Source organism: Microcebus murinus, unplaced genomic scaffold (genome assembly GCF_040939455.1).
Source record: "Microcebus murinus isolate Inina unplaced genomic scaffold, M.murinus_Inina_mat1.0 scaf015_hap2_Mmur4.0, whole genome shotgun sequence".
Lineage (NCBI taxonomy): Eukaryota > Metazoa > Chordata > Mammalia > Primates > Cheirogaleidae > Microcebus > Microcebus murinus.
This window is the reverse complement of record NW_027438961.1, coordinates 111761-247885: the sequence shown is the minus strand read 5'-3', so window position 1 is coordinate 247885 and position 136125 is coordinate 111761. Positions and strand designations below refer to the sequence as shown.

Genomic DNA, 136125 nt, shown 5'->3' with positions numbered 1-136125 from the left:
CTTCCCGCCCCGGCCCGTCACCGTCACCGTCCTCTGCCCCTGCCTGACAGGCTCCTCTCCGCCCGGCCCACCACCTGGGCCACTGCCTGACTCGCTCCTCCCCGGCCAGGCCCGTCACTGTCCTGGGCCCCCGCCTGACCGGCTCCTTCCCGCCCGGCCTGTCACCGTCCTCGGCCCCTGCCTGACACGCTCCTCCCCGCCCGTCACCGTCCTCGGCCCCTGCCTGACCGGCTCCTCCGTCGCCTGGGCCTTCCAGGGGCTTGGTGTGGACGCTGCTTCCAGGAAGCCCTCCAGGAACCCGGCAGCAGGGCGGCCGCAGCAGTCTGGCGCAGGCATCGCTAAGTCGCCTGCCGGGGACGGGGACGTGCCCCGCTGTGCCGCGGGGGCCCAGCCTGGTGTCTTCCCTGAGGCCCTGGGGCTGCCGGGACCGCCTCCTGATGGGGACGTCCACGCAGCTCTCCACGTCGGATTCCGGGGCTCTCTGTCCTGCCTGAAGGCCCAGCTGGCCTGCGGGTCCTTAGAGTGGCAGGAACATCCTCAAACTGATATTGCGAGTCCGGGGGTTGTCTGCACTTTTGTGCTGGGCACCCCAGGGAGGCCCAGGGGCTGGCTGGACAACGCGGTCTGCTCGGGTGCTTTGGAGGAGCAACCGATGCCCTTTGGACTTTGGTAGCAGCGTCTCAGGTGTCTCTGAGCCCTGCGCCATGTCGGGGAGGAGGCGGGAGGGGCCGCGACCTGCAGTCGTGTTCCCGGGGTGGCACGGCATGTGGCTTCTTCCACAGGCTGCTTGGCCTGGGCTCCCTGCACCTGGGCCTTTGGGGGACTGGCCCTGTGCTTGCCAACGCTTCCTGCAGGGACCCGGAGCTGGGAGGTGGCATCTCCCAGCCCTGGGCCGGGCAGAGCCCCAGCGGGCCATGCCCACAACCTCTCTCAGCACGGGTCCCCCAGAAGGCTCCTTTGGGACCAGGATTCTCCTGCGGGTGACTTCTTAAAGTCTGGCCCCTGGATGGAGGGGCACCGGGAGCAGAGGAGCCGGAAGCGGAAGGGGGTGCCCATGCGAGGGGACATTTTCAGGCCAAGTACCAGCTTCAGCCTGATCCTCCTGGGAACCCCGGGGTGTACGTCACACCTCCTGGTTGTCCCGCTCTGAGACAAGGAGCCGGGCTTCGCATTCCCACAGCAGCCAGTCGTGGGCTGAGGACACCTGGGGCCTTGGGAACTCCCTGGCTTCTCTTTGGATTACCATTTGGAGCTGCTTGGGAATCGTGCCGCCACACACACCCGAGTGCAGGTGTCTTCTGCACAGACTGCGGGCCTCGCGCTTCTGAATGCCACTGGCTCGCCACCCACCCACGGGTGAACCTGGTCAGGGTGCTTTCTCTAAGGAGCCGACTCTGATCCGGGCGGGCTACCGGTGTCTCTGTTTGCTCGTTTCTTTCTTCCATTTCGGGAAAGTCTGCCTTACTGGGTGTGGAAATCTCCTATGCCTTTCCTCGCCTATTCTGTCAGCTTTAAAATTCTCTTTCAGTTGCCACCCTCACAGATGGATTAGGAAACTCTTTCCGGTGCACTCATTAGTGAAATGACCTCAAGGAAGCTCGAATCCAATATCTAATCGCCGGCTTTTAGCAAGTCCACACCCGAGGGTGGTTGGGGTCCAATCCAGCCCCGGGCCAGGCCCAGGCCCCTTGGACTGGGCCACAGGAGGACACGGAGCAGGGTCCCGGCCCCCACGGGAGCGGTGCCGGCAGTTCTCCAAGGGCTTGGGGGTTTTCCAGAGGTAGGAGATGGAGGGGACTGATTTCTTCAGCGCCCCCCAAACCACCCCGCCCCACCCCAGCCATGGGACACATCCCGAGAGACGCCCCTACACTCGCTCCCCTCCCCCATGCGCTGTGCCCCAGCCCTGGCCCTGGGGAATAGGCTGCAGCCCACCCACAGGGCGGGGGCGCAGCTGACAGGGGTTGTGCGGGAGGGCGGCCCCTGGCTGGGGTCAAAGGGTGAGCGCGCGTGCGCAGTCAGCGGCGGCGCGCTGGGGGTGGGGGCGGGTAGGTGAAGGAGGCGAGGTGAGGAGAGGAGGGGGGCTGGAAGGTCTCCACCTTGGCGGGTCCAGCCGTGGAGGCGCATCGTGTCTGTGTGTGTGTGTTTGTGTGTGTGTGTGTGTGTGTGTGTGTGTGTGTGTGTAGACAGCCCCCACCCCACCCCGCCCCGCCCCGTCCCTCACCTCAGTCCTCCGGAGTCCGCCCGACCGGGCCGGCCAACTGCACAGGCCCGGCGCGGGTCAGCGCTATCGCGGGGAAGCGCGGTGAGGCTGGCCTCTTGAGCGGGGCAGGGGCGCCCTCCGCGGTCTAGGGCCACACCACCCCGAACGCGCCCCATCTCGTCTGATCTCCGAAGCTAAGCAGCGTCGGGCCTGGTTAGTACTTGGATGGGAGACCGCCTGGGAATCCCGGGTGTCCTAGGCTTTTTTTTTTTTTTTTTTTTTTTTTTTTTTGCCTGTTGCTCTGTCCCCTTGCCGGGAGCGCGGCGGGGCGGCGGTCCGGCGGATCACCCCCACCCTCAGCGCCCGCCGCGGTGCCTGCCGCCCCAGCCCGCACCGTGGGGCCTCCTCTTGTCCCAAGCCGGGACACCGCCGCCACGGGGCAGCATGCGTGCCATCTGGACTGTCCGGTCTCAGTCCAAAGGTCTGGTCTGTGGGAAACGACACGCTGGAGGAAACCTGGAGAGTCTGAGAGGGGAGGGAGTTCCGGAAGGATTCCAGGATGTCACTTTGAGCGAGTATGTGACCAGAACTCGTCCCGTTGCTTTTGGGGTTCTATGGGCTACACGTAGGAATCTCTGGTGGTGGCACTGGAGGTTGGGGGATCCGGAGTCACACCCAGACCTGCTCGACAGGCCTCCTTTTACTTTTCTTTTCGGATTCATGTTCTTAGAAAGTGTCTCTTATCTCTATGATTGCATTTTCTTTTCTCTCTCCTTTCTAGCAGATGATGGGAGTACAAGTATTGAGGTGACATGTGTTGCCCGTGCCCCCCTCCCCCCTGTCTCCTTATTTATTTCTCATTCTCTCCCAGCGTATTGTGGGGGTACCAATGTTCAGGTCGGGTGCATTGCTCTTTCCCCGCCTCCCCCCTCGGGTCAGAGCTTCAAGTGCGCCCATCCCCCAGTCGGTGCGCACCCACCCCCTCCCTAATGGATGTGTATGCCCACCCCCTCCCCACGCCCGCCCGACACCCACCCGATGAAGGTGATTCCTCGCTGTCCACTTAGGTGTCCATCCGTTCCTACCAATTTGCCGGTGAGCGCGCGCACGTGGTGCTCGTGTGTCCGTTCTTGGGACACCTGGCCTACTGGAACGGGTTCCAGCTCTGGCCAGGAGAACACGAGAGGCGCCCCCTCACCGCTGCTCCTCACAGCCGAATGGCACTCCGTGGTGTCCACGCGCCACATGTTACTAATGCACTCCTGGATGGATGGGCACTCGGGTCGCTTCCACATCTTTGCGATTGTGAATTGTGCCCTAACTGTCACCCTACCCCTTACCCAGCCCGTCTCCTCTGCCCCTGCCTGACGCGCTCCTCCCCCGCCAGGCCCGTCACTGTCCTCGGCCCCTGCCCCTGCCTGACCGGCCCCTTCCCGCCCCGGCCCGTCACCGTCACCGTCCTCTGCCCCTGCCTGACAGGCTCCTCTCCGCCCGGCCCACCACCTGGGCCACTGCCTGACTCGCTCCTCCCCGGCCAGGCCCGTCACTGTCCTGGGCCCCCGCCTGACCGGCTCCTTCCCGCCCGGCCTGTCACCGTCCTCGGCCCCTGCCTGACACGCTCCTCCCCGCCCGTCACCGTCCTCGGCCCCTGCCTGACCGGCTCCTCCGTCGCCTGGGCCTTCCAGGGGCTTGGTGTGGACGCTGCTTCCAGGAAGCCCTCCAGGAACCCGGCAGCAGGGCGGCCGCAGCAGTCTGGCGCAGGCATCGCTAAGTCGCCTGCCGGGGACGGGGACGTGCCCCGCTGTGCCGCGGGGGCCCAGCCTGGTGTCTTCCCTGAGGCCCTGGGGCTGCCGCTCCCCGCAAGGGGAGAGCCTCGGAGGTGGGGACCGCCTCCTGATGGGGACGTCCACGCAGCTCTCCACGTCGGATTCCGGGGCTCTCTGTCCTGCCTGAAGGCCCAGCTGGCCTGCGGGTCCTTAGAGTGGCAGGAACATCCTCAAACTGATATTGCGAGTCCGGGGGTTGTCTGCACTTTTGTGCTGGGCACCCCAGGGAGGCCCAGGGGCTGGCTGGACAACGCGGTCTGCTCGGGTGCTTTGGAGGAGCAACCGATGCCCTTTGGACTTTGGTAGCAGCGTCTCAGGTGTCTCTGAGCCCTGCGCCATGTCGGGGAGGAGGCGGGAGGGGCCGCGACCTGCAGTCGTGTTCCCGGGGTGGCACGGCATGTGGCTTCTTCCACAGGCTGCTTGGCCTGGGCTCCCTGCACCTGGGCCTTTGGGGGACTGGCCCTGTGCTTGCCAACGCTTCCTGCAGGGACCCGGAGCTGGGAGGTGGCATCTCCCAGCCCTGGGCCGGGCAGAGCCCCAGCGGGCCATGCCCACAACCTCTCTCAGCACGGGTCCCCCAGAAGGCTCCTTTGGGACCAGGATTCTCCTGCGGGTGACTTCTTAAAGTCTGGCCCCTGGATGGAGGGGCACCGGGAGCAGAGGAGCCGGAAGCGGAAGGGGGTGCCCATGCGAGGGGACATTTTCAGGCCAAGTACCAGCTTCAGCCTGATCCTCCTGGGAACCCCGGGGTGTACGTCACACCTCCTGGTTGTCCCGCTCTGAGACAAGGAGCCGGGCTTCGCATTCCCACAGCAGCCAGTCGTGGGCTGAGGACACCTGGGGCCTTGGGAACTCCCTGGCTTCTCTTTGGATTACCATTTGGAGCTGCTTGGGAATCGTGCCGCCACACACACCCGAGTGCAGGTGTCTTCTGCACAGACTGCGGGCCTCGCGCTTCTGAATGCCACTGGCTCGCCACCCACCCACGGGTGAACCTGGTCAGGGTGCTTTCTCTAAGGAGCCGACTCTGATCCGGGCGGGCTACCGGTGTCTCTGTTTGCTCGTTTCTTTCTTCCATTTCGGGAAAGTCTGCCTTACTGGGTGTGGAAATCTCCTATGCCTTTCCTCGCCTATTCTGTCAGCTTTAAAATTCTCTTTCAGTTGCCACCCTCACAGATGGATTAGGAAACTCTTTCCGGTGCACTCATTAGTGAAATGACCTCAAGGAAGCTGGAATCCAATATCTAATCGCCGGCTTTTAGCAAGTCCACACCCGAGGGTGGTTGGGGTCCAATCCAGCCCCGGGCCAGGCCCAGGCCCCTTGGACTGGGCCACAGGAGGACACGGAGCAGGGTCCCGGCCCCCACGGGAGCGGTGCCGGCAGTTCTCCAAGGGCTTGGGGGTTTTCCAGAGGTAGGAGATGGAGGGGACTGATTTCTTCAGCGCCCCCCAAACCACCCCGCCCCACCCCAGCCATGGGACACATCCCGAGAGACGCCCCTACACTCGCTCCCCTCCCCCATGCGCTGTGCCCCAGCCCTGGCCCTGGGGAATAGGCGGCAGCCCACCCACAGGGCGGGGGCGCAGCTGACAGGGGTTGTGCGGGAGGGCGGCCCCTGGCTGGGGTCAAAGGGTGAGCGCGCGTGCGCAGTCAGCGGCGGCGCGCTGGGGGTGGGGGCGGGTAGGTGAAGGAGGCGAGGTGAGGAGAGGAGGGGGGCTGGAAGGTCTCCACCTTGGCGGGTCCAGCCGTGGAGGCGCATCGTGTCTGTGTGTGTGTGTTTGTGTGTGTGTGTGTGTGTGTGTGTGTGTGTGTGTGTAGACAGCCCCCACCCCACCCCGCCCCGCCCCGTCCCTCACCTCAGTCCTCCGGAGTCCGCCCGACCGGGCCGGCCAACTGCACAGGCCCGGCGCGGGTCAGCGCTATCGCGGGGAAGCGCGGTGAGGCTGGCCTCTTGAGCGGGGCAGGGGCGCCCTCCGCGGTCTAGGGCCACACCACCCCGAACGCGCCCCATCTCGTCTGATCTCCGAAGCTAAGCAGCGTCGGGCCTGGTTAGTACTTGGATGGGAGACCGCCTGGGAATCCCGGGTGTCCTAGGCTTTTTTTTTTTTTTTTTTTTTTTTTTTTTGCCTGTTGCTCTGTCCCCTTGCCGGGAGCGCGGCGGGGCGGCGGTCCGGCGGATCACCCCCACCCTCAGCGCCCGCCGCGGTGCCTGCCGCCCCAGCCCGCACCGTGGGGCCTCCTCTTGTCCCAAGCCGGGACACCGCCGCCACGGGGCAGCATGCGTGCCATCTGGACTGTCCGGTCTCAGTCCAAAGGTCTGGTCTGTGGGAAACGACACGCTGGAGGAAACCTGGAGAGTCTGAGAGGGGAGGGAGTTCCGGAAGGATTCCAGGATGTCACTTTGAGCGAGTATGTGACCAGAACTCGTCCCGTTGCTTTTGGGGTTCTATGGGCTACACGTAGGAATCTCTGGTGGTGGCACTGGAGGTTGGGGGATCCGGAGTCACACCCAGACCTGCTCGACAGGCCTCCTTTTACTTTTCTTTTCGGATTCATGTTCTTAGAAAGTGTCTCTTATCTCTATGATTGCATTTTCTTTTCTCTCTCCTTTCTAGCAGATGATGGGAGTACAAGTATTGAGGTGACATGTGTTGCCCGTGCCCCCCTCCCCCCTGTCTCCTTATTTATTTCTCATTCTCTCCCAGCGTATTGTGGGGGTACCAATGTTCAGGTCGGGTGCATTGCTCTTTCCCCGCCTCCCCCCTCGGGTCAGAGCTTCAAGTGCGCCCATCCCCCAGTCGGTGCGCACCCACCCCCTCCCTAATGGATGTGTATGCCCACCCCCTCCCCACGCCCGCCCGACACCCACCCGATGAAGGTGATTCCTCGCTGTCCACTTAGGTGTCCATCCGTTCCTACCAATTTGCCGGTGAGCGCGCGCACGTGGTGCTCGTGTGTCCGTTCTTGGGACACCTGGCCTACTGGAACGGGTTCCAGCTCTGGCCAGGAGAACACGAGAGGCGCCCCCTCACCGCTGCTCCTCACAGCCGAATGGCACTCCGTGGTGTCCACGCGCCACATGTTACTAATGCACTCCTGGATGGATGGGCACTCGGGTCGCTTCCACATCTTTGCGATTGTGAATTGTGCCCTAACTGTCACCCTACCCCTTACCCAGCCCGTCTCCTCTGCCCCTGCCTGACGCGCTCCTCCCCCGCCAGGCCCGTCACTGTCCTCGGCCCCTGCCCCTGCCTGACCGGCCCCTTCCCGCCCCGGCCCGTCACCGTCACCGTCCTCTGCCCCTGCCTGACAGGCTCCTCTCCGCCCGGCCCACCACCTGGGCCACTGCCTGACTCGCTCCTCCCCGGCCAGGCCCGTCACTGTCCTGGGCCCCCGCCTGACCGGCTCCTTCCCGCCCGGCCTGTCACCGTCCTCGGCCCCTGCCTGACACGCTCCTCCCCGCCCGTCACCGTCCTCGGCCCCTGCCTGACCGGCTCCTCCGTCGCCTGGGCCTTCCAGGGGCTTGGTGTGGACGCTGCTTCCAGGAAGCCCTCCAGGAACCCGGCAGCAGGGCGGCCGCAGCAGTCTGGCGCAGGCATCGCTAAGTCGCCTGCCGGGGACGGGGACGTGCCCCGCTGTGCCGCGGGGGCCCAGCCTGGTGTCTTCCCTGAGGCCCTGGGGCTGCCGCTCCCCGCAAGGGGAGAGCCTCGGAGGTGGGGACCGCCTCCTGATGGGGACGTCCACGCAGCTCTCCACGTCGGATTCCGGGGCTCTCTGTCCTGCCTGAAGGCCCAGCTGGCCTGCGGGTCCTTAGAGTGGCAGGAACATCCTCAAACTGATATTGCGAGTCCGGGGGTTGTCTGCACTTTTGTGCTGGGCACCCCAGGGAGGCCCAGGGGCTGGCTGGACAACGCGGTCTGCTCGGGTGCTTTGGAGGAGCAACCGATGCCCTTTGGACTTTGGTAGCAGCGTCTCAGGTGTCTCTGAGCCCTGCGCCATGTCGGGGAGGAGGCGGGAGGGGCCGCGACCTGCAGTCGTGTTCCCGGGGTGGCACGGCATGTGGCTTCTTCCACAGGCTGCTTGGCCTGGGCTCCCTGCACCTGGGCCTTTGGGGGACTGGCCCTGTGCTTGCCAACGCTTCCTGCAGGGACCCGGAGCTGGGAGGTGGCATCTCCCAGCCCTGGGCCGGGCAGAGCCCCAGCGGGCCATGCCCACAACCTCTCTCAGCACGGGTCCCCCAGAAGGCTCCTTTGGGACCAGGATTCTCCTGCGGGTGACTTCTTAAAGTCTGGCCCCTGGATGGAGGGGCACCGGGAGCAGAGGAGCCGGAAGCGGAAGGGGGTGCCCATGCGAGGGGACATTTTCAGGCCAAGTACCAGCTTCAGCCTGATCCTCCTGGGAACCCCGGGGTGTACGTCACACCTCCTGGTTGTCCCGCTCTGAGACAAGGAGCCGGGCTTCGCATTCCCACAGCAGCCAGTCGTGGGCTGAGGACACCTGGGGCCTTGGGAACTCCCTGGCTTCTCTTTGGATTACCATTTGGAGCTGCTTGGGAATCGTGCCGCCACACACACCCGAGTGCAGGTGTCTTCTGCACAGACTGCGGGCCTCGCGCTTCTGAATGCCACTGGCTCGCCACCCACCCACGGGTGAACCTGGTCAGGGTGCTTTCTCTAAGGAGCCGACTCTGATCCGGGCGGGCTACCGGTGTCTCTGTTTGCTCGTTTCTTTCTTCCATTTCGGGAAAGTCTGCCTTACTGGGTGTGGAAATCTCCTATGCCTTTCCTCGCCTATTCTGTCAGCTTTAAAATTCTCTTTCAGTTGCCACCCTCACAGATGGATTAGGAAACTCTTTCCGGTGCACTCATTAGTGAAATGACCTCAAGGAAGCTCGAATCCAATATCTAATCGCCGGCTTTTAGCAAGTCCACACCCGAGGGTGGTTGGGGTCCAATCCAGCCCCGGGCCAGGCCCAGGCCCCTTGGACTGGGCCACAGGAGGACACGGAGCAGGGTCCCGGCCCCCACGGGAGCGGTGCCGGCAGTTCTCCAAGGGCTTGGGGGTTTTCCAGAGGTAGGAGATGGAGGGGACTGATTTCTTCAGCGCCCCCCAAACCACCCCGCCCCACCCCAGCCATGGGACACATCCCGAGAGACGCCCCTACACTCGCTCCCCTCCCCCATGCGCTGTGCCCCAGCCCTGGCCCTGGGGAATAGGCGGCAGCCCACCCACAGGGCGGGGGCGCAGCTGACAGGGGTTGTGCGGGAGGGCGGCCCCTGGCTGGGGTCAAAGGGTGAGCGCGCGTGCGCAGTCAGCGGCGGCGCGCTGGGGGTGGGGGCGGGTAGGTGAAGGAGCCGAGGTGAGGAGAGGAGGGGGGCTGGAAGGTCTCCACCTTGGCGGGTCCAGCCGTGGAGGCGCATCGTGTCTGTGTGTGTGTGTTTGTGTGTGTGTGTGTGTGTGTGTGTGTGTGTGTGTGTGTGTGTGTGTAGACAGCCCCCACCCCACCCCGCCCCGCCCCGTCCCTCACCTCAGTCCTCCGGAGTCCGCCCGACCGGGCCGGCCAACTGCACAGGCCCGGCGCGGGTCAGCGCTATCGCGGGGAAGCGCGGTGAGGCTGGCCTCTTGAGCGGGGCAGGGGCGCCCTCCGCGGTCTAGGGCCACACCACCCCGAACGCGCCCCATCTCGTCTGATCTCCGAAGCTAAGCAGCGTCGGGCCTGGTTAGTACTTGGATGGGAGACCGCCTGGGAATCCCGGGTGTCCTAGGCTTTTTTTTTTTTTTTTTTTTTTTTTTTTTGCCTGTTGCTCTGTCCCCTTGCCGGGAGCGCGGCGGGGCGGCGGTCCGGCGGATCACCCCCACCCTCAGCGCCCGCCGCGGTGCCTGCCGCCCCAGCCCGCACCGTGGGGCCTCCTCTTGTCCCAAGCCGGGACACCGCCGCCACGGGGCAGCATGCGTGCCATCTGGACTGTCCGGTCTCAGTCCAAAGGTCTGGTCTGTGGGAAACGACACGCTGGAGGAAACCTGGAGAGTCTGAGAGGGGAGGGAGTTCCGGAAGGATTCCAGGATGTCACTTTGAGCGAGTATGTGACCAGAACTCGTCCCGTTGCTTTTGGGGTTCTATGGGCTACACGTAGGAATCTCTGGTGGTGGCACTGGAGGTTGGGGGATCCGGAGTCACACCCAGACCTGCTCGACAGGCCTCCTTTTACTTTTCTTTTCGGATTCATGTTCTTAGAAAGTGTCTCTTATCTCTATGATTGCATTTTCTTTTCTCTCTCCTTTCTAGCAGATGATGGGAGTACAAGTATTGAGGTGACATGTGTTGCCCGTGCCCCCCTCCCCCCTGTCTCCTTATTTATTTCTCATTCTCTCCCAGCGTATTGTGGGGGTACCAATGTTCAGGTCGGGTGCATTGCTCTTTCCCCGCCTCCCCCCTCGGGTCAGAGCTTCAAGTGCGCCCATCCCCCAGTCGGTGCGCACCCACCCCCTCCCTAATGGATGTGTATGCCCACCCCCTCCCCACGCCCGCCCGACACCCACCCGATGAAGGTGATTCCTCGCTGTCCACTTAGGTGTCCATCCGTTCGTACCAATTTGCCGGTGAGCGCGCGCACGTGGTGCTCGTGTGTCCGTTCTTGGGACACCTGGCCTACTGGAACGGGTTCCAGCTCTGGCCAGGAGAACACGAGAGGCGCCCCCTCACCGCTGCTCCTCACAGCCGAATGGCACTCCGTGGTGTCCACGCGCCACATGTTACTAATGCACTCCTGGATGGATGGGCACTCGGGTCGCTTCCACATCTTTGCGATTGTGAATTGTGCCCTAACTGTCACCCTACCCCTTACCCAGCCCGTCTCCTCTGCCCCTGCCTGACGCGCTCCTCCCCCGCCAGGCCCGTCACTGTCCTCGGCCCCTGCCCCTGCCTGACCGGCCCCTTCCCGCCCCGGCCCGTCACCGTCACCGTCCTCTGCCCCTGCCTGACAGGCTCCTCTCCGCCCGGCCCACCACCTGGGCCACTGCCTGACTCGCTCCTCCCCGGCCAGGCCCGTCACTGTCCTGGGCCCCCGCCTGACCGGCTCCTTCCCGCCCGGCCTGTCACCGTCCTCGGCCCCTGCCTGACACGCTCCTCCCCGCCCGTCACCGTCCTCGGCCCCTGCCTGACCGGCTCCTCCGTCGCCTGGGCCTTCCAGGGGCTTGGTGTGGACGCTGCTTCCAGGAAGCCCTCCAGGAACCCGGCAGCAGGGCGGCCGCAGCAGTCTGGCGCAGGCATCGCTAAGTCGCCTGCCGGGGACGGGGACGTGCCCCGCTGTGCCGCGGGGGCCCAGCCTGGTGTCTTCCCTGAGGCCCTGGGGCTGCCGCTCCCCGCAAGGGGAGAGCCTCGGAGGTGGGGACCGCCTCCTGATGGGGACGTCCACGCAGCTCTCCACGTCGGATTCCGGGGCTCTCTGTCCTGCCTGAAGGCCCAGCTGGCCTGCGGGTCCTTAGAGTGGCAGGAACATCCTCAAACTGATATTGCGAGTCCGGGGGTTGTCTGCACTTTTGTGCTGGGCACCCCAGGGAGGCCCAGGGGCTGGCTGGACAACGCGGTCTGCTCGGGTGCTTTGGAGGAGCAACCGATGCCCTTTGGACTTTGGTAGCAGCGTCTCAGGTGTCTCTGAGCCCTGCGCCATGTCGGGGAGGAGGCGGGAGGGGCCGCGACCTGCAGTCGTGTTCCCGGGGTGGCACGGCATGTGGCTTCTTCCACAGGCTGCTTGGCCTGGGCTCCCTGCACCTGGGCCTTTGGGGGACTGGCCCTGTGCTTGCCAACGCTTCCTGCAGGGACCCGGAGCTGGGAGGTGGCATCTCCCAGCCCTGGGCCGGGCAGAGCCCCAGCGGGCCATGCCCACAACCTCTCTCAGCACGGGTCCCCCAGAAGGCTCCTTTGGGACCAGGATTCTCCTGCGGGTGACTTCTTAAAGTCTGGCCCCTGGATGGAGGGGCACCGGGAGCAGAGGAGCCGGAAGCGGAAGGGGGTGCCCATGCGAGGGGACATTTTCAGGCCAAGTACCAGCTTCAGCCTGATCCTCCTGGGAACCCCGGGGTGTACGTCACACCTCCTGGTTGTCCCGCTCTGAGACAAGGAGCCGGGCTTCGCATTCCCACAGCAGCCAGTCGTGGGCTGAGGACACCTGGGGCCTTGGGAACTCCCTGGCTTCTCTTTGGATTACCATTTGGAGCTGCTTGGGAATCGTGCCGCCACACACACCCGAGTGCAGGTGTCTTCTGCACAGACTGCGGGCCTCGCGCTTCTGAATGCCACTGGCTCGCCACCCACCCACGGGTGAACCTGGTCAGGGTGCTTTCTCTAAGGAGCCGACTCTGATCCGGGCGGGCTACCGGTGTCTCTGTTTGCTCGTTTCTTTCTTCCATTTCGGGAAAGTCTGCCTTACTGGGTGTGGAAATCTCCTATGCCTTTCCTCGCCTATTCTGTCAGCTTTAAAATTCTCTTTCAGTTGCCACCCTCACAGATGGATTAGGAAACTCTTTCCGGTGCACTCATTAGTGAAATGACCTCAAGGAAGCTCGAATCCAATATCTAATCGCCGGCTTTTAGCAAGTCCACACCCGAGGGTGGTTGGGGTCCAATCCAGCCCCGGGCCAGGCCCAGGCCCCTTGGACTGGGCCACAGGAGGACACGGAGCAGGGTCCCGGCCCCCACGGGAGCGGTGCCGGCAGTTCTCCAAGGGCTTGGGGGTTTTCCAGAGGTAGGAGATGGAGGGGACTGATTTCTTCAGCGCCCCCCAAACCACCCCGCCCCACCCCAGCCATGGGACACATCCCGAGAGACGCCCCTACACTCGCTCCCCTCCCCCATGCGCTGTGCCCCAGCCCTGGCCCTGGGGAATAGGCGGCAGCCCACCCACAGGGCGGGGGCGCAGCTGACAGGGGTTGTGCGGGAGGGCGGCCCCTGGCTGGGGTCAAAGGGTGAGCGCGCGTGCGCAGTCAGCGGCGGCGCGCTGGGGGTGGGGGCGGGTAGGTGAAGGAGGCGAGGTGAGGAGAGGAGGGGGGCTGGAAGGTCTCCACCTTGGCGGGTCCAGCCGTGGAGGCGCATCGTGTCTGTGTGTGTGTGTTTGTGTGTGTGTGTGTGTGTGTGTGTGTGTGTGTGTGTAGACAGCCCCCACCCCACCCCGCCCCGCCCCGTCCCTCACCTCAGTCCTCCGGAGTCCGCCCGACCGGGCCGGCCAACTGCACAGGCCCGGCGCGGGTCAGCGCTATCGCGGGGAAGCGCGGTGAGGCTGGCCTCTTGAGCGGGGCAGGGGCGCCCTCCGCGGTCTAGGGCCACACCACCCCGAACGCGCCCCATCTCGTCTGATCTCCGAAGCTAAGCAGCGTCGGGCCTGGTTAGTACTTGGATGGGAGACCGCCTGGGAATCCCGGGTGTCCTAGGCTTTTTTTTTTTTTTTTTTTTTTTTTTTTTGCCTGTTGCTCTGTCCCCTTGCCGGGAGCGCGGCGGGGCGGCGGTCCGGCGGATCACCCCCACCCTCAGCGCCCGCCGCGGTGCCTGCCGCCCCAGCCCGCACCGTGGGGCCTCCTCTTGTCCCAAGCCGGGACACCGCCGCCACGGGGCAGCATGCGTGCCATCTGGACTGTCCGGTCTCAGTCCAAAGGTCTGGTCTGTGGGAAACGACACGCTGGAGGAAACCTGGAGAGTCTGAGAGGGGAGGGAGTTCCGGAAGGATTCCAGGATGTCACTTTGAGCGAGTATGTGACCAGAACTCGTCCCGTTGCTTTTGGGGTTCTATGGGCTACACGTAGGAATCTCTGGTGGTGGCACTGGAGGTTGGGGGATCCGGAGTCACACCCAGACCTGCTCGACAGGCCTCCTTTTACTTTTCTTTTCGGATTCATGTTCTTAGAAAGTGTCTCTTATCTCTATGATTGCATTTTCTTTTCTCTCTCCTTTCTAGCAGATGATGGGAGTACAAGTATTGAGGTGACATGTGTTGCCCGTGCCCCCCTCCCCCCTGTCTCCTTATTTATTTCTCATTCTCTCCCAGCGTATTGTGGGGGTACCAATGTTCAGGTCGGGTGCATTGCTCTTTCCCCGCCTCCCCCCTCGGGTCAGAGCTTCAAGTGCGCCCATCCCCCAGTCGGTGCGCACCCACCCCCTCCCTAATGGATGTGTATGCCCACCCCCTCCCCACGCCCGCCCGACACCCACCCGATGAAGGTGATTCCTCGCTGTCCACTTAGGTGTCCATCCGTTCCTACCAATTTGCCGGTGAGCGCGCGCACGTGGTGCTCGTGTGTCCGTTCTTGGGACACCTGGCCTACTGGAACGGGTTCCAGCTCTGGCCAGGAGAACACGAGAGGCGCCCCCTCACCGCTGCTCCTCACAGCCGAATGGCACTCCGTGGTGTCCACGCGCCACATGTTACTAATGCACTCCTGGATGGATGGGCACTCGGGTCGCTTCCACATCTTTGCGATTGTGAATTGTGCCCTAACTGTCACCCTACCCCTTACCCAGCCCGTCTCCTCTGCCCCTGCCTGACGCGCTCCTCCCCCGCCAGGCCCGTCACTGTCCTCGGCCCCTGCCCCTGCCTGACCGGCCCCTTCCCGCCCCGGCCCGTCACCGTCACCGTCCTCTGCCCCTGCCTGACAGGCTCCTCTCCGCCCGGCCCACCACCTGGGCCACTGCCTGACTCGCTCCTCCCCGGCCAGGCCCGTCACTGTCCTGGGCCCCCGCCTGACCGGCTCCTTCCCGCCCGGCCTGTCACCGTCCTCGGCCCCTGCCTGACACGCTCCTCCCCGCCCGTCACCGTCCTCGGCCCCTGCCTGACCGGCTCCTCCGTCGCCTGGGCCTTCCAGGGGCTTGGTGTGGACGCTGCTTCCAGGAAGCCCTCCAGGAACCCGGCAGCAGGGCGGCCGCAGCAGTCTGGCGCAGGCATCGCTAAGTCGCCTGCCGGGGACGGGGACGTGCCCCGCTGTGCCGCGGGGGCCCAGCCTGGTGTCTTCCCTGAGGCCCTGGGGCTGCCGCTCCCCGCAAGGGGAGAGCCTCGGAGGTGGGGACCGCCTCCTGATGGGGACGTCCACGCAGCTCTCCACGTCGGATTCCGGGGCTCTCTGTCCTGCCTGAAGGCCCAGCTGGCCTGCGGGTCCTTAGAGTGGCAGGAACATCCTCAAACTGATATTGCGAGTCCGGGGGTTGTCTGCACTTTTGTGCTGGGCACCCCAGGGAGGCCCAGGGGCTGGCTGGACAACGCGGTCTGCTCGGGTGCTTTGGAGGAGCAACCGATGCCCTTTGGACTTTGGTAGCAGCGTCTCAGGTGTCTCTGAGCCCTGCGCCATGTCGGGGAGGAGGCGGGAGGGGCCGCGACCTGCAGTCGTGTTCCCGGGGTGGCACGGCATGTGGCTTCTTCCACAGGCTGCTTGGCCTGGGCTCCCTGCACCTGGGCCTTTGGGGGACTGGCCCTGTGCTTGCCAACGCTTCCTGCAGGGACCCGGAGCTGGGAGGTGGCATCTCCCAGCCCTGGGCCGGGCAGAGCCCCAGCGGGCCATGCCCACAACCTCTCTCAGCACGGGTCCCCCAGAAGGCTCCTTTGGGACCAGGATTCTCCTGCGGGTGACTTCTTAAAGTCTGGCCCCTGGATGGAGGGGCACCGGGAGCAGAGGAGCCGGAAGCGGAAGGGGGTGCCCATGCGAGGGGACATTTTCAGGCCAAGTACCAGCTTCAGCCTGATCCTCCTGGGAACCCCGGGGTGTACGTCACACCTCCTGGTTGTCCCGCTCTGAGACAAGGAGCCGGGCTTCGCATTCCCACAGCAGCCAGTCGTGGGCTGAGGACACCTGGGGCCTTGGGAACTCCCTGGCTTCTCTTTGGATTACCATTTGGAGCTGCTTGGGAATCGTGCCGCCACACACACCCGAGTGCAGGTGTCTTCTGCACAGACTGCGGGCCTCGCGCTTCTGAATGCCACTGGCTCGCCACCCACCCACGGGTGAACCTGGTCAGGGTGCTTTCTCTAAGGAGCCGACTCTGATCCGGGCGGGCTACCGGTGTCTCTGTTTGCTCGTTTCTTTCTTCCATTTCGGGAAAGTCTGCCTTACTGGGTGTGGAAATCTCCTATGCCTTTCCTCGCCTATTCTGTCAGCTTTAAAATTCTCTTTCAGTTGCCACCCTCACAGATGGATTAGGAAACTCTTTCCGGTGCACTCATTAGTGAAATGACCTCAAGGAAGCTCGAATCCAATATCTAATCGCCGGCTTTTAGCAAGTCCACACCCGAGGGTGGTTGGGGTCCAATCCAGCCCCGGGCCAGGCCCAGGCCCCTTGGACTGGGCCACAGGAGGACACGGAGCAGGGTCCCGGCCCCCACGGGAGCGGTGCCGGCAGTTCTCCAAGGGCTTGGGGGTTTTCCAGAGGTAGGAGATGGAGGGGACTGATTTCTTCAGCGCCCCCCAAACCACCCCGCCCCACCCCAGCCATGGGACACATCCCGAGAGACGCCCCTACACTCGCTCCCCTCCCCCATGCGCTGTGCCCCAGCCCTGGCCCTGGGGAATAGGCGGCAGCCCACCCACAGGGCGGGGGCGCAGCTGACAGGGGTTGTGCGGGAGGGCGGCCCCTGGCTGGGGTCAAAGGGTGAGCGCGCGTGCGCAGTCAGCGGCGGCGCGCTGGGGGTGGGGGCGGGTAGGTGAAGGAGGCGAGGTGAGGAGAGGAGGGGGGCTGGAAGGTCTCCACCTTGGCGGGTCCAGCCGTGGAGGCGCATCGTGTCTGTGTGTGTGTGTTTGTGTGTGTGTGTGTGTGTGTGTGTGTGTGTGTGTGTGTGTGTGTAGACAGCCCCCACCCCACCCCGCCCCGCCCCGTCCCTCACCTCAGTCCTCCGGAGTCCGCCCGACCGGGCCGGCCAACTGCACAGGCCCGGCGCGGGTCAGCGCTATCGCGGGGAAGCGCGGTGAGGCTGGCCTCTTGAGCGGGGCAGGGGCGCCCTCCGCGGTCTAGGGCCACACCACCCCGAACGCGCCCCATCTCGTCTGATCTCCGAAGCTAAGCAGCGTCGGGCCTGGTTAGTACTTGGATGGGAGACCGCCTGGGAATCCCGGGTGCCCTAGGCTTTTTTTTTTTTTTTTTTTTTTTTTTTTTGCCTGTTGCTCTGTCCCCTTGCCGGGAGCGCGGCGGGGCGGCGGTCCGGCGGATCACCCCCACCCTCAGCGCCCGCCGCGGTGCCTGCCGCCCCAGCCCGCACCGTGGGGCCTCCTCTTGTCCCAAGCCGGGACACCGCCGCCACGGGGCAGCATGCGTGCCATCTGGACTGTCCGGTCTCAGTCCAAAGGTCTGGTCTGTGGGAAACGACACGCTGGAGGAAACCTGGAGAGTCTGAGAGGGGAGGGAGTTCCGGAAGGATTCCAGGATGTCACTTTGAGCGAGTATGTGACCAGAACTCGTCCCGTTGCTTTTGGGGTTCTATGGGCTACACGTAGGAATCTCTGGTGGTGGCACTGGAGGTTGGGGGATCCGGAGTCACACCCAGACCTGCTCGACAGGCCTCCTTTTACTTTTCTTTTCGGATTCATGTTCTTAGAAAGTGTCTCTTATCTCTATGATTGCATTTTCTTTTCTCTCTCCTTTCTAGCAGATGATGGGAGTACAAGTATTGAGGTGACATGTGTTGCCCGTGCCCCCCTCCCCCCTGTCTCCTTATTTATTTCTCATTCTCTCCCAGCGTATTGTGGGGGTACCAATGTTCAGGTCGGGTGCATTGCTCTTTCCCCGCCTCCCCCCTCGGGTCAGAGCTTCAAGTGCGCCCATCCCCCAGTCGGTGCGCACCCACCCCCTCCCTAATGGATGTGTATGCCCACCCCCTCCCCACGCCCGCCCGACACCCACCCGATGAAGGTGATTCCTCGCTGTCCACTTAGGTGTCCATCCGTTCCTACCAATTTGCCGGTGAGCGCGCGCACGTGGTGCTCGTGTGTCCGTTCTTGGGACACCTGGCCTACTGGAACGGGTTCCAGCTCTGGCCAGGAGAACACGAGAGGCGCCCCCTCACCGCTGCTCCTCACAGCCGAATGGCACTCCGTGGTGTCCACGCGCCACATGTTACTAATGCACTCCTGGATGGATGGGCACTCGGGTCGCTTCCACATCTTTGCGATTGTGAATTGTGCCCTAACTGTCACCCTACCCCTTACCCAGCCCGTCTCCTCTGCCCCTGCCTGACGCGCTCCTCCCCCGCCAGGCCCGTCACTGTCCTCGGCCCCTGCCCCTGCCTGACCGGCCCCTTCCCGCCCCGGCCCGTCACCGTCACCGTCCTCTGCCCCTGCCTGACAGGCTCCTCTCCGCCCGGCCCACCACCTGGGCCACTGCCTGACTCGCTCCTCCCCGGCCAGGCCCGTCACTGTCCTGGGCCCCCGCCTGACCGGCTCCTTCCCGCCCGGCCTGTCACCGTCCTCGGCCCCTGCCTGACACGCTCCTCCCCGCCCGTCACCGTCCTCGGCCCCTGCCTGACCGGCTCCTCCGTCGCCTGGGCCTTCCAGGGGCTTGGTGTGGACGCTGCTTCCAGGAAGCCCTCCAGGAACCCGGCAGCAGGGCGGCCGCAGCAGTCTGGCGCAGGCATCGCTAAGTCGCCTGCCGGGGACGGGGACGTGCCCCGCTGTGCCGCGGGGGCCCAGCCTGGTGTCTTCCCTGAGGCCCTGGGGCTGCCGCTCCCCGCAAGGGGAGAGCCTCGGAGGTGGGGACCGCCTCCTGATGGGGACGTCCACGCAGCTCTCCACGTCGGATTCCGGGGCTCTCTGTCCTGCCTGAAGGCCCAGCTGGCCTGCGGGTCCTTAGAGTGGCAGGAACATCCTCAAACTGATATTGCGAGTCCGGGGGTTGTCTGCACTTTTGTGCTGGGCACCCCAGGGAGGCCCAGGGGCTGGCTGGACAACGCGGTCTGCTCGGGTGCTTTGGAGGAGCAACCGATGCCCTTTGGACTTTGGTAGCAGCGTCTCAGGTGTCTCTGAGCCCTGCGCCATGTCGGGGAGGAGGCGGGAGGGGCCGCGACCTGCAGTCGTGTTCCCGGGGTGGCACGGCATGTGGCTTCTTCCACAGGCTGCTTGGCCTGGGCTCCCTGCACCTGGGCCTTTGGGGGACTGGCCCTGTGCTTGCCAACGCTTCCTGCAGGGACCCGGAGCTGGGAGGTGGCATCTCCCAGCCCTGGGCCGGGCAGAGCCCCAGCGGGCCATGCCCACAACCTCTCTCAGCACGGGTCCCCCAGAAGGCTCCTTTGGGACCAGGATTCTCCTGCGGGTGACTTCTTAAAGTCTGGCCCCTGGATGGAGGGGCACCGGGAGCAGAGGAGCCGGAAGCGGAAGGGGGTGCCCATGCGAGGGGACATTTTCAGGCCAAGTACCAGCTTCAGCCTGATCCTCCTGGGAACCCCGGGGTGTACGTCACACCTCCTGGTTGTCCCGCTCTGAGACAAGGAGCCGGGCTTCGCATTCCCACAGCAGCCAGTCGTGGGCTGAGGACACCTGGGGCCTTGGGAACTCCCTGGCTTCTCTTTGGATTACCATTTGGAGCTGCTTGGGAATCGTGCCGCCACACACACCCGAGTGCAGGTGTCTTCTGCACAGACTGCGGGCCTCGCGCTTCTGAATGCCACTGGCTCGCCACCCACCCACGGGTGAACCTGGTCAGGGTGCTTTCTCTAAGGAGCCGACTCTGATCCGGGCGGGCTACCGGTGTCTCTGTTTGCTCGTTTCTTTCTTCCATTTCGGGAAAGTCTGCCTTACTGGGTGTGGAAATCTCCTATGCCTTTCCTCGCCTATTCTGTCAGCTTTAAAATTCTCTTTCAGTTGCCACCCTCACAGATGGATTAGGAAACTCTTTCCGGTGCACTCATTAGTGAAATGACCTCAAGGAAGCTCGAATCCAATATCTAATCGCCGGCTTTTAGCAAGTCCACACCCGAGGGTGGTTGGGGTCCAATCCAGCCCCGGGCCAGGCCCAGGCCCCTTGGACTGGGCCACAGGAGGACACGGAGCAGGGTCCCGGCCCCCACGGGAGCGGTGCCGGCAGTTCTCCAAGGGCTTGGGGGTTTTCCAGAGGTAGGAGATGGAGGGGACTGATTTCTTCAGCGCCCCCCAAACCACCCCGCCCCACCCCAGCCATGGGACACATCCCGAGAGACGCCCCTACACTCGCTCCCCTCCCCCATGCGCTGTGCCCCAGCCCTGGCCCTGGGGAATAGGCGGCAGCCCACCCACAGGGCGGGGGCGCAGCTGACAGGGGTTGTGCGGGAGGGCGGCCCCTGGCTGGGGTCAAAGGGTGAGCGCGCGTGCGCAGTCAGCGGCGGCGCGCTGGGGGTGGGGGCGGGTAGGTGAAGGAGGCGAGGTGAGGAGAGGAGGGGGGCTGGAAGGTCTCCACCTTGGCGGGTCCAGCCGTGGAGGCGCATCGTGTCTGTGTGTGTGTGTTTGTGTGTGTGTGTGTGTGTGTGTGTGTGTAGACAGCCCCCACCCCACCCCGCCCCGCCCCGTCCCTCACCTCAGTCCTCCGGAGTCCGCCCGACCGGGCCGGCCAACTGCACAGGCCCGGCGCGGGTCAGCGCTATCGCGGGGAAGCGCGGTGAGGCTGGCCTCTTGAGCGGGGCAGGGGCGCCCTCCGCGGTCTAGGGCCACACCACCCCGAACGCGCCCCATCTCGTCTGATCTCCGAAGCTAAGCAGCGTCGGGCCTGGTTAGTACTTGGATGGGAGACCGCCTGGGAATCCCGGGTGCCCTAGGCTTTTTTTTTTTTTTTGCCTGTTGCTCTGTCCCCTTGCCGGGAGCGCGGCGGGGCGGCGGTCCGGCGGATCACCCCCACCCTCAGCGCCCGCCGCGGTGCCTGCCGCCCCAGCCCGCACCGTGGGGCCTCCTCTTGTCCCAAGCCGGGACACCGCCGCCACGGGGCAGCATGCGTGCCATCTGGACTGTCCGGTCTCAGTCCAAAGGTCTGGTCTGTGGGAAACGACACGCTGGAGGAAACCTGGAGAGTCTGAGAGGGGAGGGAGTTCCGGAAGGATTCCAGGATGTCACTTTGAGCGAGTATGTGACCAGAACTCGTCCCGTTGCTTTTGGGGTTCTATGGGCTACACGTAGGAATCTCTGGTGGTGGCACTGGAGGTTGGGGGATCCGGAGTCACACCCAGACCTGCTCGACAGGCCTCCTTTTACTTTTCTTTTCGGATTCATGTTCTTAGAAAGTGTCTCTTATCTCTATGATTGCATTTTCTTTTCTCTCTCCTTTCTAGCAGATGATGGGAGTACAAGTATTGAGGTGACATGTGTTGCCCGTGCCCCCCTCCCCCCTGTCTCCTTATTTATTTCTCATTCTCTCCCAGCGTATTGTGGGGGTACCAATGTTCAGGTCGGGTGCATTGCTCTTTCCCCGCCTCCCCCCTCGGGTCAGAGCTTCAAGTGCGCCCATCCCCCAGTCGGTGCGCACCCACCCCCTCCCTAATGGATGTGTATGCCCACCCCCTCCCCACGCCCGCCCGACACCCACCCGATGAAGGTGATTCCTCGCTGTCCACTTAGGTGTCCATCCGTTCCTACCAATTTGCCGGTGAGCGCGCGCACGTGGTGCTCGTGTGTCCGTTCTTGGGACACCTGGCCTACTGGAACGGGTTCCAGCTCTGGCCAGGAGAACACGAGAGGCGCCCCCTCACCGCTGCTCCTCACAGCCGAATGGCACTCCGTGGTGTCCACGCGCCACATGTTACTAATGCACTCCTGGATGGATGGGCACTCGGGTCGCTTCCACATCTTTGCGATTGTGAATTGTGCCCTAACTGTCACCCTACCCCTTACCCAGCCCGTCTCCTCTGCCCCTGCCTGACGCGCTCCTCCCCCGCCAGGCCCGTCACTGTCCTCGGCCCCTGCCCCTGCCTGACCGGCCCCTTCCCGCCCCGGCCCGTCACCGTCACCGTCCTCTGCCCCTGCCTGACAGGCTCCTCTCCGCCCGGCCCACCACCTGGGCCACTGCCTGACTCGCTCCTCCCCGGCCAGGCCCGTCACTGTCCTGGGCCCCCGCCTGACCGGCTCCTTCCCGCCCGGCCTGTCACCGTCCTCGGCCCCTGCCTGACACGCTCCTCCCCGCCCGTCACCGTCCTCGGCCCCTGCCTGACCGGCTCCTCCGTCGCCTGGGCCTTCCAGGGGCTTGGTGTGGACGCTGCTTCCAGGAAGCCCTCCAGGAACCCGGCAGCAGGGCGGCCGCAGCAGTCTGGCGCAGGCATCGCTAAGTCGCCTGCCGGGGACGGGGACGTGCCCCGCTGTGCCGCGGGGGCCCAGCCTGGTGTCTTCCCTGAGGCCCTGGGGCTGCCGCTCCCCGCAAGGGGAGAGCCTCGGAGGTGGGGACCGCCTCCTGATGGGGACGTCCACGCAGCTCTCCACGTCGGATTCCGGGGCTCTCTGTCCTGCCTGAAGGCCCAGCTGGCCTGCGGGTCCTTAGAGTGGCAGGAACATCCTCAAACTGATATTGCGAGTCCGGGGGTTGTCTGCACTTTTGTGCTGGGCACCCCAGGGAGGCCCAGGGGCTGGCTGGACAACGCGGTCTGCTCGGGTGCTTTGGAGGAGCAACCGATGCCCTTTGGACTTTGGTAGCAGCGTCTCAGGTGTCTCTGAGCCCTGCGCCATGTCGGGGAGGAGGCGGGAGGGGCCGCGACCTGCAGTCGTGTTCCCGGGGTGGCACGGCATGTGGCTTCTTCCACAGGCTGCTTGGCCTGGGCTCCCTGCACCTGGGCCTTTGGGGGACTGGCCCTGTGCTTGCCAACGCTTCCTGCAGGGACCCGGAGCTGGGAGGTGGCATCTCCCAGCCCTGGGCCGGGCAGAGCCCCAGCGGGCCATGCCCACAACCTCTCTCAGCACGGGTCCCCCAGAAGGCTCCTTTGGGACCAGGATTCTCCTGCGGGTGACTTCTTAAAGTCTGGCCCCTGGATGGAGGGGCACCGGGAGCAGAGGAGCCGGAAGCGGAAGGGGGTGCCCATGCGAGGGGACATTTTCAGGCCAAGTACCAGCTTCAGCCTGATCCTCCTGGGAACCCCGGGGTGTACGTCACACCTCCTGGTTGTCCCGCTCTGAGACAAGGAGCCGGGCTTCGCATTCCCACAGCAGCCAGTCGTGGGCTGAGGACACCTGGGGCCTTGGGAACTCCCTGGCTTCTCTTTGGATTACCATTTGGAGCTGCTTGGGAATCGTGCCGCCACACACACCCGAGTGCAGGTGTCTTCTGCACAGACTGCGGGCCTCGCGCTTCTGAATGCCACTGGCTCGCCACCCACCCACGGGTGAACCTGGTCAGGGTGCTTTCTCTAAGGAGCCGACTCTGATCCGGGCGGGCTACCGGTGTCTCTGTTTGCTCGTTTCTTTCTTCCATTTCGGGAAAGTCTGCCTTACTGGGTGTGGAAATCTCCTATGCCTTTCCTCGCCTATTCTGTCAGCTTTAAAATTCTCTTTCAGTTGCCACCCTCACAGATGGATTAGGAAACTCTTTCCGGTGCACTCATTAGTGAAATGACCTCAAGGAAGCTCGAATCCAATATCTAATCGCCGGCTTTTAGCAAGTCCACACCCGAGGGTGGTTGGGGTCCAATCCAGCCCCGGGCCAGGCCCAGGCCCCTTGGACTGGGCCACAGGAGGACACGGAGCAGGGTCCCGGCCCCCACGGGAGCGGTGCCGGCAGTTCTCCAAGGGCTTGGGGGTTTTCCAGAGGTAGGAGATGGAGGGGACTGATTTCTTCAGCGCCCCCCAAACCACCCCGCCCCACCCCAGCCATGGGACACATCCCGAGAGACGCCCCTACACTCGCTCCCCTCCCCCATGCGCTGTGCCCCAGCCCTGGCCCTGGGGAATAGGCGGCAGCCCACCCACAGGGCGGGGGCGCAGCTGACAGGGGTTGTGCGGGAGGGCGGCCCCTGGCTGGGGTCAAAGGGTGAGCGCGCGTGCGCAGTCAGCGGCGGCGCGCTGGGGGTGGGGGCGGGTAGGTGAAGGAGGCGAGGTGAGGAGAGGAGGGGGGCTGGAAGGTCTCCACCTTGGCGGGTCCAGCCGTGGAGGCGCATCGTGTCTGTGTGTGTGTGTTTGTGTGTGTGTGTGTGTGTGTGTGTGTGTGTGTGTGTGTGTGTGTGTAGACAGCCCCCACCCCACCCCGCCCCGCCCCGTCCCTCACCTCAGTCCTCCGGAGTCCGCCCGACCGGGCCGGCCAACTGCACAGGCCCGGCGCGGGTCAGCGCTATCGCGGGGAAGCGCGGTGAGGCTGGCCTCTTGAGCGGGGCAGGGGCGCCCTCCGCGGTCTAGGGCCACACCACCCCGAACGCGCCCCATCTCGTCTGATCTCCGAAGCTAAGCAGCGTCGGGCCTGGTTAGTACTTGGATGGGAGACCGCCTGGGAATCCCGGGTGTCCTAGGCTTTTTTTTTTTTTTTTTTTTTTTTTTTTTGCCTGTTGCTCTGTCCCCTTGCCGGGAGCGCGGCGGGGCGGCGGTCCGGCGGATCACCCCCACCCTCAGCGCCCGCCGCGGTGCCTGCCGCCCCAGCCCGCACCGTGGGGCCTCCTCTTGTCCCAAGCCGGGACACCGCCGCCACGGGGCAGCATGCGTGCCATCTGGACTGTCCGGTCTCAGTCCAAAGGTCTGGTCTGTGGGAAACGACACGCTGGAGGAAACCTGGAGAGTCTGAGAGGGGAGGGAGTTCCGGAAGGATTCCAGGATGTCACTTTGAGCGAGTATGTGACCAGAACTCGTCCCGTTGCTTTTGGGGTTCTATGGGCTACACGTAGGAATCTCTGGTGGTGGCACTGGAGGTTGGGGGATCCGGAGTCACACCCAGACCTGCTCGACAGGCCTCCTTTTACTTTTCTTTTCGGATTCATGTTCTTAGAAAGTGTCTCTTATCTCTATGATTGCATTTTCTTTTCTCTCTCCTTTCTAGCAGATGATGGGAGTACAAGTATTGAGGTGACATGTGTTGCCCGTGCCCCCCTCCCCCCTGTCTCCTTATTTATTTCTCATTCTCTCCCAGCGTATTGTGGGGGTACCAATGTTCAGGTCGGGTGCATTGCTCTTTCCCCGCCTCCCCCCTCGGGTCAGAGCTTCAAGTGCGCCCATCCCCCAGTCGGTGCGCACCCACCCCCTCCCTAATGGATGTGTATGCCCACCCCCTCCCCACGCCCGCCCGACACCCACCCGATGAAGGTGATTCCTCGCTGTCCACTTAGGTGTCCATCCGTTCCTACCAATTTGCCGGTGAGCGCGCGCACGTGGTGCTCGTGTGTCCGTTCTTGGGACACCTGGCCTACTGGAACGGGTTCCAGCTCTGGCCAGGAGAACACGAGAGGCGCCCCCTCACCGCTGCTCCTCACAGCCGAATGGCACTCCGTGGTGTCCACGCGCCACATGTTACTAATGCACTCCTGGATGGATGGGCACTCGGGTCGCTTCCACATCTTTGCGATTGTGAATTGTGCCCTAACTGTCACCCTACCCCTTACCCAGCCCGTCTCCTCTGCCCCTGCCTGACGCGCTCCTCCCCCGCCAGGCCCGTCACTGTCCTCGGCCCCTGCCCCTGCCTGACCGGCCCCTTCCCGCCCCGGCCCGTCACCGTCACCGTCCTCTGCCCCTGCCTGACAGGCTCCTCTCCGCCCGGCCCACCACCTGGGCCACTGCCTGACTCGCTCCTCCCCGGCCAGGCCCGTCACTGTCCTGGGCCCCCGCCTGACCGGCTCCTTCCCGCCCGGCCTGTCACCGTCCTCGGCCCCTGCCTGACACGCTCCTCCCCGCCCGTCACCGTCCTCGGCCCCTGCCTGACCGGCTCCTCCGTCGCCTGGGCCTTCCAGGGGCTTGGTGTGGACGCTGCTTCCAGGAAGCCCTCCAGGAACCCGGCAGCAGGGCGGCCGCAGCAGTCTGGCGCAGGCATCGCTAAGTCGCCTGCCGGGGACGGGGACGTGCCCCGCTGTGCCGCGGGGGCCCAGCCTGGTGTCTTCCCTGAGGCCCTGGGGCTGCCGCTCCCCGCAAGGGGAGAGCCTCGGAGGTGGGGACCGCCTCCTGATGGGGACGTCCACGCAGCTCTCCACGTCGGATTCCGGGGCTCTCTGTCCTGCCTGAAGGCCCAGCTGGCCTGCGGGTCCTTAGAGTGGCAGGAACATCCTCAAACTGATATTGCGAGTCCGGGGGTTGTCTGCACTTTTGTGCTGGGCACCCCAGGGAGGCCCAGGGGCTGGCTGGACAACGCGGTCTGCTCGGGTGCTTTGGAGGAGCAACCGATGCCCTTTGGACTTTGGTAGCAGCGTCTCAGGTGTCTCTGAGCCCTGCGCCATGTCGGGGAGGAGGCGGGAGGGGCCGCGACCTGCAGTCGTGTTCCCGGGGTGGCACGGCATGTGGCTTCTTCCACAGGCTGCTTGGCCTGGGCTCCCTGCACCTGGGCCTTTGGGGGACTGGCCCTGTGCTTGCCAACGCTTCCTGCAGGGACCCGGAGCTGGGAGGTGGCATCTCCCAGCCCTGGGCCGGGCAGAGCCCCAGCGGGCCATGCCCACAACCTCTCTCAGCACGGGTCCCCCAGAAGGCTCCTTTGGGACCAGGATTCTCCTGCGGGTGACTTCTTAAAGTCTGGCCCCTGGATGGAGGGGCACCGGGAGCAGAGGAGCCGGAAGCGGAAGGGGGTGCCCATGCGAGGGGACATTTTCAGGCCAAGTACCAGCTTCAGCCTGATCCTCCTGGGAACCCCGGGGTGTACGTCACACCTCCTGGTTGTCCCGCTCTGAGACAAGGAGCCGGGCTTCGCATTCCCACAGCAGCCAGTCGTGGGCTGAGGACACCTGGGGCCTTGGGAACTCCCTGGCTTCTCTTTGGATTACCATTTGGAGCTGCTTGGGAATCGTGCCGCCACACACACCCGAGTGCAGGTGTCTTCTGCACAGACTGCGGGCCTCGCGCTTCTGAATGCCACTGGCTCGCCACCCACCCACGGGTGAACCTGGTCAGGGTGCTTTCTCTAAGGAGCCGACTCTGATCCGGGCGGGCTACCGGTGTCTCTGTTTGCTCGTTTCTTTCTTCCATTTCGGGAAAGTCTGCCTTACTGGGTGTGGAAATCTCCTATGCCTTTCCTCGCCTATTCTGTCAGCTTTAAAATTCTCTTTCAGTTGCCACCCTCACAGATGGATTAGGAAACTCTTTCCGGTGCACTCATTAGTGAAATGACCTCAAGGAAGCTCGAATCCAATATCTAATCGCCGGCTTTTAGCAAGTCCACACCCGAGGGTGGTTGGGGTCCAATCCAGCCCCGGGCCAGGCCCAGGCCCCTTGGACTGGGCCACAGGAGGACACGGAGCAGGGTCCCGGCCCCCACGGGAGCGGTGCCGGCAGTTCTCCAAGGGCTTGGGGGTTTTCCAGAGGTAGGAGATGGAGGGGACTGATTTCTTCAGCGCCCCCCAAACCACCCCGCCCCACCCCAGCCATGGGACACATCCCGAGAGACGCCCCTACACTCGCTCCCCTCCCCCATGCGCTGTGCCCCAGCCCTGGCCCTGGGGAATAGGCGGCAGCCCACCCACAGGGCGGGGGCGCAGCTGACAGGGGTTGTGCGGGAGGGCGGCCCCTGGCTGGGGTCAAAGGGTGAGCGCGCGTGCGCAGTCAGCGGCGGCGCGCTGGGGGTGGGGGCGGGTAGGTGAAGGAGGCGAGGTGAGGAGAGGAGGGGGGCTGGAAGGTCTCCACCTTGGCGGGTCCAGCCGTGGAGGCGCATCGTGTCTGTGTGTGTGTGTTTGTGTGTGTGTGTGTGTGTGTGTGTGTGTGTGTGTGTGTGTGTAGACAGCCCCCACCCCACCCCGCCCCGCCCCGTCCCTCACCTCAGTCCTCCGGAGTCCGCCCGACCGGGCCGGCCAACTGCACAGGCCCGGCGCGGGTCAGCGCTATCGCGGGGAAGCGCGGTGAGGCTGGCCTCTTGAGCGGGGCAGGGGCGCCCTCCGCGGTCTAGGGCCACACCACCCCGAACGCGCCCCATCTCGTCTGATCTCCGAAGCTAAGCAGCGTCGGGCCTGGTTAGTACTTGGATGGGAGACCGCCTGGGAATCCCGGGTGTCCTAGGCTTTTTTTTTTTTTTTTTTTTTTTTTTTTTGCCTGTTGCTCTGTCCCCTTGCCGGGAGCGCGGCGGGGCGGCGGTCCGGCGGATCACCCCCACCCTCAGCGCCCGCCGCGGTGCCTGCCGCCCCAGCCCGCACCGTGGGGCCTCCTCTTGTCCCAAGCCGGGACACCGCCGCCACGGGGCAGCATGCGTGCCATCTGGACTGTCCGGTCTCAGTCCAAAGGTCTGGTCTGTGGGAAACGACACGCTGGAGGAAACCTGGAGAGTCTGAGAGGGGAGGGAGTTCCGGAAGGATTCCAGGATGTCACTTTGAGCGAGTATGTGACCAGAACTCGTCCCGTTGCTTTTGGGGTTCTATGGGCTACACGTAGGAATCTCTGGTGGTGGCACTGGAGGTTGGGGGATCCGGAGTCACACCCAGACCTGCTCGACAGGCCTCCTTTTACTTTTCTTTTCGGATTCATGTTCTTAGAAAGTGTCTCTTATCTCTATGATTGCATTTTCTTTTCTCTCTCCTTTCTAGCAGATGATGGGAGTACAAGTATTGAGGTGACATGTGTTGCCCGTGCCCCCCTCCCCCCTGTCTCCTTATTTATTTCTCATTCTCTCCCAGCGTATTGTGGGGGTACCAATGTTCAGGTCGGGTGCATTGCTCTTTCCCCGCCTCCCCCCTCGGGTCAGAGCTTCAAGTGCGCCCATCCCCCAGTCGGTGCGCACCCACCCCCTCCCTAATGGATGTGTATGCCCACCCCCTCCCCACGCCCGCCCGACACCCACCCGATGAAGGTGATTCCTCGCTGTCCACTTAGGTGTCCATCCGTTCCTACCAATTTGCCGGTGAGCGCGCGCACGTGGTGCTCGTGTGTCCGTTCTTGGGACACCTGGCCTACTGGAACGGGTTCCAGCTCTGGCCAGGAGAACACGAGAGGCGCCCCCTCACCGCTGCTCCTCACAGCCGAATGGCACTCCGTGGTGTCCACGCGCCACATGTTACTAATGCACTCCTGGATGGATGGGCACTCGGGTCGCTTCCACATCTTTGCGATTGTGAATTGTGCCCTAACTGTCACCCTACCCCTTACCCAGCCCGTCTCCTCTGCCCCTGCCTGACGCGCTCCTCCCCCGCCAGGCCCGTCACTGTCCTCGGCCCCTGCCCCTGCCTGACCGGCCCCTTCCCGCCCCGGCCCGTCACCGTCACCGTCCTCTGCCCCTGCCTGACAGGCTCCTCTCCGCCCGGCCCACCACCTGGGCCACTGCCTGACTCGCTCCTCCCCGGCCAGGCCCGTCACTGTCCTGGGCCCCCGCCTGACCGGCTCCTTCCCGCCCGGCCTGTCACCGTCCTCGGCCCCTGCCTGACACGCTCCTCCCCGCCCGTCACCGTCCTCGGCCCCTGCCTGACCGGCTCCTCCGTCGCCTGGGCCTTCCAGGGGCTTGGTGTGGACGCTGCTTCCAGGAAGCCCTCCAGGAACCCGGCAGCAGGGCGGCCGCAGCAGTCTGGCGCAGGCATCGCTAAGTCGCCTGCCGGGGACGGGGACGTGCCCCGCTGTGCCGCGGGGGCCCAGCCTGGTGTCTTCCCTGAGGCCCTGGGGCTGCCGCTCCCCGCAAGGGGAGAGCCTCGGAGGTGGGGACCGCCTCCTGATGGGGACGTCCACGCAGCTCTCCACGTCGGATTCCGGGGCTCTCTGTCCTGCCTGAAGGCCCAGCTGGCCTGCGGGTCCTTAGAGTGGCAGGAACATCCTCAAACTGATATTGCGAGTCCGGGGGTTGTCTGCACTTTTGTGCTGGGCACCCCAGGGAGGCCCAGGGGCTGGCTGGACAACGCGGTCTGCTCGGGTGCTTTGGAGGAGCAACCGATGCCCTTTGGACTTTGGTAGCAGCGTCTCAGGTGTCTCTGAGCCCTGCGCCATGTCGGGGAGGAGGCGGGAGGGGCCGCGACCTGCAGTCGTGTTCCCGGGGTGGCACGGCATGTGGCTTCTTCCACAGGCTGCTTGGCCTGGGCTCCCTGCACCTGGGCCTTTGGGGGACTGGCCCTGTGCTTGCCAACGCTTCCTGCAGGGACCCGGAGCTGGGAGGTGGCATCTCCCAGCCCTGGGCCGGGCAGAGCCCCAGCGGGCCATGCCCACAACCTCTCTCAGCACGGGTCCCCCAGAAGGCTCCTTTGGGACCAGGATTCTCCTGCGGGTGACTTCTTAAAGTCTGGCCCCTGGATGGAGGGGCACCGGGAGCAGAGGAGCCGGAAGCGGAAGGGGGTGCCCATGCGAGGGGACATTTTCAGGCCAAGTACCAGCTTCAGCCTGATCCTCCTGGGAACCCCGGGGTGTACGTCACACCTCCTGGTTGTCCCGCTCTGAGACAAGGAGCCGGGCTTCGCATTCCCACAGCAGCCAGTCGTGGGCTGAGGACACCTGGGGCCTTGGGAACTCCCTGGCTTCTCTTTGGATTACCATTTGGAGCTGCTTGGGAATCGTGCCGCCACACACACCCGAGTGCAGGTGTCTTCTGCACAGACTGCGGGCCTCGCGCTTCTGAATGCCACTGGCTCGCCACCCACCCACGGGTGAACCTGGTCAGGGTGCTTTCTCTAAGGAGCCGACTCTGATCCGGGCGGGCTACCGGTGTCTCTGTTTGCTCGTTTCTTTCTTCCATTTCGGGAAAGTCTGCCTTACTGGGTGTGGAAATCTCCTATGCCTTTCCTCGCCTATTCTGTCAGCTTTAAAATTCTCTTTCAGTTGCCACCCTCACAGATGGATTAGGAAACTCTTTCCGGTGCACTCATTAGTGAAATGACCTCAAGGAAGCTGGAATCCAATATCTAATCGCCGGCTTTTAGCAAGTCCACACCCGAGGGTGGTTGGGGTCCAATCCAGCCCCGGGCCAGGCCCAGGCCCCTTGGACTGGGCCACAGGAGGACACGGAGCAGGGTCCCGGCCCCCACGGGAGCGGTGCCGGCAGTTCTCCAAGGGCTTGGGGGTTTTCCAGAGGTAGGAGATGGAGGGGACTGATTTCTTCAGCGCCCCCCAAACCACCCCGCCCCACCCCAGCCATGGGACACATCCCGAGAGACGCCCCTACACTCGCTCCCCTCCCCCATGCGCTGTGCCCCAGCCCTGGCCCTGGGGAATAGGCGGCAGCCCACCCACAGGGCGGGGGCGCAGCTGACAGGGGTTGTGCGGGAGGGCGGCCCCTGGCTGGGGTCAAAGGGTGAGCGCGCGTGCGCAGTCAGCGGCGGCGCGCTGGGGGTGGGGGCGGGTAGGTGAAGGAGGCGAGGTGAGGAGAGGAGGGGGGCTGGAAGGTCTCCACCTTGGCGGGTCCAGCCGTGGAGGCGCATCGTGTCTGTGTGTGTGTGTTTGTGTGTGTGTGTGTGTGTGTGTGTGTGTGTGTGTGTGTGTGTGTGTGTAGACAGCCCCCACCCCACCCCGCCCCGCCCCGTCCCTCACCTCAGTCCTCCGGAGTCCGCCCGACCGGGCCGGCCAACTGCACAGGCCCGGCGCGGGTCAGCGCTATCGCGGGGAAGCGCGGTGAGGCTGGCCTCTTGAGCGGGGCAGGGGCGCCCTCCGCGGTCTAGGGCCACACCACCCCGAACGCGCCCCATCTCGTCTGATCTCCGAAGCTAAGCAGCGTCGGGCCTGGTTAGTACTTGGATGGGAGACCGCCTGGGAATCCCGGGTGTCCTAGGCTTTTTTTTTTTTTTTTTTTTTTTTTTTTTGCCTGTTGCTCTGTCCCCTTGCCGGGAGCGCGGCGGGGCGGCGGTCCGGCGGATCACCCCCACCCTCAGCGCCCGCCGCGGTGCCTGCCGCCCCAGCCCGCACCGTGGGGCCTCCTCTTGTCCCAAGCCGGGACACCGCCGCCACGGGGCAGCATGCGTGCCATCTGGACTGTCCGGTCTCAGTCCAAAGGTCTGGTCTGTGGGAAACGACACGCTGGAGGAAACCTGGAGAGTCTGAGAGGGGAGGGAGTTCCGGAAGGATTCCAGGATGTCACTTTGAGCGAGTATGTGACCAGAACTCGTCCCGTTGCTTTTGGGGTTCTATGGGCTACACGTAGGAATCTCTGGTGGTGGCACTGGAGGTTGGGGGATCCGGAGTCACACCCAGACCTGCTCGACAGGCCTCCTTTTACTTTTCTTTTCGGATTCATGTTCTTAGAAAGTGTCTCTTATCTCTATGATTGCATTTTCTTTTCTCTCTCCTTTCTAGCAGATGATGGGAGTACAAGTATTGAGGTGACATGTGTTGCCCGTGCCCCCCTCCCCCCTGTCTCCTTATTTATTTCTCATTCTCTCCCAGCGTATTGTGGGGGTACCAATGTTCAGGTCGGGTGCATTGCTCTTTCCCCGCCTCCCCCCTCGGGTCAGAGCTTCAAGTGCGCCCATCCCCCAGTCAGTGCGCACCCACCCCCTCCCTAATGGATGTGTATGCCCACCCCCTCCCCACGCCCGCCCGACACCCACCCGATGAAGGTGATTCCTCGCTGTCCACTTAGGTGTCCATCCGTTCCTACCAATTTGCCGGTGAGCGCGCGCACGTGGTGCTCGTGTGTCCGTTCTTGGGACACCTGGCCTACTGGAACGGGTTCCAGCTCTGGCCAGGAGAACACGAGAGGCGCCCCCTCACCGCTGCTCCTCACAGCCGAATGGCACTCCGTGGTGTCCACGCGCCACATGTTACTAATGCACTCCTGGATGGATGGGCACTCGGGTCGCTTCCACATCTTTGCGATTGTGAATTGTGCCCTAACTGTCACCCTACCCCTTACCCAGCCCGTCTCCTCTGCCCCTGCCTGACGCGCTCCTCCCCCGCCAGGCCCGTCACTGTCCTCGGCCCCTGCCCCTGCCTGACCGGCCCCTTCCCGCCCCGGCCCGTCACCGTCACCGTCCTCTGCCCCTGCCTGACAGGCTCCTCTCCGCCCGGCCCACCACCTGGGCCACTGCCTGACTCGCTCCTCCCCGGCCAGGCCCGTCACTGTCCTGGGCCCCCGCCTGACCGGCTCCTTCCCGCCCGGCCTGTCACCGTCCTCGGCCCCTGCCTGACACGCTCCTCCCCGCCCGTCACCGTCCTCGGCCCCTGCCTGACCGGCTCCTCCGTCGCCTGGGCCTTCCAGGGGCTTGGTGTGGACGCTGCTTCCAGGAAGCCCTCCAGGAACCCGGCAGCAGGGCGGCCGCAGCAGTCTGGCGCAGGCATCGCTAAGTCGCCTGCCGGGGACGGGGACGTGCCCCGCTGTGCCGCGGGGGCCCAGCCTGGTGTCTTCCCTGAGGCCCTGGGGCTGCCGCTCCCCGCAAGGGGAGAGCCTCGGAGGTGGGGACCGCCTCCTGATGGGGACGTCCACGCAGCTCTCCACGTCGGATTCCGGGGCTCTCTGTCCTGCCTGAAGGCCCAGCTGGCCTGCGGGTCCTTAGAGTGGCAGGAACATCCTCAAACTGATATTGCGAGTCCGGGGGTTGTCTGCACTTTTGTGCTGGGCACCCCAGGGAGGCCCAGGGGCTGGCTGGACAACGCGGTCTGCTCGGGTGCTTTGGAGGAGCAACCGATGCCCTTTGGACTTTGGTAGCAGCGTCTCAGGTGTCTCTGAGCCCTGCGCCATGTCGGGGAGGAGGCGGGAGGGGCCGCGACCTGCAGTCGTGTTCCCGGGGTGGCACGGCATGTGGCTTCTTCCACAGGCTGCTTGGCCTGGGCTCCCTGCACCTGGGCCTTTGGGGGACTGGCCCTGTGCTTGCCAACGCTTCCTGCAGGGACCCGGAGCTGGGAGGTGGCATCTCCCAGCCCTGGGCCGGGCAGAGCCCCAGCGGGCCATGCCCACAACCTCTCTCAGCACGGGTCCCCCAGAAGGCTCCTTTGGGACCAGGATTCTCCTGCGGGTGACTTCTTAAAGTCTGGCCCCTGGATGGAGGGGCACCGGGAGCAGAGGAGCCGGAAGCGGAAGGGGGTGCCCATGCGAGGGGACATTTTCAGGCCAAGTACCAGCTTCAGCCTGATCCTCCTGGGAACCCCGGGGTGTACGTCACACCTCCTGGTTGTCCCGCTCTGAGACAAGGAGCCGGGCTTCGCATTCCCACAGCAGCCAGTCGTGGGCTGAGGACACCTGGGGCCTTGGGAACTCCCTGGCTTCTCTTTGGATTACCATTTGGAGCTGCTTGGGAATCGTGCCGCCACACACACCCGAGTGCAGGTGTCTTCTGCACAGACTGCGGGCCTCGCGCTTCTGAATGCCACTGGCTCGCCACCCACCCACGGGTGAACCTGGTCAGGGTGCTTTCTCTAAGGAGCCGACTCTGATCCGGGCGGGCTACCGGTGTCTCTGTTTGCTCGTTTCTTTCTTCCATTTCGGGAAAGTCTGCCTTACTGGGTGTGGAAATCTCCTATGCCTTTCCTCGCCTATTCTGTCAGCTTTAAAATTCTCTTTCAGTTGCCACCCTCACAGATGGATTAGGAAACTCTTTCCGGTGCACTCATTAGTGAAATGACCTCAAGGAAGCTCGAATCCAATATCTAATCGCCGGCTTTTAGCAAGTCCACACCCGAGGGTGGTTGGGGTCCAATCCAGCCCCGGGCCAGGCCCAGGCCCCTTGGACTGGGCCACAGGAGGACACGGAGCAGGGTCCCGGCCCCCACGGGAGCGGTGCCGGCAGTTCTCCAAGGGCTTGGGGGTTTTCCAGAGGTAGGAGATGGAGGGGACTGATTTCTTCAGCGCCCCCCAAACCACCCCGCCCCACCCCAGCCATGGGACACATCCCGAGAGACGCCCCTACACTCGCTCCCCTCCCCCATGCGCTGTGCCCCAGCCCTGGCCCTGGGGAATAGGCTGCAGCCCACCCACAGGGCGGGGGCGCAGCTGACAGGGGTTGTGCGGGAGGGCGGCCCCTGGCTGGGGTCAAAGGGTGAGCGCGCGTGCGCAGTCAGCGGCGGCGCGCTGGGGGTGGGGGCGGGTAGGTGAAGGAGGCGAGGTGAGGAGAGGAGGGGGGCTGGAAGGTCTCCACCTTGGCGGGTCCAGCCGTGGAGGCGCATCGTGTCTGTGTGTGTGTGTTTGTGTGTGTGTGTGTGTGTGTGTGTGTGTGTGTGTGTGTGTGTAGACAGCCCCCACCCCACCCCGCCCCGCCCCGTCCCTCACCTCAGTCCTCCGGAGTCCGCCCGACCGGGCCGGCCAACTGCACAGGCCCGGCGCGGGTCAGCGCTATCGCGGGGAAGCGCGGTGAGGCTGGCCTCTTGAGCGGGGCAGGGGCGCCCTCCGCGGTCTAGGGCCACACCACCCCGAACGCGCCCCATCTCGTCTGATCTCCGAAGCTAAGCAGCGTCGGGCCTGGTTAGTACTTGGATGGGAGACCGCCTGGGAATCCCGGGTGCCCTAGGCTTTTTTTTTTTTTTTGCCTGTTGCTCTGTCCCCCTTGCCGGGAGCGCGGCGGGGCGGCGGTCCGGCGGATCACCCCCACCCTCAGCGCCCGCCGCGGTGCCTGCCGCCCCAGCCCGCACCGTGGGGCCTCCTCTTGTCCCAAGCCGGGACACCGCCGCCACGGGGCAGCATGCGTGCCATCTGGACTGTCCGGTCTCAGTCCAAAGGTCTGGTCTGTGGGAAACGACACGCTGGAGGAAACCTGGAGAGTCTGAGAGGGGAGGGAGTTCCGGAAGGATTCCAGGATGTCACTTTGAGCGAGTATGTGACCAGAACTCGTCCCGTTGCTTTTGGGGTTCTATGGGCTACACGTAGGAATCTCTGGTGGTGGCACTGGAGGTTGGGGGATCCGGAGTCACACCCAGACCTGCTCGACAGGCCTCCTTTTACTTTTCTTTTCGGATTCATGTTCTTAGAAAGTGTCTCTTATCTCTATGATTGCATTTTCTTTTCTCTCTCCTTTCTAGCAGATGATGGGAGTACAAGTATTGAGGTGACATGTGTTGCCCGTGCCCCCCTCCCCCCTGTCTCCTTATTTATTTCTCATTCTCTCCCAGCGTATTGTGGGGGTACCAATGTTCAGGTCGGGTGCATTGCTCTTTCCCCGCCTCCCCCCTCGGGTCAGAGCTTCAAGTGCGCCCATCCCCCAGTCGGTGCGCACCCACCCCCTCCCTAATGGATGTGTATGCCCACCCCCTCCCCACGCCCGCCCGACACCCACCCGATGAAGGTGATTCCTCGCTGTCCACTTAGGTGTCCATCCGTTCCTACCAATTTGCCGGTGAGCGCGCGCACGTGGTGCTCGTGTGTCCGTTCTTGGGACACCTGGCCTACTGGAACGGGTTCCAGCTCTGGCCAGGAGAACACGAGAGGCGCCCCCTCACCGCTGCTCCTCACAGCCGAATGGCACTCCGTGGTGTCCACGCGCCACATGTTACTAATGCACTCCTGGATGGATGGGCACTCGGGTCGCTTCCACATCTTTGCGATTGTGAATTGTGCCCTAACTGTCACCCTACCCCTTACCCAGCCCGTCTCCTCTGCCCCTGCCTGACGCGCTCCTCCCCCGCCAGGCCCGTCACTGTCCTCGGCCCCTGCCCCTGCCTGACCGGCCCCTTCCCGCCCCGGCCCGTCACCGTCACCGTCCTCTGCCCCTGCCTGACAGGCTCCTCTCCGCCCGGCCCACCACCTGGGCCACTGCCTGACTCGCTCCTCCCCGGCCAGGCCCGTCACTGTCCTGGGCCCCCGCCTGACCGGCTCCTTCCCGCCCGGCCTGTCACCGTCCTCGGCCCCTGCCTGACACGCTCCTCCCCGCCCGTCACCGTCCTCGGCCCCTGCCTGACCGGCTCCTCCGTCGCCTGGGCCTTCCAGGGGCTTGGTGTGGACGCTGCTTCCAGGAAGCCCTCCAGGAACCCGGCAGCAGGGCGGCCGCAGCAGTCTGGCGCAGGCATCGCTAAGTCGCCTGCCGGGGACGGGGACGTGCCCCGCTGTGCCGCGGGGGCCCAGCCTGGTGTCTTCCCTGAGGCCCTGGGGCTGCCGCTCCCCGCAAGGGGAGAGCCTCGGAGGTGGGGACCGCCTCCTGATGGGGACGTCCACGCAGCTCTCCACGTCGGATTCCGGGGCTCTCTGTCCTGCCTGAAGGCCCAGCTGGCCTGCGGGTCCTTAGAGTGGCAGGAACATCCTCAAACTGATATTGCGAGTCCGGGGGTTGTCTGCACTTTTGTGCTGGGCACCCCAGGGAGGCCCAGGGGCTGGCTGGACAACGCGGTCTGCTCGGGTGCTTTGGAGGAGCAACCGATGCCCTTTGGACTTTGGTAGCAGCGTCTCAGGTGTCTCTGAGCCCTGCGCCATGTCGGGGAGGAGGCGGGAGGGGCCGCGACCTGCAGTCGTGTTCCCGGGGTGGCACGGCATGTGGCTTCTTCCACAGGCTGCTTGGCCTGGGCTCCCTGCACCTGGGCCTTTGGGGGACTGGCCCTGTGCTTGCCAACGCTTCCTGCAGGGACCCGGAGCTGGGAGGTGGCATCTCCCAGCCCTGGGCCGGGCAGAGCCCCAGCGGGCCATGCCCACAACCTCTCTCAGCACGGGTCCCCCAGAAGGCTCCTTTGGGACCAGGATTCTCCTGCGGGTGACTTCTTAAAGTCTGGCCCCTGGATGGAGGGGCACCGGGAGCAGAGGAGCCGGAAGCGGAAGGGGGTGCCCATGCGAGGGGACATTTTCAGGCCAAGTACCAGCTTCAGCCTGATCCTCCTGGGAACCCCGGGGTGTACGTCACACCTCCTGGTTGTCCCGCTCTGAGACAAGGAGCCGGGCTTCGCATTCCCACAGCAGCCAGTCGTGGGCTGAGGACACCTGGGGCCTTGGGAACTCCCTGGCTTCTCTTTGGATTACCATTTGGAGCTGCTTGGGAATCGTGCCGCCACACACACCCGAGTGCAGGTGTCTTCTGCACAGACTGCGGGCCTCGCGCTTCTGAATGCCACTGGCTCGCCACCCACCCACGGGTGAACCTGGTCAGGGTGCTTTCTCTAAGGAGCCGACTCTGATCCGGGCGGGCTACCGGTGTCTCTGTTTGCTCGTTTCTTTCTTCCATTTCGGGAAAGTCTGCCTTACTGGGTGTGGAAATCTCCTATGCCTTTCCTCGCCTATTCTGTCAGCTTTAAAATTCTCTTTCAGTTGCCACCCTCACAGATGGATTAGGAAACTCTTTCCGGTGCACTCATTAGTGAAATGACCTCAAGGAAGCTCGAATCCAATATCTAATCGCCGGCTTTTAGCAAGTCCACACCCGAGGGTGGTTGGGGTCCAATCCAGCCCCGGGCCAGGCCCAGGCCCCTTGGACTGGGCCACAGGAGGACACGGAGCAGGGTCCCGGCCCCCACGGGAGCGGTGCCGGCAGTTCTCCAAGGGCTTGGGGGTTTTCCAGAGGTAGGAGATGGAGGGGACTGATTTCTTCAGCGCCCCCCAAACCACCCCGCCCCACCCCAGCCATGGGACACATCCCGAGAGACGCCCCTACACTCGCTCCCCTCCCCCATGCGCTGTGCCCCAGCCCTGGCCCTGGGGAATAGGCGGCAGCCCACCCACAGGGCGGGGGCGCAGCTGACAGGGGTTGTGCGGGAGGGCGGCCCCTGGCTGGGGTCAAAGGGTGAGCGCGCATGCGCAGTCAGCGGCGGCGCGCTGGGGGTGGGGGCGGGTAGGTGAAGGAGGCGAGGTGAGGAGAGGAGGGGGGCTGGAAGGTCTCCACCTTGGCGGGTCCAGCCGTGGAGGCGCATCGTGTCTGTGTGTGTGTGTTTGTGTGTGTGTGTGTGTGTGTGTGTGTGTGTGTGTGTGTGTGTAGACAGCCCCCACCCCACCCCGCCCCGCCCCGTCCCTCACCTCAGTCCTCCGGAGTCCGCCCGACCGGGCCGGCCAACTGCACAGGCCCGGCGCGGGTCAGCGCTATCGCGGGGAAGCGCGGTGAGGCTGGCCTCTTGAGCGGGGCAGGGGCGCCCTCCGCGGTCTAGGGCCACACCACCCCGAACGCGCCCCATCTCGTCTGATCTCCGAAGCTAAGCAGCGTCGGGCCTGGTTAGTACTTGGATGGGAGACCGCCTGGGAATCCCGGGTGTCCTAGGCTTTTTTTTTTTTTTTTTTTTTTTTTTTTTTGCCTGTTGCTCTGTCCCCTTGCCGGGAGCGCGGCGGGGCGGCGGTCCGGCGGATCACCCCCACCCTCAGCGCCCGCCGCGGTGCCTGCCGCCCCAGCCCGCACCGTGGGGCCTCCTCTTGTCCCAAGCCGGGACACCGCCGCCACGGGGCAGCATGCGTGCCATCTGGACTGTCCGGTCTCAGTCCAAAGGTCTGGTCTGTGGGAAACGACACGCTGGAGGAAACCTGGAGAGTCTGAGAGGGGAGGGAGTTCCGGAAGGATTCCAGGATGTCACTTTGAGCGAGTATGTGACCAGAACTCGTCCCGTTGCTTTTGGGGTTCTATGGGCTACACGTAGGAATCTCTGGTGGTGGCACTGGAGGTTGGGGGATCCGGAGTCACACCCAGACCTGCTCGACAGGCCTCCTTTTACTTTTCTTTTCGGATTCATGTTCTTAGAAAGTGTCTCTTATCTCTATGATTGCATTTTCTTTTCTCTCTCCTTTCTAGCAGATGATGGGAGTACAAGTATTGAGGTGACATGTGTTGCCCGTGCCCCCCTCCCCCCTGTCTCCTTATTTATTTCTCATTCTCCCCCAGCGTATTGTGGGGGTACCAATGTTCAGGTCGGGTGCATTGCTCTTTCCCCGCCTCCCCCCTCGGGTCAGAGCTTCAAGTGCGCCCATCCCCCAGTCGGTGCGCACCCACCCCCTCCCTAATGGATGTGTATGCCCACCCCCTCCCCACGCCCGCCCGACACCCACCCGATGAAGGTGATTCCTCGCTGTCCACTTAGGTGTCCATCCGTTCCTACCAATTTGCCGGTGAGCGCGCGCACGTGGTGCTCGTGTGTCCGTTCTTGGGACACCTGGCCTACTGGAACGGGTTCCAGCTCTGGCCAGGAGAACACGAGAGGCGCCCCCTCACCGCTGCTCCTCACAGCCGAATGGCACTCCGTGGTGTCCACGCGCCACATGTTACTAATGCACTCCTGGATGGATGGGCACTCGGGTCGCTTCCACATCTTTGCGATTGTGAATTGTGCCCTAACTGTCACCCTACCCCTTACCCAGCCCGTCTCCTCTGCCCCTGCCTGACGCGCTCCTCCCCCGCCAGGCCCGTCACTGTCCTCGGCCCCTGCCCCTGCCTGACCGGCCCCTTCCCGCCCCGGCCCGTCACCGTCACCGTCCTCTGCCCCTGCCTGACAGGCTCCTCTCCGCCCGGCCCACCACCTGGGCCACTGCCTGACTCGCTCCTCCCCGGCCAGGCCCGTCACTGTCCTGGGCCCCCGCCTGACCGGCTCCTTCCCGCCCGGCCTGTCACCGTCCTCGGCCCCTGCCTGACACGCTCCTCCCCGCCCGTCACCGTCCTCGGCCCCTGCCTGACCGGCTCCTCCGTCGCCTGGGCCTTCCAGGGGCTTGGTGTGGACGCTGCTTCCAGGAAGCCCTCCAGGAACCCGGCAGCAGGGCGGCCGCAGCAGTCTGGCGCAGGCATCGCTAAGTCGCCTGCCGGGGACGGGGACGTGCCCCGCTGTGCCGCGGGGGCCCAGCCTGGTGTCTTCCCTGAGGCCCTGGGGCTGCCGCTCCCCGCAAGGGGAGAGCCTCGGAGGTGGGGACCGCCTCCTGATGGGGACGTCCACGCAGCTCTCCACGTCGGATTCCGGGGCTCTCTGTCCTGCCTGAAGGCCCAGCTGGCCTGCGGGTCCTTAGAGTGGCAGGAACATCCTCAAACTGATATTGCGAGTCCGGGGGTTGTCTGCACTTTTGTGCTGGGCACCCCAGGGAGGCCCAGGGGCTGGCTGGACAACGCGGTCTGCTCGGGTGCTTTGGAGGAGCAACCGATGCCCTTTGGACTTTGGTAGCAGCGTCTCAGGTGTCTCTGAGCCCTGCGCCATGTCGGGGAGGAGGCGGGAGGGGCCGCGACCTGCAGTCGTGTTCCCGGGGTGGCACGGCATGTGGCTTCTTCCACAGGCTGCTTGGCCTGGGCTCCCTGCACCTGGGCCTTTGGGGGACTGGCCCTGTGCTTGCCAACGCTTCCTGCAGGGACCCGGAGCTGGGAGGTGGCATCTCCCAGCCCTGGGCCGGGCAGAGCCCCAGCGGGCCATGCCCACAACCTCTCTCAGCACGGGTCCCCCAGAAGGCTCCTTTGGGACCAGGATTCTCCTGCGGGTGACTTCTTAAAGTCTGGCCCCTGGATGGAGGGGCACCGGGAGCAGAGGAGCCGGAAGCGGAAGGGGGTGCCCATGCGAGGGGACATTTTCAGGCCAAGTACCAGCTTCAGCCTGATCCTCCTGGGAACCCCGGGGTGTACGTCACACCTCCTGGTTGTCCCGCTCTGAGACAAGGAGCCGGGCTTCGCATTCCCACAGCAGCCAGTCGTGGGCTGAGGACACCTGGGGCCTTGGGAACTCCCTGGCTTCTCTTTGGATTACCATTTGGAGCTGCTTGGGAATCGTGCCGCCACACACACCCGAGTGCAGGTGTCTTCTGCACAGACTGCGGGCCTCGCGCTTCTGAATGCCACTGGCTCGCCACCCACCCACGGGTGAACCTGGTCAGGGTGCTTTCTCTAAGGAGCCGACTCTGATCCGGGCGGGCTACCGGTGTCTCTGTTTGCTCGTTTCTTTCTTCCATTTCGGGAAAGTCTGCCTTACTGGGTGTGGAAATCTCCTATGCCTTTCCTCGCCTATTCTGTCAGCTTTAAAATTCTCTTTCAGTTGCCACCCTCACAGATGGATTAGGAAACTCTTTCCGGTGCACTCATTAGTGAAATGACCTCAAGGAAGCTCGAATCCAATATCTAATCGCCGGCTTTTAGCAAGTCCACACCCGAGGGTGGTTGGGGTCCAATCCAGCCCCGGGCCAGGCCCAGGCCCCTTGGACTGGGCCACAGGAGGACACGGAGCAGGGTCCCGGCCCCCACGGGAGCGGTGCCGGCAGTTCTCCAAGGGCTTGGGGGTTTTCCAGAGGTAGGAGATGGAGGGGACTGATTTCTTCAGCGCCCCCCAAACCACCCCGCCCCACCCCAGCCATGGGACACATCCCGAGAGACGCCCCTACACTCGCTCCCCTCCCCCATGCGCTGTGCCCCAGCCCTGGCCCTGGGGAATAGGCGGCAGCCCACCCACAGGGCGGGGGCGCAGCTGACAGGGGTTGTGCGGGAGGGCGGCCCCTGGCTGGGGTCAAAGGGTGAGCGCGCGTGCGCAGTCAGCGGCGGCGCGCTGGGGGTGGGGGCGGGTAGGTGAAGGAGGCGAGGTGAGGAGAGGAGGGGGGCTGGAAGGTCTCCACCTTGGCGGGTCCAGCCGTGGAGGCGCATCGTGTCTGTGTGTGTGTGTTTGTGTGTGTGTGTGTGTGTGTGTGTGTGTGTGTGTGTGTGTGTAGACAGCCCCCACCCCACCCCGCCCCGCCCCGTCCCTCACCTCAGTCCTCCGGAGTCCGCCCGACCGGGCCGGCCAACTGCACAGGCCCGGCGCGGGTCAGCGCTATCGCGGGGAAGCGCGGTGAGGCTGGCCTCTTGAGCGGGGCAGGGGCGCCCTCCGCGGTCTAGGGCCACACCACCCCGAACGCGCCCCATCTCGTCTGATCTCCGAAGCTAAGCAGCGTCGGGCCTGGTTAGTACTTGGATGGGAGACCGCCTGGGAATCCCGGGTGTCCTAGGCTTTTTTTTTTTTTTTTTTTTTTTTTTTTTGCCTGTTGCTCTGTCCCCTTGCCGGGAGCGCGGCGGGGCGGCGGTCCGGCGGATCACCCCCACCCTCAGCGCCCGCCGCGGTGCCTGCCGCCCCAGCCCGCACCGTGGGGCCTCCTCTTGTCCCAAGCCGGGACACCGCCGCCACGGGGCAGCATGCGTGCCATCTGGACTGTCCGGTCTCAGTCCAAAGGTCTGGTCTGTGGGAAACGACACGCTGGAGGAAACCTGGAGAGTCTGAGAGGGGAGGGAGTTCCGGAAGGATTCCAGGATGTCACTTTGAGCGAGTATGTGACCAGAACTCGTCCCGTTGCTTTTGGGGTTCTATGGGCTACACGTAGGAATCTCTGGTGGTGGCACTGGAGGTTGGGGGATCCGGAGTCACACCCAGACCTGCTCGACAGGCCTCCTTTTACTTTTCTTTTCGGATTCATGTTCTTAGAAAGTGTCTCTTATCTCTATGATTGCATTTTCTTTTCTCTCTCCTTTCTAGCAGATGATGGGAGTACAAGTATTGAGGTGACATGTGTTGCCCGTGCCCCCCTCCCCCCTGTCTCCTTATTTATTTCTCATTCTCCCCCAGCGTATTGTGGGGGTACCAATGTTCAGGTCGGGTGCATTGCTCTTTCCCCGCCTCCCCCCTCGGGTCAGAGCTTCAAGTGCGCCCATCCCCCAGTCGGTGCGCACCCACCCCCTCCCTAATGGATGTGTATGCCCACCCCCTCCCCACGCCCGCCCGACACCCACCCGATGAAGGTGATTCCTCGCTGTCCACTTAGGTGTCCATCCGTTCCTACCAATTTGCCGGTGAGCGCGCGCACGTGGTGCTCGTGTGTCCGTTCTTGGGACACCTGGCCTACTGGAACGGGTTCCAGCTCTGGCCAGGAGAACACGAGAGGCGCCCCCTCACCGCTGCTCCTCACAGCCGAATGGCACTCCGTGGTGTCCACGCGCCACATGTTACTAATGCACTCCTGGATGGATGGGCACTCGGGTCGCTTCCACATCTTTGCGATTGTGAATTGTGCCCTAACTGTCACCCTACCCCTTACCCAGCCCGTCTCCTCTGCCCCTGCCTGACGCGCTCCTCCCCCGCCAGGCCCGTCACTGTCCTCGGCCCCTGCCCCTGCCTGACCGGCCCCTTCCCGCCCCGGCCCGTCACCGTCACCGTCCTCTGCCCCTGCCTGACAGGCTCCTCTCCGCCCGGCCCACCACCTGGGCCACTGCCTGACTCGCTCCTCCCCGGCCAGGCCCGTCACTGTCCTGGGCCCCCGCCTGACCGGCTCCTTCCCGCCCGGCCTGTCACCGTCCTCGGCCCCTGCCTGACACGCTCCTCCCCGCCCGTCACCGTCCTCGGCCCCTGCCTGACCGGCTCCTCCGTCGCCTGGGCCTTCCAGGGGCTTGGTGTGGACGCTGCTTCCAGGAAGCCCTCCAGGAACCCGGCAGCAGGGCGGCCGCAGCAGTCTGGCGCAGGCATCGCTAAGTCGCCTGCCGGGGACGGGGACGTGCCCCGCTGTGCCGCGGGGGCCCAGCCTGGTGTCTTCCCTGAGGCCCTGGGGCTGCCGCTCCCCGCAAGGGGAGAGCCTCGGAGGTGGGGACCGCCTCCTGATGGGGACGTCCACGCAGCTCTCCACGTCGGATTCCGGGGCTCTCTGTCCTGCCTGAAGGCCCAGCTGGCCTGCGGGTCCTTAGAGTGGCAGGAACATCCTCAAACTGATATTGCGAGTCCGGGGGTTGTCTGCACTTTTGTGCTGGGCACCCCAGGGAGGCCCAGGGGCTGGCTGGACAACGCGGTCTGCTCGGGTGCTTTGGAGGAGCAACCGATGCCCTTTGGACTTTGGTAGCAGCGTCTCAGGTGTCTCTGAGCCCTGCGCCATGTCGGGGAGGAGGCGGGAGGGGCCGCGACCTGCAGTCGTGTTCCCGGGGTGGCACGGCATGTGGCTTCTTCCACAGGCTGCTTGGCCTGGGCTCCCTGCACCTGGGCCTTTGGGGGACTGGCCCTGTGCTTGCCAACGCTTCCTGCAGGGACCCGGAGCTGGGAGGTGGCATCTCCCAGCCCTGGGCCGGGCAGAGCCCCAGCGGGCCATGCCCACAACCTCTCTCAGCACGGGTCCCCCAGAAGGCTCCTTTGGGACCAGGATTCTCCTGCGGGTGACTTCTTAAAGTCTGGCCCCTGGATGGAGGGGCACCGGGAGCAGAGGAGCCGGAAGCGGAAGGGGGTGCCCATGCGAGGGGACATTTTCAGGCCAAGTACCAGCTTCAGCCTGATCCTCCTGGGAACCCCGGGGTGTACGTCACACCTCCTGGTTGTCCCGCTCTGAGACAAGGAGCCGGGCTTCGCATTCCCACAGCAGCCAGTCGTGGGCTGAGGACACCTGGGGCCTTGGGAACTCCCTGGCTTCTCTTTGGATTACCATTTGGAGCTGCTTGGGAATCGTGCCGCCACACACACCCGAGTGCAGGTGTCTTCTGCACAGACTGCGGGCCTCGCGCTTCTGAATGCCACTGGCTCGCCACCCACCCACGGGTGAACCTGGTCAGGGTGCTTTCTCTAAGGAGCCGACTCTGATCCGGGCGGGCTACCGGTGTCTCTGTTTGCTCGTTTCTTTCTTCCATTTCGGGAAAGTCTGCCTTACTGGGTGTGGAAATCTCCTATGCCTTTCCTCGCCTATTCTGTCAGCTTTAAAATTCTCTTTCAGTTGCCACCCTCACAGATGGATTAGGAAACTCTTTCCGGTGCACTCATTAGTGAAATGACCTCAAGGAAGCTCGAATCCAATATCTAATCGCCGGCTTTTAGCAAGTCCACACCCGAGGGTGGTTGGGGTCCAATCCAGCCCCGGGCCAGGCCCAGGCCCCTTGGACTGGGCCACAGGAGGACACGGAGCAGGGTCCCGGCCCCCACGGGAGCGGTGCCGGCAGTTCTCCAAGGGCTTGGGGGTTTTCCAGAGGTAGGAGATGGAGGGGACTGATTTCTTCAGCGCCCCCCAAACCACCCCGCCCCACCCCAGCCATGGGACACATCCCGAGAGACGCCCCTACACTCGCTCCCCTCCCCCATGCGCTGTGCCCCAGCCCTGGCCCTGGGGAATAGGCGGCAGCCCACCCACAGGGCGGGGGCGCAGCTGACAGGGGTTGTGCGGGAGGGCGGCCCCTGGCTGGGGTCAAAGGGTGAGCGCGCGTGCGCAGTCAGCGGCGGCGCGCTGGGGGTGGGGGCGGGTAGGTGAAGGAGGCGAGGTGAGGAGAGGAGGGGGGCTGGAAGGTCTCCACCTTGGCGGGTCCAGCCGTGGAGGCGCATCGTGTCTGTGTGTGTGTGTTTGTGTGTGTGTGTGTGTGTGTGTGTGTGTGTGTGTGTGTGTGTAGACAGCCCCCACCCCACCCCGCCCCGCCCCGTCCCTCACCTCAGTCCTCCGGAGTCCGCCCGACCGGGCCGGCCAACTGCACAGGCCCGGCGCGGGTCAGCGCTATCGCGGGGAAGCGCGGTGAGGCTGGCCTCTTGAGCGGGGCAGGGGCGCCCTCCGCGGTCTAGGGCCACACCACCCCGAACGCGCCCCATCTCGTCTGATCTCCGAAGCTAAGCAGCGTCGGGCCTGGTTAGTACTTGGATGGGAGACCGCCTGGGAATCCCGGGTGTCCTAGGCTTTTTTTTTTTTTTTTTTTTTTTTTTTTTGCCTGTTGCTCTGTCCCCTTGCCGGGAGCGCGGCGGGGCGGCGGTCCGGCGGATCACCCCCACCCTCAGCGCCCGCCGCGGTGCCTGCCGCCCCAGCCCGCACCGTGGGGCCTCCTCTTGTCCCAAGCCGGGACACCGCCGCCACGGGGCAGCATGCGTGCCATCTGGACTGTCCGGTCTCAGTCCAAAGGTCTGGTCTGTGGGAAACGACACGCTGGAGGAAACCTGGAGAGTCTGAGAGGGGAGGGAGTTCCGGAAGGATTCCAGGATGTCACTTTGAGCGAGTATGTGACCAGAACTCGTCCCGTTGCTTTTGGGGTTCTATGGGCTACACGTAGGAATCTCTGGTGGTGGCACTGGAGGTTGGGGGATCCGGAGTCACACCCAGACCTGCTCGACAGGCCTCCTTTTACTTTTCTTTTCGGATTCATGTTCTTAGAAAGTGTCTCTTATCTCTATGATTGCATTTTCTTTTCTCTCTCCTTTCTAGCAGATGATGGGAGTACAAGTATTGAGGTGACATGTGTTGCCCGTGCCCCCCTCCCCCCTGTCTCCTTATTTATTTCTCATTCTCCCCCAGCGTATTGTGGGGGTACCAATGTTCAGGTCGGGTGCATTGCTCTTTCCCCGCCTCCCCCCTCGGGTCAGAGCTTCAAGTGCGCCCATCCCCCAGTCGGTGCGCACCCACCCCCTCCCTAATGGATGTGTATGCCCACCCCCTCCCCACGCCCGCCCGACACCCACCCGATGAAGGTGATTCCTCGCTGTCCACTTAGGTGTCCATCCGTTCCTACCAATTTGCCGGTGAGCGCGCGCACGTGGTGCTCGTGTGTCCGTTCTTGGGACACCTGGCCTACTGGAACGGGTTCCAGCTCTGGCCAGGAGAACACGAGAGGCGCCCCCTCACCGCTGCTCCTCACAGCCGAATGGCACTCCGTGGTGTCCACGCGCCACATGTTACTAATGCACTCCTGGATGGATGGGCACTCGGGTCGCTTCCACATCTTTGCGATTGTGAATTGTGCCCTAACTGTCACCCTACCCCTTACCCAGCCCGTCTCCTCTGCCCCTGCCTGACGCGCTCCTCCCCCGCCAGGCCCGTCACTGTCCTCGGCCCCTGCCCCTGCCTGACCGGCCCCTTCCCGCCCCGGCCCGTCACCGTCACCGTCCTCTGCCCCTGCCTGACAGGCTCCTCTCCGCCCGGCCCACCACCTGGGCCACTGCCTGACTCGCTCCTCCCCGGCCAGGCCCGTCACTGTCCTGGGCCCCCGCCTGACCGGCTCCTTCCCGCCCGGCCTGTCACCGTCCTCGGCCCCTGCCTGACACGCTCCTCCCCGCCCGTCACCGTCCTCGGCCCCTGCCTGACCGGCTCCTCCGTCGCCTGGGCCTTCCAGGGGCTTGGTGTGGACGCTGCTTCCAGGAAGCCCTCCAGGAACCCGGCAGCAGGGCGGCCGCAGCAGTCTGGCGCAGGCATCGCTAAGTCGCCTGCCGGGGACGGGGACGTGCCCCGCTGTGCCGCGGGGGCCCAGCCTGGTGTCTTCCCTGAGGCCCTGGGGCTGCCGCTCCCCGCAAGGGGAGAGCCTCGGAGGTGGGGACCGCCTCCTGATGGGGACGTCCACGCAGCTCTCCACGTCGGATTCCGGGGCTCTCTGTCCTGCCTGAAGGCCCAGCTGGCCTGCGGGTCCTTAGAGTGGCAGGAACATCCTCAAACTGATATTGCGAGTCCGGGGGTTGTCTGCACTTTTGTGCTGGGCACCCCAGGGAGGCCCAGGGGCTGGCTGGACAACGCGGTCTGCTCGGGTGCTTTGGAGGAGCAACCGATGCCCTTTGGACTTTGGTAGCAGCGTCTCAGGTGTCTCTGAGCCCTGCGCCATGTCGGGGAGGAGGCGGGAGGGGCCGCGACCTGCAGTCGTGTTCCCGGGGTGGCACGGCATGTGGCTTCTTCCACAGGCTGCTTGGCCTGGGCTCCCTGCACCTGGGCCTTTGGGGGACTGGCCCTGTGCTTGCCAACGCTTCCTGCAGGGACCCGGAGCTGGGAGGTGGCATCTCCCAGCCCTGGGCCGGGCAGAGCCCCAGCGGGCCATGCCCACAACCTCTCTCAGCACGGGTCCCCCAGAAGGCTCCTTTGGGACCAGGATTCTCCTGCGGGTGACTTCTTAAAGTCTGGCCCCTGGATGGAGGGGCACCGGGAGCAGAGGAGCCGGAAGCGGAAGGGGGTGCCCATGCGAGGGGACATTTTCAGGGCAAGTACCAGCTTCAGCCTGATCCTCCTGGGAACCCCGGGGTGTACGTCACACCTCCTGGTTGTCCCGCTCTGAGACAAGGAGCCGGGCTTCGCATTCCCACAGCAGCCAGTCGTGGGCTGAGGACACCTGGGGCCTTGGGAACTCCCTGGCTTCTCTTTGGATTACCATTTGGAGCTGCTTGGGAATCGTGCCGCCACACACACCCGAGTGCAGGTGTCTTCTGCACAGACTGCGGGCCTCGCGCTTCTGAATGCCACTGGCTCGCCACCCACCCACGGGTGAACCTGGTCAGGGTGCTTTCTCTAAGGAGCCGACTCTGATCCGGGCGGGCTACCGGTGTCTCTGTTTGCTCGTTTCTTTCTTCCATTTCGGGAAAGTCTGCCTTACTGGGTGTGGAAATCTCCTATGCCTTTCCTCGCCTATTCTGTCAGCTTTAAAATTCTCTTTCAGTTGCCACCCTCACAGATGGATTAGGAAACTCTTTCCGGTGCACTCATTAGTGAAATGACCTCAAGGAAGCTCGAATCCAATATCTAATCGCCGGCTTTTAGCAAGTCCACACCCGAGGGTGGTTGGGGTCCAATCCAGCCCCGGGCCAGGCCCAGGCCCCTTGGACTGGGCCACAGGAGGACACGGAGCAGGGTCCCGGCCCCCACGGGAGCGGTGCCGGCAGTTCTCCAAGGGCTTGGGGGTTTTCCAGAGGTAGGAGATGGAGGGGACTGATTTCTTCAGCGCCCCCCAAACCACCCCGCCCCACCCCAGCCATGGGACACATCCCGAGAGACGCCCCTACACTCGCTCCCCTCCCCCATGCGCTGTGCCCCAGCCCTGGCCCTGGGGAATAGGCGGCAGCCCACCCACAGGGCGGGGGCGCAGCTGACAGGGGTTGTGCGGGAGGGCGGCCCCTGGCTGGGGTCAAAGGGTGAGCGCGCGTGCGCAGTCAGCGGCGGCGCGCTGGGGGTGGGGGCGGGTAGGTGAAGGAGGCGAGGTGAGGAGAGGAGGGGGGCTGGAAGGTCTCCACCTTGGCGGGTCCAGCCGTGGAGGCGCATCGTGTCTGTGTGTGTGTGTTTGTGTGTGTGTGTGTGTGTGTGTGTGTGTGTGTGTGTGTGTGTGTAGACAGCCCCCACCCCACCCCGCCCCGCCCCGTCCCTCACCTCAGTCCTCCGGAGTCCGCCCGACCGGGCCGGCCAACTGCACAGGCCCGGCGCGGGTCAGTGCTATCGCGGGGAAGCGCGGTGAGGCTGGCCTCTTGAGCGGGGCAGGGGCGCCCTCCGCGGTCTAGGGCCACACCACCCCGAACGCGCCCCATCTCGTCTGATCTCCGAAGCTAAGCAGCGTCGGGCCTGGTTAGTACTTGGATGGGAGACCGCCTGGGAATCCCGGGTGTCCTAGGCTTTTTTTTTTTTTTTTTTTTTTTTTTTTTGCCTGTTGCTCTGTCCCCTTGCCGGGAGCGCGGCGGGGCGGCGGTCCGGCGGATCACCCCCACCCTCAGCGCCCGCCGCGGTGCCTGCCGCCCCAGCCCGCACCGTGGGGCCTCCTCTTGTCCCAAGCCGGGACACCGCCGCCACGGGGCAGCATGCGTGCCATCTGGACTGTCCGGTCTCAGTCCAAAGGTCTGGTCTGTGGGAAACGACACGCTGGAGGAAACCTGGAGAGTCTGAGAGGGGAGGGAGTTCCGGAAGGATTCCAGGATGTCACTTTGAGCGAGTATGTGACCAGAACTCGTCCCGTTGCTTTTGGGGTTCTATGGGCTACACGTAGGAATCTCTGGTGGTGGCACTGGAGGTTGGGGGATCCGGAGTCACACCCAGACCTGCTCGACAGGCCTCCTTTTACTTTTCTTTTCGGATTCATGTTCTTAGAAAGTGTCTCTTATCTCTATGATTGCATTTTCTTTTCTCTCTCCTTTCTAGCAGATGATGGGAGTACAAGTATTGAGGTGACATGTGTTGCCCGTGCCCCCCTCCCCCCTGTCTCCTTATTTATTTCTCATTCTCTCCCAGCGTATTGTGGGGGTACCAATGTTCAGGTCGGGTGCATTGCTCTTTCCCCGCCTCCCCCCTCGGGTCAGAGCTTCAAGTGCGCCCATCCCCCAGTCGGTGCGCACCCACCCCCTCCCTAATGGATGTGTATGCCCACCCCCTCCCCACGCCCGCCCGACACCCACCCGATGAAGGTGATTCCTCGCTGTCCACTTAGGTGTCCATCCGTTCCTACCAATTTGCCGGTGAGCGCGCGCACGTGGTGCTCGTGTGTCCGTTCTTGGGACACCTGGCCTACTGGAACGGGTTCCAGCTCTGGCCAGGAGAACACGAGAGGCGCCCCCTCACCGCTGCTCCTCACAGCCGAATGGCACTCCGTGGTGTCCACGCGCCACATGTTACTAATGCACTCCTGGATGGATGGGCACTCGGGTCGCTTCCACATCTTTGCGATTGTGAATTGTGCCCTAACTGTCACCCTACCCCTTACCCAGCCCGTCTCCTCTGCCCCTGCCTGACGCGCTCCTCCCCCGCCAGGCCCGTCACTGTCCTCGGCCCCTGCCCCTGCCTGACCGGCCCCTTCCCGCCCCGGCCCGTCACCGTCACCGTCCTCTGCCCCTGCCTGACAGGCTCCTCTCCGCCCGGCCCACCACCTGGGCCACTGCCTGACTCGCTCCTCCCCGGCCAGGCCCGTCACTGTCCTGGGCCCCCGCCTGACCGGCTCCTTCCCGCCCGGCCTGTCACCGTCCTCGGCCCCTGCCTGACACGCTCCTCCCCGCCCGTCACCGTCCTCGGCCCCTGCCTGACCGGCTCCTCCGTCGCCTGGGCCTTCCAGGGGCTTGGTGTGGACGCTGCTTCCAGGAAGCCCTCCAGGAACCCGGCAGCAGGGCGGCCGCAGCAGTCTGGCGCAGGCATCGCTAAGTCGCCTGCCGGGGACGGGGACGTGCCCCGCTGTGCCGCGGGGGCCCAGCCTGGTGTCTTCCCTGAGGCCCTGGGGCTGCCGCTCCCCGCAAGGGGAGAGCCTCGGAGGTGGGGACCGCCTCCTGATGGGGACGTCCACGCAGCTCTCCACGTCGGATTCCGGGGCTCTCTGTCCTGCCTGAAGGCCCAGCTGGCCTGCGGGTCCTTAGAGTGGCAGGAACATCCTCAAACTGATATTGCGAGTCCGGGGGTTGTCTGCACTTTTGTGCTGGGCACCCCAGGGAGGCCCAGGGGCTGGCTGGACAACGCGGTCTGCTCGGGTGCTTTGGAGGAGCAACCGATGCCCTTTGGACTTTGGTAGCAGCGTCTCAGGTGTCTCTGAGCCCTGCGCCATGTCGGGGAGGAGGCGGGAGGGGCCGCGACCTGCAGTCGTGTTCCCGGGGTGGCACGGCATGTGGCTTCTTCCACAGGCTGCTTGGCCTGGGCTCCCTGCACCTGGGCCTTTGGGGGACTGGCCCTGTGCTTGCCAACGCTTCCTGCAGGGACCCGGAGCTGGGAGGTGGCATCTCCCAGCCCTGGGCCGGGCAGAGCCCCAGCGGGCCATGCCCACAACCTCTCTCAGCACGGGTCCCCCAGAAGGCTCCTTTGGGACCAGGATTCTCCTGCGGGTGACTTCTTAAAGTCTGGCCCCTGGATGGAGGGGCACCGGGAGCAGAGGAGCCGGAAGCGGAAGGGGGTGCCCATGCGAGGGGACATTTTCAGGCCAAGTACCAGCTTCAGCCTGATCCTCCTGGGAACCCCGGGGTGTACGTCACACCTCCTGGTTGTCCCGCTCTGAGACAAGGAGCCGGGCTTCGCATTCCCACAGCAGCCAGTCGTGGGCTGAGGACACCTGGGGCCTTGGGAACTCCCTGGCTTCTCTTTGGATTACCATTTGGAGCTGCTTGGGAATCGTGCCGCCACACACACCCGAGTGCAGGTGTCTTCTGCACAGACTGCGGGCCTCGCGCTTCTGAATGCCACTGGCTCGCCACCCACCCACGGGTGAACCTGGTCAGGGTGCTTTCTCTAAGGAGCCGACTCTGATCCGGGCGGGCTACCGGTGTCTCTGTTTGCTCGTTTCTTTCTTCCATTTCGGGAAAGTCTGCCTTACTGGGTGTGGAAATCTCCTATGCCTTTCCTCGCCTATTCTGTCAGCTTTAAAATTCTCTTTCAGTTGCCACCCTCACAGATGGATTAGGAAACTCTTTCCGGTGCACTCATTAGTGAAATGACCTCAAGGAAGCTCGAATCCAATATCTAATCGCCGGCTTTTAGCAAGTCCACACCCGAGGGTGGTTGGGGTCCAATCCAGCCCCGGGCCAGGCCCAGGCCCCTTGGACTGGGCCACAGGAGGACACGGAGCAGGGTCCCGGCCCCCACGGGAGCGGTGCCGGCAGTTCTCCAAGGGCTTGGGGGTTTTCCAGAGGTAGGAGATGGAGGGGACTGATTTCTTCAGCGCCCCCCAAACCACCCCGCCCCACCCCAGCCATGGGACACATCCCGAGAGACGCCCCTACACTCGCTCCCCTCCCCCATGCGCTGTGCCCCAGCCCTGGCCCTGGGGAATAGGCGGCAGCCCACCCACAGGGCGGGGGCGCAGCTGACAGGGGTTGTGCGGGAGGGCGGCCCCTGGCTGGGGTCAAAGGGTGAGCGCGCGTGCGCAGTCAGCGGCGGCGCGCTGGGGGTGGGGGCGGGTAGGTGAAGGAGGCGAGGTGAGGAGAGGAGGGGGGCTGGAAGGTCTCCACCTTGGCGGGTCCAGCCGTGGAGGCGCATCGTGTCTGTGTGTGTGTGTTTGTGTGTGTGTGTGTGTGTGTGTGTGTGTGTGTGTGTGTGTGTGTGTAGACAGCCCCCACCCCACCCCGCCCCGCCCCGTCCCTCACCTCAGTCCTCCGGAGTCCGCCCGACCGGGCCGGCCAACTGCACAGGCCCGGCGCGGGTCAGCGCTATCGCGGGGAAGCGCGGTGAGGCTGGCCTCTTGAGCGGGGCAGGGGCGCCCTCCGCGGTCTAGGGCCACACCACCCCGAACGCGCCCCATCTCGTCTGATCTCCGAAGCTAAGCAGCGTCGGGCCTGGTTAGTACTTGGATGGGAGACCGCCTGGGAATCCCGGGTGTCCTAGGCTTTTTTTTTTTTTTTTTTTTTTTTTTTTTGCCTGTTGCTCTGTCCCCTTGCCGGGAGCGCGGCGGGGCGGCGGTCCGGCGGATCACCCCCACCCTCAGCGCCCGCCGCGGTGCCTGCCGCCCCAGCCCGCACCGTGGGGCCTCCTCTTGTCCCAAGCCGGGACACCGCCGCCACGGGGCAGCATGCGTGCCATCTGGACTGTCCGGTCTCAGTCCAAAGGTCTGGTCTGTGGGAAACGACACGCTGGAGGAAACCTGGAGAGTCTGAGAGGGGAGGGAGTTCCGGAAGGATTCCAGGATGTCACTTTGAGCGAGTATGTGACCAGAACTCGTCCCGTTGCTTTTGGGGTTCTATGGGCTACACGTAGGAATCTCTGGTGGTGGCACTGGAGGTTGGGGGATCCGGAGTCACACCCAGACCTGCTCGACAGGCCTCCTTTTACTTTTCTTTTCGGATTCATGTTCTTAGAAAGTGTCTCTTATCTCTATGATTGCATTTTCTTTTCTCTCTCCTTTCTAGCAGATGATGGGAGTACAAGTATTGAGGTGACATGTGTTGCCCGTGCCCCCCTCCCCCCTGTCTCCTTATTTATTTCTCATTCTCCCCCAGCGTATTGTGGGGGTACCAATGTTCAGGTCGGGTGCATTGCTCTTTCCCCGCCTCCCCCCTCGGGTCAGAGCTTCAAGTGCGCCCATCCCCCAGTCGGTGCGCACCCACCCCCTCCCTAATGGATGTGTATGCCCACCCCCTCCCCACGCCCGCCCGACACCCACCCGATGAAGGTGATTCCTCGCTGTCCACTTAGGTGTCCATCCGTTCCTACCAATTTGCCGGTGAGCGCGCGCACGTGGTGCTCGTGTGTCCGTTCTTGGGACACCTGGCCTACTGGAACGGGTTCCAGCTCTGGCCAGGAGAACACGAGAGGCGCCCCCTCACCGCTGCTCCTCACAGCCGAATGGCACTCCGTGGTGTCCACGCGCCACATGTTACTAATGCACTCCTGGATGGATGGGCACTCGGGTCGCTTCCACATCTTTGCGATTGTGAATTGTGCCCTAACTGTCACCCTACCCCTTACCCAGCCCGTCTCCTCTGCCCCTGCCTGACGCGCTCCTCCCCCGCCAGGCCCGTCACTGTCCTCGGCCCCTGCCCCTGCCTGACCGGCCCCTTCCCGCCCCGGCCCGTCACCGTCACCGTCCTCTGCCCCTGCCTGACAGGCTCCTCTCCGCCCGGCCCACCACCTGGGCCACTGCCTGACTCGCTCCTCCCCGGCCAGGCCCGTCACTGTCCTGGGCCCCCGCCTGACCGGCTCCTTCCCGCCCGGCCTGTCACCGTCCTCGGCCCCTGCCTGACACGCTCCTCCCCGCCCGTCACCGTCCTCGGCCCCTGCCTGACCGGCTCCTCCGTCGCCTGGGCCTTCCAGGGGCTTGGTGTGGACGCTGCTTCCAGGAAGCCCTCCAGGAACCCGGCAGCAGGGCGGCCGCAGCAGTCTGGCGCAGGCATCGCTAAGTCGCCTGCCGGGGACGGGGGACGTGCCCCGCTGTGCCGCGGGGGCCCAGCCTGGTGTCTTCCCTGAGGCCCTGGGGCTGCCGCTCCCCGCAAGGGGAGAGCCTCGGAGGTGGGGACCGCCTCCTGATGGGGACGTCCACGCAGCTCTCCACGTCGGATTCCGGGGCTCTCTGTCCTGCCTGAAGGCCCAGCTGGCCTGCGGGTCCTTAGAGTGGCAGGAACATCCTCAAACTGATATTGCGAGTCCGGGGGTTGTCTGCACTTTTGTGCTGGGCACCCCAGGGAGGCCCAGGGGCTGGCTGGACAACGCGGTCTGCTCGGGTGCTTTGGAGGAGCAACCGATGCCCTTTGGACTTTGGTAGCAGCGTCTCAGGTGTCTCTGAGCCCTGCGCCATGTCGGGGAGGAGGCGGGAGGGGCCGCGACCTGCAGTCGTGTTCCCGGGGTGGCACGGCATGTGGCTTCTTCCACAGGCTGCTTGGCCTGGGCTCCCTGCACCTGGGCCTTTGGGGGACTGGCCCTGTGCTTGCCAACGCTTCCTGCAGGGACCCGGAGCTGGGAGGTGGCATCTCCCAGCCCTGGGCCGGGCAGAGCCCCAGCGGGCCATGCCCACAACCTCTCTCAGCACGGGTCCCCCAGAAGGCTCCTTTGGGACCAGGATTCTCCTGCGGGTGACTTCTTAAAGTCTGGCCCCTGGATGGAGGGGCACCGGGAGCAGAGGAGCCGGAAGCGGAAGGGGGTGCCCATGCGAGGGGACATTTTCAGGCCAAGTACCAGCTTCAGCCTGATCCTCCTGGGAACCCCGGGGTGTACGTCACACCTCCTGGTTGTCCCGCTCTGAGACAAGGAGCCGGGCTTCGCATTCCCACAGCAGCCAGTCGTGGGCTGAGGACACCTGGGGCCTTGGGAACTCCCTGGCTTCTCTTTGGATTACCATTTGGAGCTGCTTGGGAATCGTGCCGCCACACACACCCGAGTGCAGGTGTCTTCTGCACAGACTGCGGGCCTCGCGCTTCTGAATGCCACTGGCTCGCCACCCACCCACGGGTGAACCTGGTCAGGGTGCTTTCTCTAAGGAGCCGACTCTGATCCGGGCGGGCTACCGGTGTCTCTGTTTGCTCGTTTCTTTCTTCCATTTCGGGAAAGTCTGCCTTACTGGGTGTGGAAATCTCCTATGCCTTTCCTCGCCTATTCTGTCAGCTTTAAAATTCTCTTTCAGTTGCCACCCTCACAGATGGATTAGGAAACTCTTTCCGGTGCACTCATTAGTGAAATGACCTCAAGGAAGCTCGAATCCAATATCTAAATCGCCGGCTTTTAGCAAGTCCACACCCGAGGGTGGTTGGGGTCCAATCCAGCCCCGGGCCAGGCCCAGGCCCCTTGGACTGGGCCACAGGAGGACACGGAGCAGGGTCCCGGCCCCCACGGGAGCGGTGCCGGCAGTTCTCCAAGGGCTTGGGGGTTTTCCAGAGGTAGGAGATGGAGGGGACTGATTTCTTCAGCGCCCCCCAAACCACCCCGCCCCACCCCAGCCATGGGACACATCCCGAGAGACGCCCCTACACTCGCTCCCCTCCCCCATGCGCTGTGCCCCAGCCCTGGCCCTGGGGAATAGGCGGCAGCCCACCCACAGGGCGGGGGCGCAGCTGACAGGGGTTGTGCGGGAGGGCGGCCCCTGGCTGGGGTCAAAGGGTGAGCGCGCGTGCGCAGTCAGCGGCGGCGCGCTGGGGGTGGGGGCGGGTAGGTGAAGGAGGCGAGGTGAGGAGAGGAGGGGGGCTGGAAGGTCTCCACCTTGGCGGGTCCAGCCGTGGAGGCGCATCGTGTCTGTGTGTGTGTGTTTGTGTGTGTGTGTGTGTGTGTGTGTGTGTGTGTGTGTGTGTGTGTAGACAGCCCCCACCCCACCCCGCCCCGCCCCGTCCCTCACCTCAGTCCTCCGGAGTCCGCCCGACCGGGCCGGCCAACCTGCACAGGCCCGGCGCGGGTCAGCGCTATCGCGGGGAAGCGCGGTGAGGCTGGCCTCTTGAGCGGGGCAGGGGCGCCCTCCGCGGTCTAGGGCCACACCACCCCGAACGCGCCCCATCTCGTCTGATCTCCGAAGCTAAGCAGCGTCGGGCCTGGTTAGTACTTGGATGGGAGACCGCCTGGGAATCCCGGGTGTCCTAGGCTTTTTTTTTTTTTTTTTTTTTTTTTTTTTTGCCTGTTGCTCTGTCCCCTTGCCGGGAGCGCGGCGGGGCGGCGGTCCGGCGGATCACCCCCACCCTCAGCGCCCGCCGCGGTGCCTGCCGCCCCAGCCCGCACCGTGGGGCCTCCTCTTGTCCCAAGCCGGGACACCGCCGCCACGGGGCAGCATGCGTGCCATCTGGACTGTCCGGTCTCAGTCCAAAGGTCTGGTCTGTGGGAAACGACACGCTGGAGGAAACCTGGAGAGTCTGAGAGGGGAGGGAGTTCCGGAAGGATTCCAGGATGTCACTTTGAGCGAGTATGTGACCAGAACTCGTCCCGTTGCTTTTGGGGTTCTATGGGCTACACGTAGGAATCTCTGGTGGTGGCACTGGAGGTTGGGGGATCCGGAGTCACACCCAGACCTGCTCGACAGGCCTCCTTTTACTTTTCTTTTCGGATTCATGTTCTTAGAAAGTGTCTCTTATCTCTATGATTGCATTTTCTTTTCTCTCTCCTTTCTAGCAGATGATGGGAGTACAAGTATTGAGGTGACATGTGTTGCCCGTGCCCCCCTCCCCCCTGTCTCCTTATTTATTTCTCATTCTCTCCCAGCGTATTGTGGGGGTACCAATGTTCAGGTCGGGTGCATTGCTCTTTCCCCGCCTCCCCCCTCGGGTCAGAGCTTCAAGTGCGCCCATCCCCCAGTCGGTGCGCACCCACCCCCTCCCTAATGGATGTGTATGCCCACCCCCTCCCCACGCCCGCCCGACACCCACCCGATGAAGGTGATTCCTCGCTGTCCACTTAGGTGTCCATCCGTTCCTACCAATTTGCCGGTGAGCGCGCGCACGTGGTGCTCGTGTGTCCGTTCTTGGGACACCTGGCCTACTGGAACGGGTTCCAGCTCTGGCCAGGAGAACACGAGAGGCGCCCCCTCACCGCTGCTCCTCACAGCCGAATGGCACTCCGTGGTGTCCACGCGCCACATGTTACTAATGCACTCCTGGATGGATGGGCACTCGGGTCGCTTCCACATCTTTGCGATTGTGAATTGTGCCCTAACTGTCACCCTACCCCTTACCCAGCCCGTCTCCTCTGCCCCTGCCTGACGCGCTCCTCCCCCGCCAGGCCCGTCACTGTCCTCGGCCCCTGCCCCTGCCTGACCGGCCCCTTCCCGCCCCGGCCCGTCACCGTCACCGTCCTCTGCCCCTGCCTGACAGGCTCCTCTCCGCCCGGCCCACCACCTGGGCCACTGCCTGACTCGCTCCTCCCCGGCCAGGCCCGTCACTGTCCTGGGCCCCCGCCTGACCGGCTCCTTCCCGCCCGGCCTGTCACCGTCCTCGGCCCCTGCCTGACACGCTCCTCCCCGCCCGTCACCGTCCTCGGCCCCTGCCTGACCGGCTCCTCCGTCGCCTGGGCCTTCCAGGGGCTTGGTGTGGACGCTGCTTCCAGGAAGCCCTCCAGGAACCCGGCAGCAGGGCGGCCGCAGCAGTCTGGCGCAGGCATCGCTAAGTCGCCTGCCGGGGACGGGGACGTGCCCCGCTGTGCCGCGGGGGCCCAGCCTGGTGTCTTCCCTGAGGCCCTGGGGCTGCCGCTCCCCGCAAGGGGAGAGCCTCGGAGGTGGGGACCGCCTCCTGATGGGGACGTCCACGCAGCTCTCCACGTCGGATTCCGGGGCTCTCTGTCCTGCCTGAAGGCCCAGCTGGCCTGCGGGTCCTTAGAGTGGCAGGAACATCCTCAAACTGATATTGCGAGTCCGGGGGTTGTCTGCACTTTTGTGCTGGGCACCCCAGGGAGGCCCAGGGGCTGGCTGGACAACGCGGTCTGCTCGGGTGCTTTGGAGGAGCAACCGATGCCCTTTGGACTTTGGTAGCAGCGTCTCAGGTGTCTCTGAGCCCTGCGCCATGTCGGGGAGGAGGCGGGAGGGGCCGCGACCTGCAGTCGTGTTCCCGGGGTGGCACGGCATGTGGCTTCTTCCACAGGCTGCTTGGCCTGGGCTCCCTGCACCTGGGCCTTTGGGGGACTGGCCCTGTGCTTGCCAACGCTTCCTGCAGGGACCCGGAGCTGGGAGGTGGCATCTCCCAGCCCTGGGCCGGGCAGAGCCCCAGCGGGCCATGCCCACAACCTCTCTCAGCACGGGTCCCCCAGAAGGCTCCTTTGGGACCAGGATTCTCCTGCGGGTGACTTCTTAAAGTCTGGCCCCTGGATGGAGGGGCACCGGGAGCAGAGGAGCCGGAAGCGGAAGGGGGTGCCCATGCGAGGGGACATTTTCAGGCCAAGTACCAGCTTCAGCCTGATCCTCCTGGGAACCCCGGGGTGTACGTCACACCTCCTGGTTGTCCCGCTCTGAGACAAGGAGCCGGGCTTCGCATTCCCACAGCAGCCAGTCGTGGGCTGAGGACACCTGGGGCCTTGGGAACTCCCTGGCTTCTCTTTGGATTACCATTTGGAGCTGCTTGGGAATCGTGCCGCCACACACACCCGAGTGCAGGTGTCTTCTGCACAGACTGCGGGCCTCGCGCTTCTGAATGCCACTGGCTCGCCACCCACCCACGGGTGAACCTGGTCAGGGTGCTTTCTCTAAGGAGCCGACTCTGATCCGGGCGGGCTACCGGTGTCTCTGTTTGCTCGTTTCTTTCTTCCATTTCGGGAAAGTCTGCCTTACTGGGTGTGGAAATCTCCTATGCCTTTCCTCGCCTATTCTGTCAGCTTTAAAATTCTCTTTCAGTTGCCACCCTCACAGATGGATTAGGAAACTCTTTCCGGTGCACTCATTAGTGAAATGACCTCAAGGAAGCTCGAATCCAATATCTAATCGCCGGCTTTTAGCAAGTCCACACCCGAGGGTGGTTGGGGTCCAATCCAGCCCCGGGCCAGGCCCAGGCCCCTTGGACTGGGCCACAGGAGGACACGGAGCAGGGTCCCGGCCCCCACGGGAGCGGTGCCGGCAGTTCTCCAAGGGCTTGGGGGTTTTCCAGAGGTAGGAGATGGAGGGGACTGATTTCTTCAGCGCCCCCCAAACCACCCCGCCCCACCCCAGCCATGGGACACATCCCGAGAGACGCCCCTACACTCGCTCCCCTCCCCCATGCGCTGTGCCCCAGCCCTGGCCCTGGGGAATAGGCGGCAGCCCACCCACAGGGCGGGGGCGCAGCTGACAGGGGTTGTGCGGGAGGGCGGCCCCTGGCTGGGGTCAAAGGGTGAGCGCGCGTGCGCAGTCAGCGGCGGCGCGCTGGGGGTGGGGGCGGGTAGGTGAAGGAGGCGAGGTGAGGAGAGGAGGGGGGCTGGAAGGTCTCCACCTTGGCGGGTCCAGCCGTGGAGGCGCATCGTGTCTGTGTGTGTGTGTTTGTGTGTGTGTGTGTGTGTGTGTGTGTGTGTGTGTGTAGACAGCCCCCACCCCACCCCGCCCCGCCCCGTCCCTCACCTCAGTCCTCCGGAGTCCGCCCGACCGGGCCGGCCAACTGCACAGGCCCGGCGCGGGTCAGCGCTATCGCGGGGAAGCGCGGTGAGGCTGGCCTCTTGAGCGGGGCAGGGGCGCCCTCCGCGGTCTAGGGCCACACCACCCCGAACGCGCCCCATCTCGTCTGATCTCCGAAGCTAAGCAGCGTCGGGCCTGGTTAGAGTACTTGGATGGGAGACCGCCTGGGAATCCCGGGTGTCTAGGCTTTTTTTTTTTTTTTTTTTTTTTTTTTTTTGCCTGTTGCTCTGTCCCCTTGCCGGGAGCGCGGCGGGGCGGCGGTCCGGCGGATCACCCCCACCCTCAGCGCCCGCCGCGGTGCCTGCCGCCCCAGCCCGCACCGTGGGGCCTCTCCTCTGTCCCAAGCCGGGACACCGCCGCCACGGGGCAGCATGCGTGCCATCTGGGACTGTCCGGTCTCAGTCCAAAGGTCTGGTCTGTGGGAAACGACACGCTGGAGGAAACCTGGAGAGTCTGAGAGGGAGGGAGTTCCGGAAGGATTCCAGGATGTCACTTTGAGCGAGTATGTGACCAGAACTCGTCCCGTTGCTTTTGGGGTTCTATGGGCTACACGTAGGAATCTCTGGTGGTGGCACTGGAGGTTGGGGGATCCGGAGTCACACCCAGACCTGCTCGACAGGCCTCCTTTTACTTTTCTTTTCGGATTCATGTTCTTAGAAAGTGTCTCTTATCTCTATGATTGCATTTTCTTTTCTCTCTCCTTTCTAGCAGATGATGGGAGTACAAGTAATTGAGGTGACATGTGTTGCCCGTGCCCCCCTCCCCCCTGTCTCCTTATTTATTTCTCATTCTCTCCCAGCGTATTGTGGGGGTACCAATGTTCAGGTCGGGTGCATTGCTCTTTCCCCGCCTCCCCCCTCGGGTCAGAGCTTCAAGTGCGCCCATCCCCCAGTCGGTGCGCACCCACCCCCTCCCTAATGGATGTGTATGCCCACCCCCTCCCCACGCCCGCCCGACACCCACCCGATGAAGGTGATTCCTCGCTGTCCACTTAGGTGTCCATCCGTTCCTACCAATTTGCCGGTGAGCGCGCGCACGTGGTGCTCGTGTGTCCGTTCTTGGGACACCTGGCCTACTGGAACGGGTTCCAGCTCTGGCCAGGAGAACACGAGAGGCGCCCCCTCACCGCTGCTCCTCACAGCCGAATGGCACTCCGTGGTGTCCACGCGCCACATGTTACTAATGCACTCCTGGATGGATGGGCACTCGGGTCGCTTCCACATCTTTGCGATTGTGAATTGGTGCCCTAACTGTCACCCTACCCCTTACCCAGCCCGTCTCCTCTGCCCCTGCCTGACGCGCTCCTCCCCCGCCAGGCCCGTCACTGTCCTCGGCCCCTGCCCCTGCCTGACCGGCCCCTTCCCGCCCCGGCCCGTCACCGTCACCGTCCTCTGCCCCTGCCTGACAGGCTCCTCTCCGCCCGGCCCACCACCTGGGCCACTGCCTGACTCGCTCCTCCCCGGCCAGGCCCGTCACTGTCCTGGGCCCCCGCCTGACCGGCTCCTTCCCGCCCGGCCTGTCACCGTCCTCGGCCCCTGCCCTGACACGCTCCTCCCCGCCCGTCACCGTCCTCGGCCCCTGCCTGACCGGCTCCTCCGTCGCCTGGGCCTTCCAGGGGCTTGGTGTGGACGCTGCTTCCAGGAAGCCCTCCAGGGAACCCGGCAGCAGGCGGCCGCAGCAGTCTGGCGCAGGCATCGCTAAGTCGCCTGCCGGGGACGGGGACGTGCCCCGCTGTGCCGCGGGGGCCCAGCCTGGTGTCTTCCCTGAGGCCCTGGGGCTGCCGCTCCCCGCAAGGGGAGAGCCTCGGAGGTGGGGACCGCCTCCTGATGGGGACGTCCACGCAGCTCTCCACGTCGGATTCCGGGGCTCTCTGTCCTGCCTGAAGGCCCAGCTGGCCTGCGGGTCCTTAGAGTGGCAGGAACATCCTCAAACTGATATTGCGAGTCCGGGGGTTGTCTGCACTTTTGTGCTGGGCACCCCAGGGAGGCCCAGGGGCTGGCTGGACAACGCGGTCTGCTCGGGTGCTTTGGAGGAGCAACCGATGCCCTTTGGACTTTGGTAGCAGCGTCTCAGGTGTCTCTGAGCCCTGCGCCATGTCGGGGAGGAGGCGGGAGGGGCCGCGACCTGCAGTCGTGTTCCCGGGGTGGCACGGCATGTGGCTTCTTCCACAGGCTGCTTGGCCTGGGCTCCCTGCACCTGGGCCTTTGGGGGACTGGCCCTGTGCTTGCCAACCGCTTCCTGCAGGGACCCGGAGCTGGGAGGTGGCATCTCCCAGCCCTGGGCCGGGCAGAGCCCCAGCGGGCCATGCCCACAACCTCTCTCAGCACGGGTCCCCCAGAAGGCTCCTTTGGGACCAGGATTCTCCTGCGGGTGACTTCTTAAAGTCTGGCCCCTGGATGGAGGGGCACCGGGAGCAGAGGAGCCGGAAGCGGAAGGGGGTGCCCATGCGAGGGGACATTTTCAGGCCAAGTACCAGCTTCAGCCTGATCCTCCTGGGAACCCCGGGGTGTACGTCACACCTCCTGGTTGTCCCGCTCTGAGACAAGGAGCCGGGCTTCGCATTCCCACAGCAGCCAGTCGTGGGCTGAGGACACCTGGGGCCTTGGGAACTCCCTGGCTTCTCTTTGGATTACCATTTGGAGCTGCTTGGGAATCGTGCCGCCACACACACCCGAGTGCAGGTGTCTTCTGCACAGACTGCGGGCCTCGCGCTTCTGAATGCCACTGGCTCGCCACCCACCCACGGGTGAACCTGGTCAGGGTGCTTTCTCTAAGGAGCCGACTCTGATCCGGGCGGGCTACCGGTGTCTCTGTTTGCTCGTTTCTTTCTTCCATTTCGGGAAAGTCTGCCTTACTGGGTGTGGAAATCTCCTATGCCTTTCCTCGCCTATTCTGTCAGCTTTAAAATTCTCTTTCAGTTGCCACCCTCACAGATGGATTAGGAAACTCTTTCCGGTGCACTCATTAGTGAAATGACCTCAAGGAAGCTCGAATCCAATATCTAATCGCCGGCTTTTAGCAAGTCCACACCCGAGGGTGGTTGGGGTCCAATCCAGCCCCGGGCCAGGCCCAGGCCCCTTGGACTGGGCCACAGGAGGACACGGAGCAGGGTCCCGGCCCCCACGGGAGCGGTGCCGGCAGTTCTCCAAGGGCTTGGGGGTTTTCCAGAGGTAGGAGATGGAGGGGACTGATTTCTTCAGCGCCCCCCAAACCACCCCGCCCCACCCCAGCCATGGGACACATCCCGAGAGACGCCCCTACACTCGCTCCCCTCCCCCATGCGCTGTGCCCCAGCCCTGGCCCTGGGGAATAGGCGGCAGCCCACCCACAGGGCGGGGGCGCAGCTGACAGGGGTTGTGCGGGAGGGCGGCCCCTGGCTGGGGTCAAAGGGTGAGCGCGCGTGCGCAGTCAGCGGCGGCGCGCTGGGGGTGGGGGCGGGTAGGTGAAGGAGGCGAGGTGAGGAGAGGAGGGGGGCTGGAAGGTCTCCACCTTGGCGGGTCCAGCCGTGGAGGCGCATCGTGTCTGTGTGTGTGTGTTTGTGTGTGTGTGTGTGTGTGTGTGTGTGTGTGTGTGTGTGTGTAGACAGCCCCCACCCCACCCCGCCCCGCCCCGTCCCTCACCTCAGTCCTCCGGAGTCCGCCCGACCGGGCCGGCGAACTCCACAGGCCCGGCGCGGGTCAGCGCTATCGCGGGGAAGCGCGGTGAGGCTGGCCTCTTGAGCGGGGCAGGGGCGCCCTCCGCGGTCTAGGGCCACACCACCCCGAACGCGCCCCATCTCGTCTGATCTCCGAAGCTAAGCAGCGTCGGGCCTGGTTAGTACTTGGATGGGAGACCGCCTGGGAATCCCGGGTGTCCTAGGCTTTTTTTTTTTTTTTTTTTTTTTTTTTTTTTGCCTGTTGCTCTGTCCCCTTGCCGGGAGCGCGGCGGGGCGGCGGTCCGGCGGATCACCCCCACCCTCAGCGCCCGCCGCGGTGCCTGCCGCCCCAGCCCGCACCGTGGGGCCTCCTCTTGTCCCAAGCCGGGACACCGCCGCCACGGGGCAGCATGCGTGCCATCTGGACTGTCCGGTCTCAGTCCAAAGGTCTGGTCTGTGGGAAACGACACGCTGGAGGAAACCTGGAGAGTCTGAGAGGGGAGGGAGTTCCGGAAGGATTCCAGGATGTCACTTTGAGCGAGTATGTGACCAGAACTCGTCCCGTTGCTTTTGGGGTTCTATGGGCTACACGTAGGAATCTCTGGTGGTGGCACTGGAGGTTGGGGGATCCGGAGTCACACCCAGACCTGCTCGACAGGCCTCCTTTTACTTTTCTTTTCGGATTCATGTTCTTAGAAAGTGTCTCTTATCTCTATGATTGCATTTTCTTTTCTCTCTCCTTTCTAGCAGATGATGGGAGTACAAGTATTGAGGTGACATGTGTTGCCCGTGCCCCCCTCCCCCCTGTCTCCTTATTTATTTCTCATTCTCTCCCAGCGTATTGTGGGGGTACCAATGTTCAGGTCGGGTGCATTGCTCTTTCCCCGCCTCCCCCCTCGGGTCAGAGCTTCAAGTGCGCCCATCCCCCAGTCGGTGCGCACCCACCCCCTCCCTAATGGATGTGTATGCCCACCCCCTCCCCACGCCCGCCCGACACCCACCCGATGAAGGTGATTCCTCGCTGTCCACTTAGGTGTCCATCCGTTCCTACCAATTTGCCGGTGAGCGCGCGCACGTGGTGCTCGTGTGTCCGTTCTTGGGACACCTGGCCTACTGGAACGGGTTCCAGCTCTGGCCAGGAGAACACGAGAGGCGCCCCCTCACCGCTGCTCCTCACAGCCGAATGGCACTCCGTGGTGTCCACGCGCCACATGTTACTAATGCACTCCTGGATGGATGGGCACTCGGGTCGCTTCCACATCTTTGCGATTGTGAATTGTGCCCTAACTGTCACCCTACCCCTTACCCAGCCCGTCTCCTCTGCCCCTGCCTGACGCGCTCCTCCCCCGCCAGGCCCGTCACTGTCCTCGGCCCCTGCCCCTGCCTGACCGGCCCCTTCCCGCCCCGGCCCGTCACCGTCACCGTCCTCTGCCCCTGCCTGACAGGCTCCTCTCCGCCCGGCCCACCACCTGGGCCACTGCCTGACTCGCTCCTCCCCGGCCAGGCCCGTCACTGTCCTGGGCCCCCGCCTGACCGGCTCCTTCCCGCCCGGCCTGTCACCGTCCTCGGCCCCTGCCTGACACGCTCCTCCCCGCCCGTCACCGTCCTCGGCCCCTGCCTGACCGGCTCCTCCGTCGCCTGGGCCTTCCAGGGGCTTGGTGTGGACGCTGCTTCCAGGAAGCCCTCCAGGAACCCGGCAGCAGGGCGGCCGCAGCAGTCTGGCGCAGGCATCGCTAAGTCGCCTGCCGGGGACGTGCCCCGCTGTGCCGCGGGGGCCCAGCCTGGTGTCTTCCCTGAGGCCCTGGGGCTGCCGCTCCCCGCAAGGGGAGAGCCTCGGAGGTGGGGACCGCCTCCTGATGGGGACGTCCACGCAGCTCTCCACGTCGGATTCCGGGGCTCTCTGTCCTGCCTGAAGGCCCAGCTGGCCTGCGGGTCCTTAGAGTGGCAGGAACATCCTCAAACTGATATTGCGAGTCCGGGGGTTGTCTGCACTTTTGTGCTGGGCACCCCAGGGAGGCCCAGGGGCTGGCTGGACAACGCGGTCTGCTCGGGTGCTTTGGAGGAGCAACCGATGCCCTTTGGACTTTGGTAGCAGCGTCTCAGGTGTCTCTGAGCCCTGCGCCATGTCGGGGAGGAGGCGGGAGGGGCCGCGACCTGCAGTCGTGTTCCCGGGGTGGCACGGCATGTGGCTTCTTCCACAGGCTGCTTGGCCTGGGCTCCCTGCACCTGGGCCTTTGGGGGACTGGCCCTGTGCTTGCCAACGCTTCCTGCAGGGACCCGGAGCTGGGAGGTGGCATCTCCCAGCCCTGGGCCGGGCAGAGCCCCAGCGGGCCATGCCCACAACCTCTCTCAGCACGGGTCCCCCAGAAGGCTCCTTTGGGACCAGGATTCTCCTGCGGGTGACTTCTTAAAGTCTGGCCCCTGGATGGAGGGGCACCGGGAGCAGAGGAGCCGGAAGCGGAAGGGGGTGCCCATGCGAGGGGACATTTTCAGGCCAAGTACCAGCTTCAGCCTGATCCTCCTGGGAACCCCGGGGTGTACGTCACACCTCCTGGTTGTCCCGCTCTGAGACAAGGAGCCGGGCTTCGCATTCCCACAGCAGCCAGTCGTGGGCTGAGGACACCTGGGGCCTTGGGAACTCCCTGGCTTCTCTTTGGATTACCATTTGGAGCTGCTTGGGAATCGTGCCGCCACACACACCCGAGTGCAGGTGTCTTCTGCACAGACTGCGGGCCTCGCGCTTCTGAATGCCACTGGCTCGCCACCCACCCACGGGTGAACCTGGTCAGGGTGCTTTCTCTAAGGAGCCGACTCTGATCCGGGCGGGCTACCGGTGTCTCTGTTTGCTCGTTTCTTTCTTCCATTTCGGGAAAGTCTGCCTTACTGGGTGTGGAAATCTCCTATGCCTTTCCTCGCCTATTCTGTCAGCTTTAAAATTCTCTTTCAGTTGCCACCCTCACAGATGGATTAGGAAACTCTTTCCGGTGCACTCATTAGTGAAATGACCTCAAGGAAGCTCGAATCCAATATCTAATCGCCGGCTTTTAGCAAGTCCACACCCGAGGGTGGTTGGGGTCCAATCCAGCCCCGGGCCAGGCCCAGGCCCCTTGGACTGGGCCACAGGAGGACACGGAGCAGGGTCCCGGCCCCCACGGGAGCGGTGCCGGCAGTTCTCCAAGGGCTTGGGGGTTTTCCAGAGGTAGGAGATGGAGGGGACTGATTTCTTCAGCGCCCCCCAAACCACCCCGCCCCACCCCAGCCATGGGACACATCCCGAGAGACGCCCCTACACTCGCTCCCCTCCCCCATGCGCTGTGCCCCAGCCCTGGCCCTGGGGAATAGGCTGCAGCCCACCCACAGGGCGGGGGCGCAGCTGACAGGGGTTGTGCGGGAGGGCGGCCCCTGGCTGGGGTCAAAGGGTGAGCGCGCGTGCGCAGTCAGCGGCGGCGCGCTGGGGGTGGGGGCGGGTAGGTGAAGGAGGCGAGGTGAGGAGAGGAGGGGGGCTGGAAGGTCTCCACCTTGGCGGGTCCAGCCGTGGAGGCGCATCGTGTCTGTGTGTGTGTGTTTGTGTGTGTGTGTGTGTGTGTGTGTGTGTGTGTGTAGACAGCCCCCACCCCACCCCGCCCCGCCCCGTCCCTCACCTCAGTCCTCCGGAGTCTGCCCGACCGGGCCGGCCAACTGCACAGGCCCGGCGCGGGTCAGCGCTATCGCGGGGAAGCGCGGTGAGGCTGGCCTCTTGAGCGGGGCAGGGGCGCCCTCCGCGGTCTAGGGCCACACCACCCCGAACGCGCCCCATCTCGTCTGATCTCCGAAGCTAAGCAGCGTCGGGCCTGGTTAGTACTTGGATGGGAGACCGCCTGGGAATCCCGGGTGTCCTAGGCTTTTTTTTTTTTTTTTTTTTTTTTTTTTTGCCTGTTGCTCTGTCCCCTTGCCGGGAGCGCGGCGGGGCGGCGGTCCGGCGGATCACCCCCACCCTCAGCGCCCGCCGCGGTGCCTGCCGCCCCAGCCCGCACCGTGGGGCCTCCTCTTGTCCCAAGCCGGGACACCGCCGCCACGGGGCAGCATGCGTGCCATCTGGACTGTCCGGTCTCAGTCCAAAGGTCTGGTCTGTGGGAAACGACACGCTGGAGGAAACCTGGAGAGTCTGAGAGGGGAGGGAGTTCCGGAAGGATTCCAGGATGTCACTTTGAGCGAGTATGTGACCAGAACTCGTCCCGTTGCTTTTGGGGTTCTATGGGCTACACGTAGGAATCTCTGGTGGTGGCACTGGAGGTTGGGGGATCCGGAGTCACACCCAGACCTGCTCGACAGGCCTCCTTTTACTTTTCTTTTCGGATTCATGTTCTTAGAAAGTGTCTCTTATCTCTATGATTGCATTTTCTTTTCTCTCTCCTTTCTAGCAGATGATGGGAGTACAAGTATTGAGGTGACATGTGTTGCCCGTGCCCCCCTCCCCCCTGTCTCCTTATTTATTTCTCATTCTCTCCCAGCGTATTGTGGGGGTACCAATGTTCAGGTCGGGTGCATTGCTCTTTCCCCGCCTCCCCCCTCGGGTCAGAGCTTCAAGTGCGCCCATCCCCCAGTGGGTGCGCACCCACCCCCTCCCTAATGGATGTGTATGCCCACCCCCTCCCCACGCCCGCCCGACACCCACCCGATGAAGGTGATTCCTCGCTGTCCACTTAGGTGTCCATCCGTTCCTACCAATTTGCCGGTGAGCGCGCGCACGTGGTGCTCGTGTGTCCGTTCTTGGGACACCTGGCCTACTGGAACGGGTTCCAGCTCTGGCCAGGAGAACACGAGAGGCGCCCCCTCACCGCTGCTCCTCACAGCCGAATGGCACTCCGTGGTGTCCACGCGCCACATGTTACTAATGCACTCCTGGATGGATGGGCACTCGGGTCGCTTCCACATCTTTGCGATTGTGAATTGTGCCCTAACTGTCACCCTACCCCTTACCCAGCCCGTCTCCTCTGCCCCTGCCTGACGCGCTCCTCCCCCGCCAGGCCCGTCACTGTCCTCGGCCCCTGCCCCTGCCTGACCGGCCCCTTCCCGCCCCGGCCCGTCACCGTCACCGTCCTCTGCCCCTGCCTGACAGGCTCCTCTCCGCCCGGCCCACCACCTGGGCCACTGCCTGACTCGCTCCTCCCCGGCCAGGCCCGTCACTGTCCTGGGCCCCCGCCTGACCGGCTCCTTCCCGCCCGGCCTGTCACCGTCCTCGGCCCCTGCCTGACACGCTCCTCCCCGCCCGTCACCGTCCTCGGCCCCTGCCTGACCGGCTCCTCCGTCGCCTGGGCCTTCCAGGGGCTTGGTGTGGACGCTGCTTCCAGGAAGCCCTCCAGGAACCCGGCAGCAGGGCGGCCGCAGCAGTCTGGCGCAGGCATCGCTAAGTCGCCTGCCGGGGACGGGGACGTGCCCCGCTGTGCCGCGGGGGCCCAGCCTGGTGTCTTCCCTGAGGCCCTGGGGCTGCCGCTCCCCGCAAGGGGAGAGCCTCGGAGGTGGGGACCGCCTCCTGATGGGGACGTCCACGCAGCTCTCCACGTCGGATTCCGGGGCTCTCTGTCCTGCCTGAAGGCCCAGCTGGCCTGCGGGTCCTTAGAGTGGCAGGAACATCCTCAAACTGATATTGCGAGTCCGGGGGTTGTCTGCACTTTTGTGCTGGGCACCCCAGGGAGGCCCAGGGGCTGGCTGGACAACGCGGTCTGCTCGGGTGCTTTGGAGGAGCAACCGATGCCCTTTGGACTTTGGTAGCAGCGTCTCAGGTGTCTCTGAGCCCTGCGCCATGTCGGGGAGGAGGCGGGAGGGGCCGCGACCTGCAGTCGTGTTCCCGGGGTGGCACGGCATGTGGCTTCTTCCACAGGCTGCTTGGCCTGGGCTCCCTGCACCTGGGCCTTTGGGGGACTGGCCCTGTGCTTGCCAACGCTTCCTGCAGGGACCCGGAGCTGGGAGGTGGCATCTCCCAGCCCTGGGCCGGGCAGAGCCCCAGCGGGCCATGCCCACAACCTCTCTCAGCACGGGTCCCCCAGAAGGCTCCTTTGGGACCAGGATTCTCCTGCGGGTGACTTCTTAAAGTCTGGCCCCTGGATGGAGGGGCACCGGGAGCAGAGGAGCCGGAAGCGGAAGGGGGTGCCCATGCGAGGGGACATTTTCAGGCCAAGTACCAGCTTCAGCCTGATCCTCCTGGGAACCCCGGGGTGTACGTCACACCTCCTGGTTGTCCCGCTCTGAGACAAGGAGCCGGGCTTCGCATTCCCACAGCAGCCAGTCGTGGGCTGAGGACACCTGGGGCCTTGGGAACTCCCTGGCTTCTCTTTGGATTACCATTTGGAGCTGCTTGGGAATCGTGCCGCCACACACACCCGAGTGCAGGTGTCTTCTGCACAGACTGCGGGCCTCGCGCTTCTGAATGCCACTGGCTCGCCACCCACCCACGGGTGAACCTGGTCAGGGTGCTTTCTCTAAGGAGCCGACTCTGATCCGGGCGGGCTACCGGTGTCTCTGTTTGCTCGTTTCTTTCTTCCATTTCGGGAAAGTCTGCCTTACTGGGTGTGGAAATCTCCTATGCCTTTCCTCGCCTATTCTGTCAGCTTTAAAATTCTCTTTCAGTTGCCACCCTCACAGATGGATTAGGAAACTCTTTCCGGTGCACTCATTAGTGAAATGACCTCAAGGAAGCTCGAATCCAATATCTAATCGCCGGCTTTTAGCAAGTCCACACCCGAGGGTGGTTGGGGTCCAATCCAGCCCCGGGCCAGGCCCAGGCCCCTTGGACTGGGCCACAGGAGGACACGGAGCAGGGTCCCGGCCCCCACGGGAGCGGTGCCGGCAGTTCTCCAAGGGCTTGGGGGTTTTCCAGAGGTAGGAGATGGAGGGGACTGATTTCTTCAGCGCCCCCCAAACCACCCCGCCCCACCCCAGCCATGGGACACATCCCGAGAGACGCCCCTACACTCGCTCCCCTCCCCCATGCGCTGTGCCCCAGCCCTGGCCCTGGGGAATAGGCGGCAGCCCACCCACAGGGCGGGGGCGCAGCTGACAGGGGTTGTGCGGGAGGGCGGCCCCTGGCTGGGGTCAAAGGGTGAGCGCGCGTGCGCAGTCAGCGGCGGCGCGCTGGGGGTGGGGGCGGGTAGGTGAAGGAGGCGAGGTGAGGAGAGGAGGGGGGCTGGAAGGTCTCCACCTTGGCGGGTCCAGCCGTGGAGGCGCATCGTGTCTGTGTGTGTGTGTTTGTGTGTGTGTGTGTGTGTGTGTGTGTGTGTGTGTGTGTGTGTAGACAGCCCCCACCCCACCCCGCCCCGCCCCGTCCCTCACCTCAGTCCTCCGGAGTCCGCCCGACCGGGCCGGCCAACTGCACAGGCCCGGCGCGGGTCAGCGCTATCGCGGGGAAGCGCGGTGAGGCTGGCCTCTTGAGCGGGGCAGGGGCGCCCTCCGCGGTCTAGGGCCACACCACCCCGAACGCGCCCCATCTCGTCTGATCTCCGAAGCTAAGCAGCGTCGGGCCTGGTTAGTACTTGGATGGGAGACCGCCTGGGAATCCCGGGTGTCCTAGGCTTTTTTTTTTTTTTTTTTTTTTTTTTTTGCCTGTTGCTCTGTCCCCTTGCCGGGAGCGCGGCGGGGCGGCGGTCCGGCGGATCACCCCCACCCTCAGCGCCCGCCGCGGTGCCTGCCGCCCCAGCCCGCACCGTGGGGCCTCCTCTTGTCCCAAGCCGGGACACCGCCGCCACGGGGCAGCATGCGTGCCATCTGGACTGTCCGGTCTCAGTCCAAAGGTCTGGTCTGTGGGAAACGACACGCTGGAGGAAACCTGGAGAGTCTGAGAGGGGAGGGAGTTCCGGAAGGATTCCAGGATGTCACTTTGAGCGAGTATGTGACCAGAACTCGTCCCGTTGCTTTTGGGGTTCTATGGGCTACACGTAGGAATCTCTGGTGGTGGCACTGGAGGTTGGGGGATCCGGAGTCACACCCAGACCTGCTCGACAGGCCTCCTTTTACTTTTCTTTTCGGATTCATGTTCTTAGAAAGTGTCTCTTATCTCTATGATTGCATTTTCTTTTCTCTCTCCTTTCTAGCAGATGATGGGAGTACAAGTATTGAGGTGACATGTGTTGCCCGTGCCCCCCTCCCCCCTGTCTCCTTATTTATTTCTCATTCTCTCCCAGCGTATTGTGGGGGTACCAATGTTCAGGTCGGGTGCATTGCTCTTTCCCCGCCTCCCCCCTCGGGTCAGAGCTTCAAGTGCGCCCATCCCCCAGTCGGTGCGCACCCACCCCCTCCCTAATGGATGTGTATGCCCACCCCCTCCCCACGCCCGCCCGACACCCACCCGATGAAGGTGATTCCTCGCTGTCCACTTAGGTGTCCATCCGTTCCTACCAATTTGCCGGTGAGCGCGCGCACGTGGTGCTCGTGTGTCCGTTCTTGGGACACCTGGCCTACTGGAACGGGTTCCAGCTCTGGCCAGGAGAACACGAGAGGCGCCCCCTCACCGCTGCTCCTCACAGCCGAATGGCACTCCGTGGTGTCCACGCGCCACATGTTACTAATGCACTCCTGGATGGATGGGCACTCGGGTCGCTTCCACATCTTTGCGATTGTGAATTGTGCCCTAACTGTCACCCTACCCCTTACCCAGCCCGTCTCCTCTGCCCCTGCCTGACGCGCTCCTCCCCCGCCAGGCCCGTCACTGTCCTCGGCCCCTGCCCCTGCCTGACCGGCCCCTTCCCGCCCCGGCCCGTCACCGTCACCGTCCTCTGCCCCTGCCTGACAGGCTCCTCTCCGCCCGGCCCACCACCTGGGCCACTGCCTGACTCGCTCCTCCCCGGCCAGGCCCGTCACTGTCCTGGGCCCCCGCCTGACCGGCTCCTTCCCGCCCGGCCTGTCACCGTCCTCGGCCCCTGCCTGACACGCTCCTCCCCGCCCGTCACCGTCCTCGGCCCCTGCCTGACCGGCTCCTCCGTCGCCTGGGCCTTCCAGGGGCTTGGTGTGGACGCTGCTTCCAGGAAGCCCTCCAGGAACCCGGCAGCAGGGCGGCCGCAGCAGTCTGGCGCAGGCATCGCTAAGTCGCCTGCCGGGGACGGGGACGTGCCCCGCTGTGCCGCGGGGGCCCAGCCTGGTGTCTTCCCTGAGGCCCTGGGGCTGCCGCTCCCCGCAAGGGGAGAGCCTCGGAGGTGGGGACCGCCTCCTGATGGGGACGTCCACGCAGCTCTCCACGTCGGATTCCGGGGCTCTCTGTCCTGCCTGAAGGCCCAGCTGGCCTGCGGGTCCTTAGAGTGGCAGGAACATCCTCAAACTGATATTGCGAGTCCGGGGGTTGTCTGCACTTTTGTGCTGGGCACCCCAGGGAGGCCCAGGGGCTGGCTGGACAACGCGGTCTGCTCGGGTGCTTTGGAGGAGCAACCGATGCCCTTTGGACTTTGGTAGCAGCGTCTCAGGTGTCTCTGAGCCCTGCGCCATGTCGGGGAGGAGGCGGGAGGGGCCGCGACCTGCAGTCGTGTTCCCGGGGTGGCACGGCATGTGGCTTCTTCCACAGGCTGCTTGGCCTGGGCTCCCTGCACCTGGGCCTTTGGGGGACTGGCCCTGTGCTTGCCAACGCTTCCTGCAGGGACCCGGAGCTGGGAGGTGGCATCTCCCAGCCCTGGGCCGGGCAGAGCCCCAGCGGGCCATGCCCACAACCTCTCTCAGCACGGGTCCCCCAGAAGGCTCCTTTGGGACCAGGATTCTCCTGCGGGTGACTTCTTAAAGTCTGGCCCCTGGATGGAGGGGCACCGGGAGCAGAGGAGCCGGAAGCGGAAGGGGGTGCCCATGCGAGGGGACATTTTCAGGCCAAGTACCAGCTTCAGCCTGATCCTCCTGGGAACCCCGGGGTGTACGTCACACCTCCTGGTTGTCCCGCTCTGAGACAAGGAGCCGGGCTTCGCATTCCCACAGCAGCCAGTCGTGGGCTGAGGACACCTGGGGCCTTGGGAACTCCCTGGCTTCTCTTTGGATTACCATTTGGAGCTGCTTGGGAATCGTGCCGCCACACACACCCGAGTGCAGGTGTCTTCTGCACAGACTGCGGGCCTCGCGCTTCTGAATGCCACTGGCTCGCCACCCACCCACGGGTGAACCTGGTCAGGGTGCTTTCTCTAAGGAGCCGACTCTGATCCGGGCGGGCTACCGGTGTCTCTGTTTGCTCGTTTCTTTCTTCCATTTCGGGAAAGTCTGCCTTACTGGGTGTGGAAATCTCCTATGCCTTTCCTCGCCTATTCTGTCAGCTTTAAAATTCTCTTTCAGTTGCCACCCTCACAGATGGATTAGGAAACTCTTTCCGGTGCACTCATTAGTGAAATGACCTCAAGGAAGCTCGAATCCAATATCTAATCGCCGGCTTTTAGCAAGTCCACACCCGAGGGTGGTTGGGGTCCAATCCAGCCCCGGGCCAGGCCCAGGCCCCTTGGACTGGGCCACAGGAGGACACGGAGCAGGGTCCCGGCCCCCACGGGAGCGGTGCCGGCAGTTCTCCAAGGGCTTGGGGGTTTTCCAGAGGTAGGAGATGGAGGGGACTGATTTCTTCAGCGCCCCCCAAACCACCCCGCCCCACCCCAGCCATGGGACACATCCCGAGAGACGCCCCTACACTCGCTCCCCTCCCCCATGCGCTGTGCCCCAGCCCTGGCCCTGGGGAATAGGCGGCAGCCCACCCACAGGGCGGGGGCGCAGCTGACAGGGGTTGTGCGGGAGGGCGGCCCCTGGCTGGGGTCAAAGGGTGAGCGCGCGTGCGCAGTCAGCGGCGGCGCGCTGGGGGTGGGGGCGGGTAGGTGAAGGAGGCGAGGTGAGGAGAGGAGGGGGGCTGGAAGGTCTCCACCTTGGCGGGTCCAGCCGTGGAGGCGCATCGTGTCTGTGTGTGTGTGTTTGTGTGTGTGTGTGTGTGTGTGTGTGTGTGTGTGTGTGTGTGTGTGTAGACAGCCCCCACCCCACCCCGCCCCGCCCCGTCCCTCACCTCAGTCCTCCGGAGTCCGCCCGACCGGGCCGGCCAACTGCACAGGCCCGGCGCGGGTCAGCGCTATCGCGGGGAAGCGCGGTGAGGCTGGCCTCTTGAGCGGGGCAGGGGCGCCCTCCGCGGTCTAGGGCCACACCACCCCGAACGCGCCCCATCTCGTCTGATCTCCGAAGCTAAGCAGCGTCGGGCCTGGTTAGTACTTGGATGGGAGACCGCCTGGGAATCCCGGGTGTCCTAGGCTTTTTTTTTTTTTTTTTTTTTTTTTTTTTGCCTGTTGCTCTGTCCCCTTGCCGGGAGCGCGGCGGGGCGGCGGTCCGGCGGATCACCCCCACCCTCAGCGCCCGCCGCGGTGCCTGCCGCCCCAGCCCGCACCGTGGGGCCTCCTCTTGTCCCAAGCCGGGACACCGCCGCCACGGGGCAGCATGCGTGCCATCTGGACTGTCCGGTCTCAGTCCAAAGGTCTGGTCTGTGGGAAACGACACGCTGGAGGAAACCTGGAGAGTCTGAGAGGGGAGGGAGTTCCGGAAGGATTCCAGGATGTCACTTTGAGCGAGTATGTGACCAGAACTCGTCCCGTTGCTTTTGGGGTTCTATGGGCTACACGTAGGAATCTCTGGTGGTGGCACTGGAGGTTGGGGGATCCGGAGTCACACCCAGACCTGCTCGACAGGCCTCCTTTTACTTTTCTTTTCGGATTCATGTTCTTAGAAAGTGTCTCTTATCTCTATGATTGCATTTTCTTTTCTCTCTCCTTTCTAGCAGATGATGGGAGTACAAGTATTGAGGTGACATGTGTTGCCCGTGCCCCCCTCCCCCCTGTCTCCTTATTTATTTCTCATTCTCCCCCAGCGTATTGTGGGGGTACCAATGTTCAGGTCGGGTGCATTGCTCTTTCCCCGCCTCCCCCCTCGGGTCAGAGCTTCAAGTGCGCCCATCCCCCAGTCGGTGCGCACCCACCCCCTCCCTAATGGATGTGTATGCCCACCCCCTCCCCACGCCCGCCCGACACCCACCCGATGAAGGTGATTCCTCGCTGTCCACTTAGGTGTCCATCCGTTCCTACCAATTTGCCGGTGAGCGCGCGCACGTGGTGCTCGTGTGTCCGTTCTTGGGACACCTGGCCTACTGGAACGGGTTCCAGCTCTGGCCAGGAGAACACGAGAGGCGCCCCCTCACCGCTGCTCCTCACAGCCGAATGGCACTCCGTGGTGTCCACGCGCCACATGTTACTAATGCACTCCTGGATGGATGGGCACTCGGGTCGCTTCCACATCTTTGCGATTGTGAATTGTGCCCTAACTGTCACCCTACCCCTTACCCAGCCCGTCTCCTCTGCCCCTGCCTGACGCGCTCCTCCCCCGCCAGGCCCGTCACTGTCCTCGGCCCCTGCCCCTGCCTGACCGGCCCCTTCCCGCCCCGGCCCGTCACCGTCACCGTCCTCTGCCCCTGCCTGACAGGCTCCTCTCCGCCCGGCCCACCACCTGGGCCACTGCCTGACTCGCTCCTCCCCGGCCAGGCCCGTCACTGTCCTGGGCCCCCGCCTGACCGGCTCCTTCCCGCCCGGCCTGTCACCGTCCTCGGCCCCTGCCTGACACGCTCCTCCCCGCCCGTCACCGTCCTCGGCCCCTGCCTGACCGGCTCCTCCGTCGCCTGGGCCTTCCAGGGGCTTGGTGTGGACGCTGCTTCCAGGAAGCCCTCCAGGAACCCGGCAGCAGGGCGGCCGCAGCAGTCTGGCGCAGGCATCGCTAAGTCGCCTGCCGGGGACGGGGACGTGCCCCGCTGTGCCGCGGGGGCCCAGCCTGGTGTCTTCCCTGAGGCCCTGGGGCTGCCGCTCCCCGCAAGGGGAGAGCCTCGGAGGTGGGGACCGCCTCCTGATGGGGACGTCCACGCAGCTCTCCACGTCGGATTCCGGGGCTCTCTGTCCTGCCTGAAGGCCCAGCTGGCCTGCGGGTCCTTAGAGTGGCAGGAACATCCTCAAACTGATATTGCGAGTCCGGGGGTTGTCTGCACTTTTGTGCTGGGCACCCCAGGGAGGCCCAGGGGCTGGCTGGACAACGCGGTCTGCTCGGGTGCTTTGGAGGAGCAACCGATGCCCTTTGGACTTTGGTAGCAGCGTCTCAGGTGTCTCTGAGCCCTGCGCCATGTCGGGGAGGAGGCGGGAGGGGCCGCGACCTGCAGTCGTGTTCCCGGGGTGGCACGGCATGTGGCTTCTTCCACAGGCTGCTTGGCCTGGGCTCCCTGCACCTGGGCCTTTGGGGGACTGGCCCTGTGCTTGCCAACGCTTCCTGCAGGGACCCGGAGCTGGGAGGTGGCATCTCCCAGCCCTGGGCCGGGCAGAGCCCCAGCGGGCCATGCCCACAACCTCTCTCAGCACGGGTCCCCCAGAAGGCTCCTTTGGGACCAGGATTCTCCTGCGGGTGACTTCTTAAAGTCTGGCCCCTGGATGGAGGGGCACCGGGAGCAGAGGAGCCGGAAGCGGAAGGGGGTGCCCATGCGAGGGGACATTTTCAGGCCAAGTACCAGCTTCAGCCTGATCCTCCTGGGAACCCCGGGGTGTACGTCACACCTCCTGGTTGTCCCGCTCTGAGACAAGGAGCCGGGCTTCGCATTCCCACAGCAGCCAGTCGTGGGCTGAGGACACCTGGGGCCTTGGGAACTCCCTGGCTTCTCTTTGGATTACCATTTGGAGCTGCTTGGGAATCGTGCCGCCACACACACCCGAGTGCAGGTGTCTTCTGCACAGACTGCGGGCCTCGCGCTTCTGAATGCCACTGGCTCGCCACCCACCCACGGGTGAACCTGGTCAGGGTGCTTTCTCTAAGGAGCCGACTCTGATCCGGGCGGGCTACCGGTGTCTCTGTTTGCTCGTTTCTTTCTTCCATTTCGGGAAAGTCTGCCTTACTGGGTGTGGAAATCTCCTATGCCTTTCCTCGCCTATTCTGTCAGCTTTAAAATTCTCTTTCAGTTGCCACCCTCACAGATGGATTAGGAAACTCTTTCCGGTGCACTCATTAGTGAAATGACCTCAAGGAAGCTCGAATCCAATATCTAATCGCCGGCTTTTAGCAAGTCCACACCCGAGGGTGGTTGGGGTCCAATCCAGCCCCGGGCCAGGCCCAGGCCCCTTGGACTGGGCCACAGGAGGACACGGAGCAGGGTCCCGGCCCCCACGGGAGCGGTGCCGGCAGTTCTCCAAGGGCTTGGGGGTTTTCCAGAGGTAGGAGATGGAGGGGACTGATTTCTTCAGCGCCCCCCAAACCACCCCGCCCCACCCCAGCCATGGGACACATCCCGAGAGACGCCCCTACACTCGCTCCCCTCCCCCATGCGCTGTGCCCCAGCCCTGGCCCTGGGGAATAGGCGGCAGCCCACCCACAGGGCGGGGGCGCAGCTGACAGGGGTTGTGCGGGAGGGCGGCCCCTGGCTGGGGTCAAAGGGTGAGCGCGCGTGCGCAGTCAGCGGCGGCGCGCTGGGGGTGGGGGCGGGTAGGTGAAGGAGGCGAGGTGAGGAGAGGAGGGGGGCTGGAAGGTCTCCACCTTGGCGGGTCCAGCCGTGGAGGCGCATCGTGTCTGTGTGTGTGTGTTTGTGTGTGTGTGTGTGTGTGTGTGTGTGTGTGTGTGTGTGTGTGTAGACAGCCCCCACCCCACCCCGCCCCGCCCCGTCCCTCACCTCAGTCCTCCGGAGTCCGCCCGACCGGGCCGGCCAACTGCACAGGCCCGGCGCGGGTCAGCGCTATCGCGGGGAAGCGCGGTGAGGCTGGCCTCTTGAGCGGGGCAGGGGCGCCCTCCGCGGTCTAGGGCCACACCACCCCGAACGCGCCCCATCTCGTCTGATCTCCGAAGCTAAGCAGCGTCGGGCCTGGTTAGTACTTGGATGGGAGACCGCCTGGGAATCCCGGGTGTCCTAGGCTTTTTTTTTTTTTTTTTTTTTTTTTTTTTGCCTGTTGCTCTGTCCCCTTGCCGGGAGCGCGGCGGGGCGGCGGTCCGGCGGATCACCCCCACCCTCAGCGCCCGCCGCGGTGCCTGCCGCCCCAGCCCGCACCGTGGGGCCTCCTCTTGTCCCAAGCCGGGACACCGCCGCCACGGGGCAGCATGCGTGCCATCTGGACTGTCCGGTCTCAGTCCAAAGGTCTGGTCTGTGGGAAACGACACGCTGGAGGAAACCTGGAGAGTCTGAGAGGGGAGGGAGTTCCGGAAGGATTCCAGGATGTCACTTTGAGCGAGTATGTGACCAGAACTCGTCCCGTTGCTTTTGGGGTTCTATGGGCTACACGTAGGAATCTCTGGTGGTGGCACTGGAGGTTGGGGGATCCGGAGTCACACCCAGACCTGCTCGACAGGCCTCCTTTTACTTTTCTTTTCGGATTCATGTTCTTAGAAAGTGTCTCTTATCTCTATGATTGCATTTTCTTTTCTCTCTCCTTTCTAGCAGATGATGGGAGTACAAGTATTGAGGTGACATGTGTTGCCCGTGCCCCCCTCCCCCCTGTCTCCTTATTTATTTCTCATTCTCTCCCAGCGTATTGTGGGGGTACCAATGTTCAGGTCGGGTGCATTGCTCTTTCCCCGCCTCCCCCCTCGGGTCAGAGCTTCAAGTGCGCCCATCCCCCAGTCGGTGCGCACCCACCCCCTCCCTAATGGATGTGTATGCCCACCCCCTCCCCACGCCCGCCCGACACCCACCCGATGAAGGTGATTCCTCGCTGTCCACTTAGGTGTCCATCCGTTCCTACCAATTTGCCGGTGAGCGCGCGCACGTGGTGCTCGTGTGTCCGTTCTTGGGACACCTGGCCTACTGGAACGGGTTCCAGCTCTGGCCAGGAGAACACGAGAGGCGCCCCCTCACCGCTGCTCCTCACAGCCGAATGGCACTCCGTGGTGTCCACGCGCCACATGTTACTAATGCACTCCTGGATGGATGGGCACTCGGGTCGCTTCCACATCTTTGCGATTGTGAATTGTGCCCTAACTGTCACCCTACCCCTTACCCAGCCCGTCTCCTCTGCCCCTGCCTGACGCGCTCCTCCCCCGCCAGGCCCGTCACTGTCCTCGGCCCCTGCCCCTGCCTGACCGGCCCCTTCCCGCCCCGGCCCGTCACCGTCACCGTCCTCTGCCCCTGCCTGACAGGCTCCTCTCCGCCCGGCCCACCACCTGGGCCACTGCCTGACTCGCTCCTCCCCGGCCAGGCCCGTCACTGTCCTGGGCCCCCGCCTGACCGGCTCCTTCCCGCCCGGCCTGTCACCGTCCTCGGCCCCTGCCTGACACGCTCCTCCCCGCCCGTCACCGTCCTCGGCCCCTGCCTGACCGGCTCCTCCGTCGCCTGGGCCTTCCAGGGGCTTGGTGTGGACGCTGCTTCCAGGAAGCCCTCCAGGAACCCGGCAGCAGGGCGGCCGCAGCAGTCTGGCGCAGGCATCGCTAAGTCGCCTGCCGGGGACGGGGACGTGCCCCGCTGTGCCGCGGGGGCCCAGCCTGGTGTCTTCCCTGAGGCCCTGGGGCTGCCGCTCCCCGCAAGGGGAGAGCCTCGGAGGTGGGGACCGCCTCCTGATGGGGACGTCCACGCAGCTCTCCACGTCGGATTCCGGGGCTCTCTGTCCTGCCTGAAGGCCCAGCTGGCCTGCGGGTCCTTAGAGTGGCAGGAACATCCTCAAACTGATATTGCGAGTCCGGGGGTTGTCTGCACTTTTGTGCTGGGCACCCCAGGGAGGCCCAGGGGCTGGCTGGACAACGCGGTCTGCTCGGGTGCTTTGGAGGAGCAACCGATGCCCTTTGGACTTTGGTAGCAGCGTCTCAGGTGTCTCTGAGCCCTGCGCCATGTCGGGGAGGAGGCGGGAGGGGCCGCGACCTGCAGTCGTGTTCCCGGGGTGGCACGGCATGTGGCTTCTTCCACAGGCTGCTTGGCCTGGGCTCCCTGCACCTGGGCCTTTGGGGGACTGGCCCTGTGCTTGCCAACGCTTCCTGCAGGGACCCGGAGCTGGGAGGTGGCATCTCCCAGCCCTGGGCCGGGCAGAGCCCCAGCGGGCCATGCCCACAACCTCTCTCAGCACGGGTCCCCCAGAAGGCTCCTTTGGGACCAGGATTCTCCTGCGGGTGACTTCTTAAAGTCTGGCCCCTGGATGGAGGGGCACCGGGAGCAGAGGAGCCGGAAGCGGAAGGGGGTGCCCATGCGAGGGGACATTTTCAGGCCAAGTACCAGCTTCAGCCTGATCCTCCTGGGAACCCCGGGGTGTACGTCACACCTCCTGGTTGTCCCGCTCTGAGACAAGGAGCCGGGCTTCGCATTCCCACAGCAGCCAGTCGTGGGCTGAGGACACCTGGGGCCTTGGGAACTCCCTGGCTTCTCTTTGGATTACCATTTGGAGCTGCTTGGGAATCGTGCCGCCACACACACCCGAGTGCAGGTGTCTTCTGCACAGACTGCGGGCCTCGCGCTTCTGAATGCCACTGGCTCGCCACCCACCCACGGGTGAACCTGGTCAGGGTGCTTTCTCTAAGGAGCCGACTCTGATCCGGGCGGGCTACCGGTGTCTCTGTTTGCTCGTTTCTTTCTTCCATTTCGGGAAAGTCTGCCTTACTGGGTGTGGAAATCTCCTATGCCTTTCCTCGCCTATTCTGTCAGCTTTAAAATTCTCTTTCAGTTGCCACCCTCACAGATGGATTAGGAAACTCTTTCCGGTGCACTCATTAGTGAAATGACCTCAAGGAAGCTCGAATCCAATATCTAATCGCCGGCTTTTAGCAAGTCCACACCCGAGGGTGGTTGGGGTCCAATCCAGCCCCGGGCCAGGCCCAGGCCCCTTGGACTGGGCCACAGGAGGACACGGAGCAGGGTCCCGGCCCCCACGGGAGCGGTGCCGGCAGTTCTCCAAGGGCTTGGGGGTTTTCCAGAGGTAGGAGATGGAGGGGACTGATTTCTTCAGCGCCCCCCAAACCACCCCGCCCCACCCCAGCCATGGGACACATCCCGAGAGACGCCCCTACACTCGCTCCCCTCCCCCATGCGCTGTGCCCCAGCCCTGGCCCTGGGGAATAGGCGGCAGCCCACCCACAGGGCGGGGGCGCAGCTGACAGGGGTTGTGCGGGAGGGCGGCCCCTGGCTGGGGTCAAAGGGTGAGCGCGCGTGCGCAGTCAGCGGCGGCGCGCTGGGGGTGGGGGCGGGTAGGTGAAGGAGGCGAGGTGAGGAGAGGAGGGGGGCTGGAAGGTCTCCACCTTGGCGGGTCCAGCCGTGGAGGCGCATCGTGTCTGTGTGTGTGTGTTTGTGTGTGTGTGTGTGTGTGTGTGTGTGTGTGTGTGTGTGTGTGTGTAGACAGCCCCCACCCCACCCCGCCCCGCCCCGTCCCTCACCTCAGTCCTCCGGAGTCCGCCCGACCGGGCCGGCCAACTGCACAGGCCCGGCGCGGGTCAGCGCTATCGCGGGGAAGCGCGGTGAGGCTGGCCTCTTGAGCGGGGCAGGGGCGCCCTCCGCGGTCTAGGGCCACACCACCCCGAACGCGCCCCATCTCGTCTGATCTCCGAAGCTAAGCAGCGTCGGGCCTGGTTAGTACTTGGATGGGAGACCGCCTGGGAATCCCGGGTGTCCTAGGCTTTTTTTTTTTTTTTTTTTTTGCCTGTTGCTCTGTCCCCTTGCCGGGAGCGCGGCGGGGCGGCGGTCCGGCGGATCACCCCCACCCTCAGCGCCCGCCGCGGTGCCTGCCGCCCCAGCCCGCACCGTGGGGCCTCCTCTTGTCCCAAGCCGGGACACCGCCGCCACGGGGCAGCATGCGTGCCATCTGGACTGTCCGGTCTCAGTCCAAAGGTCTGGTCTGTGGGAAACGACACGCTGGAGGAAACCTGGAGAGTCTGAGAGGGGAGGGAGTTCCGGAAGGATTCCAGGATGTCACTTTGAGCGAGTATGTGACCAGAACTCGTCCCGTTGCTTTTGGGGTTCTATGGGCTACACGTAGGAATCTCTGGTGGTGGCACTGGAGGTTGGGGGATCCGGAGTCACACCCAGACCTGCTCGACAGGCCTCCTTTTACTTTTCTTTTCGGATTCATGTTCTTAGAAAGTGTCTCTTATCTCTATGATTGCATTTTCTTTTCTCTCTCCTTTCTAGCAGATGATGGGAGTACAAGTATTGAGGTGACATGTGTTGCCCGTGCCCCCCTCCCCCCTGTCTCCTTATTTATTTCTCATTCTCTCCCAGCGTATTGTGGGGGTACCAATGTTCAGGTCGGGTGCATTGCTCTTTCCCCGCCTCCCCCCTCGGGTCAGAGCTTCAAGTGCGCCCATCCCCCAGTCGGTGCGCACCCACCCCCTCCCTAATGGATGTGTATGCCCACCCCCTCCCCACGCCCGCCCGACACCCACCCGATGAAGGTGATTCCTCGCTGTCCACTTAGGTGTCCATCCGTTCCTACCAATTTGCCGGTGAGCGCGCGCACGTGGTGCTCGTGTGTCCGTTCTTGGGACACCTGGCCTACTGGAACGGGTTCCAGCTCTGGCCAGGAGAACACGAGAGGCGCCCCCTCACCGCTGCTCCTCACAGCCGAATGGCACTCCGTGGTGTCCACGCGCCACATGTTACTAATGCACTCCTGGATGGATGGGCACTCGGGTCGCTTCCACATCTTTGCGATTGTGAATTGTGCCCTAACTGTCACCCTACCCCTTACCCAGCCCGTCTCCTCTGCCCCTGCCTGACGCGCTCCTCCCCCGCCAGGCCCGTCACTGTCCTCGGCCCCTGCCCCTGCCTGACCGGCCCCTTCCCGCCCCGGCCCGTCACCGTCACCGTCCTCTGCCCCTGCCTGACAGGCTCCTCTCCGCCCGGCCCACCACCTGGGCCACTGCCTGACTCGCTCCTCCCCGGCCAGGCCCGTCACTGTCCTGGGCCCCCGCCTGACCGGCTCCTTCCCGCCCGGCCTGTCACCGTCCTCGGCCCCTGCCTGACACGCTCCTCCCCGCCCGTCACCGTCCTCGGCCCCTGCCTGACCGGCTCCTCCGTCGCCTGGGCCTTCCAGGGGCTTGGTGTGGACGCTGCTTCCAGGAAGCCCTCCAGGAACCCGGCAGCAGGGCGGCCGCAGCAGTCTGGCGCAGGCATCGCTAAGTCGCCTGCCGGGGACGGGGACGTGCCCCGCTGTGCCGCGGGGGCCCAGCCTGGTGTCTTCCCTGAGGCCCTGGGGCTGCCGCTCCCCGCAAGGGGAGAGCCTCGGAGGTGGGGACCGCCTCCTGATGGGGACGTCCACGCAGCTCTCCACGTCGGATTCCGGGGCTCTCTGTCCTGCCTGAAGGCCCAGCTGGCCTGCGGGTCCTTAGAGTGGCAGGAACATCCTCAAACTGATATTGCGAGTCCGGGGGTTGTCTGCACTTTTGTGCTGGGCACCCCAGGGAGGCCCAGGGGCTGGCTGGACAACGCGGTCTGCTCGGGTGCTTTGGAGGAGCAACCGATGCCCTTTGGACTTTGGTAGCAGCGTCTCAGGTGTCTCTGAGCCCTGCGCCATGTCGGGGAGGAGGCGGGAGGGGCCGCGACCTGCAGTCGTGTTCCCGGGGTGGCACGGCATGTGGCTTCTTCCACAGGCTGCTTGGCCTGGGCTCCCTGCACCTGGGCCTTTGGGGGACTGGCCCTGTGCTTGCCAACGCTTCCTGCAGGGACCCGGAGCTGGGAGGTGGCATCTCCCAGCCCTGGGCCGGGCAGAGCCCCAGCGGGCCATGCCCACAACCTCTCTCAGCACGGGTCCCCCAGAAGGCTCCTTTGGGACCAGGATTCTCCTGCGGGTGACTTCTTAAAGTCTGGCCCCTGGATGGAGGGGCACCGGGAGCAGAGGAGCCGGAAGCGGAAGGGGGTGCCCATGCGAGGGGACATTTTCAGGCCAAGTACCAGCTTCAGCCTGATCCTCCTGGGAACCCCGGGGTGTACGTCACACCTCCTGGTTGTCCCGCTCTGAGACAAGGAGCCGGGCTTCGCATTCCCACAGCAGCCAGTCGTGGGCTGAGGACACCTGGGGCCTTGGGAACTCCCTGGCTTCTCTTTGGATTACCATTTGGAGCTGCTTGGGAATCGTGCCGCCACACACACCCGAGTGCAGGTGTCTTCTGCACAGACTGCGGGCCTCGCGCTTCTGAATGCCACTGGCTCGCCACCCACCCACGGGTGAACCTGGTCAGGGTGCTTTCTCTAAGGAGCCGACTCTGATCCGGGCGGGCTACCGGTGTCTCTGTTTGCTCGTTTCTTTCTTCCATTTCGGGAAAGTCTGCCTTACTGGGTGTGGAAATCTCCTATGCCTTTCCTCGCCTATTCTGTCAGCTTTAAAATTCTCTTTCAGTTGCCACCCTCACAGATGGATTAGGAAACTCTTTCCGGTGCACTCATTAGTGAAATGACCTCAAGGAAGCTCGAATCCAATATCTAATCGCCGGCTTTTAGCAAGTCCACACCCGAGGGTGGTTGGGGTCCAATCCAGCCCCGGGCCAGGCCCAGGCCCCTTGGACTGGGCCACAGGAGGACACGGAGCAGGGTCCCGGCCCCCACGGGAGCGGTGCCGGCAGTTCTCCAAGGGCTTGGGGGTTTTCCAGAGGTAGGAGATGGAGGGGACTGATTTCTTCAGCGCCCCCCAAACCACCCCGCCCCACCCCAGCCATGGGACACATCCCGAGAGACGCCCCTACACTCGCTCCCCTCCCCCATGCGCTGTGCCCCAGCCCTGGCCCTGGGGAATAGGCGGCAGCCCACCCACAGGGCGGGGGCGCAGCTGACAGGGGTTGTGCGGGAGGGCGGCCCCTGGCTGGGGTCAAAGGGTGAGCGCGCGTGCGCAGTCAGCGGCGGCGCGCTGGGGGTGGGGGCGGGTAGGTGAAGGAGGCGAGGTGAGGAGAGGAGGGGGGCTGGAAGGTCTCCACCTTGGCGGGTCCAGCCGTGGAGGCGCATCGTGTCTGTGTGTGTGTGTTTGTGTGTGTGTGTGTGTGTGTGTGTGTGTGTGTGTGTGTGTGTAGACAGCCCCCACCCCACCCCGCCCCGCCCCGTCCCTCACCTCAGTCCTCCGGAGTCCGCCCGACCGGGCCGGCGAACTCCACAGGCCCGGCGCGGGTCAGCGCTATCGCGGGGAAGCGCGGTGAGGCTGGCCTCTTGAGCGGGGCAGGGGCGCCCTCCGCGGTCTAGGGCCACACCACCCCGAACGCGCCCCATCTCGTCTGATCTCCGAAGCTAAGCAGCGTCGGGCCTGGTTAGTACTTGGATGGGAGACCGCCTGGGAATCCCGGGTGTCCTAGGCTTTTTTTTTTTTTTTTTTTTTTTTTTTTTTTGCCTGTTGCTCTGTCCCCTTGCCGGGAGCGCGGCGGGGCGGCGGTCCGGCAGATCACCCCCACCCTCAGCGCCCGCCGCGGTGCCTGCCGCCCCAGCCCGCACCGTGGGGCCTCCTCTTGTCCCAAGCCGGGACACCGCCGCCACGGGGCAGCATGCGTGCCATCTGGACTGTCCGGTCTCAGTCCAAAGGTCTGGTCTGTGGGAAACGACACGCTGGAGGAAACCTGGAGAGTCTGAGAGGGGAGGGAGTTCCGGAAGGATTCCAGGATGTCACTTTGAGCGAGTATGTGACCAGAACTCGTCCCGTTGCTTTTGGGGTTCTATGGGCTACACGTAGGAATCTCTGGTGGTGGCACTGGAGGTTGGGGGATCCGGAGTCACACCCAGACCTGCTCGACAGGCCTCCTTTTACTTTTCTTTTCGGATTCATGTTCTTAGAAAGTGTCTCTTATCTCTATGATTGCATTTTCTTTTCTCTCTCCTTTCTAGCAGATGATGGGAGTACAAGTATTGAGGTGACATGTGTTGCCCGTGCCCCCCTCCCCCCTGTCTCCTTATTTATTTCTCATTCTCTCCCAGCGTATTGTGGGGGTACCAATGTTCAGGTCGGGTGCATTGCTCTTTCCCCGCCTCCCCCCTCGGGTCAGAGCTTCAAGTGCGCCCATCCCCCAGTCGGTGCGCACCCACCCCCTCCCTAATGGATGTGTATGCCCACCCCCTCCCCACGCCCGCCCGACACCCACCCGATGAAGGTGATTCCTCGCTGTCCACTTAGGTGTCCATCCGTTCCTACCAATTTGCCGGTGAGCGCGCGCACGTGGTGCTCGTGTGTCCGTTCTTGGGACACCTGGCCTACTGGAACGGGTTCCAGCTCTGGCCAGGAGAACACGAGAGGCGCCCCCTCACCGCTGCTCCTCACAGCCGAATGGCACTCCGTGGTGTCCACGCGCCACATGTTACTAATGCACTCCTGGATGGATGGGCACTCGGGTCGCTTCCACATCTTTGCGATTGTGAATTGTGCCCTAACTGTCACCCTACCCCTTACCCAGCCCGTCTCCTCTGCCCCTGCCTGACGCGCTCCTCCCCCGCCAGGCCCGTCACTGTCCTCGGCCCCTGCCCCTGCCTGACCGGCCCCTTCCCGCCCCGGCCCGTCACCGTCACCGTCCTCTGCCCCTGCCTGACAGGCTCCTCTCCGCCCGGCCCACCACCTGGGCCACTGCCTGACTCGCTCCTCCCCGGCCAGGCCCGTCACTGTCCTGGGCCCCCGCCTGACCGGCTCCTTCCCGCCCGGCCTGTCACCGTCCTCGGCCCCTGCCTGACACGCTCCTCCCCGCCCGTCACCGTCCTCGGCCCCTGCCTGACCGGCTCCTCCGTCGCCTGGGCCTTCCAGGGGCTTGGTGTGGACGCTGCTTCCAGGAAGCCCTCCAGGAACCCGGCAGCAGGGCGGCCGCAGCAGTCTGGCGCAGGCATCGCTAAGTCGCCTGCCGGGGACGGGGACGTGCCCCGCTGTGCCGCGGGGGCCCAGCCTGGTGTCTTCCCTGAGGCCCTGGGGCTGCCGCTCCCCGCAAGGGGAGAGCCTCGGAGGTGGGGACCGCCTCCTGATGGGGACGTCCACGCAGCTCTCCACGTCGGATTCCGGGGCTCTCTGTCCTGCCTGAAGGCCCAGCTGGCCTGCGGGTCCTTAGAGTGGCAGGAACATCCTCAAACTGATATTGCGAGTCCGGGGGTTGTCTGCACTTTTGTGCTGGGCACCCCAGGGAGGCCCAGGGGCTGGCTGGACAACGCGGTCTGCTCGGGTGCTTTGGAGGAGCAACCGATGCCCTTTGGACTTTGGTAGCAGCGTCTCAGGTGTCTCTGAGCCCTGCGCCATGTCGGGGAGGAGGCGGGAGGGGCCGCGACCTGCAGTCGTGTTCCCGGGGTGGCACGGCATGTGGCTTCTTCCACAGGCTGCTTGGCCTGGGCTCCCTGCACCTGGGCCTTTGGGGGACTGGCCCTGTGCTTGCCAACGCTTCCTGCAGGGACCCGGAGCTGGGAGGTGGCATCTCCCAGCCCTGGGCCGGGCAGAGCCCCAGCGGGCCATGCCCACAACCTCTCTCAGCACGGGTCCCCCAGAAGGCTCCTTTGGGACCAGGATTCTCCTGCGGGTGACTTCTTAAAGTCTGGCCCCTGGATGGAGGGGCACCGGGAGCAGAGGAGCCGGAAGCGGAAGGGGGTGCCCATGCGAGGGGACATTTTCAGGCCAAGTACCAGCTTCAGCCTGATCCTCCTGGGAACCCCGGGGTGTACGTCACACCTCCTGGTTGTCCCGCTCTGAGACAAGGAGCCGGGCTTCGCATTCCCACAGCAGCCAGTCGTGGGCTGAGGACACCTGGGGCCTTGGGAACTCCCTGGCTTCTCTTTGGATTACCATTTGGAGCTGCTTGGGAATCGTGCCGCCACACACACCCGAGTGCAGGTGTCTTCTGCACAGACTGCGGGCCTCGCGCTTCTGAATGCCACTGGCTCGCCACCCACCCACGGGTGAACCTGGTCAGGGTGCTTTCTCTAAGGAGCCGACTCTGATCCGGGCGGGCTACCGGTGTCTCTGTTTGCTCGTTTCTTTCTTCCATTTCGGGAAAGTCTGCCTTACTGGGTGTGGAAATCTCCTATGCCTTTCCTCGCCTATTCTGTCAGCTTTAAAATTCTCTTTCAGTTGCCACCCTCACAGATGGATTAGGAAACTCTTTCCGGTGCACTCATTAGTGAAATGACCTCAAGGAAGCTCGAATCCAATATCTAATCGCCGGCTTTTAGCAAGTCCACACCCGAGGGTGGTTGGGGTCCAATCCAGCCCCGGGCCAGGCCCAGGCCCCTTGGACTGGGCCACAGGAGGACACGGAGCAGGGTCCCGGCCCCCACGGGAGCGGTGCCGGCAGTTCTCCAAGGGCTTGGGGGTTTTCCAGAGGTAGGAGATGGAGGGGACTGATTTCTTCAGCGCCCCCCAAACCACCCCGCCCCACCCCAGCCATGGGACACATCCCGAGAGACGCCCCTACACTCGCTCCCCTCCCCCATGCGCTGTGCCCCAGCCCTGGCCCTGGGGAATAGGCTGCAGCCCACCCACAGGGCGGGGGCGCAGCTGACAGGGGTTGTGCGGGAGGGCGGCCCCTGGCTGGGGTCAAAGGGTGAGCGCGCGTGCGCAGTCAGCGGCGGCGCGCTGGGGGTGGGGGCGGGTAGGTGAAGGAGGCGAGGTGAGGAGAGGAGGGGGGCTGGAAGGTCTCCACCTTGGCGGGTCCAGCCGTGGAGGCGCATCGTGTCTGTGTGTGTGTGTTTGTGTGTGTGTGTGTGTGTGTGTGTGTGTGTGTGTAGACAGCCCCCACCCCACCCCGCCCCGCCCCGTCCCTCACCTCAGTCCTCCGGAGTCTGCCCGACCGGGCCGGCCAACTGCACAGGCCCGGCGCGGGTCAGCGCTATCGCGGGGAAGCGCGGTGAGGCTGGCCTCTTGAGCGGGGCAGGGGCGCCCTCCGCGGTCTAGGGCCACACCACCCCGAACGCGCCCCATCTCGTCTGATCTCCGAAGCTAAGCAGCGTCGGGCCTGGTTAGTACTTGGATGGGAGACCGCCTGGGAATCCCGGGTGTCCTAGGCTTTTTTTTTTTTTTTTTTTTTTTTTTTTTGCCTGTTGCTCTGTCCCCTTGCCGGGAGCGCGGCGGGGCGGCGGTCCGGCGGATCACCCCCACCCTCAGCGCCCGCCGCGGTGCCTGCCGCCCCAGCCCGCACCGTGGGGCCTCCTCTTGTCCCAAGCCGGGACACCGCCGCCACGGGGCAGCATGCGTGCCATCTGGACTGTCCGGTCTCAGTCCAAAGGTCTGGTCTGTGGGAAACGACACGCTGGAGGAAACCTGGAGAGTCTGAGAGGGGAGGGAGTTCCGGAAGGATTCCAGGATGTCACTTTGAGCGAGTATGTGACCAGAACTCGTCCCGTTGCTTTTGGGGTTCTATGGGCTACACGTAGGAATCTCTGGTGGTGGCACTGGAGGTTGGGGGATCCGGAGTCACACCCAGACCTGCTCGACAGGCCTCCTTTTACTTTTCTTTTCGGATTCATGTTCTTAGAAAGTGTCTCTTATCTCTATGATTGCATTTTCTTTTCTCTCTCCTTTCTAGCAGATGATGGGAGTACAAGTATTGAGGTGACATGTGTTGCCCGTGCCCCCCTCCCCCCTGTCTCCTTATTTATTTCTCATTCTCTCCCAGCGTATTGTGGGGGTACCAATGTTCAGGTCGGGTGCATTGCTCTTTCCCCGCCTCCCCCCTCGGGTCAGAGCTTCAAGTGCGCCCATCCCCCAGTGGGTGCGCACCCACCCCCTCCCTAATGGATGTGTATGCCCACCCCCTCCCCACGCCCGCCCGACACCCACCCGATGAAGGTGATTCCTCGCTGTCCACTTAGGTGTCCATCCGTTCCTACCAATTTGCCGGTGAGCGCGCGCACGTGGTGCTCGTGTGTCCGTTCTTGGGACACCTGGCCTACTGGAACGGGTTCCAGCTCTGGCCAGGAGAACACGAGAGGCGCCCCCTCACCGCTGCTCCTCACAGCCGAATGGCACTCCGTGGTGTCCACGCGCCACATGTTACTAATGCACTCCTGGATGGATGGGCACTCGGGTCGCTTCCACATCTTTGCGATTGTGAATTGTGCCCTAACTGTCACCCTACCCCTTACCCAGCCCGTCTCCTCTGCCCCTGCCTGACGCGCTCCTCCCCCGCCAGGCCCGTCACTGTCCTCGGCCCCTGCCCCTGCCTGACCGGCCCCTTCCCGCCCCGGCCCGTCACCGTCACCGTCCTCTGCCCCTGCCTGACAGGCTCCTCTCCGCCCGGCCCACCACCTGGGCCACTGCCTGACTCGCTCCTCCCCGGCCAGGCCCGTCACTGTCCTGGGCCCCCGCCTGACCGGCTCCTTCCCGCCCGGCCTGTCACCGTCCTCGGCCCCTGCCTGACACGCTCCTCCCCGCCCGTCACCGTCCTCGGCCCCTGCCTGACCGGCTCCTCCGTCGCCTGGGCCTTCCAGGGGCTTGGTGTGGACGCTGCTTCCAGGAAGCCCTCCAGGAACCCGGCAGCAGGGCGGCCGCAGCAGTCTGGCGCAGGCATCGCTAAGTCGCCTGCCGGGGACGGGGACGTGCCCCGCTGTGCCGCGGGGGCCCAGCCTGGTGTCTTCCCTGAGGCCCTGGGGCTGCCGCTCCCCGCAAGGGGAGAGCCTCGGAGGTGGGGACCGCCTCCTGATGGGGACGTCCACGCAGCTCTCCACGTCGGATTCCGGGGCTCTCTGTCCTGCCTGAAGGCCCAGCTGGCCTGCGGGTCCTTAGAGTGGCAGGAACATCCTCAAACTGATATTGCGAGTCCGGGGGTTGTCTGCACTTTTGTGCTGGGCACCCCAGGGAGGCCCAGGGGCTGGCTGGACAACGCGGTCTGCTCGGGTGCTTTGGAGGAGCAACCGATGCCCTTTGGACTTTGGTAGCAGCGTCTCAGGTGTCTCTGAGCCCTGCGCCATGTCGGGGAGGAGGCGGGAGGGGCCGCGACCTGCAGTCGTGTTCCCGGGGTGGCACGGCATGTGGCTTCTTCCACAGGCTGCTTGGCCTGGGCTCCCTGCACCTGGGCCTTTGGGGGACTGGCCCTGTGCTTGCCAACGCTTCCTGCAGGGACCCGGAGCTGGGAGGTGGCATCTCCCAGCCCTGGGCCGGGCAGAGCCCCAGCGGGCCATGCCCACAACCTCTCTCAGCACGGGTCCCCCAGAAGGCTCCTTTGGGACCAGGATTCTCCTGCGGGTGACTTCTTAAAGTCTGGCCCCTGGATGGAGGGGCACCGGGAGCAGAGGAGCCGGAAGCGGAAGGGGGTGCCCATGCGAGGGGACATTTTCAGGCCAAGTACCAGCTTCAGCCTGATCCTCCTGGGAACCCCGGGGTGTACGTCACACCTCCTGGTTGTCCCGCTCTGAGACAAGGAGCCGGGCTTCGCATTCCCACAGCAGCCAGTCGTGGGCTGAGGACACCTGGGGCCTTGGGAACTCCCTGGCTTCTCTTTGGATTACCATTTGGAGCTGCTTGGGAATCGTGCCGCCACACACACCCGAGTGCAGGTGTCTTCTGCACAGACTGCGGGCCTCGCGCTTCTGAATGCCACTGGCTCGCCACCCACCCACGGGTGAACCTGGTCAGGGTGCTTTCTCTAAGGAGCCGACTCTGATCCGGGCGGGCTACCGGTGTCTCTGTTTGCTCGTTTCTTTCTTCCATTTCGGGAAAGTCTGCCTTACTGGGTGTGGAAATCTCCTATGCCTTTCCTCGCCTATTCTGTCAGCTTTAAAATTCTCTTTCAGTTGCCACCCTCACAGATGGATTAGGAAACTCTTTCCGGTGCACTCATTAGTGAAATGACCTCAAGGAAGCTCGAATCCAATATCTAATCGCCGGCTTTTAGCAAGTCCACACCCGAGGGTGGTTGGGGTCCAATCCAGCCCCGGGCCAGGCCCAGGCCCCTTGGACTGGGCCACAGGAGGACACGGAGCAGGGTCCCGGCCCCCACGGGAGCGGTGCCGGCAGTTCTCCAAGGGCTTGGGGGTTTTCCAGAGGTAGGAGATGGAGGGGACTGATTTCTTCAGCGCCCCCCAAACCACCCCGCCCCACCCCAGCCATGGGACACATCCCGAGAGACGCCCCTACACTCGCTCCCCTCCCCCATGCGCTGTGCCCCAGCCCTGGCCCTGGGGAATAGGCGGCAGCCCACCCACAGGGCGGGGGCGCAGCTGACAGGGGTTGTGCGGGAGGGCGGCCCCTGGCTGGGGTCAAAGGGTGAGCGCGCGTGCGCAGTCAGCGGCGGCGCGCTGGGGGTGGGGGCGGGTAGGTGAAGGAGGCGAGGTGAGGAGAGGAGGGGGGCTGGAAGGTCTCCACCTTGGCGGGTCCAGCCGTGGAGGCGCATCGTGTCTGTGTGTGTGTGTTTGTGTGTGTGTGTGTGTGTGTGTGTGTGTGTGTGTGTGTGTGTAGACAGCCCCCACCCCACCCCGCCCCGCCCCGTCCCTCACCTCAGTCCTCCGGAGTCCGCCCGACCGGGCCGGCCAACTGCACAGGCCCGGCGCGGGTCAGCGCTATCGCGGGGAAGCGCGGTGAGGCTGGCCTCTTGAGCGGGGCAGGGGCGCCCTCCGCGGTCTAGGGCCACACCACCCCGAACGCGCCCCATCTCGTCTGATCTCCGAAGCTAAGCAGCGTCGGGCCTGGTTAGTACTTGGATGGGAGACCGCCTGGGAATCCCGGGTGTCCTAGGCTTTTTTTTTTTTTTTTTTTTTTTTTTTTTTGCCTGTTGCTCTGTCCCCTTGCCGGGAGCGCGGCGGGGCGGCGGTCCGGCGGATCACCCCCACCCTCAGCGCCCGCCGCGGTGCCTGCCGCCCCAGCCCGCACCGTGGGGCCTCCTCTTGTCCCAAGCCGGGACACCGCCGCCACGGGGCAGCATGCGTGCCATCTGGACTGTCCGGTCTCAGTCCAAAGGTCTGGTCTGTGGGAAACGACACGCTGGAGGAAACCTGGAGAGTCTGAGAGGGGAGGGAGTTCCGGAAGGATTCCAGGATGTCACTTTGAGCGAGTATGTGACCAGAACTCGTCCCGTTGCTTTTGGGGTTCTATGGGCTACACGTAGGAATCTCTGGTGGTGGCACTGGAGGTTGGGGGATCCGGAGTCACACCCAGACCTGCTCGACAGGCCTCCTTTTACTTTTCTTTTCGGATTCATGTTCTTAGAAAGTGTCTCTTATCTCTATGATTGCATTTTCTTTTCTCTCTCCTTTCTAGCAGATGATGGGAGTACAAGTATTGAGGTGACATGTGTTGCCCGTGCCCCCCTCCCCCCTGTCTCCTTATTTATTTCTCATTCTCTCCCAGCGTATTGTGGGGGTACCAATGTTCAGGTCGGGTGCATTGCTCTTTCCCCGCCTCCCCCCTCGGGTCAGAGCTTCAAGTGCGCCCATCCCCCAGTCGGTGCGCACCCACCCCCTCCCTAATGGATGTGTATGCCCACCCCCTCCCCACGCCCGCCCGACACCCACCCGATGAAGGTGATTCCTCGCTGTCCACTTAGGTGTCCATCCGTTCCTACCAATTTGCCGGTGAGCGCGCGCACGTGGTGCTCGTGTGTCCGTTCTTGGGACACCTGGCCTACTGGAACGGGTTCCAGCTCTGGCCAGGAGAACACGAGAGGCGCCCCCTCACCGCTGCTCCTCACAGCCGAATGGCACTCCGTGGTGTCCACGCGCCACATGTTACTAATGCACTCCTGGATGGATGGGCACTCGGGTCGCTTCCACATCTTTGCGATTGTGAATTGTGCCCTAACTGTCACCCTACCCCTTACCCAGCCCGTCTCCTCTGCCCCTGCCTGACGCGCTCCTCCCCCGCCAGGCCCGTCACTGTCCTCGGCCCCTGCCCCTGCCTGACCGGCCCCTTCCCGCCCCGGCCCGTCACCGTCACCGTCCTCTGCCCCTGCCTGACAGGCTCCTCTCCGCCCGGCCCACCACCTGGGCCACTGCCTGACTCGCTCCTCCCCGGCCAGGCCCGTCACTGTCCTGGGCCCCCGCCTGACCGGCTCCTTCCCGCCCGGCCTGTCACCGTCCTCGGCCCCTGCCTGACACGCTCCTCCCCGCCCGTCACCGTCCTCGGCCCCTGCCTGACCGGCTCCTCCGTCGCCTGGGCCTTCCAGGGGCTTGGTGTGGACGCTGCTTCCAGGAAGCCCTCCAGGAACCCGGCAGCAGGGCGGCCGCAGCAGTCTGGCGCAGGCATCGCTAAGTCGCCTGCCGGGGACGGGGACGTGCCCCGCTGTGCCGCGGGGGCCCAGCCTGGTGTCTTCCCTGAGGCCCTGGGGCTGCCGCTCCCCGCAAGGGGAGAGCCTCGGAGGTGGGGACCGCCTCCTGATGGGGACGTCCACGCAGCTCTCCACGTCGGATTCCGGGGCTCTCTGTCCTGCCTGAAGGCCCAGCTGGCCTGCGGGTCCTTAGAGTGGCAGGAACATCCTCAAACTGATATTGCGAGTCCGGGGGTTGTCTGCACTTTTGTGCTGGGCACCCCAGGGAGGCCCAGGGGCTGGCTGGACAACGCGGTCTGCTCGGGTGCTTTGGAGGAGCAACCGATGCCCTTTGGACTTTGGTAGCAGCGTCTCAGGTGTCTCTGAGCCCTGCGCCATGTCGGGGAGGAGGCGGGAGGGGCCGCGACCTGCAGTCGTGTTCCCGGGGTGGCACGGCATGTGGCTTCTTCCACAGGCTGCTTGGCCTGGGCTCCCTGCACCTGGGCCTTTGGGGGACTGGCCCTGTGCTTGCCAACGCTTCCTGCAGGGACCCGGAGCTGGGAGGTGGCATCTCCCAGCCCTGGGCCGGGCAGAGCCCCAGCGGGCCATGCCCACAACCTCTCTCAGCACGGGTCCCCCAGAAGGCTCCTTTGGGACCAGGATTCTCCTGCGGGTGACTTCTTAAAGTCTGGCCCCTGGATGGAGGGGCACCGGGAGCAGAGGAGCCGGAAGCGGAAGGGGGTGCCCATGCGAGGGGACATTTTCAGGCCAAGTACCAGCTTCAGCCTGATCCTCCTGGGAACCCCGGGGTGTACGTCACACCTCCTGGTTGTCCCGCTCTGAGACAAGGAGCCGGGCTTCGCATTCCCACAGCAGCCAGTCGTGGGCTGAGGACACCTGGGGCCTTGGGAACTCCCTGGCTTCTCTTTGGATTACCATTTGGAGCTGCTTGGGAATCGTGCCGCCACACACACCCGAGTGCAGGTGTCTTCTGCACAGACTGCGGGCCTCGCGCTTCTGAATGCCACTGGCTCGCCACCCACCCACGGGTGAACCTGGTCAGGGTGCTTTCTCTAAGGAGCCGACTCTGATCCGGGCGGGCTACCGGTGTCTCTGTTTGCTCGTTTCTTTCTTCCATTTCGGGAAAGTCTGCCTTACTGGGTGTGGAAATCTCCTATGCCTTTCCTCGCCTATTCTGTCAGCTTTAAAATTCTCTTTCAGTTGCCACCCTCACAGATGGATTAGGAAACTCTTTCCGGTGCACTCATTAGTGAAATGACCTCAAGGAAGCTCGAATCCAATATCTAATCGCCGGCTTTTAGCAAGTCCACACCCGAGGGTGGTTGGGGTCCAATCCAGCCCCGGGCCAGGCCCAGGCCCCTTGGACTGGGCCACAGGAGGACACGGAGCAGGGTCCCGGCCCCCACGGGAGCGGTGCCGGCAGTTCTCCAAGGGCTTGGGGGTTTTCCAGAGGTAGGAGATGGAGGGGACTGATTTCTTCAGCGCCCCCCAAACCACCCCGCCCCACCCCAGCCATGGGACACATCCCGAGAGACGCCCCTACACTCGCTCCCCTCCCCCATGCGCTGTGCCCCAGCCCTGGCCCTGGGGAATAGGCGGCAGCCCACCCACAGGGCGGGGGCGCAGCTGACAGGGGTTGTGCGGGAGGGCGGCCCCTGGCTGGGGTCAAAGGGTGAGCGCGCGTGCGCAGTCAGCGGCGGCGCGCTGGGGGTGGGGGCGGGTAGGTGAAGGAGGCGAGGTGAGGAGAGGAGGGGGGCTGGAAGGTCTCCACCTTGGCGGGTCCAGCCGTGGAGGCGCATCGTGTCTGTGTGTGTGTGTTTGTGTGTGTGTGTGTGTGTGTGTGTGTGTGTGTGTGTGTGTGTGTAGACAGCCCCCACCCCACCCCGCCCCGCCCCGTCCCTCACCTCAGTCCTCCGGAGTCCGCCCGACCGGGCCGGCCAACTGCACAGGCCCGGCGCGGGTCAGCGCTATCGCGGGGAAGCGCGGTGAGGCTGGCCTCTTGAGCGGGGCAGGGGCGCCCTCCGCGGTCTAGGGCCACACCACCCCGAACGCGCCCCATCTCGTCTGATCTCCGAAGCTAAGCAGCGTCGGGCCTGGTTAGTACTTGGATGGGAGACCGCCTGGGAATCCCGGGTGCCCTAGGCTTTTTTTTTTTTTTTTTTTTTTTTTTTTTGCCTGTTGCTCTGTCCCCTTGCCGGGAGCGCGGCGGGGCGGCGGTCCGGCGGATCACCCCCACCCTCAGCGCCCGCCGCGGTGCCTGCCGCCCCAGCCCGCACCGTGGGGCCTCCTCTTGTCCCAAGCCGGGACACCGCCGCCACGGGGCAGCATGCGTGCCATCTGGACTGTCCGGTCTCAGTCCAAAGGTCTGGTCTGTGGGAAACGACACGCTGGAGGAAACCTGGAGAGTCTGAGAGGGGAGGGAGTTCCGGAAGGATTCCAGGATGTCACTTTGAGCGAGTATGTGACCAGAACTCGTCCCGTTGCTTTTGGGGTTCTATGGGCTACACGTAGGAATCTCTGGTGGTGGCACTGGAGGTTGGGGGATCCGGAGTCACACCCAGACCTGCTCGACAGGCCTCCTTTTACTTTTCTTTTCGGATTCATGTTCTTAGAAAGTGTCTCTTATCTCTATGATTGCATTTTCTTTTCTCTCTCCTTTCTAGCAGATGATGGGAGTACAAGTATTGAGGTGACATGTGTTGCCCGTGCCCCCCTCCCCCCTGTCTCCTTATTTATTTCTCATTCTCTCCCAGCGTATTGTGGGGGTACCAATGTTCAGGTCGGGTGCATTGCTCTTTCCCCGCCTCCCCCCTCGGGTCAGAGCTTCAAGTGCGCCCATCCCCCAGTCGGTGCGCACCCACCCCCTCCCTAATGGATGTGTATGCCCACCCCCTCCCCACGCCCGCCCGACACCCACCCGATGAAGGTGATTCCTCGCTGTCCACTTAGGTGTCCATCCGTTCCTACCAATTTGCCGGTGAGCGCGCGCACGTGGTGCTCGTGTGTCCGTTCTTGGGACACCTGGCCTACTGGAACGGGTTCCAGCTCTGGCCAGGAGAACACGAGAGGCGCCCCCTCACCGCTGCTCCTCACAGCCGAATGGCACTCCGTGGTGTCCACGCGCCACATGTTACTAATGCACTCCTGGATGGATGGGCACTCGGGTCGCTTCCACATCTTTGCGATTGTGAATTGTGCCCTAACTGTCACCCTACCCCTTACCCAGCCCGTCTCCTCTGCCCCTGCCTGACGCGCTCCTCCCCCGCCAGGCCCGTCACTGTCCTCGGCCCCTGCCCCTGCCTGACCGGCCCCTTCCCGCCCCGGCCCGTCACCGTCACCGTCCTCTGCCCCTGCCTGACAGGCTCCTCTCCGCCCGGCCCACCACCTGGGCCACTGCCTGACTCGCTCCTCCCCGGCCAGGCCCGTCACTGTCCTGGGCCCCCGCCTGACCGGCTCCTTCCCGCCCGGCCTGTCACCGTCCTCGGCCCCTGCCTGACACGCTCCTCCCCGCCCGTCACCGTCCTCGGCCCCTGCCTGACCGGCTCCTCCGTCGCCTGGGCCTTCCAGGGGCTTGGTGTGGACGCTGCTTCCAGGAAGCCCTCCAGGAACCCGGCAGCAGGGCGGCCGCAGCAGTCTGGCGCAGGCATCGCTAAGTCGCCTGCCGGGGACGGGGACGTGCCCCGCTGTGCCGCGGGGGCCCAGCCTGGTGTCTTCCCTGAGGCCCTGGGGCTGCCGCTCCCCGCAAGGGGAGAGCCTCGGAGGTGGGGACCGCCTCCTGATGGGGACGTCCACGCAGCTCTCCACGTCGGATTCCGGGGCTCTCTGTCCTGCCTGAAGGCCCAGCTGGCCTGCGGGTCCTTAGAGTGGCAGGAACATCCTCAAACTGATATTGCGAGTCCGGGGGTTGTCTGCACTTTTGTGCTGGGCACCCCAGGGAGGCCCAGGGGCTGGCTGGACAACGCGGTCTGCTCGGGTGCTTTGGAGGAGCAACCGATGCCCTTTGGACTTTGGTAGCAGCGTCTCAGGTGTCTCTGAGCCCTGCGCCATGTCGGGGAGGAGGCGGGAGGGGCCGCGACCTGCAGTCGTGTTCCCGGGGTGGCACGGCATGTGGCTTCTTCCACAGGCTGCTTGGCCTGGGCTCCCTGCACCTGGGCCTTTGGGGGACTGGCCCTGTGCTTGCCAACGCTTCCTGCAGGGACCCGGAGCTGGGAGGTGGCATCTCCCAGCCCTGGGCCGGGCAGAGCCCCAGCGGGCCATGCCCACAACCTCTCTCAGCACGGGTCCCCCAGAAGGCTCCTTTGGGACCAGGATTCTCCTGCGGGTGACTTCTTAAAGTCTGGCCCCTGGATGGAGGGGCACCGGGAGCAGAGGAGCCGGAAGCGGAAGGGGGTGCCCATGCGAGGGGACATTTTCAGGCCAAGTACCAGCTTCAGCCTGATCCTCCTGGGAACCCCGGGGTGTACGTCACACCTCCTGGTTGTCCCGCTCTGAGACAAGGAGCCGGGCTTCGCATTCCCACAGCAGCCAGTCGTGGGCTGAGGACACCTGGGGCCTTGGGAACTCCCTGGCTTCTCTTTGGATTACCATTTGGAGCTGCTTGGGAATCGTGCCGCCACACACACCCGAGTGCAGGTGTCTTCTGCACAGACTGCGGGCCTCGCGCTTCTGAATGCCACTGGCTCGCCACCCACCCACGGGTGAACCTGGTCAGGGTGCTTTCTCTAAGGAGCCGACTCTGATCCGGGCGGGCTACCGGTGTCTCTGTTTGCTCGTTTCTTTCTTCCATTTCGGGAAAGTCTGCCTTACTGGGTGTGGAAATCTCCTATGCCTTTCCTCGCCTATTCTGTCAGCTTTAAAATTCTCTTTCAGTTGCCACCCTCACAGATGGATTAGGAAACTCTTTCCGGTGCACTCATTAGTGAAATGACCTCAAGGAAGCTCGAATCCAATATCTAATCGCCGGCTTTTAGCAAGTCCACACCCGAGGGTGGTTGGGGTCCAATCCAGCCCCGGGCCAGGCCCAGGCCCCTTGGACTGGGCCACAGGAGGACACGGAGCAGGGTCCCGGCCCCCACGGGAGCGGTGCCGGCAGTTCTCCAAGGGCTTGGGGGTTTTCCAGAGGTAGGAGATGGAGGGGACTGATTTCTTCAGCGCCCCCCAAACCACCCCGCCCCACCCCAGCCATGGGACACATCCCGAGAGACGCCCCTACACTCGCTCCCCTCCCCCATGCGCTGTGCCCCAGCCCTGGCCCTGGGGAATAGGCGGCAGCCCACCCACAGGGCGGGGGCGCAGCTGACAGGGGTTGTGCGGGAGGGCGGCCCCTGGCTGGGGTCAAAGGGTGAGCGCGCGTGCGCAGTCAGCGGCGGCGCGCTGGGGGTGGGGGCGGGTAGGTGAAGGAGGCGAGGTGAGGAGAGGAGGGGGGCTGGAAGGTCTCCACCTTGGCGGGTCCAGCCGTGGAGGCGCATCGTGTCTGTGTGTGTGTGTTTGTGTGTGTGTGTGTGTGTGTGTGTGTGTGTGTGTGTGTGTGTGTGTAGACAGCCCCCACCCCACCCCGCCCCGCCCCGTCCCTCACCTCAGTCCTCCGGAGTCCGCCCGACCGGGCCGGCCAACTGCACAGGCCCGGCGCGGGTCAGCGCTATCGCGGGGAAGCGCGGTGAGGCTGGCCTCTTGAGCGGGGCAGGGGCGCCCTCCGCGGTCTAGGGCCACACCACCCCGAACGCGCCCCATCTCGTCTGATCTCCGAAGCTAAGCAGCGTCGGGCCTGGTTAGTACTTGGATGGGAGACCGCCTGGGAATCCCGGGTGTCCTAGGCTTTTTTTTTTTTTTTTTTTTTTTTTTTTTTGCCTGTTGCTCTGTCCCCTTGCCGGGAGCGCGGCGGGGCGGCGGTCCGGCGGATCACCCCCACCCTCAGCGCCCGCCGCGGTGCCTGCCGCCCCAGCCCGCACCGTGGGGCCTCCTCTTGTCCCAAGCCGGGACACCGCCGCCACGGGGCAGCATGCGTGCCATCTGGACTGTCCGGTCTCAGTCCAAAGGTCTGGTCTGTGGGAAACGACACGCTGGAGGAAACCTGGAGAGTCTGAGAGGGGAGGGAGTTCCGGAAGGATTCCAGGATGTCACTTTGAGCGAGTATGTGACCAGAACTCGTCCCGTTGCTTTTGGGGTTCTATGGGCTACACGTAGGAATCTCTGGTGGTGGCACTGGAGGTTGGGGGATCCGGAGTCACACCCAGACCTGCTCGACAGGCCTCCTTTTACTTTTCTTTTCGGATTCATGTTCTTAGAAAGTGTCTCTTATCTCTATGATTGCATTTTCTTTTCTCTCTCCTTTCTAGCAGATGATGGGAGTACAAGTATTGAGGTGACATGTGTTGCCCGTGCCCCCCTCCCCCCTGTCTCCTTATTTATTTCTCATTCTCTCCCAGCGTATTGTGGGGGTACCAATGTTCAGGTCGGGTGCATTGCTCTTTCCCCGCCTCCCCCCTCGGGTCAGAGCTTCAAGTGCGCCCATCCCCCAGTCGGTGCGCACCCACCCCCTCCCTAATGGATGTGTATGCCCACCCCCTCCCCACGCCCGCCCGACACCCACCCGATGAAGGTGATTCCTCGCTGTCCACTTAGGTGTCCATCCGTTCCTACCAATTTGCCGGTGAGCGCGCGCACGTGGTGCTCGTGTGTCCGTTCTTGGGACACCTGGCCTACTGGAACGGGTTCCAGCTCTGGCCAGGAGAACACGAGAGGCGCCCCCTCACCGCTGCTCCTCACAGCCGAATGGCACTCCGTGGTGTCCACGCGCCACATGTTACTAATGCACTCCTGGATGGATGGGCACTCGGGTCGCTTCCACATCTTTGCGATTGTGAATTGTGCCCTAACTGTCACCCTACCCCTTACCCAGCCCGTCTCCTCTGCCCCTGCCTGACGCGCTCCTCCCCCGCCAGGCCCGTCACTGTCCTCGGCCCCTGCCCCTGCCTGACCGGCCCCTTCCCGCCCCGGCCCGTCACCGTCACCGTCCTCTGCCCCTGCCTGACAGGCTCCTCTCCGCCCGGCCCACCACCTGGGCCACTGCCTGACTCGCTCCTCCCCGGCCAGGCCCGTCACTGTCCTGGGCCCCCGCCTGACCGGCTCCTTCCCGCCCGGCCTGTCACCGTCCTCGGCCCCTGCCTGACACGCTCCTCCCCGCCCGTCACCGTCCTCGGCCCCTGCCTGACCGGCTCCTCCGTCGCCTGGGCCTTCCAGGGGCTTGGTGTGGACGCTGCTTCCAGGAAGCCCTCCAGGAACCCGGCAGCAGGGCGGCCGCAGCAGTCTGGCGCAGGCATCGCTAAGTCGCCTGCCGGGGACGGGGACGTGCCCCGCTGTGCCGCGGGGGCCCAGCCTGGTGTCTTCCCTGAGGCCCTGGGGCTGCCGCTCCCCGCAAGGGGAGAGCCTCGGAGGTGGGGACCGCCTCCTGATGGGGACGTCCACGCAGCTCTCCACGTCGGATTCCGGGGCTCTCTGTCCTGCCTGAAGGCCCAGCTGGCCTGCGGGTCCTTAGAGTGGCAGGAACATCCTCAAACTGATATTGCGAGTCCGGGGGTTGTCTGCACTTTTGTGCTGGGCACCCCAGGGAGGCCCAGGGGCTGGCTGGACAACGCGGTCTGCTCGGGTGCTTTGGAGGAGCAACCGATGCCCTTTGGACTTTGGTAGCAGCGTCTCAGGTGTCTCTGAGCCCTGCGCCATGTCGGGGAGGAGGCGGGAGGGGCCGCGACCTGCAGTCGTGTTCCCGGGGTGGCACGGCATGTGGCTTCTTCCACAGGCTGCTTGGCCTGGGCTCCCTGCACCTGGGCCTTTGGGGGACTGGCCCTGTGCTTGCCAACGCTTCCTGCAGGGACCCGGAGCTGGGAGGTGGCATCTCCCAGCCCTGGGCCGGGCAGAGCCCCAGCGGGCCATGCCCACAACCTCTCTCAGCACGGGTCCCCCAGAAGGCTCCTTTGGGACCAGGATTCTCCTGCGGGTGACTTCTTAAAGTCTGGCCCCTGGATGGAGGGGCACCGGGAGCAGAGGAGCCGGAAGCGGAAGGGGGTGCCCATGCGAGGGGACATTTTCAGGCCAAGTACCAGCTTCAGCCTGATCCTCCTGGGAACCCCGGGGTGTACGTCACACCTCCTGGTTGTCCCGCTCTGAGACAAGGAGCCGGGCTTCGCATTCCCACAGCAGCCAGTCGTGGGCTGAGGACACCTGGGGCCTTGGGAACTCCCTGGCTTCTCTTTGGATTACCATTTGGAGCTGCTTGGGAATCGTGCCGCCACACACACCCGAGTGCAGGTGTCTTCTGCACAGACTGCGGGCCTCGCGCTTCTGAATGCCACTGGCTCGCCACCCACCCACGGGTGAACCTGGTCAGGGTGCTTTCTCTAAGGAGCCGACTCTGATCCGGGCGGGCTACCGGTGTCTCTGTTTGCTCGTTTCTTTCTTCCATTTCGGGAAAGTCTGCCTTACTGGGTGTGGAAATCTCCTATGCCTTTCCTCGCCTATTCTGTCAGCTTTAAAATTCTCTTTCAGTTGCCACCCTCACAGATGGATTAGGAAACTCTTTCCGGTGCACTCATTAGTGAAATGACCTCAAGGAAGCTCGAATCCAATATCTAATCGCCGGCTTTTAGCAAGTCCACACCCGAGGGTGGTTGGGGTCCAATCCAGCCCCGGGCCAGGCCCAGGCCCCTTGGACTGGGCCACAGGAGGACACGGAGCAGGGTCCCGGCCCCCACGGGAGCGGTGCCGGCAGTTCTCCAAGGGCTTGGGGGTTTTCCAGAGGTAGGAGATGGAGGGGACTGATTTCTTCAGCGCCCCCCAAACCACCCCGCCCCACCCCAGCCATGGGACACATCCCGAGAGACGCCCCTACACTCGCTCCCCTCCCCCATGCGCTGTGCCCCAGCCCTGGCCCTGGGGAATAGGCGGCAGCCCACCCACAGGGCGGGGGCGCAGCTGACAGGGGTTGTGCGGGAGGGCGGCCCCTGGCTGGGGTCAAAGGGTGAGCGCGCGTGCGCAGTCAGCGGCGGCGCGCTGGGGGTGGGGGCGGGTAGGTGAAGGAGGCGAGGTGAGGAGAGGAGGGGGGCTGGAAGGTCTCCACCTTGGCGGGTCCAGCCGTGGAGGCGCATCGTGTCTGTGTGTGTGTGTTTGTGTGTGTGTGTGTGTGTGTGTGTGTGTGTGTGTGTGTGTGTGTGTAGACAGCCCCCACCCCACCCCGCCCCGCCCCGTCCCTCACCTCAGTCCTCCGGAGTCCGCCCGACCGGGCCGGCCAACTGCACAGGCCCGGCGCGGGTCAGCGCTATCGCGGGGAAGCGCGGTGAGGCTGGCCTCTTGAGCGGGGCAGGGGCGCCCTCCGCGGTCTAGGGCCACACCACCCCGAACGCGCCCCATCTCGTCTGATCTCCGAAGCTAAGCAGCGTCGGGCCTGGTTAGTACTTGGATGGGAGACCGCCTGGGAATCCCGGGTGTCCTAGGCTTTTTTTTTTTTTTTTTTTTTTTTTTTTTTTGCCTGTTGCTCTGTCCCCTTGCCGGGAGCGCGGCGGGGCGGCGGTCCGGCGGATCACCCCCACCCTCAGCGCCCGCCGCGGTGCCTGCCGCCCCAGCCCGCACCGTGGGGCCTCCTCTTGTCCCAAGCCGGGACACCGCCGCCACGGGGCAGCATGCGTGCCATCTGGACTGTCCGGTCTCAGTCCAAAGGTCTGGTCTGTGGGAAACGACACGCTGGAGGAAACCTGGAGAGTCTGAGAGGGGAGGGAGTTCCGGAAGGATTCCAGGATGTCACTTTGAGCGAGTATGTGACCAGAACTCGTCCCGTTGCTTTTGGGGTTCTATGGGCTACACGTAGGAATCTCTGGTGGTGGCACTGGAGGTTGGGGGATCCGGAGTCACACCCAGACCTGCTCGACAGGCCTCCTTTTACTTTTCTTTTCGGATTCATGTTCTTAGAAAGTGTCTCTTATCTCTATGATTGCATTTTCTTTTCTCTCTCCTTTCTAGCAGATGATGGGAGTACAAGTATTGAGGTGACATGTGTTGCCCGTGCCCCCCTCCCCCCTGTCTCCTTATTTATTTCTCATTCTCTCCCAGCGTATTGTGGGGGTACCAATGTTCAGGTCGGGTGCATTGCTCTTTCCCCGCCTCCCCCCTCGGGTCAGAGCTTCAAGTGCGCCCATCCCCCAGTGGGTGCGCACCCACCCCCTCCCTAATGGATGTGTATGCCCACCCCCTCCCCACGCCCGCCCGACACCCACCCGATGAAGGTGATTCCTCGCTGTCCACTTAGGTGTCCATCCGTTCCTACCAATTTGCCGGTGAGCGCGCGCACGTGGTGCTCGTGTGTCCGTTCTTGGGACACCTGGCCTACTGGAACGGGTTCCAGCTCTGGCCAGGAGAACACGAGAGGCGCCCCCTCACCGCTGCTCCTCACAGCCGAATGGCACTCCGTGGTGTCCACGCGCCACATGTTACTAATGCACTCCTGGATGGATGGGCACTCGGGTCGCTTCCACATCTTTGCGATTGTGAATTGTGCCCTAACTGTCACCCTACCCCTTACCCAGCCCGTCTCCTCTGCCCCTGCCTGACGCGCTCCTCCCCCGCCAGGCCCGTCACTGTCCTCGGCCCCTGCCCCTGCCTGACCGGCCCCTTCCCGCCCCGGCCCGTCACCGTCACCGTCCTCTGCCCCTGCCTGACAGGCTCCTCTCCGCCCGGCCCACCACCTGGGCCACTGCCTGACTCGCTCCTCCCCGGCCAGGCCCGTCACTGTCCTGGGCCCCCGCCTGACCGGCTCCTTCCCGCCCGGCCTGTCACCGTCCTCGGCCCCTGCCTGACACGCTCCTCCCCGCCCGTCACCGTCCTCGGCCCCTGCCTGACCGGCTCCTCCGTCGCCTGGGCCTTCCAGGGGCTTGGTGTGGACGCTGCTTCCAGGAAGCCCTCCAGGAACCCGGCAGCAGGGCGGCCGCAGCAGTCTGGCGCAGGCATCGCTAAGTCGCCTGCCGGGGACGGGGACGTGCCCCGCTGTGCCGCGGGGGCCCAGCCTGGTGTCTTCCCTGAGGCCCTGGGGCTGCCGCTCCCCGCAAGGGGAGAGCCTCGGAGGTGGGGACCGCCTCCTGATGGGGACGTCCACGCAGCTCTCCACGTCGGATTCCGGGGCTCTCTGTCCTGCCTGAAGGCCCAGCTGGCCTGCGGGTCCTTAGAGTGGCAGGAACATCCTCAAACTGATATTGCGAGTCCGGGGGTTGTCTGCACTTTTGTGCTGGGCACCCCAGGGAGGCCCAGGGGCTGGCTGGACAACGCGGTCTGCTCGGGTGCTTTGGAGGAGCAACCGATGCCCTTTGGACTTTGGTAGCAGCGTCTCAGGTGTCTCTGAGCCCTGCGCCATGTCGGGGAGGAGGCGGGAGGGGCCGCGACCTGCAGTCGTGTTCCCGGGGTGGCACGGCATGTGGCTTCTTCCACAGGCTGCTTGGCCTGGGCTCCCTGCACCTGGGCCTTTGGGGGACTGGCCCTGTGCTTGCCAACGCTTCCTGCAGGGACCCGGAGCTGGGAGGTGGCATCTCCCAGCCCTGGGCCGGGCAGAGCCCCAGCGGGCCATGCCCACAACCTCTCTCAGCACGGGTCCCCCAGAAGGCTCCTTTGGGACCAGGATTCTCCTGCGGGTGACTTCTTAAAGTCTGGCCCCTGGATGGAGGGGCACCGGGAGCAGAGGAGCCGGAAGCGGAAGGGGGTGCCCATGCGAGGGGACATTTTCAGGCCAAGTACCAGCTTCAGCCTGATCCTCCTGGGAACCCCGGGGTGTACGTCACACCTCCTGGTTGTCCCGCTCTGAGACAAGGAGCCGGGCTTCGCATTCCCACAGCAGCCAGTCGTGGGCTGAGGACACCTGGGGCCTTGGGAACTCCCTGGCTTCTCTTTGGATTACCATTTGGAGCTGCTTGGGAATCGTGCCGCCACACACACCCGAGTGCAGGTGTCTTCTGCACAGACTGCGGGCCTCGCGCTTCTGAATGCCACTGGCTCGCCACCCACCCACGGGTGAACCTGGTCAGGGTGCTTTCTCTAAGGAGCCGACTCTGATCCGGGCGGGCTACCGGTGTCTCTGTTTGCTCGTTTCTTTCTTCCATTTCGGGAAAGTCTGCCTTACTGGGTGTGGAAATCTCCTATGCCTTTCCTCGCCTATTCTGTCAGCTTTAAAATTCTCTTTCAGTTGCCACCCTCACAGATGGATTAGGAAACTCTTTCCGGTGCACTCATTAGTGAAATGACCTCAAGGAAGCTCGAATCCAATATCTAATCGCCGGCTTTTAGCAAGTCCACACCCGAGGGTGGTTGGGGTCCAATCCAGCCCCGGGCCAGGCCCAGGCCCCTTGGACTGGGCCACAGGAGGACACGGAGCAGGGTCCCGGCCCCCACGGGAGCGGTGCCGGCAGTTCTCCAAGGGCTTGGGGGTTTTCCAGAGGTAGGAGATGGAGGGGACTGATTTCTTCAGCGCCCCCCAAACCACCCCGCCCCACCCCAGCCATGGGACACATCCCGAGAGACGCCCCTACACTCGCTCCCCTCCCCCATGCGCTGTGCCCCAGCCCTGGCCCTGGGGAATAGGCGGCAGCCCACCCACAGGGCGGGGGCGCAGCTGACAGGGGTTGTGCGGGAGGGCGGCCCCTGGCTGGGGTCAAAGGGTGAGCGCGCGTGCGCAGTCAGCGGCGGCGCGCTGGGGGTGGGGGCGGGTAGGTGAAGGAGGCGAGGTGAGGAGAGGAGGGGGGCTGGAAGGTCTCCACCTTGGCGGGTCCAGCCGTGGAGGCGCATCGTGTCTGTGTGTGTGTGTTTGTGTGTGTGTGTGTGTGTGTGTGTGTGTGTGTGTGTGTGTGTAGACAGCCCCCACCCCACCCCGCCCCGCCCCGTCCCTCACCTCAGTCCTCCGGAGTCCGCCCGACCGGGCCGGCCAACTGCACAGGCCCGGCGCGGGTCAGCGCTATCGCGGGGAAGCGCGGTGAGGCTGGCCTCTTGAGCGGGGCAGGGGCGCCCTCCGCGGTCTAGGGCCACACCACCCCGAACGCGCCCCATCTCGTCTGATCTCCGAAGCTAAGCAGCGTCGGGCCTGGTTAGTACTTGGATGGGAGACCGCCTGGGAATCCCGGGTGTCCTAGGCTTTTTTTTTTTTTTTTTTTTTTTTTTTTTGCCTGTTGCTCTGTCCCCTTGCCGGGAGCGCGGCGGGGCGGCGGTCCGGCGGATCACCCCCACCCTCAGCGCCCGCCGCGGTGCCTGCCGCCCCAGCCCGCACCGTGGGGCCTCCTCTTGTCCCAAGCCGGGACACCGCCGCCACGGGGCAGCATGCGTGCCATCTGGACTGTCCGGTCTCAGTCCAAAGGTCTGGTCTGTGGGAAACGACACGCTGGAGGAAACCTGGAGAGTCTGAGAGGGGAGGGAGTTCCGGAAGGATTCCAGGATGTCACTTTGAGCGAGTATGTGACCAGAACTCGTCCCGTTGCTTTTGGGGTTCTATGGGCTACACGTAGGAATCTCTGGTGGTGGCACTGGAGGTTGGGGGATCCGGAGTCACACCCAGACCTGCTCGACAGGCCTCCTTTTACTTTTCTTTTCGGATTCATGTTCTTAGAAAGTGTCTCTTATCTCTATGATTGCATTTTCTTTTCTCTCTCCTTTCTAGCAGATGATGGGAGTACAAGTATTGAGGTGACATGTGTTGCCCGTGCCCCCCTCCCCCCTGTCTCCTTATTTATTTCTCATTCTCCCCCAGCGTATTGTGGGGGTACCAATGTTCAGGTCGGGTGCATTGCTCTTTCCCCGCCTCCCCCCTCGGGTCAGAGCTTCAAGTGCGCCCATCCCCCAGTCGGTGCGCACCCACCCCCTCCCTAATGGATGTGTATGCCCACCCCCTCCCCACGCCCGCCCGACACCCACCCGATGAAGGTGATTCCTCGCTGTCCACTTAGGTGTCCATCCGTTCCTACCAATTTGCCGGTGAGCGCGCGCACGTGGTGCTCGTGTGTCCGTTCTTGGGACACCTGGCCTACTGGAACGGGTTCCAGCTCTGGCCAGGAGAACACGAGAGGCGCCCCCTCACCGCTGCTCCTCACAGCCGAATGGCACTCCGTGGTGTCCACGCGCCACATGTTACTAATGCACTCCTGGATGGATGGGCACTCGGGTCGCTTCCACATCTTTGCGATTGTGAATTGTGCCCTAACTGTCACCCTACCCCTTACCCAGCCCGTCTCCTCTGCCCCTGCCTGACGCGCTCCTCCCCCGCCAGGCCCGTCACTGTCCTCGGCCCCTGCCCCTGCCTGACCGGCCCCTTCCCGCCCCGGCCCGTCACCGTCACCGTCCTCTGCCCCTGCCTGACAGGCTCCTCTCCGCCCGGCCCACCACCTGGGCCACTGCCTGACTCGCTCCTCCCCGGCCAGGCCCGTCACTGTCCTGGGCCCCCGCCTGACCGGCTCCTTCCCGCCCGGCCTGTCACCGTCCTCGGCCCCTGCCTGACACGCTCCTCCCCGCCCGTCACCGTCCTCGGCCCCTGCCTGACCGGCTCCTCCGTCGCCTGGGCCTTCCAGGGGCTTGGTGTGGACGCTGCTTCCAGGAAGCCCTCCAGGAACCCGGCAGCAGGGCGGCCGCAGCAGTCTGGCGCAGGCATCGCTAAGTCGCCTGCCGGGGACGGGGACGTGCCCCGCTGTGCCGCGGGGGCCCAGCCTGGTGTCTTCCCTGAGGCCCTGGGGCTGCCGCTCCCCGCAAGGGGAGAGCCTCGGAGGTGGGGACCGCCTCCTGATGGGGACGTCCACGCAGCTCTCCACGTCGGATTCCGGGGCTCTCTGTCCTGCCTGAAGGCCCAGCTGGCCTGCGGGTCCTTAGAGTGGCAGGAACATCCTCAAACTGATATTGCGAGTCCGGGGGTTGTCTGCACTTTTGTGCTGGGCACCCCAGGGAGGCCCAGGGGCTGGCTGGACAACGCGGTCTGCTCGGGTGCTTTGGAGGAGCAACCGATGCCCTTTGGACTTTGGTAGCAGCGTCTCAGGTGTCTCTGAGCCCTGCGCCATGTCGGGGAGGAGGCGGGAGGGGCCGCGACCTGCAGTCGTGTTCCCGGGGTGGCACGGCATGTGGCTTCTTCCACAGGCTGCTTGGCCTGGGCTCCCTGCACCTGGGCCTTTGGGGGACTGGCCCTGTGCTTGCCAACGCTTCCTGCAGGGACCCGGAGCTGGGAGGTGGCATCTCCCAGCCCTGGGCCGGGCAGAGCCCCAGCGGGCCATGCCCACAACCTCTCTCAGCACGGGTCCCCCAGAAGGCTCCTTTGGGACCAGGATTCTCCTGCGGGTGACTTCTTAAAGTCTGGCCCCTGGATGGAGGGGCACCGGGAGCAGAGGAGCCGGAAGCGGAAGGGGGTGCCCATGCGAGGGGACATTTTCAGGCCAAGTACCAGCTTCAGCCTGATCCTCCTGGGAACCCCGGGGTGTACGTCACACCTCCTGGTTGTCCCGCTCTGAGACAAGGAGCCGGGCTTCGCATTCCCACAGCAGCCAGTCGTGGGCTGAGGACACCTGGGGCCTTGGGAACTCCCTGGCTTCTCTTTGGATTACCATTTGGAGCTGCTTGGGAATCGTGCCGCCACACACACCCGAGTGCAGGTGTCTTCTGCACAGACTGCGGGCCTCGCGCTTCTGAATGCCACTGGCTCGCCACCCACCCACGGGTGAACCTGGTCAGGGTGCTTTCTCTAAGGAGCCGACTCTGATCCGGGCGGGCTACCGGTGTCTCTGTTTGCTCGTTTCTTTCTTCCATTTCGGGAAAGTCTGCCTTACTGGGTGTGGAAATCTCCTATGCCTTTCCTCGCCTATTCTGTCAGCTTTAAAATTCTCTTTCAGTTGCCACCCTCACAGATGGATTAGGAAACTCTTTCCGGTGCACTCATTAGTGAAATGACCTCAAGGAAGCTCGAATCCAATATCTAATCGCCGGCTTTTAGCAAGTCCACACCCGAGGGTGGTTGGGGTCCAATCCAGCCCCGGGCCAGGCCCAGGCCCCTTGGACTGGGCCACAGGAGGACACGGAGCAGGGTCCCGGCCCCCACGGGAGCGGTGCCGGCAGTTCTCCAAGGGCTTGGGGGTTTTCCAGAGGTAGGAGATGGAGGGGACTGATTTCTTCAGCGCCCCCCAAACCACCCCGCCCCACCCCAGCCATGGGACACATCCCGAGAGACGCCCCTACACTCGCTCCCCTCCCCCATGCGCTGTGCCCCAGCCCTGGCCCTGGGGAATAGGCGGCAGCCCACCCACAGGGCGGGGGCGCAGCTGACAGGGGTTGTGCGGGAGGGCGGCCCCTGGCTGGGGTCAAAGGGTGAGCGCGCGTGCGCAGTCAGCGGCGGCGCGCTGGGGGTGGGGGCGGGTAGGTGAAGGAGGCGAGGTGAGGAGAGGAGGGGGGCTGGAAGGTCTCCACCTTGGCGGGTCCAGCCGTGGAGGCGCATCGTGTCTGTGTGTGTGTGTTTGTGTGTGTGTGTGTGTGTGTGTGTGTGTGTGTGTGTGTAGACAGCCCCCACCCCACCCCGCCCCGCCCCGTCCCTCACCTCAGTCCTCCGGAGTCCGCCCGACCGGGCCGGCGAACTCCACAGGCCCGGCGCGGGTCAGCGCTATCGCGGGGAAGCGCGGTGAGGCTGGCCTCTTGAGCGGGGCAGGGGCGCCCTCCGCGGTCTAGGGCCACACCACCCCGAACGCGCCCCATCTCGTCTGATCTCCGAAGCTAAGCAGCGTCGGGCCTGGTTAGTACTTGGATGGGAGACCGCCTGGGAATCCCGGGTGCCCTAGGCTTTTTTTTTTTTTTTGCCTGTTGCTCTGTCCCCTTGCCGGGAGCGCGGCGGGGCGGCGGTCCGGCGGATCACCCCCACCCTCAGCGCCCGCCGCGGTGCCTGCCGCCCCAGCCCGCACCGTGGGGCCTCCTCTTGTCCCAAGCCGGGACACCGCCGCCACGGGGCAGCATGCGTGCCATCTGGACTGTCCGGTCTCAGTCCAAAGGTCTGGTCTGTGGGAAACGACACGCTGGAGGAAACCTGGAGAGTCTGAGAGGGGAGGGAGTTCCGGAAGGATTCCAGGATGTCACTTTGAGCGAGTATGTGACCAGAACTCGTCCCGTTGCTTTTGGGGTTCTATGGGCTACACGTAGGAATCTCTGGTGGTGGCACTGGAGGTTGGGGGATCCGGAGTCACACCCAGACCTGCTCGACAGGCCTCCTTTTACTTTTCTTTTCGGATTCATGTTCTTAGAAAGTGTCTCTTATCTCTATGATTGCATTTTCTTTTCTCTCTCCTTTCTAGCAGATGATGGGAGTACAAGTATTGAGGTGACATGTGTTGCCCGTGCCCCCCTCCCCCCTGTCTCCTTATTTATTTCTCATTCTCTCCCAGCGTATTGTGGGGGTACCAATGTTCAGGTCGGGTGCATTGCTCTTTCCCCGCCTCCCCCCTCGGGTCAGAGCTTCAAGTGCGCCCATCCCCCAGTGGGTGCGCACCCACCCCCTCCCTAATGGATGTGTATGCCCACCCCCTCCCCACGCCCGCCCGACACCCACCCGATGAAGGTGATTCCTCGCTGTCCACTTAGGTGTCCATCCGTTCCTACCAATTTGCCGGTGAGCGCGCGCACGTGGTGCTCGTGTGTCCGTTCTTGGGACACCTGGCCTACTGGAACGGGTTCCAGCTCTGGCCAGGAGAACACGAGAGGCGCCCCCTCACCGCTGCTCCTCACAGCCGAATGGCACTCCGTGGTGTCCACGCGCCACATGTTACTAATGCACTCCTGGATGGATGGGCACTCGGGTCGCTTCCACATCTTTGCGATTGTGAATTGTGCCCTAACTGTCACCCTACCCCTTACCCAGCCCGTCTCCTCTGCCCCTGCCTGACGCGCTCCTCCCCCGCCAGGCCCGTCACTGTCCTCGGCCCCTGCCCCTGCCTGACCGGCCCCTTCCCGCCCCGGCCCGTCACCGTCACCGTCCTCTGCCCCTGCCTGACAGGCTCCTCTCCGCCCGGCCCACCACCTGGGCCACTGCCTGACTCGCTCCTCCCCGGCCAGGCCCGTCACTGTCCTGGGCCCCCGCCTGACCGGCTCCTTCCCGCCCGGCCTGTCACCGTCCTCGGCCCCTGCCTGACACGCTCCTCCCCGCCCGTCACCGTCCTCGGCCCCTGCCTGACCGGCTCCTCCGTCGCCTGGGCCTTCCAGGGGCTTGGTGTGGACGCTGCTTCCAGGAAGCCCTCCAGGAACCCGGCAGCAGGGCGGCCGCAGCAGTCTGGCGCAGGCATCGCTAAGTCGCCTGCCGGGGACGGGGACGTGCCCCGCTGTGCCGCGGGGGCCCAGCCTGGTGTCTTCCCTGAGGCCCTGGGGCTGCCGCTCCCCGCAAGGGGAGAGCCTCGGAGGTGGGGACCGCCTCCTGATGGGGACGTCCACGCAGCTCTCCACGTCGGATTCCGGGGCTCTCTGTCCTGCCTGAAGGCCCAGCTGGCCTGCGGGTCCTTAGAGTGGCAGGAACATCCTCAAACTGATATTGCGAGTCCGGGGGTTGTCTGCACTTTTGTGCTGGGCACCCCAGGGAGGCCCAGGGGCTGGCTGGACAACGCGGTCTGCTCGGGTGCTTTGGAGGAGCAACCGATGCCCTTTGGACTTTGGTAGCAGCGTCTCAGGTGTCTCTGAGCCCTGCGCCATGTCGGGGAGGAGGCGGGAGGGGCCGCGACCTGCAGTCGTGTTCCCGGGGTGGCACGGCATGTGGCTTCTTCCACAGGCTGCTTGGCCTGGGCTCCCTGCACCTGGGCCTTTGGGGGACTGGCCCTGTGCTTGCCAACGCTTCCTGCAGGGACCCGGAGCTGGGAGGTGGCATCTCCCAGCCCTGGGCCGGGCAGAGCCCCAGCGGGCCATGCCCACAACCTCTCTCAGCACGGGTCCCCCAGAAGGCTCCTTTGGGACCAGGATTCTCCTGCGGGTGACTTCTTAAAGTCTGGCCCCTGGATGGAGGGGCACCGGGAGCAGAGGAGCCGGAAGCGGAAGGGGGTGCCCATGCGAGGGGACATTTTCAGGCCAAGTACCAGCTTCAGCCTGATCCTCCTGGGAACCCCGGGGTGTACGTCACACCTCCTGGTTGTCCCGCTCTGAGACAAGGAGCCGGGCTTCGCATTCCCACAGCAGCCAGTCGTGGGCTGAGGACACCTGGGGCCTTGGGAACTCCCTGGCTTCTCTTTGGATTACCATTTGGAGCTGCTTGGGAATCGTGCCGCCACACACACCCGAGTGCAGGTGTCTTCTGCACAGACTGCGGGCCTCGCGCTTCTGAATGCCACTGGCTCGCCACCCACCCACGGGTGAACCTGGTCAGGGTGCTTTCTCTAAGGAGCCGACTCTGATCCGGGCGGGCTACCGGTGTCTCTGTTTGCTCGTTTCTTTCTTCCATGTCGGGAAAGTCTGCCTTACTGGGTGTGGAAATCTCCTATGCCTTTCCTCGCCTATTCTGTCAGCTTTAAAATTCTCTTTCAGTTGCCACCCTCACAGATGGATTAGGAAACTCTTTCCGGTGCACTCATTAGTGAAATGACCTCAAGGAAGCTCGAATCCAATATCTAATCGCCGGCTTTTAGCAAGTCCACACCCGAGGGTGGTTGGGGTCCAATCCAGCCCCGGGCCAGGCCCAGGCCCCTTGGACTGGGCCACAGGAGGACACGGAGCAGGGTCCCGGCCCCCACGGGAGCGGTGCCGGCAGTTCTCCAAGGGCTTGGGGGTTTTCCAGAGGTAGGAGATGGAGGGGACTGATTTCTTCAGCGCCCCCCAAACCACCCCGCCCCACCCCAGCCATGGGACACATCCCGAGAGACGCCCCTACACTCGCTCCCCTCCCCCATGCGCTGTGCCCCAGCCCTGGCCCTGGGGAATAGGCGGCAGCCCACCCACAGGGCGGGGGCGCAGCTGACAGGGGTTGTGCGGGAGGGCGGCCCCTGGCTGGGGTCAAAGGGTGAGCGCGCGTGCGCAGTCAGCGGCGGCGCGCTGGGGGTGGGGGCGGGTAGGTGAAGGAGGCGAGGTGAGGAGAGGAGGGGGGCTGGAAGGTCTCCACCTTGGCGGGTCCAGCCGTGGAGGCGCATCGTGTCTGTGTGTGTGTGTGTGTGTGTGTGTGTGTGTGTGTGTGTGTGTGTGTAGACAGCCCCCCACCCCACCCCGCCCCGCCCCGTCCCTCACCTCAGTCCTCCGGAGTCCGCCCGACCGGGCCGGCCAACTCCACAGGCCCCGCGCGGGTCAGCGCTATCGCGGGGAAGCGCGGTGAGGCTGGCCTCTTGAGCGGGGCAGGGGCGCCCTCCGAGGTCTACGGCCACACCACCCCGAACGCGCCCCATCTCGTCTGCTCTCAGAAGCTAAGCAGCGTCGGGCCTGGTTAGTACTTGGATGGGAGACCGCCTGGGAATCCCGGGTGCCCTAGGCTTTTTTTTTTTTTTTTTTTGCCTGTTGCTCTGTCCCCTTGCTGGGAGCGCGGCGGGGCGGCGGTCCGGCGGATCACCCCCACCCTCAGCGCCCGCCGCGGTGCCTGCCGCCCCAGCCCGCACCGTGGGGCCTCCTCTTGTCCCAAGCCGCGACACCGCCGCCACGGGGCAGCACGCGTGCCATCTGGACTGTCAGGTCTCAGACCAAAGGTCTGGTCTGTGGGAACCGACACGCTGGAGGAAACCTCGAGAGTCTGAGAGGGGAGGGAGTTCCGGAAGGATTCCAGGATGTCACTTTGAGCGAGTATGTGACCAGAACTCGTCCCGTTGCTTTTGGGGTTCTATGGGCTACACGTAGGAATCTCTGGTGGTGGCACTGGAGGTTGGGGGATCCGGAGTCACACCCAGACCTGCTCGACAGGCCTCCTTTTACTTTTCTTTTCGGATTCATTTTCTTAGAAAGTGTCTCTTATCTCTATTATTGCATTTTCTTTTCTCTCTCTTTTCAAGCAGATGATGGGAGTACAAGTATTGAGGTGACATGTGTTGCCCGTGCCCCCCTCCCCCCGTCTCCTTATTTATTTCTCATTTTCTCCCAGCGTATTGTGGGGGTACCAATGTTCAGGTCGGGTGCATTGCTCTTTCCCCGCCTCCCCCCTCGGGTCAGAGCTTCAGGTGCGCCCATCCCCCAGTCGGTGCGCACCCATCCCCTCCCTATTGGATGTGGAGAAGACCGCCTGGGAATCCAGGGTGCTGTAGGCTTTTTTTTTTTTTTTTGCCTGTTGCTCTGTCCCCTTGCTGGGAGCGCGGCGGGGCGGCGGTCCGGCGGATCACCCCCACTCTCAGCGCCCGCCGCGGTGCTTGCCGCCCCAGCCCGCACCGTGGGGCCTCCTCTTGTCCCAAGCCGCGACACCGCCGCCACGCGGCAGCATGCGTGCCATCTGGACTGTCAGGTCTCAGACCAAAGGTCTGGCACCCTGTCTGACCATCCCCCATGTGTGTGTGGACACACCCAGATCGACACAGCGCACGGCCTGCTCGTCTCCCTTGGGTGTGTGGACACAGCTAGATCCACACTGCGCCCTGCCTGCCTGTGTCCCTTTGGTGTGTGGACACAGCCATTTCCACACTGCGCCCTGACTGCCCGTCTCCCGTCGGTGAGTTTACACAGTCACATCCACACTGCGCCGTGCCCGCCTGTCTCTGGTGGGTGTGTGGACAGAACAAGTTCCACACTGCGCCTTGCCTGCCCTTCTCCCGTGGGTGTGTGGACACGGCAAGATTCACACTGCGCCCTTCCTGCCTGTCTCCCGTGGGTGAGTGGACACAGCCAGTTCCACACTGCGCCCTACCTGCCCGTCTCTTGGGTGATTGGACACAGCCACATCTACAGTGCGCCCTGCCTGCCCATCTCCCGTGGGTGTGTGGACACAGCCAGATCCACACGGCGCCCAGCCTGCCCTTCTCCCGTGGGTGAGTGGACACAGCCAAATCCACACTGTGCCCTGCCTGCCCTTCTCCCGTTGGTCAGTGGACACAGCCACATCCACACTGCGCCCTGAATGACCGTCTCCCGTGAGTGTGTGGACACAGCCAGATCCACACGGCGCCCAGCCTGCCTGTCTCCCGTGGGTGTGTGTACACAGCCACATCCACACAGCACCCTGCCTGACTGTCTCCCATGGGTGTGTATATACAGCCAGTTCCACACTGCGCCCTGCCTGCCTGTCTCCCGTGGGTGAGTGGACACAGCCAGATCCACACGGCGCCCAGCCTGCCTGTCTCCCGTGGGTGTGTGGACACAGCCACATCCACACAGCACCCTGCCTGACTGTCTCCCATGGGTGTGTAGACACAGCCATTTCCACACTGCGCCCTGCCTGCATGTTTCCCGTGGGTTAGTGGACACAGCCAGATCCAAATGGTGCCCAGCCTGCCCATCTCCCGTGGGTGAGTGTACACAGCCCGATCCACACTGCGCCTTGCCTGCCTGTCTCCCGTCTGTGTGTGGACACAGCCAGTTCTACACAGAGCCCTGCCTGCCCGTCTCCGGTGGGTGAGTGGACACAGCCAATTCCACACTGCGCCCTGCCTGCCCGTCTTCCATGGGTGTGTGGACACAGCCAGATCCACACGGCGCCCAGCCTGCTCGTCTCCCGTGGGGGTGTGGACACGGCAAGATCCACACTGCGCCCTGCCTGCCCGTGTCATATGGGTGAGTGGACACAGCCAGATACACACTGCGCCATGCCTGCCCGTCACCCTTGGGTGTGTGGACGCAGCCAGTTCCACACTGCGCCCTACCTGCCCGTCTCCCATGGGTGAGTGCACACAGCCACATCCACACTGCGCTCTGCCTGCCCGTCTCCGGTGGGTGTGTGGACACAGCCAGTTGCACACTTCGCCCTGCCTACCCATCACACATGGGAGAGCGGACACAGCCAGATCCACACAGCGCCCTCCCTGCCCGTCTACCGTGGGTGAGTGGACACAGCCAGATCCACACTGCGGCCTGTCTGCCCATCTTCAATGGGTGAGTGGACACAGCCAGATCCATATGGCGCCCAGCCTGCCCTTCTCCCGTGGATGAGTGGACACAGCCACATCTACATTGCGCCCTGCCTGACCATCTCCCTTGGGTTTGTGGACACAGCCACATCCACACTGCGCCCTGCCTGCCCGTCTCCCGTGAGTAAGTGGACACAGCCAGTTCCACACAGAGCCCTGCCTGCCCATCTCCCATTGGTGAGTGGACACAGCCACATCCATACTGAGCCCTGCATGCCCGTCTCCCATGGGTGAGTGGACACAGCCAGTTCCACACTGCGCCTAGCCTGCCCGTCACCCATGGGTGAGTGGACACAGCCAGATCCACACTACACCCTGCCTGCTCGTCTCCCGTGTTTGTGTGGACACAGCCAGTTCCATACAGACCCCTGCCTGACCATCTCCCGTAGGTGTGTGGACATAGCCAGTTCCACACTGCGCTCTGCCCTCTCGTCACCCATGCGTGAGTGGACACAGCCAGATCCACACTGCGCCCTGCCTGCCCGTCTCTCGTGGGTGAGTGGACACATCCACATCCACACTGCGCTCTGCCTGCATGTCTCCCGTGGGTGAGTGGATACAGCCAGTTCCACACAGAGCCCTTCCTGCCCGGCTCTCGTGGGTGTGTGGACACAGCCATTTCCCCACTGCGCCCTGCCTGCCTGTCTCCCTCGGGTTAGTATACACAGCCACATCCACACTGCGCCCTACCTGCCAGTCTCCCATGGGTGTGTTGACACAGCGAGTTCCACACAGTGCCCAGCCTTCCCGTCTCCCATGGGTGTGTGGACACAGGCAGATCCACATGACCCCAAGCCGGCCTGGTTCCTGTGAGTGTGTGGACACACCAGATCCACACAGCACCCTGCCTGACCGTCTCCCATGTGTGTGTGAACACAGACAGATCCACACAGTGCCCTGCCTGCCTGTCTCCCGTGGGTGAGTGGATACAACCACATCCACACAGCGCCCTTCCTGCCCATCTCCATTGGGTGTGTGGACACAGCAAGTTCCACACTGCGCACTGCCTGACGGCACCCATGGGTGTGTGGACACAGCCCGTTCCACACAGCGCCCTTACTGCCTGTTTCTCGTGGGTGTCTGGACACGGCCAAATCCACACAACACCCTGCCTGACTGTCTCTTATGGGTGTTTGGACACAGCCAGATCCACACAGCACCCTGCCAGCCCGTCTCCCGTGGTTGTGTGGACACGGCAAGATCCACACTGCGCCCTGCCTGTCCGTCAACCATGGGTGAGTGGACACAGCCAGATCCACACTGCACACTGCCTGCCCGTCTCCCGTTGGTGTTTGGACACAGCCAGTTCCACACTGCCCCCGCCTGCCCATCTCCTGTGGGTGAGTGGACACAGCCAGATCCACACAGCGCCCAGCCTGCCCATCTCCTTTGGGTGAGTGGACACAGCCAGATCCACACAGCGCCCAGCCTGCCCATCTCCCGTGGGTGAGTGGACACAGCCACATCCACACTGCGCCCAGCCTGCCCGTCTTCCTTGGGTTTGTGGACACAGCCAAATCCACACAGGACCCTGCCTGAAAGTCTCCCGATGGTGTGTGGACACAGCCAGTTCCACGCAGCGCCCTACTTGCCTGTCTCCCATGGGTGAGTTGACACAGCCAAGTACACACAGCGCCCTACCTGCCATCTGCAGTGGGTGTGTGGACACAGCAAGGTCCACATGCGCCCTCCCTGCCCGTCACCCGTGGGTGTGTGGACACAGCCAATTCCACACTGCGCCCTGCCTGCCCGTCTCCGGTGGGTGTGTGGATACAACCAGTTCCACACAACACCTAGCCTGCCCTTCTCCCATGGATTTATGGACACAGCCAGATCCACACGGCGCCCAGCTTTCCTGTCTCCCGTGGGTGTGTGGACACAGCCAGTTCCACGCAGTGCCCTACCTGCCTGTCTCCCATGGGTGAGTGGACACAGCCACGTCCACACAGCGCCTTAACTGCACGTCTCCGGTGGGTGTGTGGACACAGCAAGCTCCACACTGCGTCCCGCCTGCCTGTCTCCCGTGGGTGTGTGGACACAGCCAGTTCCACACAGCGCTCTGCCTGCCTGTCTCCCGTGGGTGTGTGGATATGGCCAGATCCACACAGCGTCTGCTCTGTGGGAACCGACACGCTGGAGGAAACCTTGAGAGTCTGAGAGGGGAGGGAGTTCCAGAAGAAGGCCAGGATGTCATTTTGAGGGAGTATGTGACCAGAACTCGTCTCGTTGCTTTTGGGATTCTATGGGCTACACGTAGGAATCTCTGGTGGTGGCACCTGATGTTGGGGGATCCGGAGTCACACCCAGACCTGCTCCACAGGCCTCCTTTTACTTTTCTCTTCGGATTCATTATTTTTAAAAAGTGTCTCTTATCTCTATGATTGCATTTTCTTTTCTCTCTCTTTTCAAGCAGATGATGGGAGTACAAGTATTAAGGTGACATGTGTTGCCCTTGCCCCACTCCCCCCTGTGTTCTTATTCATTTACCTCTCATGTTGTTCCAGCGTATTGTGGGGGTCCCAATGTTAAGGTCGGGTGCGTTGCCCTCTCCCAGCCTCCCCCCTCGGGTCAGGTTTCAAGTGCGCCCATCCCCCAGTGGGTGCGCACCCACCCCATTCCTAGTGGATGTGTATGCCCATCCCCTCACCCCACCTGCCCGACACCCACCCGATGAAGGTGATTCCTCTGTGTCCACTTAGGTGTCCATCGGTTCGTACCCATTTGCTGGTGAGCGCGAGCACGTGGTGCTCGTGTGTCCATTCTTGGGATACTTGGCTTACTGGAACGGGTTCCAGCTCTGGCCAGGAGAACCACGAGAGGTGCCCCCTCACCGCTGCTCCTCACAGCCGAATAGCACTCCGTGGTGTCCACGCGCCACATTTTATTTACGCACTCGTGGGTCGATGGGCACTCGGGTCACTTCCAGGTCTTTGAGATTGTGACTTGTGCCCTGACTCTAACCCTAACCCTTACCCAGCCCGTCTCCTCCTCGGCCCCTGCCTGACTGACTCCTTCCCGCCCAGCCTGTACCTGTCACTGTCCTCTGCCCCGCCTGACACGCTCCTCCCCGCCCGGGCCGTCACCGTCCTCGGCCCCTGCCTGACGGGGCTCCTCCGTCGCCTGGGCCTTCCAAGGGCTTGGTGTGGACGCTGGTTCCAGGACGCCCTCCCAGGAACCCGGTAGCAGGGCGGCCGCAGCGTCTCGCGCAACCCAACCGTCCGCCTGCCGCCCTCGCTAAGTGGCCTGCGGGGGACGTGCTCCCCCTGTGCCGCAGGGGCCCAGCCTGGTGTCTTATCAGAGGCCCCGCGGCTGCCACTCCCCGCAAGGGGAGAGCCACGGAGGTGGGGACCGCCTCCTGATGGGGACATACACCCAGCTCTCCACGTCGGATTCCGGGGCTCTCTGTCCTGCCAGAAGGCCCAGCTGGCCTGCGGGTCCTTAGAGTGGCAAAAACACCCGAAAACTGAGATTGAGGGTCCGGTGGGTGTCTGCACTTTTGTGCTGGGCACCCCAGGGAGGCCCGGGGGCTGGCTGGACAACGCGGTCTGCTGGGTGGGGGGTTTGGAGGAGCAACGGATGCCCTTTGCACTTTGGGTAGCAAGTGTCAGAGGTGTCTCTGATCCCTGCACCATGTGGGGGGGAGGAGGAGGAGGAGGAGGAGGAGGAGGAGGAGGAGGAGGAGGAGGAGGAGGAGGAGGAGGAGGGAGGGGCCGGGGCTTACAGTCCTGTTCCCGGGGTGGCATGGCATGTGGCATCTTCCACAGGCTGCTTGGCCTGGGCTCCCTGCACCTGGGCCTTTGGAGGACTGGCCCTGTGCTTGCCAACGCTTCTGCTGCAGGGACCCAGAGCTGGGAGGTTGCATCTCTCAGCCCTGGGTCGGGCAGAGCCCCAGCGGGCCATGCCCACAACCTCTTTCAGCACTGGTCCCCCAGAAGGCTCCTTTGGGACCAGGATTCTCTTGCGGGTGACTCTTTAAGGTCTGGCCCCTGGATGGAGGGGCAACAGGAGTAGAGGAGCAGGAAGGGGAAGGGGGTGGCCATGCGAGCGGACACTTTCAGGCCAAGTCCCAGCTTCAGCCTGATCCTCCTGGGAACCCCGGTGTGTACATCACACCTCCTGGTTGTCCCGCTCTGAAACAAGGAGCCGGGCTTCGCATTCCCACAGCAGCCAGTCTTGGGCTGAGGACAGCTGGGGCGTTGGGAACTCCCTGGCTTCTCCTTGGTTTAACATCTGGAGCTGCTTGGGAATCCTGCCGCCACACACCCCCGAGTGCAGGTGTCTTCTGCACAGACTGCGGGCCTCGTGCTTCTGAATGCCGCTAGCTCGCCACCCACCCACGGGTGAACCTGGTCAGGGTACTTTCTCTCAGGGGCAGACTCTGATCCTTGCGGGCTACCGGTGTCTCTGTTTGCTTGTTTCTTTCTTCCATTTCGGGAAAGGCTTCCTTGCTGGGTGTGGAAATCTCCTATGCCTTCCCTCGCCTATTCTGTCAGCTTTAAAATTCTTTTTCAGTTGCCACCCTCACAGATGGATTAGGAAACTCTTTTCGGTGCATTCATTAGTGAAATGACCTCAATGGAGCTCGAATTCAATATCTAATCGCCGGCTTTTAGCAAGTGCACACCCCGGGGTGGTTGGGGCCCAATCCACCCCTGGCCAGGCCCAGGCCCCTTGGACTGGGCCACAGGAGGACACAGAGCAGGGTCCCGGCCCCCACGGGAGCGGTGCCGGCAGTTCTCCAAGGGCTTGGGGGTTTTCCAGAGGTAGGAGATGGAGGGGACTGATTTCTTCAGCGCCCCCCAAACCACCCCGCCCCACCCCAGCCATGGGACACATCCCGAGAGACGGGCCTACACTCGCTCCCCTCCCCCATGCGCTGTGCCCCAGCCCTGGCCCTGGGGAATAGGCGGCAGCTCAGGCACAGGGCGGGGGCTCAGCTGACAGGGCTTGTGCAGGAGGGCGGCCCCTGGCTGGGGGCAAAGGTCGAGCTCCCCGCGCGTGCGCAGTCAGCAGAAGCGGCGTGCTGGGGGTGGGGGCGGGTAGGTGAAGGAGGCGAGGTGAGGAGAGGAGGGGGGCTGGAAGGTCTCCACCTTGGCGGGTCCAGCCGTGGAGGCGCATCGTGTCTGTGTGTGTGTGTGTGTGTGTGTGTGTCTGTGTGTGATTGTGTGTTTGTGCGTGTGTGTGGACGGCCCCCCACCGCCCCGCCCCGCCCCCCACGCCAGTCCCGCGGAGCACGCCAGACCTGGCCGGGGAACTCCACAGGCCCGGCCCAGTGTGGGTCAGTGCTGGCGGGGGGAAGCGCAGAGAGGCTCGGCTTCTTGAGCGAGGCAGGGGCGCCCTCCGCCGTCTCTGGCCACGCCGCCCTGAACGGGCCCCATCTCGTCTGGTCTCCGAAGCTAAGCAGCGTCGGGCCTGGTTAGTACTTGGATGGGAGACCGCCTGGGAATACCGGGTGCCCTGGGCTTTTTTTTTTTTTTTTTTGCCTCTTGTTCTGTCCCCTTTCTGGGAGCGCGGCGGCGGCCCGGGGTGGGGGTCACCCCCACCCTCAGCGCCCGCCGCGGTGCCTGGCGCCCCAGCCCGCACCGTGGGGCCTCCTCTTGTCCCAAGTCGCGACACCGCAGCCACGCGGCAGCATGCGTGCCATCTGGACTGTCAGGTGTCAGACCAAAGCTCTGGTCTGTGGGACCCACATGCTGGAGGAAACCTTGAGAGTCTGAGAGGGGAGGGAGTTGCAGAAGAATTCCCAGGATGTCATTTTGAGCGAGTATGTGACCAGAATGCGTCCCGTTGCTTTGGAGGTTCTATGGGCTACACTGTAGGAATCTTTGGTGGTGGCACTGGATGTTGGGGGATCCGGAGTCACACCCACACCTGCTTGACAGGCCCCATTTTACATTTCTTTTCGGATTCATTTTCTTAAAAAGTGTCTCTTATCTCTATTGTTGCATTTCCTTTTCTCTCTCTTTTCAAGCAGATTATGGGAGTACAAGTATTGAGGTGACATGTACTGCCCGTGCCCCCCTCCCCCCTGTTTTCTGATTCATTTATTTCTCATTTTCCCCCAGCGAACTGTGGGGGTACCAATGTTAAGGTGGGTGTGAGGACTAAACTCTAATTTTTTGCTAAAAACTCCTTCCTAAGGAGGCCAGCTGGGTTAGGCTGGCAAATGGTAAGGAGGCCAGCAGGGTTAGGCTGACAAATGGTAAATTCCCACAAGGCGGCTTTTGTTAACCAAACGAAGCAGTGGTTTACTTTTTGACCTGATTCTGGTATAGCATTAACATCACCTAAAAGATAAGAAGCCCCTGTCTTAACTCCAGCATCCTGGCAGTTGCCTATCATAAATCTAAAATGTCTTAACTGAGCATCCTAGCAGGTGCGTATTCTTTAATTTAAAGCATCTTAAAACATCCTAGCAGGTGCCTATTGTAAATTTAAAATGTCCTCCTGTCTGGACCTCCCAGAGTGCCCACAACCTTATCTTAAAGTAAGCATATCCTTTCTGGTCTTCTAGATAAAGTCTAACCCTCTCAGCCAATTGCCAGCCAAAGAATCTTTAAACCCACCTATAACCTGTAAGCCCCCGCTTTGAGATGTCCCACCTTTTTGGGCCAAACCAATGTATGCCTCTCATGTATTGATTTGTGACGTTGCCTATAACCTTTGTCCCTCTAAAAATATATAAAACTAAACTGTAACCCAGCTACAGCGAGCCCACTTGCTCAAGGCTTCTTGAGAGTGGCTCCGGGTCATGGTCCTCAAATTTGGCTCAGAATAAACTTCTTTCAAATATTTCAGGGCTTGGATTTTTTCCGTCCACAATTTTGGCGTAGTCGGCAGGATCTCAGAGAAGACTCGGGACCCCCGAAGGAGTCGCCGGAATCCGGAGCTAAGGTATCAGCACAGGCCCATTGAAGCCCTTCTGACTTCTAGCCACTCCTCCGGCGGGAACCGGTAAGTCCTCCTGAGATCCGGACCTCCCACTCTTGGTCAAAGGTCCCGGTTTATTCTGATCTGTCTGTTCTCTTCCTAAAAATTGTTGTTTGGGATCCTAATTTGATGTAAAAGTGCACTCTTACGGGCTTTCTCTGCTGCCTTTTTCCTCTCAAAGACCAATTTCGATTGGCTTGTCTGCATATTTGCGTAAGGAACCCAACTGTCCTATTCGTAGATAAATGAGAGACTGAGTTTCTCAGCTCCAAAGATAAGGGGCAGCTTACTCCTCCCAGACCTAAGGTAGCCCTGGATGACCAGAGCCCTGATTGGGAGTTGCCTGGGGCGATTCCCCGAGGCGCGAGTAGCCCCACAGGGAACCCCCAACAAATTAATTTAAAAAAAGGCTCGTCCAGAAAACGCGCATAAGAGCTGATCACTTGGCGTTTTTGAGCCCTCTCAGAGGTACTAGACCCCCAAAGAGAGTAACTGGGACACATAAGAGGGTGGGACCGACTCAGTGGTGAAACACTGAGGAGCCCCACCCACAAGCAGCACACTCTGATTCACTACACCAAACCCTAGACCACAGTTCGGTTCCTTCTTAAAAAAAAAAAAAAATGGGAAACAAATTATGTAAAAATGAGAAAAGGCAAAAAGAACGACCTCCTTCAGGCACCCCAGCTGGTTTTATGTTTAATAATTATGGCTCCTCTACTTGCAAGTATTTATATAAATGGAAAGATCTTACTAAAGATGACCTAGGTCTGAGGTTTCCAAAATGGGGAACTTTCAATATTCCCAAATTGGTTTTCTTGCGCGCTAAACTAAAAAAACTAGGTTCTCAAATTAAGAAAAATAAATAAAAATCATACTATTGCTGGCACTTGGAATCATCCAAAAGAGAGAATGATAAACTTGCCTCCCTCCAGGAAGTTAATAAAAAAATACTTGAGGCTGTCTCAGAATTAAAGAAACTAGCAGAAGCCGCTTCTAAAATCAGGAACGCTCCAAAAATTGTCTCTCCTTCTGCTCCCCCTAACCCTCTGTTCTCTAAATTTCCTTATCCTGATGATTTCATTTTCCCCCTTCCTTCCCCTATTCCTTCGCCTCAAGCTGTAAAAGGATCAAAAATAGCTAAAAAAGAAGATAAAATAGTTGTTGCTCCCTTTAAAATAAAACCCACTGGCAGAGGGGACCCTAATACATTATATACACCCTGGACCAAGACAGAGTTAAAGGCTCTGGTGTCTGGGTTCCCTGATCCAACTCAAGACCCCCTCAGGTTTGCCAGAGAATTCCAATTAACACTTAACACCCTGGACCAAGACAGAGTTAAAGGCTCTGGTGTCTGGGTTCCCTGATCCAACTCAAGACCCCCTCAGGTTTGCCAGAGAATTCCAATTAACACTTAAGACCTATGATCCAGGTTTCTCTGACCTGTATCAGCTAATTGAGTTACTAGTCCCCAAAAACAAAGCTAAAAAATGGTTCAGGGTAGCAGGTTAAAAACAACCTTTAAAAGATTTTGATAAAATAGATGCAAATAAAAAAAAAATGCAGGGAGCTCTGTGACCGCCTCTATAAAAACTTACCACAAATTTTCCCTAAAGTTATAGATTGGGCAAAAGTGCAACAATGTAAAATACGCCCAAATAAAACCATACCTGACTTTTATAACAGGTTTTAAAAAACATTCAAACAATATTCAGGGATACCTCCTAAAAATTTTGAGCATGGTAAAAGTGACACTTTACTAAATTCTGGATTTGTACAAGGCTTAGACGACAAATTAGTGACCCTGATAAAAAAAAATAATGTGGCCTGGGCTTCTCTGCCCACTAGCAGCCTGGTCATCCTAGCTGACCAGTTGTCATAAACAATAGTTAAGAAGCAAAAGAAAATGGCCTCCAAGATTATGAGTTGCTAAAGCAACTTAGTAACCAAGTCAAAAGGTCGGAGGGGTTCCGTCCCCTACAGAGATCGCAGCTGGCCACCGAGAAAGTGATTTATTATTACTGCAAAAAAAAGGGACACCTTAAAAAAGATTGTAAAAAACTTAAATGGGTGCTTGCACAAAAGGAGCAAAAGGCCTTAGAGGGAGGCACCAAAAAAACTTTAAAACTAGAATAGGGAGGCTCCGAGGGAATAGAGAGGATTTTCCCCTTACTTCTAACAAACACTCTAGGGGAAATAGAAATATCCATAAATAAAAAAGACACCAGAGCCCTTGTGGACACTGGTGCCACGCTGTCAGTCCTCAACCCTACCTTAATTAAAAACCCTCTCCCTCAAAGTAAAAATTCAAATGGTAGGGGTTTCAAACTCCCCAATTGTTGCCTTTAAATCTGATCCCCTCCAATTTCAATTGGGAGAGCTTATAGGACAGCATGTTTTCCTTTTAGTAGATAGTGCTCCTATACACCTGCTGGGACGGGATTTCTTAGAGACCCATAATGCCCACATCTCATTTTCACAGAAGGGAGAAATGATTCTCAATTTGGGAGACACAGAAGACTTACAAAACCCTACATGCAGTATCGTGCTTGCTGAGGTTAATGGAGATTTTGAACAGGGGGACGTAGAGCCTTTCTTATCCAAAATACCAGATTCTCTATGGGCAAACTCTTCCACGGATATTGGACAAATTAAGCCAGCAGTTCCCATAGAGATCACCATAGATGAGTCTAAACCCCTGCCAAACATTAAACAATACCCCCTTAGGCCTGAAGCCTTACTAGGAATCAAGCCAATCATTCAGGACCACTTAGATAAAGGACTCATAATACCGTGCACCAGGATTGTAACACACCAATCCTCCCAGTCAGAAAACCAAATGGGAAAGGCTGGCGGTTTGTTCAGGACCTAAGAGCCATAAATAAAACAGTGGTTCTGAGGCATCCTGTCGTCCCTAACCCCCACACCTTACTGTCCAATATTCCTATCACTGCCAGCCACTTCTCTGTCGTTGACTTGTGCAGTGCTTTCTTTAGCACACCTGTAGATCAGGACAGTCAATATCTTTTTGCCTTCACTTGGGAAAATCGCCAGTGTACATGGACAGTCTTGCCCCAGGGTTACTCTGAAAGTCCTACATATTTTTCTCAAATATTAAAGGCAGATTTAGATGATATTGTATTCCAAAATGAATCTACTCTGATTCAGTATGTGGATGATTTGCTGTTGTGTTCACCCTCCCTGAGTGAATGCAGAGAAGACACTATATACCTGCTGCAACAGCTTGCCTTGAAGGGACACAAAGTGTCCAGAGATAAATTACAATTTAGGCTCCCCCAAGTTAAATACTTAGGGCACACAATTTCCCCAAAGGGACTTCTTATAAACCCAGAAAGAATCTCTACCATCATGGCCTTTCCTTTGCCCAAAACAAAAAAACAATTAAGAGGGTTCTTAGGGCTAACAGGCTACTGCAGAAGTTGGATTCCAAACTACTCATTAATGGCCCAGCCCTTATACAAAAAACTAAAGCATCACCAACCAGACCCAATATGCTGGGGGGAAGTGAAAAGCAATATATAGAGGATTTAAAACAGGCTCTTACCCAGGCACCTGCTTTAGGACACCCAAACTATAGCCTTCATTTTTTCCTTTTTATACATGAAGTAGATGGAAATGCACTTGGAGTATTAACTCAAAAGCATGGCAACAGTCACAGGCCAGTTGGTTATTTCAGCCAATAGTTAGACCCAGTAGCAAATGGACACCCCCCTTATATGAGAGCCATATCAGCTGCAGCCATTTTATATAAAAAAAATTGAGAAATTTGTCCTGGGGTCCCCACTAATAATTTATGCCCCTCATTCTGTGGACTCTCTCCTAAACTCTCACCACACTCAACACTGTTCTGTAAGTCGCCTTGCCTCCTATGAAGTGCTTTTGCTTCCTGCCCCTAACATCACTTTGAAGCGCTGCAATATTCTTAACCCTGCAACTCTTCTCCCTCTTCCAGGTGAGCAAGAGGAAAAACATGACTGCAGTCTACTAACTGATATCTTACTCTCTCCTAGAGCAGATTTGCAGGAAACTCCTATCGAGAATGCTGAGTTAATTTGGTTTACAGATGGTTCTTATTTAAAGGACCATCAGGGACATTATCAGGCGGGATATGCTGTCACTTCCATGGTAGACATAATAAAAAGCGCCCAACTCAAAGGAGTAAAATCGGCCCAAATGGCTAAATTAATAGAATTAACTAGAGCTTATATTTTGGCTGAAGGGAAGGTAGCTAATATATACACTGATAGCTGCTATGCCTTTAAAATAGCCCATGATTTTGGCATGCTATGGAAACAGAGAGGATTTCTTACCTCCTCTGGACAACCTATAAGAAATGGGCACCAAGTCTCAGAGCTATTAAAAGCAATTCAAATGCCTAAACAACTGGCAATCATAAAAATTCCTGGGCATTCCAAAGATAACACTAAAAAAGCTAAGGGAAACAATCTAGCTGATGCTGCAGCAAAGAATGCTGCCCTAGAAAAGATGACCTGTCCTGTACGAGAATGCCCTTTCTGACCCACCGACACTCTCACTAACATTCTTTTACAGTACCAACAGGCATCAACCCCTAAAAAAAAACAAATCTGGCAGCAAAAGGGAGGTGTATTTGACCCAAATAGGGAGTTGTGGCTGGGTCCCAACAAAAAACCTATAGTTCCTTTAGGTGCACAATTTCCTCTCCTTCAATTCATTCATAAAATGACTCACTGGGCCCCTGAAAAAATGATATTATGAAAAAAACAATATTTCTAAAAACCATCCCCCACAATAGCCCAAAAGGTATATTTTCGTTATACTATATGTCCAGAACATAACCCTGGCAAGCCTTTGCATGGCTCCCAAGGCCACTTTCCTTTGCCTGCAGGACCATTTAAAGTTTGGCAACTGGATTTTATCCAGATGCCACCATCCCAGAATTACAAATATGTATTGGTCCTGGTTTGCATGTTCTCCCATTGGGTAGAAGCATTTCCTTGTCGGAGGGCTACTGCCTTAACAGTAGGCAAAATACTGCTGGAAAAAATCATTCCAGTTTGGGAAATCCCTTCTGAGTTACACAGTGATCGTGGAACTCACTTTACTGGACAAATTATCCAATCCATCTGCAAAATTTGGCCCATAATACAACATTTCCATTGTGCCCATCATCCTCAGTCGTCTGGGTTGGTAAAACAAACAAATGGCACAATAAAAACTCAATTAGCTAAATTAACTGAGGCCTTTAACCTCCCCTGGCCAAAAGCCCTCCCACTGGTTTTGCTTAACCTTAGATCCTCTCCCTTTGGGAAGCACTGTCTATCACCTTATGAAATAATAACAGGGAGACCTATGAGGCTGGACGAGGGCTTATATGAGCCAGCCTTACTTAAAGGAGAAATACTACATTATTGTCAGGGACTACTTAAAGCTCTAACAAATAATGCAAAGATGATAACAGAGTCTTTCCACAGTGAGCTTACGGGAGCCAAAGACCCCAAGGATCATGGATTACAGCCAGGTGACTTTGTTTATTGGAAAAGGCACCAACTAAAAGACTCCTTACAACCTCGCTAAAAAAGACCTTACCAGGTACTCTTAACTAACTCTTGTGCTGCAAAATTAAAGGGGGTCGCCTCTTGGATTCATGTCTCACATCTAAAACGAGTGCCTGACCACGCTCCCGACCACACCTGGACTTCTAAATTAATCTCTGACACCCGCCTACGACTTCAGAAAACATCTGAGTCTCAATCGGCCTCCAAAGCGACGTCCAAAGCAACAACTGAAGCGGACAGTCTTCCCAAGACATTGGACCAGGCCAGTCCTCATGAACCCTAAAATAACTCTCATTCTTACTTTACTTGCTATAGAGTATATTGCTGCAAACCCTAAATGCCTTAAACAAGACCCCCAAGAGGTTGTTTGGGATTTGTAAAATCTCCCTTGGTATAACTTTCTAAATGGATATGGTTATAAATTTCCTTGTTAAGATTAAAAAAATATTTCACCTGATTATCCTCCTTCCCATAATTTCCCCTATCTGCCTACCCCACACTCCTGTTCTCTTTAAACCTAAAGATTTTTCCTGGCTTCCTGCAAATCTCACTACCTTCCCTGCCGGTAAAAATCATATCATTTGGTATGACATAGATCAGGATGAAATGAAGGCCACTGAATGGAACAGTTCCACTGTAAATCTCCCTAGAGGGGCCCCCTTTGCAGGTTACCTCTATTATAAAGCCTTAACCAAGTATAATGCCCTGCAGGAATATTTACCGAATAATGCCTCAGGACGATTATTGAGGAGATCTAATCAGATAAAATACTGTGTCACAATAGACATGGGTGATGACAAACTCAGACAACTGCCTGGGTATGATGGGAGAAACCTAGCAGCTTCCTGTGTAAACTGTCGCAGCATAAGCTGCCCAGACAACCACCAGCCCTGTGCTTGTGGCTGGATGCCCTTGTCCAGCACCAACCACACTGACACTGCCCATAAAAAACTATTTATGGGAGTCAGTTGGTGGACAGAAGTCCCTGACAGTACAAATTCCACCCTAAGACAAGGGCGCCTCTGGGAAGCCTCATGGCACACTCAGACAAAGGCATACTTAGGAGTAACCTCCACCCGTCTGACAATTGTCTGGGATACCCAGCGGTTCTGGGTTAACTCCATTTATCCGAATTGCACTGAGGGCATTAGTATACAATGGCAACAGCATTCCTGGTGGATACACCAAAATTGGCCATCCAAAAGACTAAAACGCGATCTCACGGAAAAAATTGGAGCTGGGTTAGGTATATTGGGGCAAGCTAAATTCGCAGCTAATGAGGAGAGACATTCCCTAAAAAAAGATTCCCTCTCAAAAATAGAACACATAAAAAAAATGCTGTTCCAAAAAAAATGCTGTTCCAAAAAAAAGAAAAGGGATGGAAAGCTGCCCTAAAAGATAATGCAGGTCTAATAAAGTAGATAGAAGAGACCAGACAAACCCTAAAGACATACGCCCAAACCCAGAGGTGGGAGCGAGCATGTGCTCTGACCCAACAAGGACTCATGTCCATGTTATTACAAATAGAATCTAAAGTGGCTATAAAACAATGGCCTACAATACTCAGTGCTAAGGCTCAATCTAGGCACCTATGGAAAATATATGGTTCCCCAAATCTATAAAAATTTTTAGATGGTAGATGTAATCTTAAACATTATATTTTAAAAATTCTGGCACCAAAGTTAAATGAGGCTCAACAATATCCTGTAGTTCAACTAGCTGGCATTAAAACCATTGTCAATAATACCAAAATACTTCCCATAAAAAGTCGATGGGCTATTTTAGCTGATAAAAACACCTGGCATCCCATTTCCCTCTCAGATTGTAAAAATAAAAAAGGAAAATGGCTATGCCCTCAAAACACTTAAAACCCTGATTTCTCCCAGATTTGGCCCCTAGTATCCACCCCCATAGAACATAACATCTGGTATATGAAAAAGGGCCGTTTTTGCTGGGAGAAAAAACAAAATGACATTATAGAATTATATGATTTCTTTTGTAACAAAGCCTCCTTTTCCCTCCTAAATACTAGTATATGGTGTAACACAAAGGTGGTGAGAAAAATAAATTTGCTAACTGTAAACAAGTCCTATAATAATTTAAATATTAAAGATCAAATGTTTCTCAAATTCAATTTATACCCTCCTCAGGATGTTATACCTATGGAGACTAATTGGCCAGAGGAAAAATTAAACTTATTAGACTCCAAATTGGTATCAGTTTTACAATCCTCAAATAAAATTTACCATAAAGTTCAATTGACTGTTGATAAAAAAGATAAACATATTATAAGTCTGATTAAAAAATATGATGATGCATGCAGAGGATTTTTTTGCTGGTTAGGCTGCTTGCTACCTTCTCATTCTACCTATGACTTTCCTGGGCACCTTCTGTTTAGTACTTTTATGACACTCATTGCCATATTATTATTATATGTTTCTTGTAAATGCTATACCAGATACAGAAAAAGGAAAAAAAAATCAATCAAAGGCCCAGATCATGATAGCTCGCAAAATAGATCTGGTCCAAGACGTGTTTTTAGACTAAGACCCAGGCCTGACTCTATCTGGCCCCTTTTAACAATTGGCTACTAAATCAAGTAGAGTCAAGTCCCTCCCCTAAGATATAACACCGCCTATTCTACAGCACCATGGGACCAGATAGGCAACTCTAGGAATGAGCCTTCCTAGCACCCTGGGACCAGATAGGCAACCCTAAAAATGAGCCTTCCTAGCGCCATGGGACCTCATGCTGGTTGTTGGCCTACACATGCATTCCATGGAATGATCTTTGGCCAACAGGGGGAACTGAGGACTAAACTCTAATTTTTTGCTAAAAACTCCTTCCTAAGGAGGCCAGCTGGGTTAGGCTGGCAAATGGTAAGGAGGCCAGCAGGGTTAGGCTGACAAACGGTAAATTCCCACAAAGCGGCTTTTGTTAACCAAACGAAGCAGTGGTTTACTTCCTGACCTGATTCTGGTATGGCATTAACATCACCTAAAAGATAAGAAGCCCCTGTCTTAACTCAAGCATCCTGGCAGATGCCTATCATAAATCTAAAATATCTTAACTGAGCATCCTAGCAGGTGCGTATTCTTTAATTTAAAGCATCTTAAAACATCCTAGCAGGCGCCTATTGTAAATTTAAAATGCCCTCCTGTCTGGATCTCCCAGAGTGCCCACAACCTTATCTTAAAGTAAGCATATCCTTTCTGGTCTTCTAGATAAAGTCTAACCCTCTCAGCCAATTGCCAGCCAAAGAATCTTTAAACCCACCTATAACCTGTAAGCCCCCGCTTTGAGATGTCCCACCTTTTCGGGCCAAACCAATGTATGCCTCTCATGTATTGATTTGTGACCTTGCCTATAACCTTTGTCCCTCTAAAAATATATAAAACTAAACTATAACCCAGCTACAGCGAGCCCACTTGCTCAAGGCTACTTGAGAGTGGCTCCAGGGCATGGTCCTCAAATTTGGCTCAAAATAAACTTCTTTCAAATATTTCAGGGCTTGGATTTTTTCCGTCCACAGGTGCATCGCCCTTTCCCCGCCCCCCCCCCCCCTCGGGTCAGGTCAGAGCTTCAAGTGCGCCCATCCCCCAGTCGGTGCGCACCCACCCCATTCCTAATGGATGTGGATGCCCATCCCCTCCCCCCACCCGCCCGACACCCACCCGATGAAGGTGATTCCTCTCTGTCCACTTAGGCGTCCATCCGTTCCTACCAATTTGCCGGTGAGCGCGCTCACGTAGTGCTCGTGTGTCCGTTCTTGGGATACCTGGCCTACTGGAACGGGTTCCAGCTCTGGCCAGGAGAACACGGGAGGCGCCCTCTCACCGCTGCTCCTCACAGCCGAATGGCACTCCGTGGTGTCCACGCGCCACACTTTATCAATGCACTCCTGGATGGATGGGCACTCGGGTCGCTTCCACATCTTTGCAATTGTGAATTGTGCCCTAACTGTAACCCTAACCCTTACCCAGCCCGTCTCCTCTGCCCCTGCCTGACGCACTCCTCCCCGGCCAGGCCCGTCACTGTCCTGGGCCCCGGCCTGACCGGATCCTTCCCGCCCGGCCTGTCACCATCCTCTGCCCCTGCCTGACACCCTCCTCCCCGGCCGGGCCATCACATCGGCCCCTGCCTGACTGGCTCCTCCCCACCCGGCCCGTCACTGTCCTTGTCCTCGGCCCCTGCCTGACCGGCTCCTTCCGCCCGGCCTGTTACCATCCTCTGCCCCTGCCTGACATGCTCCTTCCCGCCCGGCCTCTCACCGTCCTCGGCCCCTGCCTGACTGGCTGCTCCGTCGCCTGGGCCTTCCAAGGGCATGGTGTGGACACTGCTTCCAGGAAGCCCTCCAGAAACCCAGCAGCAGGGTGGCCTCAGCAGTCTCCAGCAGCCATCCCTAAGTCGCCTGCAGGGGATGTGCCCCCGCTGTGCCGCAGGGGCCCAGCCTGGTGTCTTCCCTGAGGCCCTGCAGCTGCCGCTCCCCGCAAGGGGAGAGCCGTGGAGGTGGGGACCGCCTCCTGATGGGGACATACACGCAGCTCTCCACGTCGGATTCCGGGGCTCTCTGTCCTGCCCGAAGGCCCAGCTGGCCTGCGGGTCCTTAGAGTGGCAAAAACATCCGAAACTGAGATTGTGGGTCCGGTGGGTGTCTGCACTTTTGTGCTGGGCACCCCAGGGAGGCCCGGGTCTGGCTGGACAACGTGGTCTGCTGGGCGGGGGGTTTGGAGGAGAAACTGATGCTCTTTGCACTTTGGGTAGCAAGAGTCTGAGGTGTCCCTGAGCCCTGCGCCATGTCGGGGGGTGGGAGGCCGGGGGGTGGAGGAGCAGGAGGAAGAGGAGGAGGAGGAGGAGGAGGCGGTGTGAAGGGCCGGGCCTGCAGTCCTGTTCCCGGGGTGGCACGGCATGTGGCTTCTTCCACAGGCTGCTTGGCCTGGGCTCCCTGCACCTGGGCCTTTGGAGGACTGGCCCTGTGCTT

At 62.5% G+C, this 136125-nt stretch overlaps 2 long non-coding RNA genes and 32 pseudogenes across 7 annotated transcripts; all 34 read left to right on the top strand.

Annotated features, from left to right (window-relative positions):
- Positions 1 to 2346: 2346 nt before the first annotated feature.
- LOC142867356 (uncharacterized) lies at positions 2347 to 2465 on the top strand (annotated as a pseudogene).
- Positions 2466 to 6008: 3543 nt separating this feature from the next.
- On the top strand, positions 6009 to 6127 carry LOC142867355 (uncharacterized; annotated as a pseudogene).
- Positions 6128 to 9679: 3552 nt separating this feature from the next.
- On the top strand, positions 9680 to 9798 carry LOC142867354 (uncharacterized; annotated as a pseudogene).
- Positions 9799 to 13340: 3542 nt separating this feature from the next.
- Positions 13341 to 13459, top strand: LOC142867353 (uncharacterized; annotated as a pseudogene).
- Positions 13460 to 17009: 3550 nt separating this feature from the next.
- Positions 17010 to 17128, top strand: LOC142867418 (uncharacterized; annotated as a pseudogene).
- A 3534-nt stretch (positions 17129 to 20662) lies between these two features.
- LOC142867417 (uncharacterized) lies at positions 20663 to 20781 on the top strand (annotated as a pseudogene).
- Positions 20782 to 24319: 3538 nt separating this feature from the next.
- LOC142867352 (uncharacterized) lies at positions 24320 to 24438 on the top strand (annotated as a pseudogene).
- A 3548-nt stretch (positions 24439 to 27986) lies between these two features.
- On the top strand, positions 27987 to 28105 carry LOC142867351 (uncharacterized; annotated as a pseudogene).
- A 3554-nt stretch (positions 28106 to 31659) lies between these two features.
- On the top strand, positions 31660 to 31778 carry LOC142867350 (uncharacterized; annotated as a pseudogene).
- A 3548-nt stretch (positions 31779 to 35326) lies between these two features.
- LOC142867416 (uncharacterized) lies at positions 35327 to 35445 on the top strand (annotated as a pseudogene).
- A 3535-nt stretch (positions 35446 to 38980) lies between these two features.
- LOC142867348 (uncharacterized) lies at positions 38981 to 39099 on the top strand (annotated as a pseudogene).
- Positions 39100 to 42648: 3549 nt separating this feature from the next.
- On the top strand, positions 42649 to 42767 carry LOC142867347 (uncharacterized; annotated as a pseudogene).
- A 3548-nt stretch (positions 42768 to 46315) lies between these two features.
- Positions 46316 to 46434, top strand: LOC142867346 (uncharacterized; annotated as a pseudogene).
- A 3550-nt stretch (positions 46435 to 49984) lies between these two features.
- LOC142867345 (uncharacterized) lies at positions 49985 to 50103 on the top strand (annotated as a pseudogene).
- A 3552-nt stretch (positions 50104 to 53655) lies between these two features.
- LOC142867344 (uncharacterized) lies at positions 53656 to 53774 on the top strand (annotated as a pseudogene).
- A 3553-nt stretch (positions 53775 to 57327) lies between these two features.
- LOC142867343 (uncharacterized) lies at positions 57328 to 57446 on the top strand (annotated as a pseudogene).
- A 3543-nt stretch (positions 57447 to 60989) lies between these two features.
- Positions 60990 to 61109, top strand: LOC142867408 (uncharacterized; annotated as a pseudogene).
- A 3554-nt stretch (positions 61110 to 64663) lies between these two features.
- On the top strand, positions 64664 to 64782 carry LOC142867342 (uncharacterized; annotated as a pseudogene).
- Positions 64783 to 68318: 3536 nt separating this feature from the next.
- Positions 68319 to 68437, top strand: LOC142867341 (uncharacterized; annotated as a pseudogene).
- A 3548-nt stretch (positions 68438 to 71985) lies between these two features.
- LOC142867340 (uncharacterized) lies at positions 71986 to 72104 on the top strand (annotated as a pseudogene).
- A 3551-nt stretch (positions 72105 to 75655) lies between these two features.
- Positions 75656 to 75774, top strand: LOC142867339 (uncharacterized; annotated as a pseudogene).
- Positions 75775 to 79324: 3550 nt separating this feature from the next.
- On the top strand, positions 79325 to 79443 carry LOC142867337 (uncharacterized; annotated as a pseudogene).
- Positions 79444 to 82995: 3552 nt separating this feature from the next.
- LOC142867336 (uncharacterized) lies at positions 82996 to 83114 on the top strand (annotated as a pseudogene).
- A 3540-nt stretch (positions 83115 to 86654) lies between these two features.
- LOC142867335 (uncharacterized) lies at positions 86655 to 86773 on the top strand (annotated as a pseudogene).
- A 3542-nt stretch (positions 86774 to 90315) lies between these two features.
- Positions 90316 to 90434, top strand: LOC142867334 (uncharacterized; annotated as a pseudogene).
- A 3548-nt stretch (positions 90435 to 93982) lies between these two features.
- Positions 93983 to 94101, top strand: LOC142867333 (uncharacterized; annotated as a pseudogene).
- A 3551-nt stretch (positions 94102 to 97652) lies between these two features.
- On the top strand, positions 97653 to 97771 carry LOC142867415 (uncharacterized; annotated as a pseudogene).
- A 3552-nt stretch (positions 97772 to 101323) lies between these two features.
- Positions 101324 to 101442, top strand: LOC142867450 (uncharacterized; annotated as a pseudogene).
- Positions 101443 to 104995: 3553 nt separating this feature from the next.
- Positions 104996 to 105114, top strand: LOC142867449 (uncharacterized; annotated as a pseudogene).
- Positions 105115 to 108664: 3550 nt separating this feature from the next.
- On the top strand, positions 108665 to 108783 carry LOC142867448 (uncharacterized; annotated as a pseudogene).
- Positions 108784 to 112327: 3544 nt separating this feature from the next.
- LOC142867414 (uncharacterized) lies at positions 112328 to 112446 on the top strand (annotated as a pseudogene).
- A 3525-nt stretch (positions 112447 to 115971) lies between these two features.
- Positions 115972 to 116090, top strand: LOC142867406 (uncharacterized; annotated as a pseudogene).
- A 519-nt stretch (positions 116091 to 116609) lies between these two features.
- Positions 116610 to 121206, top strand: LOC142867331 (uncharacterized). Of its 6 annotated transcripts, none has more exons than XR_012916964.1 (3): positions 116610 to 117245; positions 117410 to 119204; positions 119316 to 120453. It is a non-coding gene; the product is annotated as an uncharacterized LOC142867331 (long non-coding RNA). The 6 variants fall into 6 exon arrangements; XR_012916966.1 differs by lacking the exon at positions 116610 to 117245 and adding an exon at positions 120486 to 121206 and having other exon boundaries at positions 117264 to 119204; positions 119316 to 120261; XR_012916968.1 differs by lacking the exon at positions 116610 to 117245 and having other exon boundaries at positions 117264 to 119204; positions 119316 to 120102; positions 120184 to 120461.
- Positions 121207 to 123725: 2519 nt separating this feature from the next.
- LOC142867330 (uncharacterized) lies at positions 123726 to 134646 on the top strand. The gene is made up of 3 exons (XR_012916962.1): positions 123726 to 124071; positions 125455 to 125610; positions 131061 to 134646. It is a non-coding gene; the product is annotated as an uncharacterized LOC142867330 (long non-coding RNA).
- Positions 134647 to 136125: the final 1479 nt, after the last annotated feature.